This window comes from Manacus vitellinus, unplaced genomic scaffold (genome assembly GCF_001715985.3).
Source record: "Manacus vitellinus isolate BGI_N305 unplaced genomic scaffold, ASM171598v3 scaffold_2_pilon, whole genome shotgun sequence".
Classification (NCBI taxonomy): domain Eukaryota; kingdom Metazoa; phylum Chordata; class Aves; order Passeriformes; family Pipridae; genus Manacus; species Manacus vitellinus.
This window is the reverse complement of record NW_021940208.1, coordinates 13,837,816-13,981,994: the sequence shown is the minus strand read 5'-3', so window position 1 is coordinate 13,981,994 and position 144,179 is coordinate 13,837,816. Positions and strand designations below refer to the sequence as shown.

The following is a 144,179-nucleotide window of genomic DNA, read 5'->3' as shown; positions in this document are numbered from 1 at the left end:
CCAGTGCAAGATTTGTAAATTACTCATTTAATCTGAAGCATGCAAAGATGCAGTTTCTTATTCCTTACATACATTTGGATTTTATACACCATTTATGAATCCGTTGGATGGGGGTTATTTCAAAACAGAAGAAAATGTCAGCAGAGACTCAGAGATCACTGTTGCTGATCTGCAGTTTAATTCCCTCCCTGTTTGTTTTGTTCTTCCATTCTATCAGCTCTTACATATCTTCAAGGCTATTCAAGTCTATACCTTCCTTTCTTTACCTGTTATGATATGTCATTGTGTTTTCTGCTCCAAAGGTTTGAATGACTAATATTCAACACCTCCTACAGGCCTTTCTCTATGTGCCTCTGAATACCCTAAATGAATTGATTTTTTTAATAATGGCAAGCTATTAAGAAAGAAGTCTTTTACAGAATTCTGCATTATATTTTTAGATTTGATGTGGCATCTTGAAGAATTATAGATGCAACTGTAATGGGACTTTGCCAGCACACCCCATATGTTTTCGTTTCTGCATCTTTTCTTCCCTTCAGTATCAGGACTCTGTAGTCTGTTCTTGAACTAATCACCTGCCCCATTCATGCTTTTCTTCCAGCTTTGCCACAGTCACTGAGTTCATTCCACTATCCTGCCAGATGTCAGCCTGATAAAGATGTATAAAATGTAATTTAAACAATGTATTTGGAACCTTGGAAATACTAACGTGTGGGGGAGTATCTTTGTTTACAAAAAAAAACCTATCTGGTTTTCCCAATTAAAACTGTAAAAAGTTGTGGCCATATGACAGAGATCTTTGAATCAAGACAAATTCACTCTGTGTTGGGATATTTTTTGTCCTGGCTCCAAACAAGTTCTCAGTAGTTTTCTCCAGAGATGTGCATTCCATCTTGCTGGAGCCTCTTTTTTTCTGATTGTCCAGCACAATTTCTTGATTGTCTTTTTAAATGATCCCCTGACTGCCTGTTCGATGTGTTCTGCCTAGACTTGGTAGCAACCAGCTGGCTGTATGCTGGGGCAGGATGGAATTTTTCTTTTTCTTTCCGGTACTCCAGCAGTTGTTATGCTAGAAACTCTCTTCTATTTCCTTTCTATGATAATTTCTTGCACCTTGGCCATCTCTCCCTTTCAGAAAATATTTTTGCTATATTCTCTAGTGCAAACACTAGGTTCATTGAGTTCTTTCTTGAAGGTTTTTATGAAGAACCTGTGAAATTGTGGTCTTACAGTCATGCAAATAGTAGAGAGAAGATGTTAGTGCAGTGTTCAACAGTGCAAATCAAAGACCTAGATCCTAGGTCTTTGGGGCAAGTGGGCAAAAGTCATCAGTCTATGCCAGGGCACATGATGAGCCAGTTCCCCATACTACAAAAGCAGGACCTCACTGGGAAGTGCCAGAAAATTCAAAAGCAAACCACAAGAATTTTCATTTGCGTTGGTGTGCCTCCCCCCGCCCCTCACCTCTCTGTTTACTGAGAAGCGAACCTTCAGGGCTCTTAACCGCATCAAAGTAACCTAGAAAAAATGTATCTTTCAGTAGTACTTTGGTGCTGTAAAACCTTTTGCAACAAATTTTTCCAGGAACTTCCCTGTGATTTGTAAGGTGGAGGTTGAGAACTTGCTGTTGCAGGCCCTGCTCCTTGCTCAGGAAGAAATGGGTGCTCAGATTTGCTGCCAGGGAGAATCCCTTGTCCCTGAGCCTGGAACATCGCTGCTCAGGAGGGAGAGTCTGAGGCACAGCTCTGGTTTGGAGGCAGGCTTGCTTTATCCTAGATTCCTGGGAAGGTCAGAACGTCCTGCTGTGTGTTCAGCACCTCCAGGAACGCTATTTTGGGCAAATAGCAATGCTTCATGCTTAACAGAATTCCTTAGTTTTTTGCAAAGAACCATTTTCTTCTCTTGCCTTGTGCAGAAGCATTTGTGGTCCCAAGCTCATTGCTGTGTAGTGAAGTATGAACTCAGTCATCACCCTGCCCTACACAGGCCAAAGAACAGCAGCTGTAGCATTAGCACAGCATCTACATCTCACTGGGGGAAGCCAGTTATCCTGTTTTCTGCTGTGCATAAAACTTCCTTCTCTTCCTCTCTCCCATTAATGTGAAGTAGGACTATTGTCCAGCATGAGACAAAACCCTGAGTCAGACTGGCAGGGCACCATGAGCCCTCCTTGCACACAAGCTGTTGAGGCCATGAATTTGGGGAAAACCCTGCCAGTAGACCACAGATCTAGTTAGTTTTACCATGTTCACATAGTAGTTTTGTGGTTTCCCAGTCTGGGAAGAGGCTTAATGGAACTAACAATGATGAGGGCAAATGGGAAGCGTAACAAGGATGAGGCCCCTGCTAAAAACCAGTAACTGGGTGTGTGAGGAGAGAGTGTGATTTTTGAAATTTACTTGGGGAGCTCACAGAGGTGCTAGTGCTGAGCTCAGCCATTAGTAGCAAACTGGTGGTTTTAACTGGAGTATCTGCCTTGAAGGGATCGTACTGGGTGTTGGGAAAGTCCTTTTTCTTCAGCTCTGCTGAAGAAGCAGAAGCCTGAGCCCAAGCTGCTCTCTGCACACCAGGGTTCCCACCAGTGACCCCCACAGTGTGTGCCTGCTGCTTGCGGTAGCTGATGGTCACTGCAGGGGTGTCTTCCCCACCTTCCCAGCCTATCGAACTTAAAAGCTCCTGGTTACCTTGCATTCCTCCTCCCCACTATCTTTTCAGTGTTTTTTTGTGCTTTCTGTCTAAAGTCATGCTTAAGCCCTTATTCTGCCCACATGCTCTGTTCACAAGGCTTAATTGCTTTTTGTACTTCCAGGTAACACCCTCCTCTCTTCTGAATACCTGGCTTCTATGCTTGTTGCGATGGCTATTCTTGCCTTTGAAAAAATAAAGGATTTGCTTTTCGTGTAAAAATAGCTTTATTATTTCCATACGCAAGGAGAAATCGGGGCAGGCATGTTTCCAGGTCAGCCTGGAGATGGGGTTTGATAGTGAAATACTCTGTTCCAAAAATGGGCTGGAGCCAGCAACAGTTCTTGATGTGCTGAGCAAAGCTGACTGGCTTGGAGAGAAGTGGGATCCCTTTTTTGGGTGCGTGTGCATCATGCCAGTATTCTTCTGCTAGAGAGGGGAATCAAGCATTGGCATAATGAGCACTTTACTCTGTTAAATACTTAGGTTAGTTTTACAGTTTTCTAATAATCGTGTCCTTTCAGTAATTGTAGGCATGGGTTTTGAATAAAAGATTCCAAAGGAAAGTTTCTTAGGGCATAGCCTATAGCTGGAAGTGCTTAGAGTATCTGACCAGAAGGGATGTTTGCAGGAGCAGTCTGTATTCCAAGCTTGTGCTCAGCTGGGTACTGCATAAACAGTAAAGGTGAAAATTCTGGATAATGTTGCTCTATGCTTGATTTAGATAGTCTGTCTTACTTTGGATTTTGTTCTCTGTGGTAACCTTCTTCTGAATCTTATTGCCATGTATTTCTAGATTTATATGAATATGTGGATCTTTTTCATTTTTGTATTTTGCAAGTTCATATTTTTACTTCAGTCATATTTTAGAGGTCTCTTTAAGCCTTTTAAAACTAGTCAGCTTGAATTTTCTCTTTATCTTCACAAAAGTCACTACAGAAGTAAGAAAAAAGCACAGAAGGGGAATTACAGGCAGCATTAAAAATGTTCCTTCAGAACAGAAAAGCAGATTTAACATGAATTAAAAACTCAGCTCTGTTTCAGAGTTGCAAAAGCTCTTTTACTCACCAGAGAACTGTTAAAGCTAGTAATTTTTGGCATAGTCTTGGTCAGGGAAGCGTGACAAAGTGCAGTGGAATGCACTGAGCTGCGATCCAGCTTGTAGTGGTGTATGACTTTAGTGTATGGAGCATTGCAGGAAGTGCTGCAGGGAGTGGGGAGGGATTTCATTTCATCAGCTACTGAGTAACAGTGTCCTCCTTCCTCAGACCCCACCTGCAGCAACAGGGGGTCCCTTGGTTGCTTGTGTTAGAAGACAAAATGTGAAGAGCCTGCGCAGTCTGAGTTTCTGGTAGAACCCGTCTCTGTTCCCTGAGCACTGCTGTGCAGAATGCAGTGAGATGAGACAGCTGGGAAGAGTGGTTTGGGATTTCAGATCAACTGGGCATATATCTAGACTGGGGTCGTATCCCCAGCCCCACTGTGCTAAATTATGAAGAGTCTTGAGCTGAAATTCTGCCCTCACTGGAATCAGCAGTAAAATTCCTAGTGATTTCATCAAACCAGTGCTTTGCTGCTTATTTTGAGCAGTAAAATAGTCCTCTTGTTCCACCAGTATGCACACATGCTAAGTCCATTTACTTAGACTTATGGTTTGGCACAGATTTTGGCCTTAAATGGAAATATGTTCATATCTATTTAATATTTGTAGCATGGATTTCAGATTACACAGAGAGCTGAACTCAGCTTTATGTGATAATTAATAACCAGTTGAGATATTCCTGTAACTTGCAGCATACCTGGTATTTTCCCTCTTTCTTTGCTAAATTACGATGTTAGTGTCCACAGCATTTTCCATTAATTTCTAACAGCATTATAAAAAACTATGATGGTACCTGTCCTGACAGAACAAGATCTTTGGTGTAGGACCTGCATGTTAGAAATTGGGAAAACCTTGGTGTGATGTGGATAGTGTTACCAGTGTAAATCCGCTAACAGGAGTTTTACTGTTCACTTCGGGTTTCACATTTGCATTGCAGTGATAATCAAATACAAAGCCACTGATACATTCACATTGAAGTGAAGCTGTGTGGTGCAACATCGTTGCAAAAAAATGAGGTCTCTACCCAGAAGACATTGCAACCTGAACTGATTTTTCTAGCATAGGGATGCAAGAAGGCTGAAGTACAGAGAAGATAAAAGGAAATTATATTTAGTGGTTTTATTGTTTGTGTAAATATCTCTGTCATTCTTACTGTCTGCTTGCTTAACATTCTTCAAGAGGAGAGCTTGAGGTTGTATTGAAAACATGGGTTCAGAGCAGAAGTAAATGAGTAGTCAGCTGCTGGTCACAGCCCATACACTTCAGGTTAGAGAGAATGCAAAGTTGCTTGGCAGAGAGATCACTTAGATGGGAGCATTGTCATCAGCTCATGGCTGGGCTTCGCGAATGAAGATTTGGGAAGGCTCTATCCACATTTGTTACAAGCATGCTGGTGGCTTATGAGGCCAATGCGAGACAGACATATCCGATTGCAAAAGGCACAGGAGAAAGACTCCTTAGGTGGTATATTCTGCAGGGCACGATTCTTTCTGCATTGTCTTTTCTCCTCAAGGGTGATCCTGCGTGTGTTCTCAAAGGAAGCAGCAGCGTTATAGATGGTGTGTCTCCAGACCTTCCAATTTGAGGCCAGAGTAGACCAGTTATGTTGATCAATATGGCCAAGGCTGAGATGTTGTTTCAGGGAGTCCTTGTATCTTTTCTTCGGGGCTCCTCTCTTGCGGCAGCCGGTGGCAAGTTCACCATAAAGCAGGATCTTAGGGAGGCGGTGGTCCTTCATCCTGGAGACGTGCCCTGCTCAGCCCAGCTGTGTTCTCAGCAACATGGGAAAACTCCATAAAAGAGTATGGCGTAATAAACACTTGAGGAAAAGTACCAAGATCAATGTTTACAGAGCCATAGTGCTGTCTACTCTTTTATATGATTCCGAATCATGGGTCATCTACCGCCACCACCTGCGTCTCCTAGAACGCTTCCATCAACGCTGCCTCCATACAATCCTAAACATCCACTGGTCAGATTATGGGACCAATACATCTGTTCTAGAACAAGCAGCAGTCACAAGTATTGAGGCCATGTTGCTGAGAACACAGTTGCTGGGAGCATTGTAATACTCACTGAAAGCTCATTTGGCTTTTAGGATATAGATCCTGTTTAAAATGTAGGCTGTCAGATTATTACAGGTTAGAGTACTTCTAGTCTAAATTTTTAGTTCTTCCCTTTTGCAGAGAAAAGCTGTAAGTTGAAAACTGGCTATTAAAATTGATATATAAGAATCATTATAGTCATTCAAGTAATGGGCTGCATATGGAACTGCTGTGACTATATTACTGTTTGCTTTGCATGGCAGTACTTTGGATAGTTCCAACATCTCAGCTACTGCATGTTCTGAAATGTAAATCCTGCACATTTCATTTGTGGGAAAAAAAAAAGGTTGAATGCAGGTTTTCAGGCATAATTTTATATGTATGTATGTGAATACATATAATTCTAAGCTTCAGTATCATTGGCCTCTGTAGTTAGTCTCTGAAGGTGGTAGCAGACACTGGAAAGCTTGATTAAAAATAATTAATCACAATGTCAACAGTTTTAAATGCTGATGGATGCCTTGGAGAAAAGGAATAGACAGTTACAATGCCTATTACAGGAAGTGAATATTGACCTTGGAACCACTTCTGGAAAACTGCTGTTCAGGAGTCACTGCATCTGTGATTCTGCATCTCACAGCACTATCCAAAGCAGTGTGCACACAACTGGAGGCCCAAGTAAGATGCACACACAGTGGAAGTGAGGAAAGATCATTTCTCTGGAGCTGAAGAAACTGTTCCAAGACCATCTCTCAGTGTAGAGTGAATGTGATTATCAAAATATAGGGAACCGTCTCCATGTGTCATTGCCATGGAGGCTTAGCTGTGTTTTGGGTTTGGCATGCTTAAAGTACACAAACACAGATCTTCCCATGAACCTGCAGCGTGGTATGATGCAATGACATATTTAACAGTACTTGGCAATGTGCACACAGGTTAGAAACCAGTAGGAGTACTGTCTCCACCCAATTCTCCTAGGGGAAATTTAGGAAGTTGGAACTTGATTGCCTAACCAGGCATATATCCTTACCTTTGGCAGCTTTGTTCAACAGGTGCAGAGAAACGGTATTTTTTTACTTCATGCAGAAATTGAGGCTCAACAATGTGCAGTAATCTCTTAGTTTCTGGAACTCTGAATTATGAATCCTGCCTCCCATGCCATGTAGTGTTTTGCTTGTTACTGGTAATGTTACCCCATTAAAGCACATATGGCCAGTTTTCATTCTGCTTCTGAAATATTAAAGAAAAATTTTGCTCAGTGAGATTTTGCTGTAGGCCTCAATTTTAAGAATATGTTTTCTCAAGGAAGAAGTGATCACTTGTCTCTTACTGATTTCTTAATATTTTGCACCCTTAAAGCTCTTAGAAGAAACATTGCTGTCTTTGAATAGCATTCATGGAGCTGAGCATGTGCTGTAATAATAATGATGATGATGATAAGAATCACAGGATGAGTAAGGTTGGAAGGGACCACGGTGGGTCATCTGGTCCAACCTCCCTTACAGTAAAGAACTTCTTCCTCATGTTTGGTTGGAACTTCCTGTGTATCAATTTGTACCCCTTGCCTCTTGTCCTATTGCTCAGTAATACAGAGGAGACCCTGGCCCCATCCTCTCAACACTCACCCTTTAGATACTTGTATACATTGATGAGGTCCCTCTCAGCTGTCTCTTCTTAAGGCTGAACAGGCCCAACTCCCTCAGTCTTCCCTTGTAAGAGGGATGCTCCAGTCCCTCAATCACCTTTGCCACCCTCCGCTCGACCCGCTCCAGGAGCTCCATGTTTCTCCTGTACTGAGGAGCCCAGAACTAGACACAGGACTCCAGATGTGGCCTCAGCAAGACTGAGTAGAGGGGCAGGATCAAACTGCTGGTAGTGCTTTTCCTAATGCACCCCAGGATTCTGTTGGACTTCTTGGCCATGAGGGCACACTGCTGGCTAATGGACAGCTTGTTGTCCACCAGGACCCCCAAGTCATTCTCCACAGAGCCGCTTTCTAGCAGGTCAGCCCCCAGCCTGTTACTTGTGCATGGGGATATTCCTCCCCAGGTGCAGGATCCTGCATTTGCCTGTGTTGAATTTCAGATAGTTCCTCTCTGCCCATCTCTTCAACCTATCATGGTCCTTCTGAAGGGCAGCACAGCCCTCTGGGGTATCAGCCCCTTCTCCCAGCTTTATGTCATCAGTGAACTTGCTGAGGAGGCTTTTTTACCCAAACAATCCTGGGCCCAGTATTGAGCTTAATAATAATGAAGCTTGAAAAACAGTTGTTCTCCTGTCAAGTGATATGGATTGAGAGCATTGGAAAACAAGTCTTCTAAAAGTCAGAGTAAAGGCTTGAAGGAGAGAGGTGAGGAATACTGATATACTGCCAGCATTACTGGGAACTACTAAGCAAATGTGTCAACACTGACTTGTTCAAGAGAGTATATATGTTTGAACCTTCTCAAACTTCCTCCTAAGACTTCAGCTGTGAAGGATGAGTGGAATCATGTACTTTGCTCTGCTTTCCTCCCTCTCCTTTGTTTCAGTTTAATCAAGTTCAGATTTCTTTAAAGTTCAAAATACGGTATTTTTGTAAGAAATATAGTTGTTGTGGAAGAGGTCCAATATATTCTAGAGTGTTAGAGAGTTTTTATTGGCTTGATACAGTGAGATTTTTTTTTCTTCCTCCTGTGGTTTAAAATTACTTGTCTAACATGTTGATTTATAGCCTGTCATGTAAGACTATTTCCCCTTGGCTATATATTTTTAAATGTTCAAATGTATTTCTGCAAAATGTCCTGTTGTTGCCTTGAAATATTAGGTGATAACTGCAAAAATAAGAGGGAATAGCTTGTTAAACTTAATATGATACCAACACACAAAATACGGCAATTAAAAACTTTCTTAAGGCAGCATAGAGGAAACAAAATAAGAAAAACCTTATGGTCTGAGATATCACAAGCATATTCCGTTCACCTGGGAAGTTTGTAGGCTGGTGTGAAGGAAACAGAGGAGACTTCTGGGCTGGGGCTCCTGGAGAGCAGCTTTTGCTGTTGCTGCCAGAGTTGCTGGTCTTCCCTCTTGTTCCTCCCTAGTTCACTCTCGCAAGCTGTGCCAGCACAGTGTTTGCAGAGCTGAGCGGTGACTGATCGGGGAAGTGATCCCACTTAAAAATAACTTTTTGGGGATGAGGGGAGGGACATGAGCACAATTGAGGGGTACAGCAGGGAGGCATAGAAAGGAGCAGAGAAGTTGAGAGTGGTAGCAGCTGCCTTGGCTGTCAACCACCATTGGAGGAAATGCTGAGAAAGATCAGCCTTGTGCTCACGTGCTCTCCTCCTTCCAGCTGTGCTCCAGAGAGGGCCATCTGCTCACTGCTGTCTCATCTTACTCCTCCTCTCACCCAGGTCTTATTGCCCCAGTGGAGCTGCTGCTGGAGTTAACCCTAACTCACTTGGGCAAAATGCTTCAACAGCTAAATCTGTGCTAACCCAGCTGTCTCTGGTGGCAAGTGGGCGACAGGGTGGTCAGGCAAGAGGGAGGCAAATGATACCTCCAGCACGAGGAGCAGTGACAGGCAGCCAGGGACAAGACAGACATTTCTGCCAACACACTTGCAGCTGGAAGATATATATGAATACTAAGTTATGAACCCTGATGTGGTCGTTTTTCATATTGCTGTGCTGATTTCATTGATGGCTAGTGGCAGGTTTGTGAGAAGATTCTAATGTTAAGGGGATGGCATTGAGGAAAATCTTCCCAGAAGATTTATTTTCTTACAACAAACTAAAATACATCTCACAGCTTTTGCATGTAAATGGAGCAGAGTGAGAAAGATGCCTCTTTAGTACTGTGTGTCTTGACTATAAAGTGTGCCACTTGGCCAGTAGCCAACAGAAGTAACATCGAGATGAACTGAGTAAAGATACTGCTAAGGAAAAAAAAAAGATTAAAAAAGGACAAATTGAGAAATAATGTGGAAACCTAGAAAGAAATAGTTTTACACTTTCAAAGTACACTTTTGAAAATAATTACACAATAAAAGCAAAGCTGGATGACTGTATTCCTTTCAGTTTTGTTCAATATTGTCTAATATTTGTCCCCCTACTCTTCTGTGTTGAATTGGACTTGGGTTCCTGCTTACAGCATTCTTCTAGGACATCAATTAAAGTGTGTGTTACCAACTGGCTTCAATTTATTATTTATTTATTTACTTATTTTTACACTTCTCTATTCTCATGGAGCACAGTAAAGGACCAGTTCAAGTGAAGCACTATCATGAAGCAGAAGCAGTCTTTTCTTCACGCTTCTTGTCAGTTTTGGGGACCTCAGTGGGCACTTCTCCCTCCCCACAGTAGCTCCCAGTCTGAAGAAGATGCAGCTGCTCTCTTGGGGGAATTGTTTACCTCTCCATGGAATTTTGTGCTGGTCAGTTATGTACTAAGAATGTGAATAATTTTGCTGCGGCTGCTTTACATGTAAAAAGCTTGACCTTAAGATATTTTATGCAGCTGGGTCTTTTTTTTCTTTCTCTTTTTTTTTTTTTTTTTGCCTCTAGCACTGGTAGATTTGAGTTTTATCTTGCAACTGCAGAAAGCTACACTGACTTGTAGTCGTATAAAACATTTAGTACAAAGAGATATTTTTGTAGTCTTAAAAATCATTAAATGCCAGTTAGTGGTGTTTAGCAATTCTTACTTTTGGACCTGTAGTTATACATGTTATTTGATAGAGTCAGTGAAACTAAGTGCTGCATGGAGACTTCTGGAAAATGTCTAATGAGATCCCTAGTGCTACCGTGTATGAGTATATTGCATTACAAGGTTGAGCATATTGATTTTAAAATGTTAAAAGCTGAATGCCTTTCTATATTTTTTAAAGAGAATTTGGAAGAAAAAAGGAAGATAGCATTACAATTACCACATAAAATTCAAAAATGCCAACAATTTTTTTAAAAATAGTGTTGTATGTAAAAGTTTTGCATTTTCCTGCTATGAACAATAAATATGGCAAGTTGCCTTGTGCAGCACTTGCATTCTGTGTATGTGTGTATGTATCTCTACAGAAAAATATTTGGAATCTCAAGATAAAACCCAGATGTTTCTTCAATCACATGAGATATGCTGTGTTGCACTGGGAGGCTGAGAGAGAAGTAGCCTTCATTTGTCTCACAGTGGAGCTATATTTCTCAGATATATTTTTCTTTTAGACTGTGCATTACTGCTTGATATCACTTGGGGTCCCATTGTGGTACAAATCCTCAAAGGAGGGAACAGTTCAGTGGTAATGCATTCCAACCAGACATCCTGGAGCTCTTATAAGTTCTATAAAAGTGCTCCCCAAAGAATAATTAGGGGAACAAAACTTTTGTAAACTTCTAAAGGCCATATCGGGAATATGCTTGAACCTTGTTTGAAACATTACGTTAGTACTTGACTTTGAATATGGATGGGCAGCTTAATTTTACTGTCTTTACTTGATTTTTTTCTTGCCTTGGAGGTTTTAAAACAACACCTGAAAGTTCTAGTGGTTTAAAACTGAAAAAACCCCACCATATAATGTTACATAAAATCTTACAAAATATAAGAAAAATGGTAATGCCTTAAGTAGGGAGCACTCAGTAAAAATTACAGAGGCACTGTTAACAGGAATACATGCAAAATTCGATTTGTAGAGTTGGATATGGAGAAATGCAATAAACAGGTCTAAAGCATTGCACATTTCAGCACCATGTGACTTTCTGAGGAACAGCTGTCGTTTGGCAGCACAAAACCACTCTTCCAGTCTTTGAAACAATTATTTTCTGTACTTTGGGGCATTATTCCTGGAAAACAAACCTCATAACTCATCTTGCTGAATCTGAATACTCAGTTTACAGGTCCCTTGTATCCAATTTAGCTAAGAAATAATTTGTAAGCTCTGTGAATATTTGTAGAAATCCTCTTTTATACATAACTCAATATGTATGTATCCTTATAGTAGAAGGAAGAGCAACAAGAAGCATTCATCTTGCTATCTGTGGCCACTGAAAAGAAATGCTTTGATACGTGAATAGCATTATTGTAAATGTAATGCCAGCCAAATGCATTTTTGGCTAATGCGTGAGCAATAAAATTAGAAAACACATCACTTGCTGCTAATGAAGAGGAATAAGCTCATCATGAAACCTTCACTGAACTGCTATTCTATCCAGCTTGATTTAGGTGCCCTCATAGAGTAAGTAACTGCTGTCTCAGAAAAAAAAAAGAAAAAAGGAAGGGATTGTATTATCATTCTGACAGCTCAGTTTGGGAAAAGCAAGTCTGGAGGAGAGCGTGGATGGCCTGCTGCTCTTGCAGCAAATATACCCTGATTACTAATAGGTGTAAGATACTAATACCATAAAATATCCCACCCGAGAGAAAGAACATGAAAGAACCCAATTCCAAGGGTAGACTTGAAGGAGTTTGTATAGTGCTTTTTAAATAACAGCTGGCCTTTGCACAGCAAAGTGATGCTTTGGTGGGAATTGCCTTCTTAATATATTTAGTAATTTGAGATGCATTGTATCAGGAGTAGGTTGGGGTTTAGGTTTATTTTTTAGGACTGAACTCCTTGAGTGTAGGGACACTCACTTGGACCCCCAGAGTGCAGAGTAGCAGGTGCCATTTCTTATTCATGGCTGGATTTCATGTAGGAGGATCCTGGTACACAACTGGCAATGAAGCAATCCTGGAGCACCTTTCTTTAAGCAACAGTGCTGTTCTGCAGTGTGGTGCACCTGTCCCTTGAGGTTGGATTCAATTCTGTGTCAACTTTGAAGATGCCTTCTGAGCAAGGCTCTTTATTATGTTCCATGTGTGTTGAGAGTTTGGCAGATTTCAGTGGAATTGATAAATTCCTGAAGGCAACTTGATACGATTTTTTTCTCCAGGAGCTTGTATTGCGTATTTGATGGGTGCTGCAGTGTTATTAATATTCTCAAATTGGCCTTTAATACTGACATTGATATTAATGTCGGCACTGTTGGCCAAATTTGGAAGTTTCATTAGGCTGGCTGAGTCACACGAGGGCAGAAGTGGAGGAATCAGTGTGGCTGAAGTCTGTCCATTCTCTTGGGTGGAAAAACTTTCTGATTGCATTGGTGACACGCACAGCACCTCTCTTGCTCTCCTAATTACTTCAATACACTTTATGAAGAAGTGATAGTAAAATGCTTCCTGTTCATGTCTTTTCAAACTGAATTCTGTCTTTGAATCGAGTTTCTTGATTCATCATTGCTTTCTGAGTGTAAATCATACCAATCCAGATGAAAGTTTCAAACCTAGTACTGACTGGATATTTGGAGATTCTTGCTCCATGTGTGTCTTCCTCCTAGTTATAAAGCCTGTAACAGCTGGTACTGTCTGCTAATAGCTTTTGGCAAACCCTGCTACCCATTGCTGCTGCTGAAAGGGTTTTCTGCTCCCTATGTCAAGTCAACTGCTTTACTGTTAAGATAAAGAAAATAGAAGACAGGGAGATAGATGGTGTTGCATTCAAGATTCATTCAAGTTACATACAAGTTAGTCTTGTTCAAGTCAAGTTACTTGAATCGAAATCCAGAGGCTTAGTAAAAATCTCTCCACTAACTTGAACTTCTCTGCTGTGTAGAAAGGATTTGCTTTGGAGTACCAGATGGGTGACTCTCATTCTTTGAGTAACAGCTGTAAGCCTTAGAGTTCACCCAGTGTTGGGCTTGGTATGAAAAGGGAATGAAGTGTTAGGTAACACCTCTAGTTATTAAAAATTGTGAACAGGAACCCAGAAGGGGCTTTCAGTGAACATTACAGGAAGATGATGGTGCTTCTTGGTTTGGGACAACTCATTTGCTTCTACTTGAATTTGTTTTCTAATTGCTCTCTGTTTAATTTTCTTCAGAGTTCAAAAGCTATTGTAGGATTTTATCTTACCTTTGTAATATTAAAAGTATTGATGACTAGTGCTGTGACTTGCCTTGTGGGAACAGGAAAAACTCCTAAGCTGCGCTAGTTAATGCAAGGCATGTGGCTGAGGCACTGTGTGACAGAATACAGGTCTCTAGAGTGGCTGCCAGAAGGAGTGAACTGGAGCTGAGGCTGAACCTGCTACAGACTGTGTGCAGAGGCTGGGAAGTTCCCTGTTCCTGTAACCAAAGCAAGGGAATTTCAGGAAAGTAAAACAGCACCTTTGGGAAGGAGCTATGTGCACACTTGCATGTGTGTGCATGTGCATTCACTCATGCATGAAGTAAGCAAAGCTCTTCCATGCTGCTCAGTAATGTAAACCCGCCAGTGCAGTAATTTGTAAATGCTGTTTATAACATGATTTGCCTCAGTGTAAGATTTTTGAATTACCACTTAATTGGTTGCTCCCGCTCTAGTGCTGAGGAAAGAATAGGAGAGATTTGTCCAACTTCTTGTCTGTTGATGCACCCGCCATGGGTCATTTGTTAGACTTGAACTCTAAATAGTTTAAATAGCTCTCCAGTGAGCATACTTAAAGAGTAATGAGTAACAGTTATGGCTGTATATACAGTTGTTTGCTCTGTTTTAAATTAAAAATCCTTTGCAGAGAAGGATTGTTCCCTTGTGTCTGTGTAGGGCTCAGCACAGTGCATGCAAAAGGCTTTGGGATGCCATCTCAGTAGAAAGGATTTTATGGAGTTAGGAGGTACTTTGAGCACTGCAGAGGTACAAATACACACTTTCTGCCCTACTTTATTTTGCCGTTAATGTAAACCTGGCCTGTAAGTTTTGGAATATAGATAGTCCTGCAGTACTACGTGTGTTCAAAATGGAATTCTATGTGCTTACTCCTTATACCTCAGTTCTAATGTGGGATCTGAACATGTATATTTTCCATTATGGCAGTTTTCTTACTCGGGGAGCTATTACTGTTGCCTATTACTATTGGCCAAGTTTGATTGCTAAATGAGGAGTGTGTGCTCATTGAAAAGTTGGGGGAGAGAGTGGGTGCCTTCAGAAAAGGCCTGCTAGGTAAGAAAGCCTCTGAGGTAGGCTGCAAGTCACCGCATATCTTGGGTGTATCACTCTCTCCACTAAATATCTAGGGAAACTAGTCTTCTGCCTTCAGCTTTTCAGCCACAGATGTGCTTTTTCCAAGGCCAGTGTGACCAGGGAGAACAGTCTCTGTGTCACTGTTCCTCAGGTCTGTCTATTAAGTTGTCTCCATGATGAAGCTCTCCACACCCTGCTCCCTTTTCCTCTCATACCTGTGTTCTGGTTGGGACAGAGCAGCTCAGCTCTGTTCTTCCTTCCCAGCCTATTTGGAAGAAAAGAAAAAAAAAGTGGTATTCATGGTGGCTCTCGGTTATTTCCACTCTCTTTGTGGTGGTGGTGTTAATACTGTGGTGTCTCTTTCCTTGCGTGTTCTTTCATGGCACTTGAGCTTCATGCAGAGTGCAGGTTTGTTGCCTGGGGCAGGACCTCTTCCAGCTTCCTGTGGCCTTCTCCTGGATCCTTTCCAGAGTGCCTGATATGCTTCCAGAAATGCTACAATAAATCTATATATATTTATATATAATGAAATTACTCTTCTTCATTGACTGGTTATACAACTGAGAGCCTTATTTCTTCATGAAAGAAACTGTTCTGTCTTTTTTTTATATATTACTTTCAGAGGGCTCACAGGCTTACTTGAAATTAGATTACTTTAAACAAAATCATATCCACAGATGTGTGAATGCTATATAATCCCTATATGTGTCAGTACATACACACACTTACTGGGACATCAACAGGAGTTGTCTGATTAAATGTTCTGATTGGATTTGAAAATTAACATTGCAGTGCGTGTGTGTTTTTCCTTTAAACAGATTGCATCTCTTGAATAGTTCATCAGAGCTTCTTGAAGTGTTTACATACACTCTCTTTGTCTGGAGATGCCTTGTTATAAATATTCCCTTCATTTTACAGGCATTCGTTTGGAAATATGTTGAGCAGCCATGCTTGGTTTGTTTCCAAATGTCTTAACTTTGGGACAGTGGATTGGCTCACAGCCTGAAGTTCGTATCTCTCCTTTTCAGGCAAAGAGCCATATTTGAACAGCTCGTGGAGCACAAGGACTGTGGTGTAAAATGGCAGGGATCCTCTGTGACCCACGGCCAAGCACAGTGTGTCTATGGTGGGGGCATGTACCACAGAGGTTCAGTTAAAAAACAAACAAACAAGGACAACCCCCCAAAAAAGTTCTATACTGCTACTTAATACGAGTTGCATAGTGCTAAAAAGTATTTTGATGTAACTGGTGCCTTTTTAGGCACCTGACAAGGAGCTCTGTTGTATTTCGAGTTACTGTTCTCAACTTTTTTTTTCTCTCTTACCCTTTCCAAGCTGGTGAAAGTGTTATGATGGTTGTTCTTTACCCTGCTGCTAAATCTATAGAGTATTTTTTTTTCTTCTCTTGGAAGAACTTAAATAGTTTTGATTAGTCATCAACTTAAGGGAAAGCAGCTGGGAAAAAAAGTCAAAAAGTCTTTATTATGATACTTGTGAAAGAACTGTAAGGCTAGTAAAATACAAAAACTGAAGTGATAAATTTCAAATATGGGTGTCTCTTATCTGGTTCATTTGTTTGCTTTTTAATCATCAAGAGCAGTTTTAAATCTGAAAAGATACTGGAAAAAGTTTGAATAGCTCTAGTCTTGATCCTCAGAGGATGCTCTCTGGGAGAAAAAAAAGCAAGTAGATAGATTCTCTTACTTTATTATTACTTTATCTTACTATATTATTACCTTTGTTTTATTAGCTTATTCCATAGCTATAGTTCCTATAGCTATGGAAGGAATATAGTTGGACATCAGGAGCAATTTATTCACAGAAAGGGTTGTCAAGTACTGGAATGGACTGCCCAGGGAGGTGGTGAAATCACCATCCCTGGAGGTGTTCAAGAAACAACTGGATGTGGCATTTAGTGCTGTGGCCTAGTTGACAAGGTGATATTCTGTCAAAGGTTGGACTCAGTGGTCTTGGAGGTCTTTTCCAACCTTAATGATTCTGTGACTCTGTGAAATGTGCCATGTCCTGTGGCTTAGAGGATTAAGGTAATCTTATTTCAGAGTTGTTCTGTGGCGGTAGCAATACAAGGTTTTCTATGCTGGGACCCAGCAGAATTGACATTTCACCCCTCCAACATCTTTTTGCCTGCTACTCCAAGTTGCATATTTTGGGCTGGACTTAATTACCTCACTTTAATAATAGGTTATCATACTGCCATAAACAGAATAGCAGGACCCCATTGTACTGGATGCCATACAAACAGAGAATAGTAAATATGCCTACCTTCTGTCGGTGACCAGCTAAATAAAGACTACAAGAGTTGGAAGGCAAGCAGAATGAGCAGTGGCATAGCAGTGACTGTCACATTAGATTTATTTTTATTTTTTCTTCTTGTGATAGGAAATTTACCAGAGCACTGTATCATTTCCAAAATCCCCTCTCGATTCTTTGGTCATGCTCCCTTTGTTAGTTCTTTAAATATCCCTTGAAAATGTTATATAAGAAACTTCTGCTTAAAGTTGTTCCTTACATGTAATTCCCCATTCCTAATTTACAGTCATGTATTTTGTTTCATATGTTGTGATTTAACTTGTGAGTCTTACATTTTGTCACCTATCTATATTATTTTTCTTCTGCCCCGATTTTATGTACTACAGTGTGTCTCTTTTGCATACTTTAACCCTTAGTAAGTCTGGTATTTAACAAAAAAAAAAGAAAGAAAAAGAAAAGAACTGCTCTGACAGTGTGAGGGGGGAATACACAGTCAGTGGAAAACGGGGCTAGAGCACCTGACCAAAACAGAGGATGACCTTCAGAGCTGGAGTGCTACCAGAATTGAAGCACAAAAAGTTAGAAATGCTGTAAGCAAGAACCAAAAGCCAGGATTAAAGCTCCAAACTTAAACTTCCTCTGCTGAAATCAACCAAGAAAAAGGAGTGACTTTACCACAGGGATAACTTTTCTACCACTCTTTGCACGTCATCAAAAATGGTGTGTGCAGCTCTTATCAAAATCATGTCCCAATCTGATCTTTCTTGATAAAGGGATGGGCTACTACAGCTGTAAAGAGAATGAAGATCCTGTTTTACAAGCGAAAACTAGAAGAATGTGGTTTGTTCACCCAGGAGGCCAAGCTGTAATCATTCCTTAGGATGAAGTTAAAAGACAATCAAAACTAAAGGCAGAGGGAATAAACTGATCCTGCATAATTTAGGATGAAAGTAAGACGGAAGTTTGTCACTGCCAAAGCAGTATAGCTTTGGAGGAGTTTGTAACAGGAGCACTGGGGGGCAGAAAACCTCTAACTAGCCATGGGGTAGATCTCCATTAGTTTCTGTTCTGTTCTCCATTTGAATGGTTTATGAATGTTTCAAGTGATACTGCAGCAAACAAATGGTCACTCAGTAGTTTCCTGCCAGCACTAATTTCCTCCTGCTTTTTTTGATACACTAAAACTGAAAAGCACTAATGATACTCGGGATAGTTTCTTAATTATATGGCTAGAATATTGTAATCAAGGTTATAGTAGGCATGGGACTGTGTGTGCAAAATTTAGCCCCTGGTGTTAGCAGCCTGAAAACAGGCAAAACAAAAGTAGAGTACAAAATCGGATGAAGCGCCCCAACAGTTTATCTGTTCTGTGGGGCTGCAGCAGTTCTGTTGGAGTATATTGTACATCGTTTCCTGAACTTCTTGGGGTTTGAATGTTTAAAATCATGAATGAAAAATCCTACAATGTTGGGCTGTTGCAGAAAGGCTCGTAATCAATGCTGGATCATCTCTTTTGGCATGAGCTTTAGTTTTTTCCCTTCTGTAGGGAACCTGTATCTGTTTCCTGCATCTGTCTCCCATCCTTCTTTGTGAATGGAAAGCAAGTAATTAATTTTTGTTGTTGTTAGCAATTAATTACCCTTGCCAAATCTTGGAGGACCTATTGTCTCCTTCAGACACAATGTTCTTGGGAAAAAGTCTTACTTATTGTAACCTCTTGTGCAATCTTCGCTTGGATGATAAATACATCTTGGCAACAAGGACCTTTCTGAATGAAAAATGTTGCTGGACAACCCTGTAGTACAGCAAGAACGCAAACCTCTGCCAATGCTGGTGGAGTGCAGCCAGGCGGGAGGGTAAAATGGGGAAAGCCTTTTGCATTGCCTACAGAGCACAGAGTGAGATGAAGTCTTTATATGCACACATCCAGATATCTGTTTACCATCAAACAAGGATTTTCCCTCTTGAGCATCTGAGCTGAAAGGTGGCCTTCCTTTTAGCAAAATCTTGCAATCTGTTGGAAAGCTGCCATCTACCACCGTGAGACTGGGGAAGTAACAGAGAGCATGTGGACCATGCAGCCATCTGGTTTAGGTAGACCACTGTAGGAATGAGTTGGGAAACTCCACCCTCCTCATTTTTCTCCATGAATCCACACATTTGGGATCCTGCAGAGTTTCCTCAATCTCCTTTGTGGTTTAGGTTTTCCATTATATCTCTGCAGAACCATAGCTGACCACTGAAACCTTGTTTTAATATTGCAGCTGTAACATTAATTACAGAGTTAATAAAATTAATTGTAAATTCACATTTTCCCCTTGTAGCTTTTCAGCTTTACTTTTTCTGGTTTATTTTTTCACCAATAATTAGTGATGTCTGGAAGCAAAAGATGCATAGAAGCCGTGCACGGAGAGATGTTTGAATCCTCCAAAGGGAATACACAGAACACAAAAAATGAGTTTGGGCCGGGACCGCTCTGTTCCTTTGTGGTTTATGAGCACACTGCCAGTGGCTTGTGTTTCTCCTTGGAGCCTGACAGCTGGCTGTGGGGCAGCAGAACACAGTCAGCAGCCGGGTTTCTCAACCCCTGCTGTAGCTGACAGCATTTGGCCTGGTGAAAAGGAAACGATCTGAAGCAAAGGGCCTGATGCAGTGTACCCTGCAGTTAATGGAAATCTTTGTTGACCTCAGTAGGAGCTGGATTTGATCCTGTGCCTACTTGAGCGTTTTGGCTACAGCTCCAAGTGGATTTTTTTTTTCCTGTCTCATTTCTGGTCTGTTTTTTTTCCCCTTCTCTTTCTAAGATATACTTACCTTAGAGTGGCATACAATCAAGACAGCTCTATCTGTGTCAGTGTAGCTGTGCACTCTTATCCTCCCTCGATATCTGCCCTCTTATTTCCTCAGCCCTTCTACTGTCTACCGTATCAGTTTGCAATATTTTGTCATTGATTTCTCTCCTTCTTGACCATTCTGCTGCTTCTCACAAACACCCTCCATCTCACTTAAGCCTCTGCTCTCAAACCAGTGTAATTACTGACACTGCTTAATCCATCTTCTGTCCTTTTTCCAAACAGTCCTTATATTGATTTCTGGCAGATGCAGCTCAGGCTCTGGCCTCTGCTGCCAGTGGGGAGCCAGCTTCCCCTTCAGCAGGCTCCTGGAGGCCAGCCTTTCACTGTCTTATCCCAGCCCTGCTGCCTTACTCAACAGAGGTCGTTGCTGCATTGAGTATTGGAAGGAGAGGGCCACCATGCCCTGAGAGCCAGCAGCCACCTCGGGCAGAGCACATCCTCTGTGAGCCCCAGCCACACATTAGTGTGTCCTCCGTCCCTAATGAAAAGGTGCTGGAAGTAAAGGAGCCCTTTTCAGGTGGCTACCAGAGAGAAGAGAGCTGTAGGCATGGACAGTGGCGATGGGATAAACAATGCTGAGGAGGACGAAGGTCAGCTCAAGCTTCTTGTTGCTCTCCACTGTTCTGGAGTATCATGTGCCCCCAGAGAGATTTGTCCCCTGGGTGGAGAATTATATGTGATCTGCCTCTGAGGAAAAACCTTTTCCTTTTGTATGTGGAATGTTTGGGGTGTTTTTTGTTGGTCACTCTCCATTTGCTTGGAGATGATGTGAGGTTTTTGTGAACCAGCATCAGAAACTGGGGCTATTTTGTGTCTCATGAGAGCTACAGAGGAAAGGGCCAAAGCTACAGGATGGTGTACAGGAGAATCACAGGTGTTCTTTTCAGCCACGAAAAAGCTTACTTCATTTTTCCAGCAGTAATGTAAGTTCTAAGCAAATAGGGTATGTAATGAGGAAACCCTTGGGAGGATGGGAGCTGACCTCATGAAAGATGAGAAGCAGTGATCTGGAGCATGGGGCTGCAGTGCGAGGGCAGGATTGCCAGGGACACACCTGCTGGTCCCAAGCTCTTGCTGGCCTCTTAGGTTATCCAGCAGTGCACAGAGAAATCTGTTGTGCTTGTCTCCTCACATTATTCCCGCTGAAGCTTAAATATGAATCCCCTAATATATGTGCTGAAGGTAAAACATGCAGTGGCTTCGAGAATACCATTGTAACTTTTACTGTGCTTTTCACACCTAGGCAATGGCAATAGAGGAGAAAGTCCTGCCACAGTATGGGTAGGAAAAGCATTGCTTTCAGAGGTGATATCACCTTGCTGGTGATAAAAAATTATCCTATTTTAGCTCCTTTGAATTGTATACAGCCAACACAGCTAAGAGAGGGAGAAATGGATTATATGGGCTGGTTTATTAATCATGAATATAATTGCTTACCAAGCATTTATTTTCTTGGTACTCCATTGCAGACAACACCAAAAAACCCCAACATCCAAGCCAGCACAAATGTGTGTATGGAGCACATTTGGTTTAGGAAACTGTAAGACTTGTGAACTAAAGCTAGATCCAACTGCTGTAAATCACAGAATCGCAGGATCAGAGTGTGTTAGCAGCCCTGTGGAACAGGGCTGTAAAGCCTGGAGTCCCTGGGTGATGAGAATGCTGAGCACTAGGATGCAAATTTGCTAAAACTTTAGAAATGTATCCACAAGAAGAAAAAGAAAGAGGAAAAAACATTATGGGAGATTCTTTCCTTTATACATAATAGTTTTCTGTTGATTTAAAATTGTCCTTAGTAATGTGCTGATGCCAGTGAAGTATTTCAGCTATAGGAAATGTGAAACCAACTACTGCCTTTCTATGAATTATGAATCATAAATTGTATGAAAAATATTCAGCTTGCTATAGCTGTTCCCCAAGCAGAACCTCTGAGTAATGGAGAAAATGCTGCCATTTTGGGGGGAGTAGGAGGGGAACAAGCTAAGTGAAGCAAAATGCCAAGTTGCCAGCGTGTGGCTCTGTGCTAAGTGTGAATTAGTGTCATCTGAGATGATCTTCCCTTGCTAAGTAAACAATTAGCGAGTATGTTACATGTGTTCGCAGTTCAGTCAAGCGGAGCTGCTCTTTGCTCCAGCCGGGACTACCTGACTGCCAGCCAGTGCACAGAGCTGACCCGTGCGAGGGCCGTGTGCCTGTACCAGCCCAGCCTTCACATCTGCAATCAATCAGCCAGGCCAAGGAGGCACAAACTCCATCTGATTCAGTGCTCGGTGGGCAGGTTGCAATGACAGAATTCCCCTAAAGATAGCAGTAAAGTGGCAAGATAATAGGATACTGATGTTTGCAGGCAACTCCTTGGGGTGGAATTCGTTTCATACAGCTTCAGCCATCCAAGAGCTGGGAGTCTAGTTCAAGTTAGTCCTCTAATCACCTATCATTAAAGGTCAGTTTATCTCCTGTTATATCTATTTATGAATTGCCTTTTGAAGGTGATTATAGAAAGGTTCTCAGCAACTGCTTTTGACCAGGTATCTAAGTTTCTGATGGTTGAATTCAGTGAGTTCAATTCACTGAATTCAATTCAATTCAGCATTAAAGCTCTGGATTTCAGTTTCTCCATCATTTTAGAAAAGACCATGCAGCCTCATGAGGATTTGTGAATTTTGTTTTGCAGTCATGCAGTGCTAGTCATTGTTGAAAGGTGTTCTTTATACCTGTGCTATAAGTAAAAGTGCAAACAAACTGCAGGGGGCTGTGACTTGCTGGCTGCAGAACAGGGGTTACTAGAGTAGTTGTGTTAGAGTAGTTTATCTAGACCATTCATATTGGCCCCAGTTTTAGCTTTCATGTTGTGTGTCTGGCACTCACATTAACTGCTCAGTGATGGACATGTGCCCAATAAAGTACAGCTGAAAAGACTAACAATGGGACGTTCAGTTTGGTATGCCTAGTCATTTTCCAAACAAATAGTGAATGATGTCCCAGCTCTACTGAAAACAGCAGTTTTTCTTCCCCATTGACTCTAGTGAGCAGAAATCAGCCCCCACCTAATTAATCAGCTTCTTGTGGCATCTGTGAAAGGATAAAGCTTTTACTGTGTTCAGGTGTGACTAAGAGACATGCTCTCAAATACCAAAAGCTAAATATTTCATTTCATTTCATCCAGTGTCAAACTATGCTGCCTTTACCAGACCTGATTCAAAAATTATTTTAAGGAATCTTAAAGCACGCATTTCAATCTGATGCTTCTTTAATTGCCAGACTCTGGGAAGGTTGTGTGTTTTGTTATTTTCTTCTTTTACTTTTTGAGTTGTGTAAGGCATGCAGATGTTTTCAAAATACGAGTCCCTTTAGTTTCAGACAGCTGTGATGTGATGTTTAAAATGTTTCTATAAATGTAAAAACACTGCTTACTAGCCTGCGGTACAATGCTTGGGTTTTGTCTCAGTGTGATTCAATTCTTGTTTGCTTTATACAGGAGATGGCTGTCCGAGCACTGAAGCAGACGGGCAGCAGAAGTATTGAAGCAGCTCTGGAGTATATCAGTAAGATGAGCTACTTGGATCCTAGAAATGAACAGATAGTACGTGTAATTAAGCAAACCTCACCAGGTAAGCGTGAACTTTTTTTTTTTAATTTGTGTTCTTCTTTCCTGCAATAAGCTAGTTTTTAAAGTAGGGTTGTCACTGGGGAGAAGTAGTGGATTGACAGTGTTGCATATAGTCTTGTAGGAGACAGTAAACTGAGTATGGCCCTGCAAGGTGAGCTGGTCTGTAACATGAATACAGCTCACCTGCTTCGAAAGAGTTGTCTACGTACACATTCATAGTCCTTCTTAAACCGAAATCTGTTTATCCTTTGGTGCTAGTCAGCTCAGTCGTCTCAAGTTTACTGCGAGGTAAAAGCTTGTGCTTGTAGGTAATTGCTATGGAGTTGTGAAATAGCTCACTTCCCAGGAATTCCGTTCATGTTAACATCCTTTTAAGTACACTGCAAAAACAGTGAGGGCCAAGATGGCAGAAGCTTTTCCACTCATCCCTGCTAGCTTATGCTGTTTTATGTAAACTAGCAAATTGGAGCGTTTGGGCCCTGCATATGCCTCATCAGCCAACATCAGACCATAGCTGACAAAAGGCCTTGCAAGAGTTAATTTCATTCAGATATTAGCACTTAACCGCCCTGCAGAATGTCTTTGGTCTGGTTTGGATAGACTTTGTGACTTCTTTCAGTTTCAAAAATTGGCCAAGCAGACAGAGACCCATCCTCTGCCTCTTGGTCAAATTGAAGATCTTTGTTGGGAAAAGTGTTCAGTTTGGTGTAGCTGATTGAGAGGCATGTCCAAAGATGAGAAAAGCTGAGGAAGAGAAATCCCACTCGGTTTACAAAGAGAAATCCCAGACAGGAGGGGGATCTTCATTAAAGCCACTTCTTTCCTTGGGGGACCCTGAGGGTAGCCACATGCAGGGAAGAATCTCGTTTTTCAGGTGGTCACTCTCAGAAATGAAGCTTCAGATGTGGTGGAAAAGGGTGACAGTTCTGGCTGTATAAGGAGCAGATCAGCTGCCCTTTCTGTCGTCTTAGACTTCCTGTTTTATTATTTGGGGAAATTCTGGAAACCTCTAAGAAAACATTTCTGAGAGTGTTAGCCTGCAGAATGCCTACATGACAGACTAAGTAGTACTGGCCAATTTGTTATTTGGAGAGCTCTGTCCTAATACATGCTCAAATCTGACCTCAGCTGGGCCTTAAACAAAATTCCAAATAACTTTGATGGAATTACTAAACTGTATTTTGCTTTATGTTATAAAGGCTTTTTTCCTTAAACTGAAAGAACACACCCAGTCCTAAAGAGCATACATTTCCCATGAAAGGGTTGAAAAACCTTTCTAGGCTAACATTTTAATTGCTCAGTTGTCTTTCATTTGCATCTAGTTTTGCTTTCTTATCGTTGCAATGCGTGCAGCTGTTTTGAATATTTAAGCTTTCCAGATGAAGATACACCTTTCCTTTTAGGATACACAGAATACAAAACTTAAATATCATGCAATTGATGTTTGCCTGCCTAAAGTGCCACAAAATCATACTGATGTGTTTGATATGGTGTTGTTTGTGCTAGGATAGCATATGTCTCCTCTGGTTCTTAGGAAGCATGTGATGCTACTGAGCAATTTTTCATTTGCAGTTTGAGAATTTAAATCTTCTAGTTTTGAATTCCATTTACTGGTGTATGGCAATAGACTATTCCTATCCATGTTGGATAGAAGTATGTGGAAAAAAAAATCATCTGCAGCTACCACGTTTGGTGTCTTTACAAATCCAAATACTCCTCTATCAGACCAGAACAGACTTACTGATATACAAATCTAGGAGGTGGACATCATATCTCTCTTGACATCAAGATTCTTTGCACAGCTGAATTATGTGTCCCAAAGAAGGACAATTATTGCTGCTACTTTCCCTCATGGCCTCTGATAGGGGAAAGCAAAATCAGTTTGCCTCTGAGGCTCAGCATGAATCCTACTGACAGAGATGACAAATGGGTCTTATGGCTGCCTCCCACTTCCAGGCCAGAGTACACACTTCTTAGGATGCCACAGCCTCATCAGTACCTCTCACTGTGTCCCAACAGATGAACTGTCAGGGGCTGTTGTTTTAAATACAGCCTCGGTAAGCTTGGCCTTTTGTTATCACAGGAGAAAGAGCTGCCGATTATAGATTTCACTTTAAAGAACTCTGATAATTTGTCCAACCTGATTCCATTTCAGAACATTGCACTGTTTATGAAGGTGTCATTTAGTATGGGGGCAGCCTCTCCAGTGTGCAGAGAGGGGACATAAACCTGTCTTGATAATGTGCACATTCTTGTGTGTCTGTATGCAACAGGGCACGTGTGTCAAGGTGAAGAGTCAGCAGCTGTGCTCAGGGGTGCTACATCTGGCCCAGCTGGGACACACTGTAATGCAAAAAGCTTGCAATCCAATGCTAAAGCCTGTTAGTTCAGCATGACTATTCTTATGGGCCTTGTGAAGTCAAGATTTTAAAAGGAAATTGTTTGGGCATAAATGGGCCAAATCCTGTGATTTTTGAAAGCTAAAGTATCAGAAGGGAAACAAAAAAATCACAACAGTACAGTGTCTCCCCTTGTCTTTTTAGCACAGCCAGTTCTTTGTATACCTGCAATTTGTCCTCAGATCAAAGAACTGATGAAAAGTGCCATTAACACTTCCATTGTAGGCATGCTGCTATCTTGTCTCTGCACATTCTTCAAGCTAAAATTAATATGTTGACACCCTGAAAGATTTTCCTTCCAAACAGATGGAACATGAGTAATATGAGGGGATATTCTGTGTCCAACACATTGGAAATGATACAGGACAAACTGTATGATGCCTTTGTTTACGTGAAGGAGAAGGAAAGAAGGATTTTTGAGGAGAAAGATGGAACAGAGAGATGTAAACAGATCCCTCGTGTGAGCAGTGGGCTCACCATACAGAAGATGTGGACTATGTGATGACCTAGTAGCTTACAGCAATGTTGACTTTAAGTTGTATTGACAGTCCTTCTGGGAGCTTTTGTCCTCCTGTTGGTGCTGTACTTAACCCCCTGCTCTGTAGCTTCCTTCTCTCTGTGAGTAATAAGTGATAATACTGGTCCAGCTTTAAAAACCAGGCTGTAGCGTAATCTGATGAGTTCATAGTTAGGGAATTTGTGCTTCTATTTTCATGATTTGATAGGACTCCCTGATGATTCCTGGCATGAGCAGTGTTGTGGGCCAGTAGCTCGTTATCAGTAGGAGTACTTGGCACCTATAACTTTAAATGTTCAGAGTACTTAATTTAGATTTTGAAAGTTGTTTTTATAACACATAGTCCCTATGTAGTATGTGTGTGTATGTCTGTATGTATAGATGGATGAGTAATAAAATACAAAGAGTTTCATTCACCTGAATTGTTTCCTAACATTCTTCTGTGTTCTTTTTATAAAGGAAAGGGTATTGTGCCAAATAATGTAACCCGCAGGCCAAGCTTTGAAGGATCCAATGAATCTTTTCCATCCTACCATCAGATGAGTAATGCAGCCTATGAAGGGACAGGCTTTGGAGCAGAAGGTGCAAATATGCTTACTGAAGTTCCAAGGCCATACATGGACTATTTAATCTCTGCTTCGCAGTCTTCAGCTATGAATGCTCCTGTACAGCGACCCTCTGGAGTAGGCACTCACAGCACACCAACTAGCCATCAGCAGAAAGCATACCCTACAAATATTGAGTCTTCTGTGATTAATTATCCAGTGGCTAATCACAGCAGTCAGGCCTTGCAGCTGCAGGCATCCCATGGCTCCAACAGCCAACATTACAGTAGGCAGCACATGATGGTGCAGGGGGAGCCTATGGGGTATGGTGTCCAGCGGAGTCCATCCTTCCAAAACAAGATGCAGCAGGAGGGAGGATATGCCAATCTCCCAAATAAAGGGGCAGTTGTTCAGAATAATACTGGTCATGCATTTCAGCAGGCACCGGCAAGCCTGTATATATCACATTCTCATCACAAACAGACGAGTCCTTCTTCTCATCAAATGCATGTGATACCCAGAGGTCCAGCCTTCGCTAATGATTTTTCAGACAGTCCACCACAAAATCTATTAACTCCATCTAGAAATAGCCTAAACATGGACCTATATGACATGAATAATCCTCAAGTTCAGCAGTGGCAGGCAGCAACACCGTCACGCCGAGATTCTTTACAAAATCCAGGAATAGAAACATCTCCACGGCAACACGTATCCTTCAGACCTGATGCCACAGTGCCAAGCAGAACAAACTCCTTTAACAACCACCAGCAACAGCCACAAGTGACAGTGTCTATAAGACAGGTTCCTCCAGGAAAACCTGATCCTTCAATTACGTCTCCTAATACAATCACAGCAGTCACATCTGCTCATATTCTGCAGCCAGTGAAGAGCATGCGAGTGTTGAGACCTGAGCCTCAGACTGCAGTGGGACCTTCCCATCCTGGCTGGTTACCTGCGCAGGCACCGGCTGTGGATGGCTTGGAGATCATTGAGCAGCACGTGCCACCTGTTGGGGCAGCTAATGCCTATCAGCTAGATGTGGATTATGGTAACCAGGAACTGCGGTGTCCACCACCACCGTATCCCAAGCATTTGTTACTTCCTGATACCTCTGAGCAGTTTGATATCAACTGCTTATGCATGGGTGTGGAGCAGACACTCCGTGTCCCAGTCCCCAGTTCAACGTGCAATAAGGCTGAAGAGAACAGTGAGCGAAATGATAAAAGTAGCAAGAACACTAAAGCTGAAAAACCAAGCAAGGATAAAAAGCAGATTCAGACGTCTCCGGTACCTGTGCGAAAAAATGGCAAAGATGAGGAAAAGCGAGAATCCCGAATAAAGAGCTACTCACCTTTTGCCTTCAAGTTCTACATGGAGCAACATGTAGAAAATGTCATAAAGACCTACCAGCAGAAAATTAACAGAAGATTGCAATTGGAGCAAGAAATGGCAAAAGTAATTCTCCTTGTTTTGTTATAATAAAAACTAGTGGGTCGAATTGATTATTACTATTTTTAATCCATTAAAAAAGTTAAGAGGCAGTCTCCAGTGGAAGTAGTAGGTATCAGACACCTCCCTATACCAGACTGTACTCACTTAGAAGTGTGGATGCAGGTATGGAAGGCTGTTTGAAAAACCTGAGATGTGAAATGATATATCTTCATACGAGAAAAGGAAAATAAAGAAAAACTCCCATAGCAGGAAAGTATTAGGATTGCATAGGTAAGAACTCAGAAGGCAGACTTGAGGCTGAGATAACTCTGGCAATACTTTGGCAGCTCTTGCAAAACTCTTTCCTCCCTCTTCCATGATAGCTGCTCATTCACCAAAGCCATTGTTCAACTTGGCAATATATTAACTGTGCCATATTTTCAGATGAGTGTGTAATACTTGACTGGAAGTTGTCTGTTGAACACATGTAAGTAATAATATCATACAAGTAATCTTATCTTGACCAGCTTGAACTGATTTTAGGACCGTTGCTGGTTGTTGTAGAGGCAGGTTTCAGGGAGGTGCACTTTGTGTGATAGAACTTCTTTCATGCCTAATTGTAGCTCTCAAATCTAAGCTTATTCTCTGATAATGCTGCTTAAAACAAAGCTGCCAAGTTTTGATGGTTGCTCTGGCAGTTTTGGTTTTAATTTTTAAATATGGCAGAGGAAGAGGGTTTTTTTTTTCCCCAGGCATGACTAGAATATGACTAGTCTACTTTTGCATTTAAGGATAAGCTCTAAGGAAATCTATTATTAATGCATAAGATAATAATTAACTATCCAATCTTCCCTAGCACAGTCAGTTTCCAGAGTCAATTCATTTGATGCTCACATTGCTCCAGAAAACTCAATGGTTTGTTTGTTGAGGTTAAAATTAGAGGAAGATGTTTCTAAAATCTCTTGAAAGGTCAGCAGTTTAGTGACAGTTAATAGTTTGTCCTCACTGCAAGTACAGATTGTGTTGTGTTGCATGGATTTAGTGAGTATTTTCCTGAGACTGAGATAGGGAATGATCTCTAGAGAAGCGAAACAGCAGCTAATTGCGTTAGTTCTTATGACTCTTCAGCTTTCCCTTATTCAGAGATAATTCAGCTATAAACAAAAACAACTCCTTCCCCTAGCAACCTCTTCACTGACTAAAAATATACACACAGGAGATTTTGGTTGTCTGAATATTGCATTATTCTAGAATTAACCAAGAACACAACACACTAATTATTTTACCTTAAAAAATAAACACTTCCTTTATTATGGATTGATGGTCTTACCTTTCATTTTAAAAACAGTATTCCTGGTTTTAATTTGGCTGTTCTCTTCAGTTTGAAAATTCATCCTACCTGTTCTGCAAGTTTCTGCAGACCTCCTCCATCCTTTATTCAGACAGATTTAATTTTTATACTGTGGGGATCTCATTGCACAGTCTGGCTGCCCACATTCATGTTTAGATACCTAGACTACAGATGTGAAATTAAATCAGCCTAAGCAGCAGCCCTGTGGGCGTATGCTTGGGTGTCTAGCCTGCTAATCAGTCAGCTTCACCTTCGTCTCCCCTCCCCAGTGCCCCTTCTCACCAGGCATGAATCTTTTTCTCAGAAGTGATTCAGTTGATGCCAGTTACTTCAGGATTTTGGAACTGGGGTATGCAGGAAGAAAGGGGCATGTGGCAGTGGATGAATTGTCAGAGGATCCTGGGGATCAACCCAGGGGGCTTCTGCTGGTGGAGGCCACCAGTGGCTCTCAGGAGAGGGACAGTGTGGGACAACCAAAGTTTCAGCATACAGGCTCTGTCTTGAAGGCTGGGGAAAGGCTCCCTGGGGACAGGAGGTGGACAAGTAAGCACTTTTACAACTTAGATACAGAGGGAAAATAATACATTTAGGGGGAAGATAGCACTAGGGTCTGGGCTGCAGTGGCTAAGCAGATGCCAGACCTGAGGATTAGATGCACATATTCTGGAGGGAAAGAGAAGTTTAAAGAACAGATGCTCAAGAGATCTACAAACCTTGAGAGTGGAGGCTGTATATGGCAGGGGAAGAAAAACAGTTTATGAAGTAGGCTCCAAGGTAATTGGGAATGTGTAGGTCAAAACTAGCTTATTAATTTCAACACAAAAACCAACAGGTAAACGGCACCCAAGGTAGGAACTGTTAATGTGAGTTGCCCTGGAGAACCATTCATGAACAAAGTGAACTGCTGCATCTAGGTTTAAGTTTCAGTTTAAATTAAGCTGTACTGCAGTGTGCATACATACCATGGAGTGCAGTGAGAAAGTGCACATTTGAAAGGTGTAAACCAAATTGCATGGTCAGGTTTGTTATGTTATATTCCCCTCTGTGACAACATTGCCCCATGTGTTTTTGTTCAACCAAATGAGACAGGCAGACCAATCTCAGATACGGCAAATTCAGGTAACAAGTTAAGGTACAGTGAATTTGCCGGTTTCTCAGAAATACTCACAAGAGAGTATGTCTCTCATGAATGCATCTTTTCTGGTTCTTGGTTAATTTTTCTGAGAAATGTGTTTTGGGAATGCTCATTTATTGTTCTCTTGCTATGGATATAACAGTACTTGCTCTTGTGGTTTCCTTTTCTTTGTAAAGGCTGGCCTTTGTGAAGCAGAACAGGAACAAATGAGGAAAATTCTCTACCAGAAGGAGTCCAACTACAACAGACTTAAAAGGGCCAAAATGGACAAATCTATGTTTGTGAAAATCAAGACTCTGGGTATTGGTGCATTTGGAGAAGTATGCCTGGCCTGCAAAGTGGACACCCATGCCCTGTATGCCATGAAGACTCTGCGAAAGAAAGATGTGCTAAACCGGAACCAGGTGGCTCATGTCAAAGCAGAGAGGGACATACTTGCTGAGGCAGACAATGAGTGGGTGGTTAAACTCTATTACTCCTTCCAAGATAAAGACAACTTGTACTTTGTGATGGACTACATCCCTGGTGGGGATATGATGAGTCTACTGATTCGGATGGAGGTCTTCCCAGAGCGTTTGGCTAGATTTTATATTGCAGAGCTCACTTTGGCTATAGAGAGTGTGCACAAAATGGGATTTATTCATCGAGACATAAAGCCAGACAACATTCTGATAGACCTTGATGGACATATCAAACTGACTGACTTTGGACTGTGCACTGGATTCAGGTGGACTCACAATTCAAAATACTATCAGAAAGGTAATGTTTTTAGACTTTATTGGGAATGGTATTACATTGTTTATTTTGAAACAAGCACTTACCTTTTGGCAGAAACACCAGCTGAGGAAACTGAGGTGGTGTGAACATGGACAAACAGTCAATGGCAGTATTACGTCTGTCTCTCTCTGATTTATGCAATTAGTTTGTTTCCAGTCCTTTTGTTTCCAGTATTGTTCAAAACCCTGTCAGTAAAGTGGCTGTTCACTGTAGCAGCAGCAGTTTTTCACTTTATTCTTTTAGTGGTGAAATTATTTAATTACAGATTTGAAGTAGTCCACACATGTCCTGTGTGTGCTGTGGAGGAGTATTGGTGTCTGTTGGCAAAAAGGTCACAAAAAATTCATATAGCTAACCTAAATATACTCCATTGTTCTGTATCCACCATATGGAAGCATACTTCCTTGTGCAGAGACAAAGACATTCTGTTGGACATTTTGTATGGAAAACCCATTGTGAAGAGGAAGGCAGAAGGAAATACCTTGGGTTTAACATTTCAGTGCTGTTCTTTAGCGAAAGTAGAAGATGGCACTAGATGTAGGTAACTATTTTTCTCTTCGTGTGCATGTTTTATGATCATGAATGTAAACTTTCTCTTGCATTTGAAAGGGAGCCATATCAGACAAGACAGCATGGAGCCCAGTGATCTTTGGGATGATGTGTCCAATTGTAGATGTGGAGATAGGCTGAAGACATTGGAACAAAGAGCTAAGAAGCAGCATCAGAGATGTCTAGCCCACTCATTAGTTGGAACCCCAAATTACATCGCTCCTGAAGTCCTGCTTCGTAAAGGTAGATAAACCTTTATTTTTTTCCTGTTTAAGTGAACGCTGATGCTTTGAAATACTTTTTTTTTTCCTTAAATAAGCTTGCTGCTTTGGAAGGTTGTCATTCTGAAGGCCACAAACACTTAGCTCAGATTAAGGAGAACTCTCCATGCTCCAGTGTTTAGCATCACCTTACTGGCAGTGGTGGTGGTCATACTTCGTGTGTGTTTGTATATCCCCACTCTGAGGCCTTTAAGCGAGACTGCTAATAAATGTGTGGGATAACATTAGCAGTGGTATTTTTCAGGTGTATAGCAGATTGTCTGTATTCATGGAGTACAACTGACTGCTGTCAAGTTTACATGGCCCAGTGAGCAGCCAGCCAGCTGATGGTTCTGGATCACTGTGGAAACATGTCCTCCAGATTCCCAGCCAGAACTGGGGAACCCAGCAAAACGTTTTCCACAATTTACGCTGGAGATCCTGCATTTAAAAGCTTCGGTCAAGGAATTCAGACAGTACTTTGTGACTATCTGTGCAGAACTGACATGGTCACTGCAGTAAGGAGATTTAGGTGTTCAAAGTTGTCTGCAAGCTAAATCCTAAGCCTGATCTTTCTCTAATTGAGAGATTTCACACTGGACCCTACATCATCTGATGACACAAGTCTCCATTGAAATTAGTGTTTAAATCCCCCATTCCCTTTTGGAGATCTCAAACATATACCTTATTTGTCTTGTTACAGCAGTTAAGTGATTGAAGTTGTTCCTCTGCTTGGAACTTGCTCAGAAAGTCATGTGTGGATCTCTTCTGTCTCTAGAGCCAGACTGTGTCTTTCAGCAGCTTTTCAAACTTGTGGTATCACCTCCACCGAACCCTACGGGGGTCGCTAAACATTTTTTGTTATTCTTTGAGATCCAGTTTGTGCTGTGTAGGTGTGGGACAGGGCACGAAAAAAACCTCCTTCATTCTTTCGAATTATATGGTGTCACGACTCAGTTTGTGTTCAGAATAAAATTTATTCAGAAAGGTTCACAGACAACAGGATTAGATCTTTAGTGGCAGCAGAAAATTTGGGTCAGCAAGCAGAAGTCACAAATATGAAGTCTGAGTAAAGGCAGAAATCTGTGCTGTATGTTTTAATACTTAATTGCAAGTAGCTTTATACACATTCTCCTTGGCTTGTGGAGGTCAACCTTTGGCTTGCCTTTCAGGATACACTCAGCTCTGTGACTGGTGGAGTGTTGGTGTGATCCTCTTTGAGATGTTAGTGGGACAGCCTCCTTTTCTGGCTCCTACGCCCACAGAAACCCAACTGAAGGTAAGTTGAAGCAAAGTCCTAATCTCTGGTAGCAAAATTTTAACCTTTTCCCTTCCCTTCTCCATGCACAGACCTAATTCCCCTTTGTTTCACTAGAGAAAGGAGTAATTTAAAAAGCCTGACTTTAAGTAGTTCCGTGCAAGCACATATTCTTTCCCAGTCAACAAAAACACTGAATTTCAGACCAGAACTTACTCTTCCAACTGCATAGATAGGTATTGGTTTTATGAGTCTTCTCAGCAGAGTTCTGATTTCTTAAGCACGAGTTCATCCATTTAAATTCCTTAGAGTGCCTATCAGTAAGCTGATATGCCAGTGATAATTGCAGTTGGCAATGTGTTTCAAAGGCGAGCAGTGGGTAGTTCTTTATTAGAAAGGATCTGTCTTGTGACCACTTTTCCTAGTTTACATTTTGGAGAAAAAGTGGAATAATTCCTTGAAGTAATTCCACAAAATCATGTGTAAACTGAGTATGTTCTCAAATCTGACTATGGGAGCATTCAAGAAGGAATCTACCTTTCTAAAAAATGCAATTACTTCTTTTGTCTGCTGGCCAACAGTGTTTTTTGATCCATTAAAATAATTAACAAGCAATGCAATTTAATAACTGGGTTCTTGGACCTCTGAAATGTGCAGGCTATGAGTGGACTCATTATGTGTATACTTCTGCACAGTTAGTGTTGGCCATTGCAAGGGTTCTGTTTACAGGATTACAAGTTGCTTAATACCTTTTTTACCTGTAGGTGATAAATTGGGAAAGCACACTGCACATTCCCTCACAGATCAAGCTAAGCCCTGAGGCAACTGATCTAATCACAAAGCTCTGCTGTGCTGCTGAAGACAGGCTTGGAAGAAATGGAGCAGATGATATTAAAGCCCATTCTTTCTTTCACTCTATGGACTTCTCTACCGATATCCGTAGGCAGCCAGCTCCCTATGTTCCAAAAATCAGCCATCCAATGGACACTTCAAATTTTGATCCGGTTGAAGAAGAAAGTCCTTGGAATGATGCTAGCGGTGACAGCACCAGGACGTGGGATCCACTGGCCTCTTCCAATAGCAAACACACAGAACATGCTTTTTACGAGTTTACTTTCCGAAGATTCTTTGATGACAACGGGTATCCGTTCAGGTATCCCAAACCTTCTGGAATGGAAGTTGGCCAGTCTGAGAAATCTGACGTAGAAGACAAAGGTGTGGTGGATCAGACTGGAGCTTGTCAGCCTGTATATGTGTAAATTATTGTATAGATTACTGCAGATGAGACTAATCTCAAATCCAATAGGGCCTTTAGCTGATCCTTTAGGATCTGATCCTGCAGCAGTTATTCAGGTGTACCTTCAGCTGAGGCTGGAGACATCTTGGGGAGTCAGATGCTTGCAGGACCAGGTCCTAAAAATGGCAATCTTGAAAGTTCAGGTCAGTTCTACTGTAAATAACTTTGTTGATAATTACACTTGAAATCCTGGTCTTCACCAAAATCTGCAAGGCCAGCAGTCTATAATTTCTAGGCCTATTTTTATTTGAGGTCAGCATCCCCCTACTCAGATTAACATTTACAGACTTCTGCAACTGTCAGCGTTATTTTTTAAATGAATAAAGAGCACTTATATTTTGTTTATAGCAGGGTTTTTTTCCTACTAAATTATAGGGATTAACTTTGACAAATCATGCTGCTGTTCTTCTTTTCTACATTTTTATTTTATCCATAGCACTTATTTCACATTTAGGAAGAAGCATAAAGCTGAAGAACATGTGATGAAAGGTCTCTGTGCAATAATGTAAGAAAGAAAGAAAAAAAAAAGAAAAATGAAAAAAGAAAACTGCTCTCTAATTTTCTAAATTTACTGATGCCATTGTATTCACACGGTGATTTTGTTTATTATATGTATTTTCCACATTTCAAAATTGTGACATAACCTTAAAGCTGCTTTATTTCCTTCTGCTTATTGGAGTGTAATAGAAAGTGTGAGCAAGTGACAATTTGGGTGTGATTTCATTGTCTAGTGTGTGAAGAATGTTGCATGAGCAGTGTTTTTCTATTTGAAATGGCCTTTTCTTGCCATTCACAGGCAGGTCCTGTGGATCCATTTTTCTAAGGGTCTAAAATTAGACCATTTTAAGCCGTGTGTTGATTATGTATTGTGTGGGTGGTTTCCTCTTGTGATTGTATCCAATATTAATTTTGTAAAACGGATTGCAAAGGTTGTACCTGAATAGAGATTTTGTGGTCTGATGCGATAGACCGTTTTAGTAAGCTCACGTCATCGGCACACGTTTCCCCACCAAGGTTCAGCAGCAAGACCATGACAACAAAACTGGTTTGTGGCAGCTGCCTGGATGGGGCTGGTCCAGGCAGGTGGTTGTGGTTCACTTCCACCAGCGCTCACAGATGCAAACCAGGATGTCTGATGCTGTGCTCCCACAGTGCGTCCAGATCCCAAGTGCCACGTTGGGCGTGTGCAGCTCCACGGACATCTGCGGAACCTGGAAGTACGTGGCTTTTCCAGACATCACATCCCTACATGTAACTGGCTGCGTGTCCATTAAGGACCCTGGTGTTTTAGCCAGTGACATCTGAAAATGTTGGCATTGTTGATAGGTCATTCTGTCCTGTTGTCTAGAGGTTAAAATGTTGCTGTGATGGAGCACAATAGGCCTTCATTTCTGTCAAATTATAGGCATATTTTGAAATATCAGTTTTTAACTATGTTAAAATACGCGTTTTTCTTGTATGTATAAGTGAGAATTATTCAAAGTGATATCAGAATACTAAAGATAATTAAGCCATACATATTTGCATATATATTATATATAACTAAATAAGTAAACACACACAAAAATCCTTAATTCAGATTAGTGTAACAGTCCTGTTTAAAGCGATTGACCTAATAACATTTGAGGAAAACACTCCTTTAATGTGTTTTTGCTTTATTTTATTTTTAAATCTGGAGCTTCATTATTTTTTCCGTATATTATTCCACATATTATTCCTTAATGTTTTAGCATATCCTATCCTATCCATTGTTTAGATATCTAAGCAACAACATATGAATTCATCAGCCTGAACTAAACAAAAATGATTGTGTATTTGTTTACATTTGTATGAAAGGAATGTTCTGAGGTATGCAGTGCTTGTGTTGTGACAGTTCATGTAAGATTCAGTATTACTGCTTTTTTATATAGTAATGCCATTTTTTGTTATTTACATCTATCTGACATTCTTTCATGTGGTAGGTTCTTTCTCAGGAACTCAATTTAACTGTTATTTATTGATATATCATTGCCTTTGAAAGCTTCTACTGGCACAATTTATTAAAAATCTGGATCAAAATCTAAAATGTGTTATGTGTTCTTGAAACAGATAACTTCTGCTGCCTCTTTTAAGGCAGAAGTTTTAATGGGTTTGGTTTTGTAATGTTAGTGATGGGTTTGAGCTACAAACATGAGATCCAAATCTCATCTCTCATGTAGCATTTGATATGGAATCTCTGAGTACCTTCAGACAATTTCTTCTGTCCTCATGGCCCTTAAGAATAAGGAGCAGGATTGCAGAAAAACTTGCTGTGGTGTGACCAGGTCAACAGGTGGCATAAAATTCAACACAGTCACTTTCTGTGTAGTGGTGGTGCTTCCAGGGCAGCTGCAACCCTTGCTTGCCCCCTCTGACTGTTGCCTCTGATTTATTTCTAAACTGTAAATAATTCACCTGCAAATACAGAATCTTTGCAACTAAGCAAAACAAGAGAAACTAGCCCAGAAGGAAATGGGTGCTTCCACAATGCATGTATTAGTCATTTAGAATCTATGCTGCAGGGAACAAAAGCCAACTTCCATTTCACCTACAGAAGAACTGATTTGAAAAACAAATCTTTTATTAGGCACTGTCTGTAGAAGGCTCACATCCTTTGCAGACAGTTCAGATGCAAACAGAAACTTGGGAATAAATATTAGGAAATCTGGACAAGTGAACAATATGCCATATATTGAGATTGGTGCCCAGCATTCTTGGTTCTGCTGAACTTCCTGCAAAAACATCAGGTATCTTCTTTTCAGAGGTTATATAAATTCAGTGTTTGTCTTAAAAAACCCTCTTCCTCAAAAACACCCCCCAAAACAAACAAAAAAGCCCAGATGTATTTCTTCTTGACTGCAAGCAAGGAGTTTATTAATTTTGAAGTAGTGTTCTTGATTAAGGTCACGGGTGACATTTGAGACATAATCTTGACTTTACTAAGGTTAAACCCGCTGCTGATCTTGGGAAGACCAGAATTTCATTCCTGGGTTTCAGCAAAGACATGTATGCACAGTAACACTACTTACTGTGTGTACAAAAGTGTGAATAATTGCCTCAAAACTTTTAAGAAATTGCTGCTTCCAGAATGAAAACTTTATAAAGCAGGGGTGCCAGGGGCACAGGAACAAAAAGGGGCCTCTGAAGGCCTTTAATATCTGTACTCTTCAGTGTGGCCAGATTTGCCGAGCAGCAGCCACAATTCTTGGTTAGCAAATTATTCCTAATTGGATGCAAAAGAACTGGCAGTGGAAGTTATAACTAAGTGCAACATGAAAGCTAAATGAGAGAGAGAAGCATTTGACTTTTAAATGGAAATGGAAGAATGAGGTTAACTATGCAGGAAACAGGCGATAGCCTGGAACTGGATGGAAAACTGGTCTCATGAGCATAAGAAAATTCTTTTCCCTGTAATTTTTGAGGTATGAAATAACTGCCTTAGAAGCTTTCCTAGAGAAACTGTAACAAGAAGCGGAATTTAGAACATATAATTTGGTCCTATCCCAAAATGCAGAAACATTGGCAGAAAATGGCAACTGTTGCTAAAATTATTATTGGAATTAAAAATATTAAATCTTTCCCACAGGAAATAATCTTAGGAATAGATAATGTAGAAATAGTTACCATTAAAACACACACACACAAAAAAAAATAAGTGTAAAAATGTTTTTCCTGGCAGAGAAATCTGCTGCAGCAAGAACATGGAAGTTGTGCCTTCCTTGGGTTTCTGTTCTGAGCAGTGAATGAACAGTGAGCAGTATTTGTTAAAACCGAGTCCTGGGCTCCATCTTAACAAAACAAATGGAGGATCTGATCCGTAAAGCTGGGGTCACCTGCAAATGCAACAGTAGCTCCAGGCCCTGCAGAAGAAACTGGAGCCTGGTGACATGAACAACAGAAGTTTGAACAAACTGATGGATGCGCTGACTTTGCAGCTCTTGTGGTTTGGAAGGTGCCTTTACTTCAGTTCTGTGAGGTGAAAAATACCTGAGCCAGCAGCTATTAATTTTTAGGTATGTGAAGAAAATGGGTTTTCATGAAGCAGCCTTCTGTGATCTTTGGGTATTTGTTAAATTTCAGTGAGGCTCAATAAATAGAGTTTAGGCACACCTTATCTCCTGGTCTTGGTCCTGGGATCCCCATGACCCAGGAAAGCCCCAGCTACTTGGCCCCTTTGATGGATGTATAAGAATACAGGGAATTGAATGCAGAAGGGGTACACATGAGCAAGGGGAAATAGTTGATTCTGTTAGATCATGAGTGGCAGCCAGGAAAAAGAGTTTAGAGATGTCCAGCCTTGCTGCAGTGCGCAGTGGTTACCCCTTGGAGGTGCACGTGGGGGCGAGAGCATTCATGTCGGGGACATCCTGTTTGTCTTGCATTGTTGGGAGCACACAACACCCTTCTCAGCAGGGAGCCTGCACATGTGCTCATGCAGTGACCCACAGCTTTGGGTCATGCTGTACAGGGAGGAAAGAGGCTGTATTGTCACCCAGCTCCCACACCACCTCCATCCCCAGGCTGCTTTAAAGGAAACAGAGCAATAGCTCACCACAATGCTGCTGGTTTGGCCAGCCAAATGCCACAAAGGAGCTCACCATGTGCCATGAAGTACTTGCCACAGATGGAAAGTTTTTCCCCTAAACTGGCTGTGCTTCTGAAGGCCACATCAGCTGTCCCATAAATATGCTTGTCATAATTAATAGTGCTTTTTTTCTCCTACTTCTATGCTGTTGGGCAGCTATGGGTGAGATTTTTTCCCTTCCTTTCTTCAGAGCTGCACAACTCTGCTCCTTTCCAAAAGGGGCACTGATAGCTTTTTATGGCCAAAATGGGAAACTGAGCTCGAAAGGAGAAGGATCTGCAGGTCACTTGCCAGTAACATGGTAAGTCTGATGGCTTATCTTTAGTAATGCAAAGTCTGAAAATGAAATCGCTACTCCTGAGGGTGGCCTCTCTTCAGCCTCTCATTGCAGTGGCCTCGTGGTCTGATGAGTTACTGTGTCTTCTTGACAACTGCTTTCCATAGCATTGGTCATTCTTGACCGTAATAGCAGCAGTAAGCTCAGCTCAGTAACTGCCTGTGGCGTTCATTGGTCTGATGCCAATTTCGGAGTAGTTAACTTCACTAAAAAAAGACCTGATCATGCCGAATAATACAGCCATCAGAAAGGAAAGAAGGGAACACACACGTACGGTTTATGTGTCTAACTTTGCTACTGGGACCTCGGCACGGGGCAAAAATGTTCATTGGCACATGAGCATTATGAAAGGCTCAGTTGTCCAATACTTTACAGGTGTACTCCCCAGCTATTTACATATTTGGGTTTACCTCAACACTGAAGGACTGGTAAGAGGTTTTTTGGTTTGATTTTCTAGGCATGAAATCCAACAGATAAGAAAGGTCACAATTCACAACTGATTTATAAGATAACAGCTTCAAAAGCACCTGTGTAGAGCATGTTTTAACTTGATGTTATGATGAAATTCCAAGAAAAGGAGGGGTTTTTTTAAAGAAGGAGTTCACTCGGGTGTAAACCAGGAAGACTGCAGATACCCAAGCAGAACAGGGAGTGACAGGAACAGCAGTGGGTATCAAGACTGGCTTTACAGCTGGATCTGCTTTGGATGGGGCCAGGGGTGAAAAAACAATAGGACCATAGAAATGCCGGTTGGCAGAGACCTCTGGAGATCTGCAGGCCCACCTCCCACTCGCTGTAGGCTCTCAGCCAGTGCCGGGTATGGTCAGCCAGCACTTTGTCCAGGAAAAGCCTCTGGGGATGACACATCCTTCCCAAGCACAAGGGCCTGAGGCAGACTGGAACAGGAGATGACTGTCACCAGCCATATCTGCTGCTCTCCAAGCCCTTCAGAGCCTGGTAGTGGGGATTCTGTTGTTGTTGTTCTTGGCATCAGAAGCCTCATACCACCCTTGAGCACTGTACCGTAGCTGCAGGAACGCATGGAGAGGCAGTGCCCAGCCAAAAGATCTTGAAAGAAAGTGGAGCTAAAGGGCTGTATGAAGGATTCTGAAGCTGTTGAGATGTTGGGGTACATAACAACCTCTGCTATGCCCCAGCCTTTACCCACCACTGAACGGAGCCGTGCACAGCCAGAACAAAAGTTTCACCTAAAGGAGCCCTTTTCAGAAAATGTGCACCCACATAGCCGTAGGTAAAAGAGGTGACTGCCAGAGACCAGATGCCTTTTCACAGATGGAAGTGCCAGATAAATGGCAGAGCACTGGTAGGGATGACGATGGTCTGCTGTGAGCCTTGTGGGGCACCCATGGCACGTCACCGGGGAGTGTAATAATGCCTTTTCAATATCCATCTTCTCAATGTGTTCCCTGTCCCCACTGTGCAGCAGGACTGTAACACTGACACACGTCACTGCTCTGCCCCCCAAATGCTCAATTCTGGAGGAATTATTTAAATAAAAGTATCTCCCAGAAGAAAGTTGTCTTTCTGTTCCCAGGGATCGGGTGGGGACAGGCTGTTTCCCTCAGGGAACTCTATATGTGTTGCTGAAGATCAAGTCACTGGGCAGAAAGAGGCAACTTCAAATCCATAGTGGGGTTTTTTTTTCCAAAGAAAACACTTCTCATAGGAAAATATTGGTTTGACAAAATGGAAATATTTGGGGGGAACTTACCAGTGCATTCACAATCATGTATCCAAAAAACGATAAAAATATTTTGTTTCCAAAGAAATCTAAGCAAAAAATGTAATAAAAAGGCCAAGGGTTTATATTGTGTATAACACACTCTATTCAAAATTATAAACATTAAAATAAACTGCTGTTACTATGTCATTTTGAAGTTTCCAGAAAGATTTTGGAAATATTTCTTGGAAATTTCCAACTGTGCATTCTAATTTAGGCCCAAAGGATTTTTTTTAACATTCAATTTCCCACATAGCAGGACCTGCCAACTTAAACTAGCTCTAAAAATAACAAAAGAGGTCAAACAAATCCAACTAATATCTGAAACTAAAATTAACTTAATTGACAACCTCATCTCTCATGTAACTCTGATGTCATCAATATTCTTGTCCTCTTTTTACATTTAATCCATATCCCAGCCGGGGCTAGGAGCAGGAATCACAGCAGGAGCGGTACTGAGGTTGTGATGCACTGGGCTGGTGCCTGTACCATCTTTGGTGGTGGTGGTGGGAGTCACATGCTGAGACAGACCATGAGACAAGCAAAGGCTTATTTACCCAGACCCGTAGCTGAGGGATTGACACCACTGCACACAACAGTTTTCTTTACTTCACTGAAATGCTGTGGTTTGCTGATTTGTAAGTATTCTTTTCTTTTGTGATGAAGTCAGGGCAACAGTGGTTGCTGGAACTGGTGTCCCAAATGGCTGCATGTTTGCAGCAATGCAGATTGTTTTGCTATTGTTGTTCTCAAAAATGAACCATAGCCCAGATGTGCTTTGCATCTTTCCCAGTGGGAGGTTGTGTAGATGACAAGACATAGTAATGTGAAACCATTTCAGGGTTGACAGTTTTGGGTCATTTAACCTGAGGCCACGAGCAGAGCAGCAGGAGCAAGCATGTTGCAAGGGCATGACTTCTGTGTGGGCTATACCTTTTCTGACAGAAGCGGACCAGGGAGCAATTACTACTCCTGAAGGCAAGTGTACCCATGGGTTTGTGCCCATACTGGTTGGGACTAGTGTCCCATCCCCCAGGGAAGTTTTTGTGTCCCCGCTAGTTGGGACAGCCTAATGCAGGGCAGTGGGTAGCTCAGCAGTGGGGACTGTCATGGCCCAGGAGATTTGTCATCTCACCACTACAGGAGGACACAAAATGGGACGTGCAGCCACCCATGGGTGATAGCCAAGCCTGTGTCTCTACTGTCACAGCTAAGCACAGCACATCAGGTGCCTGGCAGGTGTGAGGCTGAGCACAGCACGATGCCCACAGGAAAAAATATTCTGAGATGCCTCCATATTTCATATCCCCCCAAACTGGTGCTGTTTGATGGAAGGGCCTTCTTTGACTAAAATCAAATGGTGTTATTTGACTGAAATCAAATTCCACACAGGTGTGACAATCGAGACCAATCCCTTCCTTCTGTAGCTCCCTAGCCAAAGCAAACTCCACATGCCCAGCAGCCTTGCACTTGGCCTTGGTAATTAATACAGTCATGACCTTGAAGCCTATTACTCAAAGTCACAGTGAAATGAAGAAATTCAGGCAGGTTGGAGGTTGGAGGCAACCTACCAGAGGTAGTCTGCGGAGCAACCATGATGGCAGTGTCTCTCTGCGATGCTTTACTCTTGTGTTTGGCCTCTATTAAATTGAGCCTACTTCAAGATCTCCTGCACAAGGTGAGAAACTTGTTGGCAAGCTGCAAAATTCTAATTGCTCTGTGCGGTGATAGCTTGGAGGGGGTTTTAACAGCTGGTTTGGGAATCAGCTGATTTAATAAGTGGTTTTGCCAAAGCAGAGTAAATTGCTTCCAGCACATTCCTGCTCTGGTTCCTGCTCTACCTTAGCTGTAAGACACCTTGAAGTGACCTTACACTGCCTGGTCTGAGTTCAGCACAGGAGGCTGGACTAGAGACGTGCAGGGCTCCTTCCATCCTGGGGGAATCTGGGGCTCTGGGCCAAGGATGGCAAGGAGATGCTGCAGGCTCCTCTGGCCAGAGGGTGGAAGCCTGAGCAGCAGAAAAAGAAGGACCAATAAATAAGATGGAAAGCAATTTATCTGGAAGACAAAATCCCCTTTCTAACAGCTGAGAACCAGCAGGGAAAATGAAGCATGGCTGTAACCAGCAAGAAAAAGAAAACAGTGCTGATCAGTGGGCTTAGGAGTAACTTTGTGGTTCCCGGATAAGGACAAGTCATGGTGCAGCACAGACAGGCCAACCCCAGTGACAGCAGTTGGAGCTCAAGGGGCAGGGAGGAAACTTTCCAAAATAGATTGCAGATCTCGGTGCTTGTCTGCTCTTTACTAATACATTGAAATTCACTTTGCAGCTCAATGACTGACTTAAATTACATGATTAACATCCTCACTCTCACATAAAGTGTCCTCGTCCCTTTATTATGAATTTAAATGTTACTTTGCATTTTCTGAGTGTCAACATGCATAATCAAGCTTGACTTCCTTTTGAGAAATATCAATAAAATAACATCTTCTACTGTTAGGGTCTGGCACAATTCCCAGTCATTGAGCTACTTGAAACAACATTTGTCACTGCTAAAAACCATTTCTGAATATAATACAAACTATGCCATAGAAGTTTAACTGCTGCCCTCTTTTGGGTAGGATAATTACTGCTCATGTCTGTCGAGGTACAATGCCACCAACAGATACTGAATTATCTCAGCATTGGGAGCACAGTGGTGGAATGGTTTTTTACACAGCATAATATCCTTGAATGCCTCAAATTCCATATGCTGCTTGTATGTTCCTTTACAATTAACAGTGGCTTGCCTATGAAGGATTTATTTAGTCAGGTTTCTTTGCCCCCCTGTTCTTTTTCTGTGGTTCCTACAGGCACTGAACAACTCCATGCTGCAGGACACCCTAGATCACGAATTCAGATTGTAGGCATGAGTTTTAGTTGCATACAGGATACCAGGGAGAATAGGGTAGGTTTATCCAGTCTCTGCAGCCTGATTTTCAGATAGTTTTCTCTTGCGCTGGGAAGCCCAGAGTTAATATGTACTTATATTAACATGAACATATTGTGCTTCTATTAAGATTCTTTCCCCTAGTGTCTGTATTTATTTTTAAGTGAGTAACAGCAGTTAAGTGGTCACAAGGGGGATACCAGAATCTATCAGAGCAGATACTGGTAAATGTCCCAAGACAAAAGCAGTAGAAATGCAGAGGCAGAAAAGGATGTTTGAAGCCCAGGGAAAAGACATGAAATAACACCTGTGCCTTTGCAAATGAGCTTCTAGTTTATTTTTAAATCCTGTGGTATGAGTGAAAGGTGAAACATTTCCCTTTGTGTCCCTGCACAGGCAGCTAAAGCTGATCAGTGAGAAGAAGAAAGAGGTGACCAGTATGGAATCGGTGGAGATTTTTTGGGAAAACACCTGTGCATGGGTGGCACACTTCCCTTCCTCGTCACACTTGCTTTCAGAAGACAAAAAGTGAAATGAGGGAGATGCAGGTTCAGAAAATGTGATGTTTTGTGATCCTGCTGCCTGCCTTTGCCTTTCTCAATGTAGACAATGGATTGCTTACTTGACCAGGAGAGCCCATTTTGTTAGACATGTTCTGGGTATCTCTAAGGAAAAGTGTGGCTAATTGTGCCTTGCTCATTGGAGTGCTGGAATGGGGTGTGGGATGAAGTTTCTGCTTCAGAGCAAAATTTTTCGATTTCTTTGTTCCATATCTGAAGATGCTACTCTATAACCTATATAGATTTACATGGGTTTTCTGCAAGAGATTTTTCTTGGTAAGTGCAAGTATTCATCTTTTAAAAGAATGTCTTATTAACTGGAAATAGAGTTCATCCTTCACTAGCTTGTTACTGCTATTTATGTAAAATAAAACATCTGTAACAAGTGAAATCAAGAGAGCTTCCACAATATGAGAGCCAATGGTCTGATGAGAGGGACTGTCACAAGAGGGGTAAGAGAAACTTCTGGCTCCAGGAGATCAGAAGTCCGACATGAGCCCCCTCCCACCTCCAGCCATGAGGCCACTGACTACGCTCAAGCAAAAGCAGCTTCCTATTTGTTCACAGGTGTGAAAGCTGGGCTTTTGATGACAGAATTGTTGGGGTTTTTCTCTATACCAGATGTGGGTGTCTCAAGTGGTTCCCTCAACAAAGGGCTGTACTTATTATAAGCTTCTAATAAGATATCCTGCTCACCCTAAGAATTATTTATGGGACCTGTCTGTGTAATTTAAGGGTATGTAAAATAGGTGACACCATAAGTTCAGACACTGATTTGCCTTTTGTTGCTCTACTCTCAGTGATCGTTAAGGCTGAGGTCTGGATGCCCTCAGCAACTGATGATGCTAATGAGACCTGAGAGAACCCCATGAATTTACCAGATTAAGCGCTAACCTTAATAACTGCTGATCTCAATGTTCCCACTCCAGCAGCCAAGGAGAGGAAAAATGCTCTGGAAATGTAATATAATCTCTCAGCAGGAGTATCCTGTGTGGGGCTCATCCCTGCTGCTGAACTGTCTCCTCACAGAACCCCTCAGCCACTATCTTTGAGGGACCTGTTGATATAGTATTAAAATCTCATTCTAAACCTGATCCCTTTAGGTGTTGTCCAGTTTTCACATAACTACAACCAAATTAACTGTGTAAAAAATTCATGTTCACGATGTCTATCCCTCATGAACTGGACAGCAAGATGGACTTGACGTATAGTTACTGTGGAGCCCAAGGGAACCCACATCTCCCAGGCTTAATACTTCAGAAAACCACTTGAGGAGTAAAATGTAATGATGATAATAATCCCCAGACCCTGCAGGAGTCAGAAGCCAACATATGACCACTCAGCAGGGGCTGTGGTTGGTTGGGACCATCTTGCGGTAAGGCACTCATACAGGCATTTAAAAATGGTCCATCAGGAGATGCCGTTAGGTTCAAAAGAATAATTTGAGCCACCCCATTATCTGTGTTACTGGTAATATTTTAGGAACCCAAAAATGAACATGACAGTTTCCAGTAAGCACCTACTGGGCAAGGGCTTGCCAACACAGCCAAGTGATGGACTGATCCCAGTCACAGGCTGAGCTGGGCTCTAAAGACAAATGGATTTTTTCTTTTTGAGGTAGATTTTAGAAAAATCTCATGGTTTAAACTGAATTATCTGGTAGTTTTAAAAATGGTGTCCAAGAATACTTTTTAAAATAAATTCCATATTTATGACAACTCCACAGAAATGCTAAAACAAGACTATAACAAATGTGCTAAACACAGGCTACCACAGTCAGGTCATCATCTTCATGCCAGAGCAGAGCATGGCAGGCTGTTGTACAGCCAGTCAAGGAAGTGAAAACAGTGGTGCCAGACCTGAATAACTTTGGAAGCTGGAATGGAGATGCTCCACTGCTGCATATTTTGGCCAATGTGCAAGGGCATGTGCAGCTTGGTGTCCTTTGAAGCAGAGTCAAGATAACTGTCACATCAGAAAGTGCTTAAACAAAATTACACCATGTTGTAACCAGCAGTAAACTGACTGTCTTCTGAAATTTTCCAAATATTAAACCCAATAAGATGAGTTTTTTCTTTATTTTCTTGATTTATACTAACAAAGCCTTACACTTGAACTACATTATTTCTTACATTATATTATTTCTCACTGTAGACTTAATTAATATGGATGTCTAACAAGTGGCACTTACCTACCTGATTTTTAATGCCCAGTTTTCAGAAAAGCACCTATTCACAGAGTTGACTATAAGGTAATCCTCTGCTTCAAATAACTAGTGACAGCAGAATATTTGAAGAATAGTTCCAGAACAAAGAAAAAACAAACAAAACCAACCAACCAACCAACCAAACAAACAAACAAAAAGAAAAAAAAAACCACACAGAAAGGTCATCTTTTCATGCCAGAGAAACTGGATGAATCACTGTGTTACTCTGGGGACTACTATTGCTTGATGGGTCAGCCCTATCCTGCTTTTTCCCACTCTAGGTCCTAGTTTAAGGGTGATTGTCCCCAACCAATTCCCTTTCCATCTATGGTCATGTAACGGGACAGACTGGTAATGGGGAGCAGGTCAACTGCATCAAGAGAGGAGGAGTGTGCACAGGACCATTGCTCACCTCAGACAGAGAAGACAAATTTTCTTTTCCCTTTAGTTGTGCTAGACCACCTGCCTCTCTCCACCATTGCAAATATATAGTACCCCTGAAGCAGGTGAAGCAATGCCTTACGTGGCAACAAAACATGAGGAAAGGAAGGATGTAATTCAAACACAGGCAGCTGGTGTTATCTTAAGCAGCCTCAGGTAGTCCATGGACAAGTTTACTAGCAGTGTCTGGACTGACTTAAACAGGTCACAGAGGCTGAACTGTGCCATGGTTTCTAGAAGAGATTCCTCCAGCTGAGGATGCTGCTTCATGAATAGAGAGAAGGTGCGTCCGAGGGTGGGTTCCCATCCTGCCCCTGGCATCCCACCTGTCTCCAAACCATGTCATGGTGTTTCATGAGAAGTTGCCTCCAGCAATGACAGCTGTTGCAAGGATCTCTCTGGTGCTCCTCATGCTCCATCCTTTCTCTGCTTGCTCTTGCCATTTTACATCCTCACATGGTGCAGCTGCCATCTCTCTGCACACTGGCCAGTTCACTGTTTCATGAGTGCTATCTTCAACAAAACATTCAAACCAGAGAAACTAGATGCAATCCCTCTAAATAAAACAGGATGCAGTTGCAAGAGCAGCTAAAAAGAAATGGAATTGCCTGTTCTCAAACAAAAGTTAATGCATTTGCCATCATTATTCCATGATTTCAACAACACTGAGAAAAGATGACTGATACAAATAGCTGTGTTGGAGTTGGTACATCCTGACAATTTGGTAATAACCACTTCCTGGCTAATAAACACAGTTTCAGAGTTTATTTGCCTTAATCACCTTGGCCTTCCGCTTCAGAGTTCATCCAGTCAAAAACAATGCTCTTGCATTTCTTCTTTTTTTGTTTGTTTTTTTTTCAGACACATCCTGATGTCATAATTATGGCTAGCAAAGGAATAGGACAAAGGACATTGCACTGCTGGATCTCAGCAAAGAGAGAGAGGTGATGCTAGTGGCATTGCTTGAACTGTTGAAATGTTCCTCTCTTGGATCCTACAGATCTGCTACTGCCTATCAGGTGTTTCTTTTTCAACATAGGAGCATCAATACACATTTTACTTTGATTACTCTGAAGGAGTTATTTCTAAATGCAGTTGCTGACAGTAAGTTATACCTATGGTAGCAAATAAAGCAAGTTCTGTACTAACAGCTTTGAAGAATGGAGGGACTCAAAACAGCAGCCATAGAACAAAGCAAACAGTCTTAACCTGACTCCTGTCATATTTATTGTCCCAAGATCCCAACAGAAACTTCATTCAGCATTTTGTACAAGTCCTTTGATTGCCCAATAGAAAAAGACCAAATCTAACTCAGTGTAACACCTTCTTATTATACATGTGGCATTTCTCCCTCCTTTATCCATACAGTCCTGTTTGGGTGATACCATTTTCTGTAAGACAAGGTAAAGGACAATTTTAGTTGGTATTTCTGTGCAGAAAATGGCATTTCCAAGCCTTAGAAATTTCTTGTTTCACTGCATTTTACTGTGAGACCCTGAAAACTTGACCCCTCTGACTCATTAAGCAATTGGAGTCTGAGGAAAACCATCCTCTTGAGTAAATAATCAATAATACTCTCTTTGAGACTAACAGAACTGTTTATCTCAGTTGTTCTAGTCATTTAGGCAAGACTGTTTACTCTGATGCTCACTTTCAAATGAAACATTATGTATAATTATTGAAAAATGTGCTGGCAGATACTACAGCTAAGAATAACATGAAGCAGGTGATTTGCACAGGGAAAACTTCTGCTTATGGAGATGAGTAACACAACAAATGATCTTGCTTTCTTAAGTTAAAATTCTAATTGGCAATATTTTCCTTATGGCAAAGTATCAATAAATTATCAATTTGGTTTTTAAATTTAAAGTTTTAAAATAAACAGTCAGAGCATTTACAAATGAAATGTACGGACTGATTATAAATTAGGATTACTGCCTTCATTTTGCCAAAGCAGGACCCTTGCCTATTATTTTTGATTGTATACGATAATTAATCTCAATACTTAAATTTTACATTGGTTGTTTGTTCACTAAGGTTCGGTTGTTTTTTTTTTTTAATTTAAGCTGGCTTTAAAACTGTATTTTTTCATACAGTAAATTAATATAGTAAATTTATAATGAAGCACGCTACTAAGGGCAATGACCCCCAAATCTCCAAGCCAAACCAAATTCAAGCCCTGAGAAGTAACAGTGATTCTGTCAATCCCATGGAATTTGGGAAGAAAATTTTTAAAATGTGTAACATACAAACTGTATCTTCATTATAAGATTTATTGTTCTTTCCTCAATGGGTATTTTTCTGGGACGCAGACTGGGCTACTAATTAGGCTGCTGGGCTACCAAAGTTGTGATGTGGCAATCAGCAACTGCACTGTCTGAATACATGCTCAGTGCTCATTCTTTCCGTACTGCATTGACTTTGCAGCTCCATGGCACCCTCTTCCCAGGACAGGGATTTGTGTGACCATGGGACCTTCCACATCAGGGAATGGAAATTCTTGCTGAAAAAAAAACAAGGAGGGATGTTAGATTAATTTTTTTTTGGTTAGGAAAACCACTCAGCATGGGTCAGTGGGCAGCCTCACAAATGCTTGTGCCAGAACAGTGTTGGAGGCAGCACAGAGGAAGCAACGGTTCCAAATGTTGCCCATTGAATTTGCGTAGGTGAGGACTGCACAGCTAATGATGCTGCTGCTCACTGCCCCTGCCCTGTCCCCTTTGGCTGCGCTGGTGTAACTGGTCAGCCAACTGAGAGCAGAGAGCTTAGGCCAAAAAATAACACAGTGAAACAGTGCCTGCTAATTTTAGCTGAATTGATTTTCTGAGCCACTTCAGTGCATGGCGACAGGGACAGTCATGCTGGCACAGTGAAGGAGCACAAGGAAGTGAGGACAGTGTCACGATGGGCAGGGTTGGGACTGCCAAAATTGTTCCTCTTGCTGAAAAATGTCAGTGTAGCCGTACTGAGACTAGCTCTGTCACTGCAGGGAAATCCATTCGTACAGACTGGCCTGTCACGAGTCATCAGTCTCCACGTTACTGTTTTTCTTTTGCAACAGATCACGCATGGATTTCAGGTCATCAGCTTTCACCTCTAATCTTGCCCTGTGCACAGACTTCCATGGGAATTACACCTGGAATAGGCCCTGAGGTTTTTCACCAATGAGACCAGGAGCTCACCAAGAAAAGAGATTGTTTCACAAATTCAACATTATGGTTTTCTTTATTCATAAAAATGTTTGCAAACAACTGCCTAGTTTGAGAAGCTGTGTTAGCAGCAAGTTTCATCTGTTTCCTACAATTTTTCCTTTGAAAAGTTAATACTCGAGGTGCTTATCCCAGAGATATAATGCCTTATATCATAATGTAATATTTCAATTTCTGAAAGGCAACCAAATTATTATGTATTTGCTTTTCCGGTCGATGGAAATGTAATCACAAAATTAAACTACAGTGTGATTAAATAAACCAAAGCCTTTATCTGAAGAAACAAATGAAGACAACTTACTTCATCTGAATTTATCTGAATAATCATGTGAATGTAACTTCACTGACAACACTGTACATGGACAACTGATAACAAAATCATTGTTGAGATCCTTTTTAATATGCATTCCTTTCATATTCTGCTAACTGGGAAAGAAGAGAGGGAAGTTATGACAAGAGAAAGCTGTGATGGCCTCAAGGAGGTAAAGCACATTATGACAGTGCATTGGCTTATAAAATCTTCATAACCATACTGCTCAAAGTATTCATCTTCAACCCCAGCCATTACATGAATCCACCACCTAAATCAGCTGTAAGGGTTAAGGGGTTGTGTCATGATTATGCTTGCTTTGTAAAATAACTCTGTGGTGAAAATCATAGACCAGTAAACCTTTTATATGTATCTGACAAATTTGTTGAAATGCTACTTAGAGAGAAGGCAAAAATACCTAGAAAATAATGCAATGTTATGTTATTGTTTAACTAACATGCTTTCTGCATAAGACAATCATGTTTCAGCAATATCACAGCTTTACTTAAAAATCGTGATAAAATAATGGAAAAAAGGAGAGGTAATTTACATTTATTTTGGCTTTCAGAAGACTGTTTAAGAAATTAAGTGGCCCAGAAATGAGAATTCAAATTGTATAATAAAAAAGAACAGGTTAAAAATACAAAAACCTAAAAGAGATTTATGCTGCCACTGATAAAAATTAGGAACAGGTGCTTCAAGGTTGTGTATTAATTTCATTATTGTTTAAGATATCACTATCTGGAAGAGGAAGTATTAGATAAAAAATCTGCAGATTGTACAAGTAAATTAATTATGAAAAAAAACCAAACAGGCAGAGGCCATGGTACTTAAGAGAGATTTGTTATGAATATTTGAATGGACAATATGCTAGCAAATGAAAATTCAGTAGTGACAAACACAATTTAATAAACACTGGAGAAAAAAAAAGTAAACTGTCCATACACCTTCAATGGGTCTAAATTAATTTGATCAGCTCAAGAAAAGTACCTGTGCATGAACATAGGCAGCTTCTTGAATTCTGGCAAACATGCAGTATAGCCATGAAAGCATGTAAAATGTTACAACACTCAGGGAATACACAATAATATGAACAAATTTGTGGAGATTCTCTATGTGGCACCTTTTGCCCAGTTCTGTATCTCCAGAACGAGAACACCAAGTCTGGGGACCAAATGGGAACCCAATCTGGGAAAAACAGCTTGAAAGATTTATCCCCTAGTTCCCCCATGCTCATACTAGAGAGATTGAGCAGCAGTAAAAGGATTTGCTGACCAGTTTCTTCAACTGAGGTTACAGGGTTGGCCACCAAGGCACCCATTTGCTACCCTGTCAGACCTCAAACCAGAGAAAGTAGAGCAGGGTCAGGGACCTCAGCTGCTGACAGGGGGGGCTGGCTGAGGGTTCTCTAGAATTCCTGCTAGGAAGGGCTGGTAAATAAATAGGAGGTGAGCACATACATGGGATGGGGGTATAATTTAAAATTTGTATACAGATGCTTGAGACTTCCAAAATCCACCTGCAAGATGGAGAATTCCTTTTCCTTATTTATGATAAGGATTGGGAATTTCTTCCTAGTTGTTTATATTAATTGCCCTATGCAGAATTGATTCTAGTGCTAAGAAAATCTGTGCTGAAGTCCCTGAGGGGCTGCTGCTGAAAAACAGAGATGGTATTTCTGCCACACAGACTGCATTGAAGGGGCATGTTGAGGGGTGGAAAGCCTATAAATAGATCCAATTTTAATGCTTTTATAAATGGCTTGAGAACAAGAAGTAGAACACACTAATGAAATCTACAAATAGTATTCAGGCACATTCAGTAAAAGATTATTAACAGTACCATAACAGGAAAAACTAAATGACTTTGATACTATCAGCAGGGGTGCACATGACTCTGCAGTGTGAGGGGCTTAAACTTGGAACTCTAAGGCACTTCTGATTTATCATCTTCTCATTGTAGATGATAGACAACACTTTTTTTTCCAGGTTGACTTCATCAGTGTGATAAACAAAGTCTCGAGTTTCTATAAGTTTCGAATAATAGTTTATTATATGGTAAAAGCAAGCAGCTGGCTGGGTGACAGAAATGGGACCAGTTTCCCAAATCTGCACACCTACTACAGGGTACATTTAGTATTTATCTTAGCTACTTCATGCATATTAATTATATCATATACATATACATTCTACAGGTTTTTGCTAAGTATTTAATAGATGGGTTTTCTTACAGCTAAAGCTAAAAGGGTTATCTCTCCAACCAGTCATAATTCACGCATCCTTGGACGAACAGGTGCCTAAAGATTTAAAGTTCTACTATATTTTATTTTTAGGATAGTAAGGAGGTTTTAGACCTCTTGACCTTGTGAGGGTCTGTTTTATTTCTTTAGGGGGGTGTAATTAAGTTTTACTATCTGTTTGTTTTATTTTGATATAATCACCCATTTGTTTCATGAATCACAATTATTTATATACCACAATTAGGCTGTCATAGTTCTGGTCATACCAACTATCTGCATGAACAATACTAATCTCTGATAAGGCTACCCAAAGGTCTGGGCTATATGGTGTAACTGGAGCTGCTAAAGGTTCTTTCTGATGTCTCAGCACACCAGGAAAATAAATACTAATTTTTTCAATAAAACAGTCAAATCTACATGAGGCCAACAAGAGTTCATTTCTAACAGTGCAGTGCTGTGGTGTGTTGCAGGAGACAGGAGGGAGATGCAAATTCAAGGCAAGACTTTAACTGGTTCAAAACCAGGGTGTCAGTAGTTATTCCCACTGGAAACTCAGCAGGTAAGCACAATGCCCACAGCTCATACTAACTCATCAAGGCACACTGTTATGTTCCATCAGCAAGGGAAGAAAGGAATGCTTTGAAAATCCAAGTTTATTCTGGAACTGCAAAAGCTGAAAAATCTCCTCATCCCTAGGATAAGCTTTTCAGGGAGCCAGTGCAAGCTACAGATCCAAGCTAAAGCAGTAAAACGGTTCTATGCAATGACCATTCTGTCCGTGTACTCTCAGCTATTGGAGAATCTGTCACTGGCAGGGCAGATGCTTTCCACTACTTTTGTCTTATGCATATGGGACAGAAATAAAGAGAAACTAAATAATGAGTCCTGTTGCATATTTTTGCTGTGTCTTCAGAAGTTAACCACCTACAGATGGCCTATGTGCAACTAAGTACTGGACCTTTCTTCCTCTATTGCAATTGATTTCTTTATACAGCACACACACATGGCAATTGTACAGAGGACAGGTGAGTTATTAGCTTCCTTTCCCTGGCCTGCCTTCAAAATAGGAAATGGACAGAGGATGAACCAACTTGCAAGTATTCCACGGTATGTCTGTAGCCAGGAGGAAAATTTAGGGGCAAAAGTTCTCAGCATGTGTCAGAGCTGCTAAAGGTAAAACCTCCAAAGTAGTATGAGTGTTCCCAAATAGTACAAGTAAAACAGATGTGTCTGTGTGTTGTTAAAGCTACATAGGCTTCCTTGGCACCTTCATCTGTGAGCTACCACAAATATTTCACCTGTCAGCTTCTCCAAACCCCACTCTTTTGTACCTATATAACACATGGGGGAGTCACACATCCAGATCAGGCCCACAAATCCCCTAGTACTAAGAGAGTAAGTCTTACCTAAGGGTCTTGCTGAGGACTTCCACTTAGGTCCTTGCTTTTTATGCAGAATTAGTGACAACTTGATTGTGACTTGTAAGCTAGTGAGAGGAATGAAAAGTCACTTCCTAAGCAAGTGGCCTTGGGAATTAACTATTAGGAGTAGGAAGCCCTTTACAGTCATCTTTAGAGCAGGGTCAGAGCAGAACAATTTCAGAGGAGAGACTAAAGCATCAGTACTCTAGCCTATGCTAATCAAAAGTGACTCAATCTTGAGTGAATGACACTTACATGAAACAATTAAGTGTCTACAGACAGTGGTCTAAAATACACTGGTGCTGCATTGATCCCTTTTGGGTTTGCAAGTTTGCCTTGACAACAGTCTTGAGATGAAAGAGGCAGTAAGCTGGCAGTCTGAGTTGGCATTTGTGTGCTTGAACATAGATATCTGCTGCATGAAGATCTTTAAGTGTTACAGACAAGATGGAACAGGCTAGCTTAAGCTATCATCCTACCACCTAGTGTACCAGTAAAGTGTTCCTGAATACCCTAGAAGACCTTTGCAGAGGCAGTGCAGAGGCTGTGTGGAGGAAAGCATGTATGTTTTCCAAATAGTTTAAGTTACTGCTGATAGACTTCCAAGTGTGAATCATATGCAATGTGTTCTGGTCAAATCCAGTCCTAAATCCTAGAGATAACTCTGCAGGTCAAAATAGTCAAACTTAGTGACTGTTATGTTCACCTCCCCCTTTCTTGGCACGCTGCAGTGCTAACCAACATGGTGGTTGCTAGAAAAGCAATCAGGAAGAAACAGAAAGTAAGTAGACACAAAAACAAATATAGCAGATTTCCTGTACAACAATTAATGCACTCACTTTTTTTAAACAATTCTTGAGCTCCTACTATTATACCTTCAAATACAGGAGCAAGTATCACAAGATGCCAAAAGTCTAGATCTAGTAACACTGCCTACCCAACTAGTATTTTTTTCCTCTACTGACATTTTGCCTCCCGGTGTCAATCTACCCCAAGGTAAGGCATTGCTTGTGAAACACCAGTTTAAGTGAGAGGCATGTGCCTCAATTCTTCAGTGGAATATTAGCTTAATAAACACTGAGTGTGACTCAGACATCTGTGTGTCTGACATCCTCCTGAATTCCCCTTCTGCAGGCTGCTGTTGTGGCAAATTGACCGCGGTTCTGGGTGTGCCGTGGCTGCTCCCAGCCATTGTCACTGTTCCCTGCTCTGACAGTGTCACAAGTCCTGCACACACACAACTACACAACATATCAATTCTCTATAACCTCATGCTTATCCCCTGTATTTCAGTCTGTGGAACACTGGTTAATATAGTTTGTACTTTCCTTCCAGTAAGACCCAGTCTTACAATGGGGAGGTTGTTCACTTAAAGACCTAATACCCTAACCTCTTCCCAGTTAAACTCACTTATGACACATTGTACTCCCAGTTGAACTCCATTCTTAACAAAACTGAGAACCTGAAATTAATTACCTGAATGACTAATCCAGCTTTGCAACATTGTGTACTGCTGCTTTGTAAGAAATAAATTGAAGAGCAAATGTTTACTTCAGAGTGTGAACAATCCAAAAGAACCCTTCTTCAGATGCCAAATAAGTACTTCCATGACGCTCTCAGTGTCTTTACTTGCAGTTTTAGTACTGCAGTTCTGCTGCAAATAGACCCCAGAAATCAATTCAAGACCCATAAAAATAGACACAGCAGGAAGTACTGACCAACAGCACAGGCCAGTGCTACCAAATTTGCTTACAATAATTTTGGCAGAAGCTTTTCCTCAAGAGGGGCACAGTGACTTACTATGCCCAGGCAACTTGACTGAGGCCATTTGTATGGAAATCTAGCCACGTTGTCTAAAGGAATTAATCAGAATTTTTTGAAGTGTCTGGTGGGAGATCTCCTGTGTCACTGGAAATGAGCATCACAGACTATAACAACTGGAACAGCTAGTATTGGAACCACTACTCTGAACAGACTTCTGCTAAGCGCTGATGAAAAGCCAGTAATAAATCAGGAATTTATTGCAGAATTTATCTGCAATTTCTTTACAGAATTTCCTACAGGAATTGCTGCAGAAATCCAGCCAGCGAAGGTAGATGTTAGGAAAAAGGTGCCAGGAAAGGAAGAAAACTGGACATCCTGGCCAGAGAAATGAGGTCTCCTGAAAATATAAGTTCAGGCTATGTGGGAAGACATCTCTTAAAAACAACTGGAAAACAATCTTAGGAACACCATGAAATCAAGCATAGAAAATAAATCAAGATGCATGTCCTGATGAGAGGATGGTTTCTAAAGCTCCTACCTAACCAGTGATGAAAGATTAATTCCTCCCAAGCTTGCCACTTGCATGCTTGCAATTGTCATTGCACTTTCATACGAGTGATCCACTTCCCTACTGACTTTGATTTCCTTACTTCATCTAGCTCAGTCACTTCTGTTTCCTTACTCTAGACTTTGTTAGATGCTCCTGACTACAACAGATCCTTCCTAGTTTTATTGTATGCATGCATAGGACTGATTACATATTTAAAACAAAACCAAAAAAACCTAAGTCACAACTGTTTTACTACCAACTGTGGGTTCATTTTCCTTAACATTTTATTCTTTAGCAGTAGTTGGCTGTTTTCAGATGTGGGAGAAAGCAAGCTAGAGGAAGGCTGCTAGAGCAGGAAGCACAAGCTCCACTACCAACAATATTCTTTTGGCAACAAGTCCAAAAGCTTTGAACTATTTTAAGAGTATTAACACCACAAAAGAGGGAAGCAAGAAGGAAGAATGTGATGCATCCTTTTTAGCCAACAGCAGAAATAGCTTCAGCACTCACTCTGACAAGACAAATGAACAATCAGCTTTTCTAAGACTAGCCAAGAGAACGTTAGGATTGTAATACAGCTGACAGAAAATATGACTACTTGAACATGTTCATTTTTACTGAAGATTATTCCACTCAATCCTTTCATTGAAAATGAGGGTAAGATACACCTCATGATGATATGGCAAAATGCACGATTTCATTTGCACATGTCATATCACTTGTAAAAGAGAAGTGGATTTAATGAACATGCTGAAGTGTGCTCAAACAGACAACTTCAGGGGAAAGAGGAAAGATACAGATTGATCAAAACACTATGCCTATTCAGGGAACTGATGGATGGATCCTGTGGGTCATACCTTACCTAAAATGGAATAACCACTGCAGCAGTATAGACTGAACACTCACTGAAAAAGGAATCTGGAGCTCCTGGTGGATTATGTCAAGGACAACATGAGCAGGGCCACTCCATGAGGGTGGATAAGCTGGGAACCGAAGCTGACCACAGGACAGGCAAGGCAATGGCCTCACCAACCTGGGTGCAGTCCCATTGGATCCGGGTCAGGCTGGGGTAGTCATAGGTCTTGAGAGTCCAAGGCAAGGTGAGATGAGTCATGTCCAGAGTCCAGACAGAAAGTCCAGCCAGGAACAGCAGAAGACAGAGAAAAGGTCCATGCAGGAGAAAGGGTTGGAGGCAAAGCTATTTATTACACAGGTCCATCAAGGAAGGCCAACGGATAAGCCAAGGCAATAGGAGACAGGACTTGGCACAGGCAAACCTATAGTACTCCAGATGCTAAAGTCCCAAGTGAGGGTGTCAGGGCAGTTAAGGCCCAGCCATGGACTTTACTTGGTCCTGACAGTTACCAAGTTAAACATAAGTAAGCAGGGTGCCACAGTGATGAGCAAGGCTACCTTTATAAAGACATTCTAGGTTGTTTTTACAGGCATGAAGCCAGTAGATCAAAAGAATTATTATTTCTCTTTACTCAGAACTTGTTAGATCACACCTGGAAAACCACATCACACTCTAGGGCCCCCCAGTATGAAAAAGAAGTTGACAAATTGCAGTGAGTGCAGTTGAGGGCAGTGAAGTTGGTGTGGGAGTGGAAGCACGTGCCCTGTAAGGAGAGGCTGAGGGAACTGCATCCAGTCAGAAGGCTTGAAGGGAAATCCAAGAGCAAAACTCTCTACTGAGGTGCACAGCAGCAGGATGAGAGGTAACAGTCGTATATGGAGGTTCTGATTTAAGGGGGAAAAGCATCACCAATCAAGTTGGCACAGGTTGCCCAGGTAAGTTGTGCTCTCTCCATTCATGGATGTTTTCAAGACCCTGCTGGACAAAGCTCTAAGCAGCTTGGTCAGAAGATACAAGAAGCAGAAGGTTGGTGTAGAGACCTCTTGAGGCCCACAACCTGAACAGGAAAGGTGGATTTGTTGCTGTCATTCATTTCCTTGATTCTTTCCTCTGCCTTTGGCTATTACATTGTATCACCTGCACGGAAACATTGCACATGTACTCTCGGATTATGCGAACAGTCTGCAAGCATTCAACACTCCTATCAGCCTGCTCTGTTAGCTAATAAATTCCCAACTTTGCGTAAATTCAGCACTAAAGGTCAGCTAACGTCTCCTCAAGGCTGGCGGAGCTATGGCTGGAAACACCTGGCTCTGTTTAGAGTAGAGTGGTCCAGTGGGAGCTGGGGAATAAAACATCTGATGCAGCTCAGTGGTCCGCACTGCAAGGGACATGCTCTGAAGGAGATCTGGCCTGGTCCTATGCACTGAATACTCCTTGGTAGCTGCAGATCTTTCATTTTGGTTTCATCTGAAAGTATCAAACCTCCGACTCTGCTCCAGTGTGCAAACTGACGCGGAAACCATCAGATTTGTTTAAAAGGGAAACTTCTTAGCCAAAATGAAATGCCAGTGAAGGCACAGTCCGAGAGTTCTTTTGCTCCTACAGGTGTACAACAACGTTCTCTTCAGCATATCTTTCAGAGCTGACACTGTCAACTACTCCACATCCAATAACATGAAAGGAGCTCTGGGTGGATATACATGGGAACAAGTGCATTTTAGATCAGTTTTAAACATTGGCTTGGGGTTTTCTTGTCTGTCATAAACCAGTCATTTGCAAAGATGCTGACCACGACTTTCTAAGCCATATTTTATACTAAGATTCTCATCCCACTACAAGTCTGCAAACACTGCTAGGCACAAGGGAATGCCACTACCCAGCGCCTGCAGCCTCACTGACGCCTGAGCTCACCGGGAGGCACAAGGAAATGCAGGTCAATATCTCAAGGGCGTGTGCCAAGAGGATGGAGTCAGACTCTTTTTCGTGGTGTGGTGGTGCCCAGCGACAGGACGAGGAGCAATGGCCATAAACTAAAACACATGAAGTTCCACCTCAACATGAGGAAGAACTTCTTTGCACGGAGGGTGGCAGAGCACTGGAACAGGCTGCCCAGGGAGGGCGTGGAGTCTCCTTCTGTGGAGACATTCAAAACCCACCTGGATCCGTTCCTGTGCCACCTGCTCTAGGTGAACCTGCCCTGGCAGGGGAGTTGGACTGGACGATCTCCAGAGGTCTCTTCCAGCATAACAACCCGGCGGGCCGGGCAGGTGCGGCGACCTCGACTAAGACGGGGGCGGCGGCTTGCCCCGCCCGCGGCTCCGCCGGGCCGGGCCCGCCCCGCAGGCAGCCGGTCGGGTGGGAGGGGAGGGGGAAGGAAGGCGGAGAGGTGAGGCTGCCGGCGGCGGCCCCGCCGGCGGTCGGGCTGCTGCGGCGCGCGCGCTGCTTCCGCTCGGCGGCTGGGCTGGCGCGGGCCGTTTCGAGCGCGCGGCCGCCCCCCAAGATGCGGCAGCGTTGCGAGTTGAGAGAAGAGACCATGTGGCGGGCGGCCGCTGCGGCGGCGGGGTGCCCCAGATGATCTCCGCAGGTGGACGCGCCAAAAATTCTGGAGGAGGCGGGCGCGGCGGCACGGCGGGCCGCAGCGCTCGCCGGCGGGTGAGCGCCGCCGGCACTCTCTCCCTCCTCCTGCCTCGTTCGCGCGCTCTCGCCCTGGGGGCGGCTCGGCGCGGCAGCCCGGCGGAGAGCGGCGCCCACACCGCCCCGTCCTGCTGCCGGGCGGCGAGCTCTGTCCCTCCCTGTCCCTCACGGCCGGTTCGTGGCCGCAGCCTGGCCGGCCCGCGGGCACGCCGCGCGCTGTCCATGTTGCCGCCCGCTCCCGCCGCCCTGGGCAGGCTGTACCGCGCCCGCGCGCCACACCCTGGCTGCGGGGCGTCCCCGTCCTTTGAGCCCCCGCACCGCCACTGCCCGCTGCGGAGACCCTCGCCGAAGTTGCCAGTGAGCAGTTCTCCTCCCGGCGGCGGGCCGGGGCCCCTCGGGCACGGTCCCGGGGCGCGGGACATCGCACCCGTCCCCAGCCGAGCGCGGGCAGCGAGGCGCCGGGGGCAGCGTGGAAGCGACCTCGGGAGTGGCGCGATCCCGTTCCAGAGTTTTCTTTTAAGCCGAAGAGCACCGAGCAGCCACAGGTTCACGGTGTTGCGGTCTTGAAGCAAAGCCATTAATGGTGCTTCGCACCCTGGTCTGTTTATTATCAATTAATTATTCCTGCTGACTGTGAATGTGTTGTCTTAGTTTCATAATGGCATGGAAAATTAAGTCCATATGGCAAAAGATTAGAAATGTGATGCAGCTGGGTACTGGCAGTGACTGTTGGTGTTAAGACAATCCTGGTTGTGCATCCTTGTAAAAGACTTGTTAGTTGAATGAAAAGCTGTATGTTGGCTAGTATAGTTTACAGGTCTTCCAAAAATGTCCAACTGAAAGCCTTCCCCACAGAACTTATCTTACCAAGAAGCAATTCCAACAGAAATAAACTTTGTAAGTTGTTGATAGTTAGGGGTTTCAAAAAACCCAAAGAAATAATAGTAAAGTTTACCTGGTATCAATAATTAATCAATGGCCAGAGCCTGAACAATGGCAGCTCAATGTCTCGCTGAAACAGCCTGACTGTAAAGCGACAGGTGATCAGCTTTACTGCAGGGTGTCCCATCAAAATGCATGTGTGTTACTCCTTATGAAGTCAAAGCCTGAAAAACATTGACTGTGTTTCCAAACAGGAAAGATAGATAGCTTGGCAACAAGCACTATTCCTTTTACAGAAATACTTCTAAAAGTATGCGACCAGTGATGCATTTTAAACTTTGAGCTGTTTTTGATTTGTGCATGCTTTGCAAAACATGACTGTATAGATTGTTAGATGTTCTCGCAATGTCTGTGTATCACCTTTTCAAAAATAACACAGCTGCAGTAATTGTCAGGAATGTTTGACTGCACAGGGGAAATAAGTATTATGAGACAGAACATGTGTGTGAAATGAAGCTGGTGGTTAGGAAATTTTCAGTAGCATTGTTTCCCTAGCATAGCCGGAAAAGCAACTTACTGTAGAGTTAAATTAAATAAATGTATTAATACAGTGAAAAGATACAGGCCTCTTATGGTAATGTTTATGCTTCTGTTGAAGAATAGATGCTCAACTTACTGGTAAAATATATCTTGGATCTGCAAGCACATGGGTGTTAGGATCCTTGTTGACTGTCCAGCTTCTTCCCATCAACTTCTGACTGTATGAAAGCTGATTTGCTGTGCTCTTTAGCTTTTTCTTATTTCTTTTCCACATCTGTTCTTGGAAGTTTTATAGGCAACACTAAACTGACAAGAATTAGTTAGATGGCTTCTACTGAGGAAGCTGCGTAAAAGATATTTACAAAAGCTCTCTGTTAGGGTAAGGACCCAAGAGTCAGGCTTTAAGCAGGGTTGGCTGTGGAAGAACTGTGAGAACTGTATAGGGTTATTGCTCTGTGTTCCTTCTTAAAAATCATTGGGTCTTTGGAGTGTTGGAGGAGAGGAGTGCAGGTCACCAGGTGCTTTACAAAGGTGTGTGCGAGACTCCGGAGTCTGAGAAGGTTATGTGCACTGCTCCTGTTCTCTCTTGCTAGCAAATATGCAAAACACAAGCTGTGTTTCAGGACTGCACGTGGACAGTGGTGATCTGAATATCATTTAGCTAGAGGACTGCACTGTTTGGCAAAAGGTCTGCTTGGGAATGAGGGCAGGAAGTATCTGTTTGTGACAGTTGAGAGGCTGTGAACTGATCAAGCAAACTGGTGAGATCACTTAGAAAGGTATTTCTGTAAAAATTTGAGGACTTGGGGGAGGGAGGATGGTGAACCTGGTGCTAGTGGTGGAGGGTATGAGTAGAGGTCGACACTTTGCAGTGGAGTCATACGTGGAGCAGTGGGAAAGGGTTAAGCTGTGAATGGTCTGACAATAGATGGCAGAAGTTTTAACTGGGCAGAGAGTTGTGGAGGGATTCAGTGAGGTTTTCTTGTGGCAGTCTGTTGCAGGTAAGACAATCCTGTAAAATACCGGAGCAATCCTTGTAAAATATGGTTGGCTAGGGATGCATCAAAAATGGTACAGTGTATCAAAGGATGGAGCAGGGAGTGGTGATTTATGTGATAACTTGTCTTGATTTCAGACTGAAATATTGAGCCTGTAGGAGAATAATGGACTAGAGAAATTCAGATGTGCTAATAAAAAGACCTGAATGAGTTTAATTAACTTTCCTCGAGGATAAATATGGATTACTGTGAGCTCTCTAAATCTTGATAAGTATTTTCATCATTGATCTGGGTTAGTTGAGTTTGCCTTTGGAAAATTACTTTTTATGTGTCATATAAAGGATACATGAGTCCTGATCTTATAAATTGCTGATCTTTATGGACTTTACAAACCATGACATGCCATGTTTAAAAACTGGAAAGATTCAATTTGTTCTCTCACCAAGCTTCTCTACAGCTCTGTGGAAATGCTTTTCCTTTGTTATCAGTAACAACTTTCGGCAGGTTCTGGGTAGCCCACATTCAAAAGGCTTAGTTTGGGAAATTATCAAAATTTGGTATAATTGAAGAGTTGTTATAAAACATGGAACTTATGTTGTCATTAGCTGCCAAATGTGACTTCGAAGGCTGGTACTATGACAGTTTTCTTTGGTGTGTGTGAGAATATTTGCTATATAAAAAGTATGTGCTTTTTGGGGTACCTCATTCCTTTCCAGTAAAGCTAAGTGGTGTTTACTTGAAATAAGATCCCCATTAGGGCTTTACTGTGAAGTTTTTCAGTGCAACAGACTGGTATACTACTTTGGCTTGGTAAACATCATACATCAGCATCTGTATGAACTGAATGAACTTATTGCTCCTCCGTTTCCAACTGGCATAACATCCCCTAATCAAATGTATTTCCTATCTGTTATGTTCTGTTTGACTCAGGTGGTAATTAATGCCAAATATAATTAGTACTAGTTAAGCGCTATTTTAATAACTGTCTTCATGGATGACAGAAGACATAGGATGTATTATTGAGGAACGAAATGGAAAATATCATCCCAGAGGTGAGAGGATGAAGTAGGAAGCATGCCTAAGAGGACTATCTAGTTATTGGCTGAGAGTTTATTAAAGCAGATGGAAATTTTTTAGCATATGATATTCTGTGACACTTAAATGGAAAGTCATAGGCTATAGCATGTTCCACCCGCCTCCCTTCAAAAAGGGTGCTCTGTTCTTACCTGCAGCTCCACTTTCTCCCTTGTGACCCTGTGCAGAAGATATTAGTACTGCTGAGATGACATAGGAACTAAACAAGGGAATGGATTTCTGTCAGGTTAACAAGACGAATTGGCTACCTGTGCAGCCGTTTAAGTTGCAGAGCTAGAACAGGGGCGCTGAAATTAGATTGTGGGACATGTACAGGGCTGGTCTGTCCCTGTTAGTGGTGAGCTGTCAGCTTGGCTCAAGTGTATAATATACCTTCACAGTACAATTTACTTGCTAACTCAGATTGTCTTGATATTAGAAATGCCAGACCTTGCTTAGAGGTGCACACCAGAAAGAGAAGAGGTTATGAGTTTCAGAAAGGAACATTCCAGCTGGAGAGAAGGAAAAAATATATATAAGTCACAGTAAGTGTGGTTGGTGAAGTCAGTGGAGCAGACTACCTTGAGAGGCTATGGGCTCTCCTGTCTTTGGAGATATTTAATACTTGACTGAACAAGGCCCTGAACAACCTGATCTGACTTTGAAACGAGTTCTTTTTTGGGCAGAGGATTGAGTGAAGTGAGGTCCAGAGGTTCCTGTCATGCTAAGCTATTCTATGTGCTGTGACTCTGGGTAGCGTTAACAGGTTCAAGAACATTTGAGCAAAGGCCTTTGCAGAATTCCCTTCTTTAAAAGTTTGTAAATGGTCTGGTTTCACTGTGATGTGTTTTTTGGGGTAGAGTGGATTCACACATCACCATCTTCTCAGGGTACTACTTAGTGGTTTATCCTGCCCTTCTGAGGGAGATTTCAGGCTAAAGTTGAGTAATCTGATGGTGGTCATACAAACTGCTCTTTCAGATGTTCAAATAAGCTTATAGAGTAAGAGTATAAGGGGGCACATTAGTAAGACCAAGTTTTTTATACCATCAACCATGACAATTTGTATGGTTGGCTCTTTTTGACCTACCTTTCTTGGAGATCAGGGCTGTTGTGGTAAGTGCATGAAACTGGCAGAAAATAACCCCCCTTCCCTTCTAGCTGACCCTCAGAAATCAGAGGGGCTGGGTGTGCTTTATTTCTGATTTATAACCAGTTAGGTGCTATAAGTCTGGTCTCATTGAATAAAAATTTTCATGGTCACAGATTCATGAATAGTTTGATGTATTGAAGTAGCATTTGTTAGACTGCTGATGATAAATGCACTAGATGCACAAATTATAAGTGCATAGTGCTGTGTACAGTTGTTCACGGATGCGATCCAACACAGTCAGGTGCAAATCTTACTGAAGAGTCATCTCTGCTTTGGGGAGCTGGGATGAGCAAGCTCATTGACTTGTCTGTGAAGTGGGATTGTATTCTTATCCTTCCACAATGGAGAATTTGAAATACCAATTTCATAGTCCATGGAAAAATGGAGGTGTGACTATAGTCAAAAATCACTGACTATCTGTTGCTGCTGTCATAGATGTGGGATGGGGGCAGCTGTTTTCTCATTTTCATATTGGTGGGTGTGTTTTTTTATATGTAAACAAGGGATAAAGAGGGTCTCTGGTTACCTTCAGTCAAACTGAGTTATAGAATTTACAGTTTAAACAAAGGCAGCACAGAACCATGACACTTCAGTATCTTCCTCCACCTGGCTGAAGCAGCAGCGAAGACCATCTGACCTTTGCCAGGTCTTTACTCCCATTTATCTCCTTAAAGAAACAGATCTATAACAAGGATTGTTATGCACGGTTGAAGGGGCGATGAGGCTAAGGGCTGGCACAGAGATGTGGATGCTCTTCTGCACTTCATTGAGACAGCATTGGGCTGTGAGGTCTCCACTTCAGCCCAGGCACCATTTAGTTGTTACGCCTTGCTTGACCCCAGGTGCAAGATAAGCAAGTGCCTTAGCTTGTGTTTTTGCCCAACCAGCCTCGTCAATTCTCCACCATCTCATGGCTTCTCTGTAGCTTGACATAATAAGCCAGTCCATTTTCCACGAGGGCCATGACATTCCTACTTCCACAAGGAAGTTCAGTTTCTTGTTGCAATTTGTCTTCATTGTGGGCCAGTTTTTCAGACTGTGAAGCGTGGCTCCATAATAAGGGTGAAAGGGAGACATGGACTAGCTCTGCTTTTGTTATGGCAGGTTACCTGTTGGAAGAAATCAGACAAATTAATCATTCCAATGCTGAGAAGATTTGTGGAAATCCTCCAAGTCATCACCTGCTAAACAAGCTGGATGTGTGCTGTATTATCTTTTGCTTCAGAACTTTTATGGTTGGTGCATTTTACAGGCACACAGTTCAGATTTACAGCTTGGGAGATAAGTACATGCAGTGTACATTGTGCTAGTGAAACTTTTACCTGGGAGCTGAGAACAAATGTGCATGGAGCATATCTGTACTAAGGATGAAGGGTTGAGATTAGGGAAGTGAGAACTGATAGAGACCTTTGGAAAGTAAAGATACTGTTTGATGAAATTAAAAGCTAGTGAAATGATGTTCTTTATGCTTAGAGTTTATTTCCTCTGACCATTTCACAGAGGGAGTGTTTGTTTTTGTGAATCAGTATAATGTTTTGCACCCATTTGACATGTCACAGTAGCATTGGCATATTTCTATATTTTTGTTCTGAATAATCAATGTAAATACTGTGTGTTTGCTTCTACATTCATCTGCCAGGGAGCTTCATTAGTCCACAACTCCATCTGGGTAATTCTTCTTCAGGCACCACCTACTGCTGTTTTCCCTTTAACCTGCTTCCTAAGAGTCTTATCGTTGTTATGCTAATCTGTGTTCATTAGTTAATTAACAGCTTTCCCTATGGAGAGGTAGAAGAAATCCTCTTGATTATTAAGTTGAGCTGATCCTGTCACAAGCAGATAAGTAAAATATTCCTTTTCATCAGTTTCTGACAGTATTTTGATTCTAAAAAGTCTGTCTGAATTAGGTATACATAAGATCTTTGTGATTTTCATGCATAGTGGGGTGTATGAGTGGCATAAACCTACATACATGCTGGGAGATGTGGTGTAGTAGGGAAGTTGTCAGATCTGAGCTGTGGGAGACTGATGCAGATCTCTACTTCTTTTTCATCCCTTCAAACTGTCTAAAACATCCTGTTGAATAGGGAGTAGTTGTTCAGATAGAGACTTTAAGAAATGAAGGCAGGAGGATGTATTTTACATAGTTCCTCTTCCTCCTGTCTACCTCTGAAACAGAAAAAGCCCAAACTTTCCTACTTCTGAGACTTAAGAGTGGCCGCTGTACAGTGCTGCCTTTGGCTCTGCCCAAACAGAGGGTAGTAATACACCCACCTGAGTGGTTGCATAGTGAACTAGTTTGGGAAGTGGATGCAGGGAGAAAAGGTTTTTGCATTGAAGTAATTTTCACTGTGTTGCCTTATAGACAATTCTACTACCTTGATTGAGATGAGAAAGCTTGCCTATGCTCCTGAAAGAAATTTTGGTCAAACTATGTTGTTAAATCACTAAGGAAGTAGCAGGTATAATTCTTATCAAAAGTGATTTTTTTAATAGAAAATAAAGGTTTAGATTAACATAGAAGCAAGTGAATGAATTTTTTTTGCTTTTGATACTTTGTAAATCAGATAAGTTGTTTTAGTGGTGCCTACCAAATTCAAAATTTGCAGAACTATAAAAGTGAATATGAAGACAGGCTAAAGATATATCATGATTTGTGCTTAAACTATAGATGTCAGTATTTTTTGTCATACAGTCCAACTGTGTTACGTGCAGCTGTGCAAAAAGAGGCACAGTTGAAAATATGCCTTATGCCAGGGTCTCTTGAAGGCTTTGTATAATTAATCTGTGACTTGGCAATTGATGAAATGTAGAAGGTGTTTTGCCATGGAATTTTGTGGATTGTGATGGCAGTCTCTGGGGTTTCAAAAGGCTTGGTTAAGGTGAAGAATATCCATAGTCTCACATTTGTAAGTGTGACACAGACATAGGCTGTATTTTCACAGAAGCCTAAACCAGACTACAAGTGAGTGTCAGAGAAAAAACATTGCTTATCTTTTTGCTGGATTGATTATCTGCTAGGTTAGTGAGTTGGACTAGTGAGTTGGCTTTTGGAACGATCTGCCAAAACTAGAATAGGATAATACTGTGTGTCTAGGAGTGGAAATGCTGTTAATTGTGGCATTAGTGATGGTATGCAAACAATATCAAAGCTAAGAAGAAGCAGAAACAATTGTAAACACAAACCGCACTGGCTCATTTATGTGCTCATTGATGAGTTACTCCAGAACTGCCACCAGTCTGTCTTGTGGCAGCGCAAGAGAAGTCATCCCTCCGTACGGTGCCTGTCTGGGGACAGGTGGAAGGTGTCCAAGCTTGTGATATGGGGTGAAGTGACATCCTTTCTGGCCCAGGATCTACATGTGTAGCTTCTCTGCCTTGGGCAAGCAGCAAAGGCTCTTCTCTTTTTGCTGATTTTGCCTGCCTCTGCAAATAGGTGATCCTGAAGGTTTTGCTATGAACTTCCCCCAGATCTAAGTGGTTTTGGCATCCCCATGGTCCTTTAAGTCAGTTCCTCATTCATCTTGCCATGACTTCAGCCAGTCATTGGTGGTGGCAGACCCTGCCTGCCAGTGCTGGGTTTCACCTTACAGCTCAGTTAATTTCCTCTTGTTGTTGCTACATTTTACACATTTGTCACTGTTAGATTTCATGAGGACTTCTCCACACCATCGATAGTTAGGTGTGTGCATACAGAAAATGGAGATGTCCAGGTGAGAGACTGGACCTGTAGCTCTCTTGCAACAGGACTGCAGCCCTGGGCTGGGGGGGGGAATATGTTCCCCCTTGTAGCTAGAAGCTGTTTTGGTGCTAGATGCCTTAAAGCTGAATTGGTGTGTTGTTAAAGCAGTGGCTGAAAAGCATTACATTAATCTTCACTGATCTTAAGTGCAAAGAGAGCTTTGTGTGTTTTCTGCATCATCATTTGGTTTTTTTTTTTCTCATTAGGGTCTTAACTGTTCACATTTAGCTTACCTTTGTCATCTCTTCAGTCACTGACTTCTGCTGCTTTCTTTGCTAATAATGTTGCTGCTCTTTGACTTTTCTTTCAACCATAATCTTGGTAGCCTCCCAGATTATTGATTATTGAGGAAATATGCAAATAGGTTTACAAGACATGGACACTCCTCGCTGGTGAAGGAAGAATAGTGCTTTCCTTACCTGTCAACAACCACCGTCAAGGCCCAAGCTAAAAAACAAATGTACTTCTTCCTGAGAGAATTTGGGAGGCTAAGCTGCAAACCCTTTATTTTTTGAGGTTGTTTTAAGTGGGGTTAGGAACAGATGTTGGGTAGCTTCAGGATAGTGAATTGTTTAGTGGGAAATATATAAATATAAAATTCTAGTATCAAGAGAAATGACAGTATTGTTTCTGGAGCTAGTCTTCTGTTCATGTTACAATAACACTTCCTCTAACAGCACTGAGAATAAAATGTGTAATTATGGCCACATTTCTTCACAATCATTTTTTCAGTAAGTATGTTTGCACTGTGACTGTTCAGAACTTGAGACTTGGCTAATTTATGCAGATTTCTTAGAGTGAACTCAAATACTTACTTTAAGGGAGTCCTGAAGATTGCCTCTTCTAAATAAAATCCCAAAATGTTTCTATGTGGAGTAAAAAAAAAAGTTCTTCATAAAAGAAATGCTTTTTAGGAGATGTTTTCTCAGAATATATGTCATGTGTCTGTTCTGTATATCAGAGGATGAATACAGAGATACGTAACTTCTTTGGTAATGTGGTTCAGGCTGTAACAGCGGAACAAAGTGGTGAAACAAGGTAAAAGTAAAGGACATCCTACCATCTCAAGTGTGTACAATTCTAGATGTACGGGAAAGGAGCTTTTTCTAGATGTGTTCAGTGCAAGTCTGTAATATTTCGTGGTTTTGAGGGAAAGAAGTTTTCCTCTTTGTAAAATCATTTCAGTTTCACAATTTCTTTTGGCTTCCTTGTCTTCCACCTAACACAGGTGATGAGCTTCCTTCTCTATCTTTTTGCTCTTTTTTTGCCAAACTTTGATTTTTGTCTGTAGCTACGTTTCTTTTTCCTTACACGATTCAGATATTGTATTTTGTGTGTATTTTACTTGCATCTGTAGGTTTTTATTAATGCCCTAACAGTTAAAAGCCATTAATAAAGGTAGGTGTTTTAGGCCATGCCATTTTGAAAGTACACTAAACCAAAGGAGTTTTTCACATAAAATTTAGATAAACTGAGAATTCTAAAGACTCCCTTACCTTCCTTTTAATCAACTCTTCCTAAATAATTATGATGGGGCAAAATTGTTTTGAGATTTTATCAAGATGGATGGAGGAGGAACTGCTAAAACCTGAATTTTGGCAGGGAATCTGGCTGCCCTGTGTGCCTGCCTTTCTTCATCAACTTGGTGAGAGGAAATGCTTTTGTGAGAGGAGTCAAAGCCTAAAACACTCAGAAACCAAACTGCATCACTGTGTCAGTTTAAATATTTCATGTGGTGATGAATTTTGACTTCTGTGTTGGGGGCTGTATGGGAGGTGGAAGGGGGGCTACTCATGTGATATCCTGTTAACCCTGTTACTCCATCTGCACATACTTACTGCAGAAGGCTACATGCAAGTAAAAATAATACCACCCTTGCAGCAGTGTGTGTGTGGGGGGGTTATAGCTGTTCTTTCAGCAAGTATAATTTGAAATCGGACAGTAGGAAAAAATAGCTACTGTTAGACACTTCTACACATACAGACAATATGAAGTTTCAGAAGGAGAGTAGATGCTGACTGTATTTGATATACAATGAGCCTAATAAATGGGTTGTATATCAAGTATATCTGAACTTTGGAAAATGAATATTTCCATTAAACTTTGTATTGAAATTCACTGTTACTATCCTGGCACTTTTTGTTAAGTCATGTCTATGCTGTCTTGTAGGCACAGAAATGGGCAATACAGACTTGAGCTACTTGAGTCTTATGATCAAGTTGTAATTAGGATTTTGGAGGCTGTGAATGGCCTAGGGTCTATCTCTTGCTGGAGAACCAGGGCCTATCATGGGGATAGTCCATGCTGCAATGAAGTCTGTAGTGTGTGTTGATGCTGAGACTCCTCTCCTTCCCACCTTTTTGGATAACAGAGGGTCTCAACTTGGGACTTGTATCTTCCATGCCTCCTTGTGGGGAAAGAGAGAAGCACTTGCAGTTGGTGGGAAAAGCTTGGTTTTTTCCCCCCAACCCTTATCCTCCTTGCTGCAGAATGAGGCCAAGCTCACTCCAGCTCCAGGAGATGGTCAGAGGAAGGTGTTGTCAAATTGGCTATCACTCAGAATGTAAGGTCAGCCACTGCCAGCCCCTCTGATATCTGAGGACCAGCTTGAATGCAGGGGAGTTTATTTTCTGCCAAATCTCCCATCTCTTAACACAACAGAAAAAATTGGCCTTAACACAACAGAAGGAAACAGAGAGCAGGACTTGAGGCTAGTGTGAGTGCAGTTGTAGTAAGGGCTACTCTGACTTTTTGTGTCCTTCAGTTATATGTATTTTTAGGGTTCCTGTGCTACTGCAGTAGTGATATGCCATTTCTACTGAAGTCAAAGCAGATTGATTTTATTTGTTAACATCAAATGCTTTAAAAAGATTTGAATTTGGAACGATGAGGCTTTCTGTAACTTTATATGGGGCTCTGGTCCAGCACTGACAAGCCTAAATTTGCAGCTCTTGGGCTATGCAGAATTCAGTCATTTTCCCAAATTCTGCTGTAGCTATCCTCTGTGGGGTGGATGGAGTACGGGCTGATCCTGCTCATCTGGTGCTCTCAGAAGGTTGGCATGAACCAATGTAATATTAATTTAGTTGAATGTATGGATTTCTTGTTGAGCGATGTGCACAGTGGTTAGAAAAGTTCTAAATGGAAGCTGTGAGGCGACTGACAGCAGTCAGAGCTGATTGGATGAACAGCTCACCCAGGTATGTAGATCACTTAGAGGCATCTGTTTGTCAATGTCTTGTCACAGGTACCTGCTGCCTATACCTTCATCATCCTCTGTTCTTTCCTCTTGCTCCATTATGGTCCTGCTTCCTCGAACAGAGATTCCATTCTTCATTTCTCCCTTTTGCATCCCCAGGAGATCTCTGGTGCCTATTTTGAGGCTGAGAAGCAGACATGAACAGTGGAAGCAGTTCCTCTGCAGACTAGTTACCACAAATCATGTATCTGAAGTGTATTGTCCATGTAAAAAAATGGTAATTTCAGTGGAGAACCTGTAATAGTCTATAAGTGTGGGTCAAATTGTTAGTAGAGAAATAAAATCTCAGCAATTTTTGTTTCTTGTCTTGGAGAGGAAGTCTTATCTCAGAAAATCTTTTGATATTGATGGCAGTTGATTTACTTTGGCTCTTTAGTCAATTAATGTGTATATATAATATCTTATATACGACCATTTTAAAACTGAGAATAGATCTGATCACAAAGCACAATTTATCTCCTGTTTTACTTGCAAAAGACTTAATAAAGTACTTCAGCTTCAAAATACAAAGCAAAAGCTGATATGAAAAAATAGTCTTTTTTCCCCTATTGTTAAGTTTCTGCATGAAAGCAAGACGTGAGTGAGTAGATGTGTAGGAGGCAATTCCTCCAGCAGTCACACATTTGTTCCAAATATATACCAAAAAATACTGGGCACTCTGGGGTTTAAATTATTTAAGTAATAATTACTTTTGGGAAAGAATTTAAAAAAAAAAATCAAAGAAAGTTTTTGTTCAGAAAGTTTTAAGTCTCCACCATATCGTCTCTAGTGCACATCTGGTTCAAAGTTATTTATTTCATCTTACTTACCCAAGATTATTTTTCAAGATTGTTATATTTTAAATTGGAAGAGGAGTTACTACTGTAATTTAAATGATTGTTCCAAAAAGCAAGTGTGAAGGAAGCGATTGGAACGTAGTTGGAGTTGTTCATTATGCTAACTAGGTTTTCTGTAGTAACTTAACTATTACTCAAAGGTTAGCAGTTGTATAATGACAGATCTGACTGGGACATCAGAAACTGCTCTCGATACCAGTTGCCTAAATTCCTTCTGGCCTCGTGCCCAAGGCTGGAATGTCTCATCTACTTGTGAAGCAGCTGCCAAACACTGCAGAGCTGAGCATCCTCATATAGCTTGAATTGTTAGCTGCTTGAATTGGCATCTGCTTCGTGAGTGGACAGGACATCCTTGCGTTGTTAGGTGTCACTGTCTGCTACAGAAGTAGAGTGAATATCTGAGAACAAAAGTGTGTCTAATTGTCCAGTTCTCTGTACCTGACCCCCATATTTAATCTCTTTGATTAGCTATTTTAATAAGACAAGTGACAGTTCTTGAGTGTGCTGTGATATATTGTCGGAGAAAGCTTATTTAAAATACTTGAAAAGTGTGACTGGTATAACTGGAATGCAAAGTCATTATGACTTGACTGCACAGAAGTCAGAGTAATGCAGTCTTGGGGCATGCTGCTTGATGTGACTTTGGTAGAGTTAAATTTGGAATCTCTTTATTCTGAGAGTCTGATTCTTTTCTATAACTTGCCTATACAGCAGATCTGTGCTGGGGAGTAATTCTCTTAAGGTGCTTTTATTGTTTAAGACACAGAAATCTGGTTTCAGGGGGGTTTGAGCATCTTAGTAGAAGAGCACATATGGTAAGTAAAAATTTAAGTACTTTTGTTTATTTAGTTGCGGCTATAACAATTGCTTACATGGATAGAGTAATATATGTAGCTGTCCTAAAGGCAGTATGTGCACTAGTTAAAAATTATTACTTGCCCATGTGCTTGATTATTTTTTCCTTTTTTTTTTTCTCTCTTTCTATTTTTGCCCATAATCCTCGACTATGTTACCACCATCACATGGTGTTCCCCTGCACATGCTTCTCAGGTTCACTCACGATCTTTCTCCTTCGCATATGCCTCACTGTTACTTGGCTTCGCTGCCTGCTGGGACATGTTGGTGAGCCATCTGGGTTTCCTTTATTCCTCGCTTCTCTGAGCGAGTCTTGCCTGATGGTGGCTGTCAGCAAGGTCCAGACGCAGTGGTGCCACTGCCAACTGTGTTGGCTTTTGCTTATCCTTATGTATTGATGGGGATCAGTTGCTTTTGCTCTACTCTGTCGGACTTCCAGGCTCTCTGAGGCACAGAGTCTAGACACCATTCTGAAGAAGAGCGAATGTCTTTAATTGGGTTTTTTTGAGCTGATGATGTCCCACAGACCAGAGTTCGAGAACAGTTTTATTTTACCTTTTGACTGCAAGGAAGGCAAGATTCCCCTACATATTTGGGGAAGCTCAGTTTGGAGAGTTTGTGGTGACTTTTACCAAGTCATACTTCAGTAGAAATATCAGATTTTTTGTTCTGCCCTTGTCAAACTTTGTAATATGCTTTACTTGCAGACATAAACATTGCCTTTGGCAAGAAGGTTCCTACTTGTCTTTAGTAGTAGCAGGTACCAGCAATTTGATCTTTTTTTTTTAAACCCAAGGAAATTCTTCTAGTAGGCATGTTTGCCTTTCCATAATCCTACTAGTGTTTAGGCTGTACTGTTCATAGGGGACCTTGAAGTAGGTGGGAATACTGTGGGTGTCAGCTTAAATCACTCCAATGTACTCCCTCTGTGTTCTCTCAAGCAGCAAAATCTGGAGGAGTGCGTGACTCTTCTTTGTGATATACTAATTTGCAGATTTCCCCCAGTGTAATTGTAGAAAGATTGCTGACTTTGATTGTATTCAGTGCTGTCTTGCCATAGCAAAAGCCTAAAAAATCAGAATTTGTCTCTAGTAAGCTTTTCTGTCTGCAAGGAATAAATGCTGTTCACCTCATCCTTATGTTTATAAATTATCACAAGCTGGATTTTTCTTAGCAAAATTACAATGCAGAAGTAGCAGTGCAAACTGGCTAACTAAATCATATTTAATAAAAAACTATCCCATTATTGATTTTAATAATAATGTTGAATGGTAGAAGTTGTTACTATTAAGATACTATCAGTGTCTTAAGTGACCAATAACAAATATTCTCTGGAATCCACAACAATATGAGAACAAACTACTGAACAAACTTCAACTACAAGATGTTGAAGAGGTCAAGATTCATATGTCAGAAGCCAATTCAGTCTTTTTTATTGGCCTTCTCAGAAGATAGAATTTTTTTACAGTGAGGGTGGTGAGGCAGTGGTACAGGTTGCCCAGAGAACTTGTGGATGCCCTATCCCTAGAAAGGGTTCAAGTCCAGATTGGATGGGGCATTGAACAACCTGGTCTAGTGGAAGGTAAAGGTGTCCCTGCCCATGGCAGGGGGTTGGACTACATGACCTTTAAAGGTCCCTTCCAATTCCAACTATTATGTGATCCCATGATTCTATTCTATGATCTCAAACCATTAAGAAAATAATGTAACTTAAAATATATGATAAAAAAGTTCTATTTTTTATATTTGTGATGATCAACATGAAACTGCCTGAACAAAATTGCTTGAGGAGGGAGTGGAATTTGATACGGATTGGTGTTTTGTTTTGTTTTTTTTTTTAACCAGAATGTGTTTTCAGATAAGGAGAAGGAGCTAAAAAAGCAGACTTCAAACGTTGATGTGGTTTTACTTTTTCAGCCTCTTACTGGCAAATACACAATGACTTCAACTTTAGTCTTAGGAAGAGAGCATCTCATATTTGCAACCCATTTGTTTCCTTTCTTGTGTACCTATTACCTTAATTTCTTGGCACTTTCCATCCTGTCAAGTCATAATTACATATATTTTTTTTAGAGGTATGTTACTGAGCTAGGAAATGCTTGTACAAAACAGGTGTTTCTGGATACATACATGTAGCTTCAGATCCTCTATGTACGTCTAACTACTCCTATGTAAAATAAGAGCTTGGGGATTTTCTTTTATTTTTACCCCTTATTTTTTCCACATGTACCTTCAACAGGTGTTTCCTAGTCATGTGTGTATTTTCCTTGACAGCTGGTCTGACCTTTTCTCATATCTACTACTTTCCTGCTCCGTGTTTTGGTATTAATTAATATTATAAATAATTTGTAATACCTTTTGTGTTAGTAGCCAATCTTTTAGCATTTTTAGTCATTCACTCCTTGTCCTTTGTGTACCATCAAGTGAGGAGCAAAAAAAAAAAAAAATCCAAGTTAGAAATTAAAAATCCATATTATATAAGGAAGGAACAAAGATGGGTTATTTTGGCAAAAAAGTGGCAACACATAAACTTATGGAATTAATGGTGGTCCTTATCTTCCCATGATACAAAAGGATGGTTGCAGGCAGTAAGAGTGGGAAAGCTAGTTAAATACCTACTAGTACACTGGTGGCTGTTGAGGAACCTGTGCTGTTTGGGGGTTTAGTGTTGTTAATTTGTTGCGTTTGTGACATCTGCGTTTTTTGGATGCGTGGATTGCTTATATTCAGATTGCTGAGGTAAACAGTTGTGATGAACAATGTTGGTGCACCGAAGAGGGATGATGGAGCTTCATCCATGATATGTTTTCTTGTAACAGTTTCATAGTGGTGAGAAATAGGATTTAAAGAGGATGTGCTGACCTCAAACTTGTTGAGGAAAAACTTTTATTTCTGATGGAGACCTGAATCAAGTTTTGTTTTTATCACACTGGAAAGAAAAGGTAATTGCATGAAAGTTATGTTCAGATTTTTGTAAGGTATGTGGTCTAATAGTTAAGGAGGGGAAAACCTGACTTGCGATTAGTTTTACACAACAGTTCTTATCATTCCAAAATAATTGTCTTGTTGCTGTAACACCCATGTGAGCTGAGAGTGGGCTGGTGTTATTGGTTTTTTCAGTGTACAAAAAGCGAAAAATCAAATGTAGGGTGATATGTGACTCTGTGAAAGAAAACTATTAAGATCTTAATCAAGAATATAAGAGCCAAATCTCTCTCTTTTTCTACCATTAAATATCACTGCCCAACTTTTGGAAGGCTTGCCTGCATCTGAGGTGCAGACTGAGTGACTTGCTCTTGGCAGAACTGATCAGAATGTGCAGAAGGAGCTGTAAGTCATTCCCCATGCATTCGGTCTTCATAAGTAAAGTTGGAGCATGCTTAGGCTACACCAGAAAAATATGCTTATGCCCATGATTTGGACAGCTTTTCTGTTTGACTGTTCCTTCAGGCTGCATCTGCCTGCCTGTATCCCAGAAGTATTAGAAAGATGCTGACTGCTGAAGACTGCCCAGTGTTTACCCTAATACAGAGAACCTCAAACTCCAACTCTTTTCTTCTTTTTTTTTCTCCTCAGTCTTCTTTTCTGACTGTGAGGTGTTAAAGGTGTTTTCTACATTTTTCTTCACAGGCTCTGTTTCATCCTAAAGTTTAGTGTTTCTGTTCTTTTCAAAAAGATTTTTTTTCTACTGGCTCATTTACCATTGATGGATTGAGGAGAATCCTAGTGAATACCTGTGTTCTGCTAAGAGGAGTGAGAAGAGTAAACAAAGACCTTGGTTTTTCCATGCTTTTTCCTTAAATAGATCCATAGAATCACTTAGGTTGGAGAAGACCTCTAGGATCATCTAGTCCAGCCATTAATCTGGCACTGCCAAGTCCACCACTAAACCAGGTCCCCAAGAGCTACATCTGCATGTCTCTTAAATACCTCCAGGGATGCTGATTCTACCACTTTCCTGGGCAACCTGTTCCAATGCCTCCCTTTCAGAAGGGGTTTTTCACAACAGCACAGAGAAAGTATGGGATTTCTGTAAGCACATGCAGGATTCAGATGTTTTAACATGATTATTTGCTTTGTTACAATTCAGTCGTTGATACTGTGCCTTAATTTTTCTCTCCTTTTTTTTTTATAAACTTGTTGACATGAAAGGTGAGGAGTTACATTACTTTCTTATTAGTAATCCAGGCTTTCAGGTAAGTTTAGTGGTACTGCAAGTATTAGTGCTAGCCTGCCTCTTGTCTTCTTTCAGTTTTTCTTTCCCATGAGTGAATAGCTGTCATTTAAATGAGTAGTCCTGCTGGATCTAATCAGTAGGTGCTGCTGCTGCTCCTTTTCTGTATCCACACAATCATGGTAGCTGAAAGGATGTAGTTTTATTTATAGTACTGTGTCACGTAGGAGTTCTATTCTTTTGGGGCAGTAGCTTGTTATGCTGAAACCAGAAAGATGATCTTTGTCCTGGATGACTTTACAGGTAACTTTTAGGACAGAAGAGAGAACAGATGGGTGTTAGAGGTAAATGCCAGACCACACAACTTCCTTATAAGAGAAAGAGGAGGCACTGATCTCTTCTCTCTGGTGACCAGTGACAGCACCCAAGGGACTGGCCTGAAGCTGTGTCAGGGGAGGTATAGATTGGATATTAGAAAAAGGTTCTTCACCCAGAGGGTGTTTGAGCACTGGAACAGGCTCCCCAGAGAAGTGATCACAGCACCAAGCCTGACAGAGTTCAAGAAGTGTTTGGTCACTGCTCTCAGGCACATGGTGTGACTCTTGGGGATGCTTCTGTGCAGGGCCAGGAGTTGGACTTGAATGATCCTTGTGGGTCCCTTCCAACTCAGCGTGTTCTGTGATTCTGCGAAAGGGATGTAGCTGCAAATAGTTTCAATATGCCACAAGAGCCTGATAATTACACCACTGGTTTTTAATTCCTTGTAAGCTGGGTGATAGAGAAGAGAATGAAGGAGACAACTAGAACAAAAACAGTGAATGTACGTGCATGTTTGGGGGACCTTCCAAGCATGATGAGTACTTGGGGTACATTTCTAGCCTTATTGTGCTGAGAAGGTGCTGGGCACCGACATACAGGGCTCTCGGGATCACTAAGCCAGTATTCTTGTAATATGAAATTTGTGTGCAGAATATGTATATGCTGGCTTTTTCTTTAAAGCCTAAAATTAACTGTACTTTACATTGTTGTACAGATAAATACTATCTTAATGCAGTGAAAGCAGTAGACTGTGAGCTTTAAGCTCCCTCTGGTGGATGTATAGTACAGTTTAAACCTTGATTGTTGTACTTGTCTCTTCTGGACAGTTATTAGAGTCTAAGTGTGTAATGTATCATTAAATTATTGTGATTTTTAAAATCAGTACAGGAATATGATGTGCTATGTACCCTCCCAAGGTGCCTAAGGTCTCTGTAACTGGACTTCAGAGAAGTAGAGGAGTTAAAATAATGTAAAATAAGAGATCTATTTCATAGTTATTATAAGCATAAAGGGGGTATTTCGCATAATAATTCTGGGTTTTTTAGCGGTGCTATAGTTTGCAACTGATATCCCTGAAAGTGCCTTTAATACAGAATGGTGAAAACAGACAGGATCTCTGTATGAAAAACTCAAATGTTAATGCAAAGTTAGTTCAAGATCAGGTAGCTCTGATTTGATCTTCTTGCTCTAAAAATGTAAATATAAATTACCCAACTTGAAAAATGTTATGCTTTGTCACGCCTAAAGGATTCTTCCTAACATGACTGTAGTTATTGAGGCTTCACAAGACTGCAGAGTTGTGAGCTGCAAGGTCAGTACTGTTGAAAGGGAAACGTTACTCCACTCCTTTTCTCTCTATTGTTGCACTGGCACTTGTCTGGTTTTTTGATGCTTTATTAAAGTAATAAAAGAGTGTTCATTCCTCTTGCCCCTGTGCCCCCCTCACACTTTGTGTTTTTGGGGTTTTTTTGTGGGCTAGTTGATAGAAGGGATCATGGTTCTTTGTACATTTGCACAAATGCTTGCCCATACAATGAGGGAAAAATGTGGGGATTGCTTTTTTGTTTGGTAGATTTGGTTTACTTGCCGTAGCACTGACTGAAGCGTGTGTTAAGCTGTTGCTGTGTAGGTCATTCTTGCGTTTTTGATAACCTGCACCAAGTATTCTTTTGGCATTCAGTACTGCTGGTTCTGTTGCAGGGAATGTAGCTAAGGTCCATGCAGAGAAGTACTGTCCTTCAGACTGCAGAAGGCATGTGTGGTTGGGAGCAGCTCCTGCTGATGGCTGGCTGCATGCAGAAGACTTGAGGCTTTATCACAGAAATGTTGCATATCCCATTTGATAAGGCTGCTTTACAAGTTTACGTTTGATTAAAAAGTTCTTAAAGCTTGAGTTTCTGCATTGGATTGGAGTTCACTGCAGCTCAGTGTCTTGGAAAGACTTGGACCGTGCCATGGAGCTTACTTCTGTCTCAGATATACAGCAGTGTGTAATGTACCAAATATCCAGAAGTTTTCCTGTGTGTATATCTGCCTGCAGCGTGCTGACTTAGTCCCTGAGACGCTGCTCCAAGGATGTGGAAGAGGGACATGAACTGAAGGCACACTGCATCTATGCATGTGCCCAGCCTAACAGTGAACTGCTGTCTGCTCGGAAGGGGGCATGGACAAACACTGTGGTCTTGTCCCCAGAGCTGGTAAGAGCTGTCCTGCACAGGTTCAAATCACTGTCCAGGGACATCCTGCCCTCAAACTGGCTGTAGAGCAGAGCAGGTTTGTGAAGGGACAGAGCATTTATTCTGCATAAGCCATGTTCCTCCACTACTTATTTTTCTCCCCGCACAGACATTCTTCATATCTGCACAGGAAAAGCTGTGAGAGTCAAAAATTTGCTATGTAAGGAGGTGGACAGCTGTTTATTAGGACCCCCTTGATCAAAGGATCAGCAGCCTGCTTTTCCTTGCTTCATTTACTCAGATTATTAAATTGTAATCTCTGGTGTTATTTCCTCTTATGCGAGTCTTCTGTCATCTTGTGTTCCATCAAGGATGAAAGAATTAAATCAGATTTGATATGTTTTATTTACTGGCAAATATTTCACTTAAGTTAAAAACCTTGATCTGTATGCTAAGGTCTTAGTGCTTTTATTCCCAAAGCAGTGGGTATAAATCACAACCAAAAGATAGGTGGCACCCATGTTCTCCTCAGATTGCTAGGGACAGGACTGGAATTTGGAGTTTGGAAGTTCAATAACCTATGCTATCACCTTGACCTGGCTCTGCAGTTTGAATGTGATCTTTCTACATGTGCAATCAAAGGTGCTTTAGTTCTGCTTACCCTGTTTGTGGTATCAATCCCTTGCAAGAGCATCGTGTGCCATGTGCTCGTTCAGATAAATCCCAAATAGCAGAAATTGGAGAATATTGGTGGCAGAAGTGGAGTGTGGTGTTGTGAGCAGCTGATGGTTTCTGCAGGGTTGTTTTTACCTTGTGGGACAGTGTGAGGGAATTCCTGGAGTTGCTTCATGAGGTGAGACTGCAGTGCAGGCAATTAACTCACCTGTGCTCTGTAGGCACCTCGCAGTGGTCCAGGTTATTGTGTAGTTTTATGCTTTACCTGGAGCTGATTTTCAGGTAGAAACCACCATGGAGCTGCCTTTCAGCAGCAGAGCAGCAAGTATTACCTGAGCAGCCAAGGTGCCCAGGAGGTAAGGGAATGGGTGTAAGCAGCTGGGGAACCACTTATAGCCATCCCCAAATAGGCTCAGCTGTCTCTTCAATTGCACTCAAGTCTTCAGGATGTCAACTTCAACATTAAACACTAGAGGGTAGTATGTTACTGACAATGCTTTATTTTTGGATGTATTTGTAGTGATTTTTTAATCCCTTGAATTTATTACACAATTAGATATTTTAAAACAAATGTAGAACTAAAGAAAAAACAGTACTTTGCTCCTGAGTCTGAGCATGTGCAGCAGCATTTAGTAGTGTGCAGTAATATTTTTGGTTTGAGTAGAAAAATGGGTTGAATTTAGATCACATTTAGCTTTCTTCAGAAGCATCATTAGGAACACTATATTTAGAATTATTCACTCTCTGCTTGATGTCTCAATATTCACACTTATGTACATGTAATGTAAATACACAGTGGTATATAAGAAGAGGCTATGACTGAGAAAGAGCAAGTAGTTTTGCCTGGAGATACTTGGTTTTGATGTTTAACAAGGCAACATTTCTAAGTTCATGACAATTGCTCTTACTATATTTACAATCAGGATGGGGTTTCAGTGCTTGAATAACTTTTTTTTTTTTCCAGGCACCACCTTCCATGGTCAATAATGAACAACGCCAACATGCTGAGCACATATTCTTATCATTTAGAAAATCAAAATCACCATTTGCTGTTTGCAAACACATTTTGGGTAAGTTTTAATAAATGAAGTTAAATATGTACATGCTTTTATAATTGGAACTGTGCTGTTCTTCTGCAGCTGGGAGTATGAACATCAGTTTTGATTTTGATGGGGGGTAGTTTTTGATGAAGGGTGAAGCCTATTGCTGCCTTTTTTTGATTTATGTCCAGCTGTTTTGTTAAAGAAAAACAGAAAAGTTTCTGTCCACCTGGTAAAAGCAGGTGATTTGAAATTGTGTGATTATACCTGTGGAAAAGGAAAGAGATAGGCAGATGTCACCCTTTATCAGAAATTTCTTTGATTTTAATGAAAATGCTGTAAATGTGGTTGTGTTAACAAGTCTTTAAGAATAAATCTGTTTTTACAGGTGCTATAGAGACTTATTAGAGTTGGGCAGCTAAATAATCTGAAAATTACAGGAGCAGTAATGATGTAGCAAGCACCATTGTACTAACCAGATGTGAGTGTTGGGGGAAGGCAACGGGGAGGTTTCGGTGAAAGCTGACTCTGAGCCCCAATGAGGGAAACCTAGAAGTTTATGCAAAAGAACACATGCCAAAACCACAAAAAGCAACTTTTCTTTCAAAGCATTTGCCAGAATGAGCAGAGAAATATTAGAATTCTGTTTAAAATATTATTATTTTCATACTTCATTCATTCCACAGTATTTTTTTTAACAGTTATTTCTAAATTTACTGGATTGAGACTTAAATTCATGAATATTATGATGTCAATATTGCAGGCCTACTACTGTATTTTTAAATTATACTGTGATATATAGAGCAGGGTGTGCTTCTTTTCCTACACCCACTTCCCAAACCAAATGTTTTTCTACAAATGGATTTCTTCTGGTTTTAGCATATTATAGGAGTACTTCATCTGGTCCTGAAGACTGCAATCACAGTTTTTGCTTTATGGGTCAGCAAAATTGAGGCTATTTATTGTCACAACTTGGTTGTTGAAAAGGGAGAGGCAGGGATTATGAAATCAGGAACTAGAGAATGGTGACAAGCTGTTCATGACGAAGAATAAAAGAGGAAGTGTAGAAGGAATATATGCTGATCAGGATGGGCAGGAACCAGAGGAACAAAGTAGATGACTTTAAAAAGAAACAGGAAAAAATGGTCAAGGCAGGAACTGGAAGGGATGTAGAGAGAGATAAAAAGGATGTTGATGTCATTTGTGGAAAGAGGAGTATGTGAATGATACAGGGAGAATAATGGAGATGATGAGCATAAGGAAAAGGGGAACAGCCGCTACTCTGCCGTTTCTTTAAAAACCTGGACTTGAACCCAGGAAGCACTAGAGTCTACGTTCTTCTGCTGTAAGCTTATAGCTGTTCAGTGTACTGCCAAAGCCTGCCCTCCCTTTCTTTAGTAACTTCACGTAGAGGATAACAGTGCTCTGGCTAGTTATAAGCTTACACTGGGGGCTGGAGATCTGTGCTGTTAATGATTCCAGTTGTGCATCTGCAGTTCTTGACACAAAAGAGAAATTCCATCCTTTTTTATTTGCATTCTCTGTTTTGTGTGAGCTTTGTACAGTTAGAAAAGCCAAAGACCTGGAAGTTGACAAATGCCAGCATTAAAATTCCCATGCAGGAATAAATCAGTTCAGTTTTATGTGTGTGTTAGACATACACAATAATCTTTTACTTAAGTAGTTACTTAGTTTTCCAAATTAAGCTAAGTTGATTTTAAGGTGGTTCATTTTGATTTAAGCATGTTTATCTGTGTAGGTTTAGATTTGGAGCCTGATTAAATAACATAAAAATACCGTAGCAAATTAGCTGCCATCTTGGATGTAGAACTTGCATATAATGGAAATTTATATTATAAACTTGCTTGTATGTAATTGGAGGAAGAAAGTTTGTTTTGTAGTGGTTTAAACCCCTTCATCTCATGACTGATGTTTTTTCAAACAAACTCAGTTTTTCTAGTCCTGTGGGTCACCCACTATGCTTCTTGTTTGGGAATTTTATTTCACCATTTTCATCCTGTGGCTACACCCTTTCTTAATGTTCTTCTTGTGTTTTCTGCAGAGCTCAGAATGTTTTGAAACTGGCTTTTGAGATACTACCTGCTATTTCCAAGTTAAAATTTTTAAAAGCAAAGTAACAACAACAACAAAAAAGTCTCTGTAGCTTTCTATTTAATAGGAATTATATTCATATTCTGGCATTTCTCTTTAAATTGTACTTTGTAATCACCAAACTGTTACCTTTCTCCAGAACATATTTTTATACTTTCTGTAGTGCATCTGTAAACTTAGTAATCCCATATTCAAATAATAAGGACCAATGATTCCTACACTGTGGTCAGAAGTTATGTTTTGATTACCCTAAGATAAATATGGAAGCTTTAACATGATGTAGAAAACTTCAAATACTAGTCTGTAACATTTTTGCTTGGATAATTAAACACAAATATTATCTTTAAGTGTAAGCGGACATGTTTCTCTTTATGTCAGCTTAGTCACTTTAATTATTTAAGATGTTGGGACTAAATCATCTTGTTTATTTTGTTCCCCAGTTGTGTTAGCATTCTTATTCCTGATCTTTGAACCAGCCTTGTAGCATAGACAACTTTTCTCTTAAGTCACTGGCTTGAATAATATTGGACAACTTAATAATTGGGTTATTGATTATTTCTCCTCCTTGGTTTTTATAGCAACAAAATCCCATTTATTAATAAATAATAGTAAATTCCATTAGTTTTCTTTTGTTGGAAATACATTCAAGCTGAATACATGCATGTCTTCTAATACTCAAGTTACCTTTGTTTTTCCCCACAGAAACTAGTAAAGTAGACTATGTCCTTTTTCAAGCTGCTACAGCGATAATGGAAGCAGTTGTAAGAGAATGGATTCTCTTGGAAAAAACTAGCATCGAGTCACTGCGAACATTCCTTCTAACCTATGTCTTACAAAGGCCTAAGTGAGTATCAAAAACATACTTCTGAACTTGTGGGATCCTCCATAAAGTCTGGGTTATCCTTTTTGTTTCCCAAGGTAGTGGCGGAAGACCATTATAACAATAATTTGTCTTCCATTCTTAGCAGTTAACTTCTGTAGAGTTGTCAGCTTTCCCTTATGAATTCACACAAAATATTTGAAAAAGAAATGTATTTAAAGTTTATTGAGCATTGATGTCCAGAATTATCTGCAACTATGTTTGTGCAATGTTGTTTGCAGCCTTCAAAAGTACGTTCGGGAGCAGATTTTATTAGCAGTAGCGGTGATAGTGAAACGGGGATCATTAGACAAATCAATCGACTGCAAAAGCATTTTTCACGAAGTCAGCCAGTTGATCAGCAGTGGTAACCCCACTGTGGTAAGTATTTATTTTTTTTCTTCAAAATTTAAGCAATCTGTATCAACAGTTTAAGTTGTTATATACTTAGTGACTATAAAATATTTTACACTTCTCTTATCCAATTAGTAGTTGAGTTGATAGCTATTAAGCAATCATTTACCAAGTTGGAGATGTTTTTTTTAATGTTTTGAGACTAGGGTTAGTATGTGTAGTTCTTTGGTTCACGATTAGACCATATTTTTTAGGGAATAAGTTTTTCTGAATAGCTGCTTTAAATGCCATAGTTGTGGGTTGATGGTTTGTTTTGGCCATTTTTTTTGGTGTGGATTTGGAATTTTTTTTTTTTTTATTCCTCTGGTTTTCTTTAATCAAATAGCAAGATCTAAAAAGGATTTTCCTTTAGCTGAGAGGTTCTCTGAACACTGTTCCCCTTCCATCTGTGCAGTGCTGCACTCTTTCTGTGGCTCAGCTGTTGGAATAGACTATTGAGCAAGAGGCATAGGCCTCTGCTATTCTCTGAGAGGCTAGTAGGTGGAGAGAAAGGGGTGTGAGGAAGTAAAATGTGGAATGGAAATACAAAACTTATTCTCAATTTAATGTCATACTACTAGGGGTAAGTGTTACCTTCGATACTGAGCTCAAAGTGGAAACAAGGTGTCCAATATCTATCTATGCATTTAGTGAAATTCCGTTTGCTATGCCAGGGGATAAGTTTAGAATAGGTCATAATAGAGGCATGTAACTAGAGATTAAAGAGAGGTGATTTTTTTCTCCTACCAAAAGAAAATCAAAGAGTATGTAGATCCCATGCTGAAACTTTAACTGAAGCTTTTCTCAAACAAAAATCTTGAGGGAATTGGCTCATAACACTGCTGAGCGTTCAGAGCAGCAGTTGTACTAGATGTGAGCAGCGAATGTTTAACTCTGAAAATTCAATCAAAGTGTGCTAGAAGTAATGCAGCTCTTCATAGTCCTAAAAATAGTGTATCACCTTTGAGCACAAGTAATATCCCTCCTGGGTATGGAAATGTCATTTATTCTTGTAAACCTTAATTTCAGTTATTTACCATCTTAGCCTTTTCGTTGTACATAATTTGGATAGAAATCTGTATTTGCTTAGCACAACAGAGTTAATGCTTTTTTCCAGGAAACATAGTCCTGTTATTGAAATGGAGTTTTACAGTTGAGGTTTTCAAGTTTTATGCACAACGCTGTGTATGCTCATGTAGTTTATAGGATTTTTCAGTAAAAATAGAAAAGTGCAGTAAATAGAAACCTGGATGTTGACAGAGAAGTCCTCTTTGAACTAACTCTTGCACGATTCAATTTCTGCAGCTGTATTCTGTGCATGCAGTGGTGTACAGACACGCTGCACTGACCACAGCATCCAGCAAGCTAAGACTGCCTGCTGCAAGTGTATCATCCCAGGCATGCTGCAGAACAGCACATCACAGAGGAGCTCTGGCTGGTGGAAGGGGCAGTGTTTCACTCTTCTCCAAGTTCATCTCACTGCCAAGTTGGGCTTAGTTTTATATTTCCCTTTATCCACCTCTCTTCACAAGTATTACTTTCTCCATAGTTTTTCCAAAGTATTAGTGCTCAAGTTGTAAGAATGTTGTTGAAAATGTCTAGGGTATATAATGATATCTTCTATTCTGGTATACTAATATGACTTACTAGCAGAAAATGACACGTGATGCTGCTGGAACATCTTTTCTGTGTGGCACCAGATACAGTTGTTAGTTTTGGGCAAACTGGTTATAAGCACATGCTTCCATATATATGTGAATGTTTACATTATAAACCAATTCTTATTCATAAAAACGTTCTTGCAATCTTCTGAAACTTTGCTGCAAGAGAGATTCTGGTACAGGTGCAGCTTCATGTGGCCCAGGACCGATGTATGCTGTAATAAGCAGCAATAAAATGGTGTGTTAGCACAGTACCTGCCACAACTGCATTCTGAATGGGGTCAGGACATGTCTCCTGCATAAATATATAACAACTTTGAAAGGTTGTGTGAAATAATTCATATGATGAATTATCCATGTATCTTTTCAAATATGGCTAGGTGACTTTTTTCTTCACTGGTGTCCCTGTATCATCCAGCAGTGCTCATCTGTGTGAGACCTCAGTCGTGCAGTTGCCTTGTTGCCATGTGAAGTCTCAGCTGAGGGTGCTTCAGGGTATGGTGAGAAGCTGAGGGAGTGGTGCTGCTCTCAAGATCCAAGATGTGCGGTCGGGACAGTGCCATGAACTGTCATGGATGTTTCTGGAGATGTGTTTATACTAGTTATTTATAAAAACAGGTCCTCATCCAAGTTAGGGAGGAGGCTAGGGATATAGATGTTGGGGGAGATCAGCAGATGTTTTCCAGCCTTCCATGCCTCCCTATGGAAGGAGTAATTCGATTTTTTTGACGTCTTTCCTGTAGAGTGCATTTTTTCCTGATGTGCATTCTTGCCTCCATATAAACTCAAGTTTCAGAAGTCTGTGATACCTTTGTGACTATAAATTCTTTGTCAATTCTCTTGGTCACCTTTTGTATCCCTCCCAGACTTCTACTCCATGTTTCCGCTGACCTTCTGCCTGAGGTTCACTCCAGCAGCTGAGAAATAACAGATGGAGTCAGCAGCAGGTCACTTCATACTTAAAAATGTTTAAAGCTCTTAAATGAGAGCTATCAGCAGCTCTTACTTGCTGATAATGGCTTTCTACAGCAGTTTGTAAGTCAGAGGAAGTCCTTTTTTAAAAAGTAGTGTTCTCTTGCCTGCTTCCTGCTTACTTTTTCCACTCTGTTGGCTCTGAAGCTTCTTGACCCTTCTTCGCCTTGCAAGAATAAAGTAAATACTTAATCTTTTCCATTCTGTGCAGCCCTCCACCCAGTTTCTGTCAGACATCTGTACTAGCTTTGTGATCATTAGACAGTCCTGGTCCGTGAAATCTTTCAGACTCTTCAGCAACATCTTGTCAGGATCACGTCTTTATGGGTGGAATAATAAGGAGGGCAGTGAATGTAGAAGGTACTGTCTGTTGTGTGTGTCCTTTTGCAGGATTTGATATGCTTAATACCTTAATATTAGTTAAAAATATCTTTAGAGATGGATGTATTTTGAGGATGGAACTTGAAGGGATGTTGTGGCAAACTGACATGTGAGCAAGACTGATGGATAAACTGTTGAGAATGAAAAGATGAAAAGGAAATTAGAAGGCAGAGAAGGTGAGGAATAGTGACGAGAGGAAGAAAGTGGTCAGGAGATGAAAAAGATGGCTTTAGTATTGAGTAATCTTTTAATAGTGGAACACAGTGTACGTACGAGGGAAATAACAGGGCACTAAGGAAAGGTTATACTACAGGGATGGGAAGGATGCATGATTAGAGCCAGCTTTTGAACCTGGAGTGCTGGCTTCTGCTGCTGGTTCTCTGCCATTTGGTCCTTTATGAATCTAATGGAAGAAACCTTTTCTGAGAACAGAAAGTGAACTTTGAGTCTGACTTCTTAGTTATTAGAACTGAGTTTAGGTAGTAGTCCTCTGGGAGGACAAGGATTAGCTTTGGAGTTCTTGATTTTGTTTCTCCTGGCTCCTCCTGTAGCATTGGTAAAAGCCATCCTCCTGCTTATGAAGGAGAATGTGTAATCTCCCTTCAATAGCAATTTCAGGGTCTCTTTTCAAAAATCTTCAACTCTAGGGGACCAAGCTTCTGGCAGTAGACACAGTATCATGAGCCAATCTTAAAATGCTAAATACATGTTTTCTATCACTGATTTCAAGATTTTTGAGAATTTTGTGGGCCAAGTTTTTCTCAACTACAAATGCCTTCAATTTCTTGACCTTTTTTTTTTGTGTTAGAATATTCTGCTTTTGCATAGCAGAGGGATTTCATTTGTCCTTCATCCCTGCCAGAAAGACAGGAATCCTGGCAGCTAAGGTGACTGATTCCCAGGAGGAGGATCTCGTCTGCATGTGAACACAGTCAGATGGACTTTGTTTAAAACTGGACTGGAATATGGGTCACACCTTGATTTCTTCCAGAATGTGTAGGCAGATGCAGAGGGTCCAGGTGCTGTAGACCTGACATGGGACTGGGAAGCAACGGAAGCTGTGCTTTTTAGTATCTACAATGCATACAGTAGAATGTATTCTAATACAAAGCTCCATATCTGAAGCCTACGTTTTTTTCTGTATGTGGAAGGAGACTTGTCAAAACTTACTGGAAGAGCTCTGGATTCCTGACAGTTCCTTCTCTTTTAAAGTTTTTTAATCTGTTGTTCTGTTTCTCATTGTGATAGTTGGGCTAGAGAGAAGATCCAGATGCTTCAGGTTACCTAAAGCTTCTGGGGGATGTGCTATGAATGGATTTCATATGAGCAGTGGGAAATATTACTAAGAAAAACTCTAGACATTAATCTTCATTGAGATTAATCTATCCATTATAATGGCTACGTGGATAACTAGTTATATTTATTTAGCATTTACAGTTCTTATTTCTGTTCTTTGAAAGGAATTTTACTTCTGTAGCCCTGTCTAGCTGTTGCTGTCTCATGTGGTTGGGTAGGAGTTGGAGAGGTTCTCCTGACTTCTACGTTTTAACAAAAACATATGTACTATCCCCTCCCCCAGGCTGTATCTTCTGGTCTAATAAAATTGTTACCTTGTCCTATGAACCTCACTGGCCTCAAGATGTTGAGTATGAAAACCAGATGGTAAACCAGGATATTTAAGCTGTTCCTTCCTGCTGACAAGTGCTCTATGAAGGCCTAAGTTAGTGTGTTTAAAGGTTGGTTTGGGAATTTCAGGGATCCAGAAACTATTCCAAGTATGAGGTTAAAACTTGGTAGTAGGAATGTAAGAGAACTTTAAAACTCAAGTATTTTTTTTTGTAGTTGTATTAACCAGAGTGGCTTTTGCAGTTTTCAGATTTTTCTGTTGAAAGAGAGCCTGCTTTAGGAGAGATGCAATACAGCAAGACTCCAGCTTAGTTGCTTAATAACTTTTAACATTAGAAATTGATATCTCCCAGTATAGCAATTTACACTAGAGCCACAGTTTCAAAGGCAGGGTTGGGAAGTGAGAAAATGTGTTACAATGGAGAGATGGGCATCCTCTGTTTTATGCGTGGCATCCAGGACTCCTCATTTCCTCCATTTTGCCATCTCATGAGGTGTGTGCCTGTGGAGTCCCTCACCTGTGACATAGAAAGACATTATGGCTTTCTATGTGTTACACCTGTATTTCTTTTCTTACTGTGGTGATACAAATAAACAGACTTGAGGGGAAAAGCCTCTTGAAGATGTTTGTTGACCTGAGCTGCTTGGTCTTAAGTTCTTCTTCCTCTCAGAGGCACCACCCTTCAGATACATGTGTTCAGTAATAAACTGGATCTTTGTGGGAGTCTGCTTAAAAACACCCAGCCTTCTCCTTCACAACCTCTTATTTTTTTCTCTGGGCAGATCTGCTGTGGAGCACTCATTTGGCATATCTGGCAGTATGGCAGGCAGAGGTGGGCACTAAAGACCAGGAATGAGTACTGGGAAAAGGGGGGGAGGGATGACACCTGCCCATCAAAGAGCACTTGTTAGGATGGTGTATATTTAAAGCTGGGTGATACTGAAGGCAAGCTGCATGGCTAGTCTTACTGTTTGTTATTTCGAATTTAATTGAAAGTCTGATATTTGTTCATGCACCTGTTGTAGGAGTGAAGATTCAACTGGTGCCTTTCAGACAAAAACCTGGAGAGGGATATGTTACCTCTAGATAATCGATTTTCAGACCTTCACTTTTTTAGTGAGATTACTTTTTTTTACTCCTCCTGATTTCTGCTTCACAGCTTCACCTGTCTCCAGAGAAACAAAGAAAAGCATGTTTTGCACCCTATGCTCCAGCAAACTCTATCTGAACCTCTTCCATTATGAGTAGAGGCTGCTACTTCCCCTCTCTCTTTGGCCAAAGCCTGCATGCTTCACATGCCACAAGATCATCTTCCTCTGGCCCCCAGTGATTTGCAGAGGAATTGATTTTCTCTTTCTCAGCTCACCCTTGGGGCTTCCCCTTGGTTTGTCTGGTTCTCCTCAAGGAAGGGAAGCAAGGTCTCACCTGTTGTGCTGCTGTAGCTGTGGCGTGTTAACCTGACACTGGTCAATTGTCTTAGCACAGTGGCAGAGAGGGAATGAGAGGAAAGGAGTGTGCTGCCCAGCCAGTCCCTTACTGCTGACAGCACAGAACTGCAGCTGTGGATCCTATTCCTATCATCCTGTCCCTCCTCTACAGCTTATTTCCACCAGTTGGCTCATTTGGGAAAGAACAAACAGATAGAATTTAGTGCTTGCTTCTCTTTCTTCAGAATATATTCTGGTTTTCTTTGGTTAAGAACCACTACTTCAACTTCTGGGTCCCCCACTCACTTTGCAATACTCAGAAGGTGAAAAGTTGGAGTGGCCCCAGTTACTCCATATGTCTTTTCTGGTATTTCTTTTGGCCCTGTGGCCATCCTGTTAAACTTTCCATTTGTAGTTGCAGCTTACATTGGAGATTTAGATACTCTGAAAATGTTAGCAAATACAGCTGTGCTTATTCAAGGAAGTTAGGAAAGAAGTGTATTACTGCCTTTATAAAGAAAGCCTTGCTTTAAACAACTTATTTGGTAAAATTGCTTTGGACACATTCTCATTACAGAATTCCATCACCTAGAAGCAACATAGCAAGTTCTAGTAAATCTGATAGATTTTTTTAGTTTGTTGTTTTTGTTTTTTTTTTAAGTTCTTCCTGCTCTTGTGCAAGTTAAATGTAGATAGTTTAGGGATATTATTAAATATAAAGCCAGTTCTCTTTGATTTCAGTAACAGAGTTTGCCTTGTACAGGTGGAGACAAAAAGTCCTCTAAATGCATATTCCGGCTGGCAGTGATCTAATGTAACAGGGTAGATACTATGATTTTTTCTATGAAGGCAAGACCTTCATTCTTTTAAATACACTTACAACTTTTTCTGTAGGTATAAATAACACTTGTAGAGGGCATCGCATGATAGCTTAGGTTTTGCAGTAAAATAAATTATTTAATCAAACCTCTGACAGCCTAAGTGTATCTCTGCTCTGAATTTTAGAGCAGAGGAAACTGTTTTGGTGTTGTAGTTCATTTGGCTTTGTTGGCTTTTCTGCCTCAGAGCTGGTGTACCACATGTCCATTTTTTCCTAAGCTGTATTTGAACTCTTCTCCCCTTCAGATGCTTTGTAACCTAACTACCCTCAAATGAAGCAGTTCATTTATTCCATGGGCAGCGCAGGCACAAGTGTGAAATCCCTTCAAACATTATGGGTTTAACTTTTTTATAGGGGGCATTCCATTTGGCGGAATAAGTTGCATTTACCTTTTGCATCTGAGTTTTATCAATGATATATAAATGTTGTTTACTGTTAAAATGGTGCACAGTCTTTCTGTAGTGTCTGTTTCATTAGAGTAATTTAAAAAGAAAACCACTAAAACGATGTTACCGCTGGGTGTCTGATTGCCAAGTTAATCTCTTATCACAAGTCCCATTGATCTTCTGTTTGAGCAGCTGAGAGTCTATTTTATGTATAGTGATCTTTCATAAAGTTTATTCCTGGTAATAAAGCTAACTGGGGTGAGTGCCAAGCTATTCTCAGAGGCAATCCACTTTCAACAAGAGGAGGATTTTATTTTGTTAGATGGGGTTATTGTTTGGGTATGTACTTGTGGCAGAACTGGTGAAATTGCTAGCGAGTGAGTCAAACTGGGTTCAGAGGTGTACTCTTACTGGTATGAAGTTAATGGCATTACTGCACAATAGACATTCAGATCTGGCTTTTAATATGATGCCTAGAGTCACGTGCATTTTCTACTTATTACTATGTGGTATTACTAACTTGGATTGTTGATCTATTCTGTGGTGTGGCAAAAACCTTTATAAAAGAACCCAAAACCCCACCACAAAACAACAGAAAAAGCACTCCACCCTAGAATTGGATATGTATTAGTCACATTCAATATTCTTATGTGTAAGAAGAGGAAGTAATTTTAGTTCACAGAGAACACCAGTACTGGTTTCTCTGAAATTATGTTGTTTTTCAGATTTTTTAAATCTTTCTTCTAATAGTATTTGTGTTGATGTCGTTAGTGTCTTCACACCAAACATACCTGTAAATTAAAAAAATATAATTGAAAATATTAGTAGTTAACTTTGAGTAAAGTTACTTTATGAAAAGTCAAATTTTATTTTTAGTAAAGTGTACTTAAGCTATATTCCAGAGTTTCTGAAGTATTACTGTGTATTCAGGAGAATTTAATAGATGGCAGGGCACATGTTCCTTTGAGCCAACAGTTAGTTAATATTCTTGCAGCCGTATGCCACTTTTGGGAAGCCAGTGGTAGTTTTGTATAGCTCTATGCAAATGCTTGACATTGCGAGGACTGGTTACAGGTCCTGTGGTCTGTCTTGTTCAGCTCTTGTCTAAAAGCTGAACTCATGGGGGCTGGCACCTGCCTTCTAGGAAACCAGTCTCAAGCTATCTTGTCTCAGCCTGTTGCAGTAAATTTTAAATTACTGGCCAATATCTTCTCCTCCTGCTCTGGTGACCTGGATATACTGGAGTTCTTACAATTACTCATGGATGCAAGGGGTAAATGCAGGTGCAGATGGTGACAGGATCACATGGGTGTGCACATATTGCACACAGCACCCTTGGGATGGTAGGGGAATGGGGCAGGATTTGCAGCCCAGGTATTGAAATACCAAGCTGAGGAAGTAGATGGCATGCTGGGTCCTCAGTAGGAGGGAAGAGAGCAGAGGGATGCATTGTGCCCTGGTGTATGCCATGAACTAGGATGCTGGAGGGAATAATCTTTAGTAACTTCTGTCATGCTCAAAGCAGGTAGTGATGTCTCAGAACTACCTGAAATAGCTCTCATTGAAATTAGGGAGACAGGTCACTGCTCAAGCTGCTTTATTGGGCTCTTAGCAGATTCAGTCAGCCTAGCTGCATCCATTGCTCTTTCCACCTTCCAAGAGATGTGTTTATCATCAGTCATAAAATTTAACCTTCCGTATAATTTGTTCTTGGAATCAGGAGAAAAGCACACAAAAAACCTGGAACACACTTGTATCATTCAGTAACAGATTACTCTCCAAAGAGAAAGGATACATTATTATATACATATAAACAGACTGGAGAAAAAGAAAGGAGAAAATATCTATTATTTTAACTAATATTAACTGTTTGTAATCATGGTGGGAACAGACATTGTTTTCCTCTTACTCCTTATCTGTCATTCGAAGTTACTGATTTATTTTCCAATAATTGGCAACCAACTGCAAGTGATAGGTGGTCTGCTTTGCTGCCCTGCTTGTCCTGTGGTGGTCTGGATGGTGGCTTGGTGTGAAGATCTTTGCATGGTAACACAGAAGCAGCTCAGCTTTACCCAGACCATTGTACTATTGGAGCCACTGATACCACTTGTTAATCAGGGTGTATTATAGAGCATCAAAGTGTACAGATTTGTAATTACAACTAATGATGTCCTTATGTCATGGATGCTTTGAGCTGAAAAATGTGAGTGTGTCAGTAATTTAAGCATCAAGTAAAAGCCTGTATTTTAAACTATTTAGAGAGTCTTGTAAGACCTCTGAATCTCCTGGAACATAATGAAATTGAACAGTGTTCTCTGGCAGCTTTGCATTATTTCTTTAAAAACATGTATTTTTATCTGAAGCATTGTTCTAAAGTCAAACTTCAAGTGTTTTTAGGTTTTTGGTTGGTTGGGTTTTTTAACCCAGGTTAATTCTTTTCATATGGGACTTCTAATGTTGGATTTAAAACTCAATGCTAGTCTATACTGATTTTCATTTTTTTTAATATTAGATCAAATCAGGATTTCCTCTACAGAAAAAATATTTATTGTATGAATACCTTACACATAGATTTGGAAATAAAATACTGAAATGTTTGAGCTAATTAGAAATACTTCTAGTATAGAACTGACAAAGTTGAACTTTTACTAGAATAGTTTAAAATGTAATGCTGTTTTTCACTGGCTGAACATTGCTTTTGTCATATGTGTCATTTGACAGAGGTGACTGTAGATGAGAAATAGTCCACTTGAAATTAAACGGTTATTTCTTTAAAATGTAAAGCTTGTACTTAGCAACTGATCAGCAATATACTGTCTCCTGTGCTGATACAGCTTTATTGCATAGAAGAGAAAACCCATATATTATCGTGAAGCCATTATGTTTGATCTGTCTGGGACTTATTTAGCAAGTAAGAATGTTAATTTAGTGTATACTGGCTAAGATAACTAGTTGTCTGGGGGGGTCAAGGTACTGACTTCAGAGGCATTTCTGAACAAAGATGTTGCAGTTGGTGGGTGGATGGCACTGGTCTCAGCTGTTGTATGAGCTTGCATAAATAGTATCATCTCCACTTTAATCTTTCGGGTGTTCAGAGGTAGTGTGCATATTTCTGTTTAACCCCTGGACACTTGCTGGCATGCATGACCCTTTAACAATTCCTATCCCTCTGTCCATCCCTAGCACCTTGGCTCCAAACAGTCTGGGAGGATAGCCAGTAATTGTGAAGTTTTTTGTTAAGAACATCTCTTTAACAGAAAGATGTTTTCATTTCACTGGTATACACTTTCTATTGTGCTTGTTACAGTAGTGTATGGCACACTTCTGAAGTACTACTTGCATCTCCAGTGAGCAATACTTACTCTCTTTTGTGTGCAAAGATGGGTTAACAGATATTAAAACAAATGATGATGGTTACTGGCCTTTGGCATCAGGAAAAAAGCCTTTTTTTTTATATTTAAGAAAACAGCAACAAAGGCTGGAGCCATGTATTTCATAAAGAAGGTTGACTGTTGTGTTTTAGGATAGGCATTTGATTTACCTTACCTTAAATTTTGAGAATGAAAAGGATACTTAAACCTTCGGCCTTCATGAATCTGTCTCTGTGAAATTAGCATGCCTTTTTCTCACTGATTTTTATATTGCTTCGGAGGCATTGTTTTATAAGAGTAGTCTTAAAGATTATTTCTGAGGCTTGTGGATATTGTGCTTTGGAGGGAAGTATCAAAGACCTTTCAAAAATCAGAGGTTTCTGTGGATTCCTCTCAATTTTTTTTGATGAGGGAGAGGGAAAAGATGTAGACGGTGTATTATTGCAAGTGTTGCTTTTGACAAACTTCTGTCACTTCTAGTGCTATAAATTTAATCATTATCAAATACCAACATGGTAAGTGTAGCAAATGCAAAGAAGGACCAAAACAAACTTCAAAGTGATGTGACCTGAACTATTAGATCAATTGAAATAAGTGGAAAGAATCTTCCCTGAAACTAATACCTGTAAAGCCTTGTGCACAGAGAGAGAAAGTAAATGGCAAGGCTGGAAAATGGTTTGCAATAAGTTGGTTTCTGTTTTGTAGTGAAGACTGCACAGGTGCCAGCTTTGATATTGCTCAAATAATTGAGGTTTCTTTTGTGTAAGATGGAGCCCTGATGATTCTGGAGATGGTTCATCCAAGGATCTATATTGCTGAAATTTTGACTTGTTTAGTTTGTGTTAGAAGGAACGGAAGCAATAGTCATATTAAAATGCTAATAAGAAAATTGAAGGACACTGTAGGTGCTATTACATTATTGGACATCTTTTAGTTATATTATTCCCCCTTATTTTTTTTATAGCAAACTTTGGCCTGTTCCATTCTAACGGCGTTGTTGAGCGAGTTCTCAAGTTCAAGTAAAACCAGCAACATTGGACTAAGCATGGAGTTCCATGGTAACTGTAAACGTATATTTCAGGTAAACTAGTTCTGTACTGATATATGATACCTCTCTTTCTAAAATTTAAACACTGAGAAGCAGAAGTACTTTCCTGTGCCAGGTGCATTCAGGTGCACTGTGTCTTTAAAAGCGTTTATTAGAACAAATACTACAAAGGCAGATACTGGCTACTTCAGGAAAACTGATAATGTATTTTTAAAAAACTTGTATCAAGAAGGTGCAATCCCTTTGTGCCCATTTTGTGAATGTAGAGCTACAGATCTTTATGCGGTTGGGCTCTTAATTCCTTGGCTACCAATTGCAAACAAAACGAATACTCTGTGGAACAATGATAGTCTTAAATATAGCTTTGGTTTAAAGCCAAGGAGAGCTATGTATGTATTTAAAAATATTATTGCAGATGGTGTAGTCTGGTTGTCTCAGATGTATTGTTTGGCCAGTCAGAAATGTTTTCGTGAAGCCATTGCTTTAAACTGACTGTTGTGGAACAACTTACCAACTTTTTTTCATGCCAAAGACCAACTCTTTTCCACCAGTTATTTAAAAACATATTGTTTTTTAATCTTTTAACAACTGGCATTTACAGAAGATTTTTTTCATAGTCTTTGCAAATGTAATCAATTGATTTTGGCAAAAGGAGGGGATTCTCACTGACAACTTCAGAATATTTTCTGTATTGTAATGAAAAATAGGGTGAAACCAGAAAATTATTTTCTCTTTAGAAAAAATATTCCTTTTTAATCAGCATTTTAATTAATGACTGAGATACTCAATATATTGTGTTCGTCCTGACTATAGGAGGACGATCTGCGGCAGATCTTCATGCTCACGGTAGAGGTACTTCAGGAATTCAGCAGACGTGAAAACCTCAATGCTCAGATGTCTTCAGTGTTTCAGCGTTATCTTGCACTAGCCAATCAGGTCTTAAGCTGGAACTTCCTTCCTCCAAATTATATCCTTTTTATGTCAGGACTTTTGTTTCTGTTGACTTGGGTCACTTCCTACTGCGTGAGAAGTAAAGTCTTTGAAAGGAGAAAAAAAAGTAAAACTTTATAAACCTTATATTTAGTCCTTGATTTATATTTTCTTCCATGAGTGCTTTTGGTCACCACCATGCTTGCTAACAGAAGCTGCTGTTGCTCTTCATTAAAGTTTTAAAGTATTTTACATAAAAGACAAAACAAACAGAGCAGCCCTGTTACAGGTTCATGGTCTGTCTGGTTTGGTTCAGGGTTGAGGAAATGTGTAATATGCTGCTTTAGTGTAGAACCATATGGTGAAAAGTCTAAGTTCTGTTTAATTTTTATGCAGAGATCTGATCTGTCCTACTTTTCTCCTTCAGAAGAGAAAGGGGCAGGCAAATGTCCGATCTAGGAACATGCATGCTCAACCAACTCCCCATAAAAGAGCATGGTCGTATACTAGAACATAAAATAGATTCTCTTCAGTCTGAAAAAAATGTTTGATAGCTGAAAGAAGAAATGGCATCTCCTTTTAATGCAGGGGCTTCCACTGCTTCCATTTTGACATTTTTGTGATATGTGCTGATTATTAGTCCAGAGAAAGGTGGAGTTGGACAGTAGAGGAGGAAATGGGAATCAGAAGGAGAAAGGGTCTTAGTGAGGGAGAGAAGGAAAAAGATACAAAAATGTTCAGTCCAAAAAATGGGCTAGATGAATATTGTAGAAATATTCAATTACACTCCGTATTTAATAGGGGTTTAAGACAGCATATATAGTACATCATTATAGTACCTCTTTTAATAGCCAGACTGTCTTTAAGAAGCTCAACAAACCTTGCAAGAGCCAAATTTTTTATCTGTTTTATCAACTTTTTTATTAAAATGTTTGAAATGGCTACCAAGTTATACATACTGCAGGAATCTTGATGTTGCCTTCAAATACACTATGAGGGATTTTATTTGCTTTCCTAGTGTGGAAGTCAGAAGGTGATATCTCTGAGGTTTTGTTTTCTTTGAGTCTGTTCATTATACTGCAGGCAGCAAAAGTAAATTTATTTGAAACTGGATATTTCTTAGTTCACATCTGTAAAGCAGAATACCAGTTATATTGGCTATATGGAAGGTGCCATGGATTAAAAGTAAATACCCTGCTTCTGGTTGTCCCTGAAGTGATTTGGCAGAGGTTCAGAGAGGAATTTAGTGCATGTGCCTACAAGATGGACACTGTAGTCAAATTATTGCACCTTATAAAAGTTTTTGGAAGTGGATTTGGGATTTGTAAGAATTCAAATCATGTGTGAACACTTCTTCTAAGCTGTAATCTTAAGTAGAAGGGAAATGCTTTTGTGTTGTGCAGTGGTGATTCCCTCTGAATTTTAGTCTTGCTCTGTACAAACCTCTGATGTAGTCCTAAATACTGATCTTGTTACAGTTTGAAGTGAAGGCTATAGTTCTTCATGAGCTCTTTATCCCAGGCTAAGGTTTGTAGTGGTGGAGCTAAATAGATACAAGTAAGATGGTGAGCCTTGGGAGTTCTAGTTTTTCTTTATACATCCGTATAAATGAAGTTGATTTAGTCTGTAGATAGATGCTACTAAAGAAGTGTTAATAGAAATAGCAATGCAAGCCATACTGCTTCTTAAGGTTAACAATGTTTTCTACTACTTGGCCTACTTTAGATACTACAGTTGTTAGACAAATTCTGGCCATTTCTGGAGATTGGATGGACCTTTAGTGTGAACCACAAGTGCTCTTAATGGGTCTATTTCAAATATTTTCATAATTTCTGATCCGTTTGATACCATCTTTTTGTTTTCTACCACTGGATGTTTCATTTTGCAGTAAGAATTATAGCACCAACTTGGGTCTTCCTGCTCTATGTAGCAACCTGTTTTCACAGAAATTGGAATGTCCTCAATCATCCTTGAGAAATGTGGGTCTCAGCTGCCAAAGATTCAATACCTGTTGGGGTTTACAGCACCATGTTGATCGTATTGTGGCGTAAATCTCTCTTCCTTAAGAAGTCTGGTTTAAAAGTAACTGTTAATTGTTAGCTCATGGGCAGGGAAACTTAACTTGGCTGTAGTTTCTAAATACGTAGCACGTTACATGGAACGTAAGAATTGCTGTGTTGATTGACCGCTTGGCATCCTTTTGGTATCCTCTTTCCAAATCTTGACAGTACATGTGCTGAAGCCATGGGAATAAATTTAGTACTCGAAGCATGGAGTAAATCGATCCATTGTATCCTCAGATATATCGTTTTCCTTTAGTTGGTATTTCCCCTGGCAAGATAGTATTAATTCTCAGTATTCCCTGCAGCGTCACAGTGATCTGCAGTATATTTATGTAATCTTTAGTAAGATTCTTGTACCTTCAAAAAAGGGAAGTAGCATAAATGTGCATTAACTGTACAGTGACCATTGCAAGAGGCAGGTTATTTAAATCCCCAAGTTTGAGAATTGCATCAAAACATAGCACTTCTGAAGAGTTGTGTGCTGTTATGGGACAAGTGTTATAGGATAAGTGTTGCTTTGTTAAATGCAGTCTTGGACAGTGCTGCCACCAGTCCTGACAGAAGACTTGTAATAAGTCTGTATTGTCAATTGCCACCAGGAAAGACAAATTCTGAAATGGCCACCACATCGGAGCAACAAAAGAAGAGAGACTGGGGTCTACCTACTTTCAGATTGGAACTCAGTATTTTTAAAGTGTCTTTGGATGTAGTGCCTGCAATAGGAAGGACATGGCACAGTGACCTTGGAGGCCTCCCTTTGGTCATCTGCAATTTCTCCCATTTCATTTTCTGGCAATCATCTACTGTTATTTTTATGTGCTGCCTTGAGATACTAGTTCACCCGGTGTTTGCGGCTGATTCAGAGATAGTCTGTTGTGGCATGTTGGCTTCTGTACAGTTTCTTTTTTTCAGTGCTGTTACAGTACTGTTAAATATTGTTTACTCAAATAGACCTAGTTTTAACTGCATCTTTTCTTAAATGAATGTTTTTACTAATTAAGGAAGTGCAGGTGATCAGTATTAAGAGGTACAGCCATCTCCTTTACAAGACTGCCTTCATCTATTGCACTAGATAGAAGTTCAAGCTCACTCCTAGTACACTGTGAGTACCCTAAGTCTCTAGTTGGGGAGCTGAATGTTGCTGGATTTTAATGCACCTTGGCATGAACATGTATGTCCTGTGAAGTCAAGATGTAATTATAAATTATATTACTTTACCTCCAAAGGTGTTTCTCCCATCTTCTTGATTTTGGGATTTCTCTGTTCTTGGCAGCCACGTTCTAATGCGCTTTGGATGAATGTCCTCAAATGGAAAAGTTCTTCAGCAGACCATAAGATTTTTGTCCAGCTGTCTCCCATCTACAGACAGGTGTCTGTTATCTGTCATTAGAAGCTGTCATGGAAGTACTTATCCCTTATTCTCTTTAATGTGTAGGTCATAGTACATAAAGAGAAGCTTGAGCTTTAGTTCTTGTTTTGGATTTGGTGCCTTTACTTGTTTGGAGGCAAGCTGGCAAATTTTCTAATAAATGTAGAATAGGGGATTTAAAATGCAGGTTATGTAAACCTAATGAGTTGCACTGTGCTAATATGCATCGTTACCATTCCATTGAAGTTAATGGTGCAATGGGAGTTGTATGAACTGACTGAAGCTTTTGTCTGATCTGAACATTTTTGTGTGTGTTCCTTGGCTGCACAGTTAAAGGAAGAAAGCTTTTCATATCTCTGTTTTGAAAATGTCTTTTAAACCTCAAGCCAGAATGAGACACCTGTCTGGGAGATTCTGTGAACCATACCGTTCTGCAGACTTTCAAGATCTGAACTCAGTCCAACCCAGATTGGAAGCATCTGTTGCACATAATGGAAGTGCATGAAAACCACACAGAATGCTCCAGAAAACTCGAGATTTTGTTTTGGGAAGTTATTCAAGTTGGCATTGCTGCTGAAAAAACGCCCTGCCTTATCACCTCCCATGAGCATGATACTGAGCAGGGAACCACCTGGCATGGGGGTGTTTTTTTTATCGGGTCATGGTCCCCAGCTTGATTTGCTGCATAGCTACAGAAAGGATTCAACCTGTACCAAAGAGTTACAACACAGATTTCTTCAGCAGCACAGCTGCTTTTCATAGGCCTTGTTTTTAGCAGCCTGGAATTATCCTGAATTTACTACAACAGCCTGTCCTTATCTAAAAAATGAAGGGTTGGGGCATTGTCCTGGCTATTGTTTGGGATATAAAGAAAAATTCAGTGTAACTGAAATAGCTGTATTTATGAAACTGCAAAAGAGAGCTGCATTTTACTTTTCTTAGACTTACCACTTTTAGGTGAAAACTGACCTGACTTTGAAATCCTTGATGTTTATAAATTATTTCTAGGGTACTATATGTTTTCTTGGCAATCCTTTCTAGCAACTTTTTAAGACAACATTGGGCAAAAGCAGTAAGATTGATGGGTCCCCTGAATTTGATCACAATTGCACTAAAGATACTTATATTGATACTGAACTTTTTAACTACTAGTCTTTCATCATTTAGGTTTTCCTGAATGAATTTTGAAATCAGGTTGCAATGTAAGAGCATCTTAGTAATCACCATTTTTATGAAGGGGAGCTGATGTTCTGCTCGCTTGCCCCAGTAGTTTAATTTTCCAGTTTTTTAAGGATAGTCATCAGCATCCTAGATGGCAGCCACTATGACTTGTAAGCCGCATCTGCATGGCAACTACTTGTGCATAGGTGCTTTAAATGCAAATTAGGCTTGGGGTGATTAGCTTGCATACCATTAACTGTATAACCATAGCAGCAGAATGTACCAGGAATTGGTGAATCCACTTGGGTGGTCATGAGCCTTGGTACTGGAATGGCTAAACTGCTAGGGGCTCTGGGATTGGCCAGGTTTAAAATTAGCTTGGGTGTTCCTACACTTCCTCCCCCTGTTGCTGCAATCTGAGTCCAGTGTCTCCAACACAAAATACTGTTTCATTCTCATGGTAGTTAAGAATACTTGTGTTTAATAATTAAATATTTAAGCATATGTTCCTTGTCCTGGTTCCTGCATGTATTTGCCAAGAGTGTAAGGTATGGAAAGGTCTGTGAGGAATTTCTCCATAGGGGGCAGCAAGCCTCTGCATCAGTTTTAGGCAGTTGCTCCTTGGACTCATCCCATGTTCTTGGCTGACTAGCTAGAAAGGCAGAGGAGGTCTTAAAAATCCGAATAAAATCAGTATGTTAACAGTGTATGGCAGATCTCCAAGCACTTACCTTTCTAATGCAGTTTTTTAATTGTAAAATGCAAGTCTGAGACTGGCACAAAGCTGTCCAGAGATATTTCAAACAACAAAGGTAAAGTGATTAAAATAACTTTTAAGAAAGATATTTGGACCTTAGCACTCCGGGAGCTTTTCCTCCATTTCTGAGATGTTCTTCACTCCTGTGGACAAATTTGTGAATGGGATTCTAGCAGGAGAAATCTCAGCTTTGATTATTGAGTTCCAAACTTACTACTTTGTGGAAGAACAAGACTTGCCTCTCTTAGGGAAAGAGACTGTGGGGTCCATTCTCAGATACTGGAATTTGTAGCAAGTACTGAAGTGAAACATTATAATCCCTCATGGCTGCCTTAGGATATGAAATATTCTGATATGCATCTTCACTGATCAGACCCTTCCTGGGACAGAGGCTAAGAGTGGGAGGAAAACTCCACATTTGCTGGTCTTTTATTTTCTTAATATGTTTCTCCAAGAAGCACATAAAACCTCGAACTTTGTTTTCTAAATTAGTTTTAAAAATTTGTAAGTTTAAAAAGACTACTCGTATTTTTCCAGCTCATGAAACAAAACCAAGCATAATGTCTACATGCATAAATTTAGCAAAGATAAAAGAAAATCTCTCTTTAAACATTATGGTCTTCTCCTTTTCCTCTCTAGACACTAATAGTGAGCATATGAGCCTTATCATACATGAAGGCATCTAGTTATATTCTTATGCTTTTCAGAAGCGTTTGGTTCACGTTATTGAATAATCTGTTCTGATTCATGCAGAAGATTCTACTCTCTGAAGGAATCAGTGCCTTAAGCCTTGCAAAATAGGTAAAACTTTGACATGCTTTTGGTAGCTATTTCCTAGCCTGAATTTCCATGTCATTCAACGTGAATTGTAGTAAGAGTTAATAATTCCTCAGTTGAACTAGGAATGTTAGAAGCATTTGTATTATTACCAGAAGTGGTTTACAAATGTTTTTCATTTTAGAAACAAATAGAAAACCCCCCGAACTCTCCAGGATGTCACGGTAGACTGATCTATGCTTATCATAAATCTCTATTAAAAGTCTAAATCATAAGTCTAAGCTTGAGTGCTTAGAAAAAAAGTGTTGTTCTAGTACTGTACTTTTTGTTTCTTCATAAGTATTGAGAAGTAAATTAATTTTGGGTGATGAAGACTGCATTTGTCCTGTGTAACCCATGTACTCAGGTAATTAGTGCCATTTTTTTCAGATTTGGCATAACTAGACTGCTGCTAATAAGGCTGAACCATAGCACAGTATAAACTGGGGTATTTCTTGGCAGCAAGCATCTCCACAGCCAACTTCTGGTAATGTTTGCATACATTTAGTACGTGATGGAAAATGGGTTCAAGATCTCCATTGATAGGTGGAGGCATAATTTGTGATGTTCAGTGAACAGATATTTTACCCACAAATCTCCTATTGTCAGATGTGTCATCAGTCCATTAGCGTGAGAAACAGGACTAAAAATAACAGGATAGGGCTGCTAAATAGTGAGCCTTGTTAAAATAGTGACAGCAAACTAGCCCTTCTTTCATTCCACATGAAAAGTGTTTTGTAGCTGATCCCCTCTGTGGGCTCAACCTAGCAAAGAACAAATTTATTTTAAGAGATCGATATTGTATCTGTGATTGTCTTCTGATATTGGTATGTTCACAGCAAAGGGCATTCTTGTCAGTAAATGGTTTTAAAATACCATTTTGACTAAAACATTCCACATGAAAAGGAAAAAAAGACATATCTTAATTTGCCAGGTAAAATTAGTTTTAATTTGTAATATTGTTCCTGATAAAGCATGTTTACTTGTGATAATTTCATGCCCATATTTTAATTTTTATTTTTTTTTCCACTGGGGAGAACCCCAAACCATTTTTGATCACTTAAATTGTGTCTGTCTCTCAGAGGGAAGTAAAATAGAAAGTTCTGTAATTTTTAGCGTTTCTCCGTTTGAAAGAATGCAGATCTGGTATGGTTCAACATACACTGATAATTTTTAAAACTGTGAAACTGGTTTTGTTTTACACTAATGTGAAAATATCTGATTGTTCTTAGGCAGTATAACGTGCTGACAGAAGTTCTGGACACATAGCACCAGTGAAGGTACACTTGGTACTGTGCTGTGGAAAAAAACCCTTTTTTGGAATGTGGTTTTGCACAGTTTTGTTAGGAATTTTGTTTTGTGGCAGAACTCAGAAGACACATGTAACTAAACTAAAAGTGTGCATCCCATGTTTTGACACAATTCTTCTTATTAAACTAGATGCTTACTTTAAATATTATTCCCTCAAACAAAACCCATCGAAAGTTAAGGGGTCTACTGTCTTGCATGATACCATTGTAGAATTAATTTTTTTCTAGACATAGAAATAGGTTTTTATACACATTTTTTTATAATACCTGATTACTTACAGTACAAAAGTTAATGCAGTTCATTACCAGTAAGTAAATTACGTGCAGCTGAACATGCTGTTACTTACTCTGACGGTTGGGTTAGAAAGGGATCAAGGAGGATAATGTAGGGTTTAAGAAAGACAAATAAAACGTAAGTTGCTGAGTTAAAGCGTTTTTACTACTACTTGGATTGGGTGGTGTCACAAAAGGAAGCACTTCAGAAATCTTTGAACGCTCTTCTGTGTGACCAGACTGACAAAGAATTGAACCTGCTTGTTTAAATATTTTTGCTTACGTCTCTGTTTTTTCTGTACTAGAACATTTGCAGAATTTTGTAAATTAAGTTATGCCAAAATATGTGGTGAGAGCTGAAATGAGTGCAGTAAAATCATGGCTTCACAGTGTGCTCATTTTTCACATGCATCTCTTACAAACATGTTTAATATGACGATGCCTTGTGCTGTCTTATGCTTTTGTTCTCAGTGTGATTAGAAAACGTAGATTCATGCAGAGCTAACATATCTGTATTCTGTGATGCATATTTGGCTATTTAGAAAAATAGGATATAGATTTCAATGAGCTATCTTTAGCTATGGTAAGACCTTTTTAAAAGCTGCCAGGAAAATTTTTTAGAAAATTATTTCCTATTTTGCATAAATTTTAACACCTGTTAATGGCGGTCGCTTTTTTCCCTTCTCGCTGTGTCGCATTAGACACCCTGGTTATCAAAGTGATCGTATCGCTATGGTATGTCTCATAATTATGATCAAACTGTTATCTAACATTCCTGGAGCATTCTTTTTTTCAATACTTAATACCTTTTATTCCTTGGCCTCATGCATGAATTATGCTGTGTATGTGAAGAGGCTTAAAGTTTGTTTCCATTACATTCTTTCTGAATGGATCCTGTTGTATCTAGGATTTTTTTAAAGCCAAGTAGGAATGTTATTGTTGACCTTGACACCAGATAACTGGGCAGACATTATATAGCTATGTTTGAATCCTCACAAAATGTGATGCTAAAGCCAACAGAATCCTGGCGCGAGACTCTCCTGGACAGCAGAGTTATGGAGCTTTTCTTTACAGTAAGTTTCTTTCTTCAACTTTCATAGTCCAGACCACAGGGAAAGCAGCTCCTTCCTGTTCTAAAACTGTATTGTTGGACTCTTCCTTTTGCATCAGGTAGGACTGATTCTGTTAAATTCAGCTTGCTTATCAAAGCAGACAGAAGGATTGTCTTTTTCCTAGGTTTGAATATATATTTTGCCTATTAATTGTTTTAAATTGATAACCATTAGCTAAAGAAAAAGGTATTATAGTTATCTAAACTTTTTTACATTTAATGCTTTTGGACGTATTCTCATCAGACAAAACCAAGCCTGATGAGCAGTAGTAGAGTATATCTTTCAGATAAGTGTAAGGGCTCTCAGAAAAGATCAAATGAGCAGTTTGTGTTTGTAGATCTTAAAACATTTACTCAAGGGAACAGCTGAAAATAAATAATGTAGTTGTAGTTTTCTAGCCAGTTTCAGCATACAGAATTCTCTACCTCTTTCCTCAGCACAAAGTAAATCCAAACAAGTTAAAATAGAAAATAAGCTAGAGGGATGAGGAAGAAGTAGTGTTGAGAGAGGGGAACTCAATTTCCTTAACTTAAAAACCCTACAGTTTTAAAAATGGATAAAACTAGTATTGTTTTCTTTCTGTAACTGTTGGGAGAAGTTTGTAGTTATTGCTCAGCAAGGACTTAACTGCAGCAGCAAGATATATTGACTTATAAATTCATTTACTATGCGATTTAACTTACATTACATCTCTTGGGACCTGAGAATTCAGCATTGTCATGCTTTTTTCATTTTTGCAAAGCAGAGAAATGATGTGCTCGAAACTTGGACAAAGTTGTCATTAGACAATGTGAATTTAACTCTCTAGTGCTGCTTGACAGTATGTTTGGATATATGTCCTTACTTTATAGGATTTTTTGATAAATTTAATTTTTTTTAAAACTTGCAATAAAAGTAAAGATTTATCTGTTCCAGTAGTTTTGAAAAGGTGAAAAAAATCACTGGCAGAACTCTTAGCAGCTACACACAATCTGAACAGCTGTCTAGACTATCCAGACAGTTGCTACTGTCAGCTGTGAACCTCCACATGCAAATAACTTTTTGGCTTACATGTGAACCCTTCCTCATTTAATAGTATGAACTTGTCAGAGTTAGGTATCCGTTTCCTTGGTTGGTTTACAGTTACTGATTTGTGATAAGAAAAAAAAATTTGAATAATATACAGATTTGTTTTAGTACATTTGCGTGTTACTTAATAGTAACCAAAGCTTGCCTGTGCTTCACTGAACACTAGCCAGGGCAGTATGCTGTCTGTTTTGGTTTTAGATTCCTGATTTGCAGTGGTTGAGCCTTGTAGTAGTAGCTTGCTGTTTGAAGTAACATAAGTGACTGGTAGTAATTTTTATTCACTTATCTGATCTGAGAAATTTTAATAACCTTGCAAAAATTGGCTGGACTGCCATGTTAAAGTGAGTGCCTCCAGTTCTAATCTCAGCCTCGTGTGGGTTGTATATTAGGAAGGGTATTTCTGTTGCAGGGTTTGTTTCTCCTGCTAGTTTGATCTTTCAGGGATTAACTTTGCAGCTAATCCAACTAGTTATGAGTTGGGTGAACTTGCAACTATAACACCACAGAGAAATGGTTAGTGTTTTAACTATACTTTTATATGTAATATTGCTGAAATAATTTAACTAAATTTTGCTGCTGGCTGAAAAAACTACTCTGTATTTCTTTATTTATCCAATAAATCTTATGTGAAAAAATAGGAGGCATGAGCCCAAGAAAATTCTTTAAATCCGTTCTTGACGATTCAGATAAGTATGTGAGAATATGTTTGTTGAAATAGTAAGATTTTAATCTAGAAAGTCTCAACAACAGAAGTAATGACATAACAGTTTGCAGAAATACAGGAAGATTACTGTTGATCTTGTATAACATGAGGGTGTTGCCAAGGAAGTGATGCATTCATTTTTGTATATGTCTTCAGTGTTTACCTCTGCTAAAGAAGCATCTATATAATCTTGATTGAACTCGTTGACTAACTTTAGCAAGACTCTATAGCCTAGGCATAGTTAGCATAATAGAGATGACTGTCATTATTGCTGTTTTTAGAAAGAGCAGCATGTCTGACTGGCTGGCATCTGTTTCCCTCTTTAAGACATAACATTCAGTAGACAGTTCAATTTTCAACATGTAGGTGAGCCTTAACTAAATGTTAGTTTCAGTGAGCTAACTCACAGCTTACGATTTTGTGAGCTGAGTCACTATCTCGACATTTGCCATGGTTTAGGGAGTTATAGAAACCCTTGCATTTCAGACTGAATGGAAGTTATAGTAAGCTTTTTTTGGTGTGTGCTCTTTTGGATTGAGAGCCATGTGACTGTTTTAAGAACACCCTGTTTTCATGTATTATTAACTACCTCACTTCCTGAAAGGTACATCGAAAAATCAGAGAAGATACAGATATGGCCCAAGATTCATTACAGTGCCTGGCACAGCTGGCGTCTTTGCACGGGCCAGTCTTTCCTGATGAAGGTTCACAAGTTGATTACCTGGCACACTTCATTGAGGGATTACTGAATACTATCAATGGGTATGTATGCCTGCTCTCTAAATTTAGATGGCATCTTTTAATCTTCAGTTTGGGGTGTAGCATATCTGTGTGGAGAAGTGGTATGGCTTGCTTATTTCTGGGTATAATTTGTATGTACTGTTGAAAGAAAAGGCAATTTAAAGTAGGTAGTGCTTACATAATATGAAGTAGATTTATTGATTGAAAGTGTATCAACAAAACCTATTCCCTTTTAACATTTTTCTTAATGGCAAAAACCTGCTGTTTCTATCTATAGAATTGAAATAGAAGACTCTGAAGCAGTGGGAATTTCCAGTATTATCAGCAACCTGATAACTGTATTTCCTCGCAATATTTTAACGGCCATTCCAAATGAACTTTTCTCTTCATTTGTAAACTGCCTCGCACACCTCACCTGTTCCTTTGGAAGAAGTGCTGCCTTGGAAGAAGTGGTAAGTAGCTGCAAATAGGAGGTAATCTTTTTTGTTTCTCTCTAATTGTGATAAGCACAAGCGACAGGAGGATTTGGCTGTTTTGTTAATAACTGTTGTGAATTCAGTGGTTTTGTCCTAGATTTCTGAAATCCTTTCTAGAGAGTTTTCTTTTCATTTCATGCAATGTAATGAACAAAATTACACACTTTTTTCATCTTTCAGATTTTGTTTTGATTTAAAATACTTGTCTTAAATTTTTAATTTTAAAAAGAATGGATTAATTTAAAAATATTGAAGTCTTAGATATTGCTGACTTGCTGTTGTAGGACTTCTCTGAAAACTGTTGTAGGTAGTAAACAAGCTACAGTCCCAAAAGCTTAAAATGACTATGTGAACATATGGACAGACTGCAAATTAACTGCTGTCAAGAGTTCTGTTTCAGGGTTTCTGTTTTAAGTGAATGTAGCCATTAAGATCTGTTGTTAACTCCAGATTTCTAAGCTGTTCAGATCATGCCTTCATCACTGACACAGTTCAAACGGTAATTGTGTGTACAAATCTAGCACAGGAACTAAGAGGATTTTCTTCTCTTCTTTCAAATTTTGGTTGTAACACTAAAGACCAATGGGGAAGTCCAAGTTTTCTGCTTCTAAAAATTGCATTAGAAATAAAAACCCCTAAGGAGACCTAGTTCAAGGGAAAAAAACCCCCATAAAAATTAAGGTGAATAATCATCCACTTCAGCTATTTATATGCAGTAGATGTAGATATAAAATGAGATTATCAAGATACCAATATTTCCCTATTAACATGAGAAAGTATGATTTTTTTTTTTTCTCGTTTCGTATAATGACTAAGGTTAATTACCTGAGTTTGAAAATAATTATAGAAGTATTTAGTTACAAAGTTGACGGACATGTTTCGTTACTAGAGAACATAGGTGTGTTAATTAGCATTCATTGCAGGGCATTAAATCATCTCTTCACTGCAAGGTTAAAATGTATTACATTTGGCCCAGTGCTCACTTAAACTTTAAAGTTTTTTCATATCTTAATCAAAAAATTGGTGATTAAATATAGAGTCTGAAATACAGCTACTTTCCAGACCTTATTGGTCAAATTTTGCTCTGCTTTTGGAATTTTCTAGTAGAACATTGAACATGTGTTCTAGTGCTCACCGATACATTTAGGAATGCTCCTGAAGCCCTTATAGAAAAGATTTAGTAAAAACCACAGTCAGCTGTCATTTAAATTCAAGGGACTAAAGGGATGTTGTTTCCTCAGTTAGCCTCTTGTTACTTGAGGACTAGAATAAGCAATCATATTTAATGAAAACAGTGCTCAACATAATGCCATTCAAAACACTTAATTTCTCAGCAAAATCTTACAATAGCATGTACGCTATCTGATAAAAAGTTTATTTTGGAAATGACTAGCTAGTTATGCCTAGTAAACTGTGGCTGCTACACATATTTAATCCCATAGGTTTTGCTGAAGAAACTTCTGTCAGTATTAAATGTTCTCAGATTAAGCAGCATCAAAACGAGGATGCAAGAGGGTTTTTTTTTTGTTATTGTTGTTTGGGGGAATTTTCTCACTGTCCTTCAATCTTTAAATCATCCTGTGAAAAGAGGAACATTACGCTTTCACCCCTCCTGTTCTGTTACTGCTCTTATAGGTGTCTCAACTTCATGTTGTTTCATGCTCTTATAGGTGTCTCAACTTCATCATTTTCAGAATGATACAGAATTCTGTAGTGATGTGCCTTCCAAAAAAGAATGCTTATATCTTAACAGTGCATGAGCAATAAGGCGTGCTACCAAGACTTTCAAGTTACTGCTAACTTAGTCCTGATGGTGTAATGTGTGCTGTGTCTGTAGAAGTACTATTTTGCATCCCTGGAAACGATCTTTTGGCTTAGGAATGTCCCAGCCATGATTAATGTGTTCCCCAAGCTTCTTGCTTAGAATGTGTGTAGTGATACCTTCTGTGAGCTCATGTGCTGTCTGCAATTAAGAGCTTTTTGATATATAAAATACCATGTGTGTTGGGCTCAGTAGAGTTCTCAGAGCTTTTCAGAAATACGAAGTGCAGCAGAAGGCTGGCAGGCATACTCCTTAAGCTTTGCTGGTTAAAAAAGCTGTTTTCCTCATATTTCTGCCACTTTGTGTGCCAGCAGAACGTATCATGTGAACACAGCAGAAAGCCCATGAGGGACAAGGAATCTATTTTGCTCAAGATCTGCTATGAAAACTGTCAAAACGTGGAGGCACTGGATCAAAACATGCAAACCACTTCAAAGCAGCTAATAGTGATTTTCAACCAAGGGGGGAAACCCACAATCTAAATATCATGTTCAAACTGTTTCACATTAACCTGCCGCTTAGGGTTGGAGGGATTGACTGAAGGAAGTTTGAACATTTGCCTGAACAGCTATGCTAATGGAGGGAGAGCAGTAAGCTTCAGCAATGCTGGTTTATGGTGCAAGTTGGACCAGTAATCTCTTCCTTTAATGGCACTAGGTCTGAGAGAAAATACTTGTCCACAGCTATGCTCCACCTTGCTTAACACCTCATGCTTTTGCAAAAGTAGAAATCAAATAGTCCCTCTGAAGTAGTGAAGAGTTTAAACAGGATGTTGGATGAAAAGTCAAATTATATTTGACTTTAATTTGACTTTAAATAAAGAAACTATATCAAAGGCTTCTTTTTCTTGAACTGAATCTTAATGCGTTGTTCTGTTTCATGATATTTTTTAAGTATCATGTGATGGCAGAGATCATTCCGAATTTGGTCTTCTCTGCTGTGCTTCCAACGCTTTCTAGCTTATGGCTGCTTGACAATTTTTTGTAGTGTTCGTTCTTCAAAGGGTCAGCAAACTGTGAAGGAAGAAGGAACAAATTTCTTCTTGTTTCCTGTAGTAGAGGAATTAAGCATTTTTGCTTTAACTTTGTTGGTTTTATCTTGCCTTTCTTGAAGATCTGAGTTCTGATCCATCAGAATGATTAAGCTCTCCAGTCTACAGCACAACACTTTATCCGTAGGACATCTTCAGTAGCTCAGCTGTAGGTAATCTGAAATAAGGATTGGGATTTTTAGTAAGGTTTCTTTGGGACCGTATTGGTTCAATATGGATAAAATCTTTCTACTATTGGGCATGTACTTTATAGAGGCATATTAGTCCTAGATTGCTTATGAGAATACCTTAGAGTTAAAATAATTTTTTCTTCATGACATTATCTTCTTTATTACCTTTTCAAATAAATGAAGTGGGTGTATTTTGAGGGTATTTTGTTGTTCATAAAGACGTGTGTTTATTTGCTTATGCTCTTGATTCTTATAAATTATGAAAAGTTGTATGTGGGTTAATAGATGTAAATATATTACATACATATAAAAATATTTTAGGATTGAATGTCTGTAAATTCATGTGACCTTTAGCCAAGTTTTAAAAAGATGTGTTATGTTGTCCTTCCCAAATTTGTGACTTATGTCAGTGTTGAATGCAATTTTGCCTCTCTCCTTGTCATCTTCAGCTTTTGGTTTTGCAATTGCATCAGTGTGTCCCATATTTTAACTTATGCGAATAAGACCACTTTGCAGTTACAAAATGATGTGGTGAAGCTATCTTGAAACACTTCCAGTATGATATCAGTTCTTTCTCTTAATCAGCCAATGTTTTCTTTTCCTTGCCTGTTCATTCAACCATGTTTGTAACTTCACTGAAAGTCAGGAATTCTTGTGTCTGGAGCATGATTAAGGCCTTAATGTCTCTTTATTTCATCAATGAACCATTTTACTAAGCTCTGCTATCTGAAAGTAACTTCTGTGAGCCATCCTGTTGGTTAAAACTTGAGAAGACTTCTTAGAGGGAGTTTAGCGTCTTAGCAGCATGTTTATCTGTACAGTCACACTGGAGTTATTGGAGGTTGGATATATTTACAAAAGTTCAATTTTTACATCAAGACAAAAAGTTGATAGTTATATTAAAAATATTTTTAAAATAAATGGCCTCTTTGCTGTTTGGGTTTTTTAGTCTGCCTGTAACCCAGGACTTTGTATTTCAGATAAGTTGTTTCCTTCTGCAGCTTAAGTGCTACGTAGAAGCACATATGAATAATTAGAAACATGAAGCCTCAGCTGAAATACACCAAGTAATTGGAGGTGCAGGCATTTCCACTGTTTTTTTTGGTTTGCTGATAGAATGAGAAGTTGTGATTATTCATCAAAACTGGCTACCTGGAGTAAGGTTTCTTGAACACATGGCAGTCTTGCAGTAATTTCCTGTGGAACAGAGAATCGTCTTTTCTGTCTCTTTATTTCAGTAGTAGTGGAATACATATAAATCCATATGCAACATCAAATGAAGAGAAACAGCTAAACACACTGATAGCTTTTTAAAAGCCTAGCAAGCATGAAAGCTGCACTGACCTTTTTGATGCATTGCTTCAATCTTGGCTATCCTTAGATGGGTTTTGTGACTGATTTCTTTTTGTTTCAACAGTAGAAGAACATCTGTTTAATAATGAATATAAGCACGTTCCTGTGGTTTAGTTTAGGAATAAGATTTTTCATTTGTTTCTTTCATCTCTTACAGCTTGACAAAGATGACATGGTGTATATGGAGGCATATGATAAGTTACTGGAATCTTGGCTTACTTTGGTACAAGATGACAAACATTTCCATAAAGGTTTCTTTACCCAACATGCTGTTCAAGTCTTTAATTCCTACATTCAGTGCCATCTAGCTGCTCCTGATGGCACAAGGAATTTGGTAAGCCCTCATTTTAGTAGATTTTGATGATGACATATAGTAGCTAGCCCATGTCTTTTGGTGTGTATATATTATGTAACTCAAGGCCGCGAGTATAGAATTGCTATTTGTGGCTTTGGAAATGAAAAAATTGACAAATTTGTTACTCAGTTGTCATTTCCCAGTCTGTTTCTCACATTCTGAAGAGGAAATAAAGAAATGCAATGTTGGAAATCACTTAAAAAAATTAGATAAAAATAAACCTGTAACTCGGATCAATGTGTATCTTGCTTTCTTCCCACAGATACAGTGACTAAACTTTTGACCATCCTTCTCTGGATGTCCTTAGAGACCTGATCAAAATTCTCAGTGAAGAAATTGAAAGCCTATTTTATGATTGTTAGCTCCCATACATTACCTTCAAAGTATAATGCATAAATATCTGAAAAAATGTGGGCTGACTGTGCTCAGGATAGAAGAAACTTGGAATATCATGTGGTCCTTTAGGATAATTTGAATTCCTGGTTGAATTTTTGAACAGGTGACTGTTCTAAAGAAAGCCTAAAAGTACATCAAGTATCTCTGTAGCCATTGAGAAAGAAAGCAGATTAGTATATTTGCAAGTAGTCTGGATCTTTCTAGAATAGATTCTTATGCCGAAAGCTGGGTGTAGATGTTAGATGAATTAATTATTGCATAGATTCAATTCGATAACTGTATAAAATCTCTCTTTAGTTTGATGCTGTGCAAAGATCTCTGAGATACCTCATTCTGAAAAGCACTGCATAAAACTTAATTCTGCTATCTCGATATGTAACAGATGGTAATAACAGTGCCAAAACCAAGAGAAATATTTCACAAGAGAACTTTGAATTCATATCAGGCGGTCTTGACATAACTTGTATACACAGGTTAATTCATGTCATTCTGTGAGATAAGTCATTTATCCCATGGGTAACCTTTTAAAAGCCACAGCTGGCATTTTAGAATGCTTCTTGTTCAATATCAAAGCAGTAACAGGAACTTTCAATCCCTACTTTGAGAGCAGAGGCTCACCCTTCAGTAAACAGCTGCAACTTTGAAGCTGCCAAAAGAGAATGATTTGCTGGGTTACATAAAGAAAAGATGGGTTAGAAGCACTTGGTATAAGGAGTTGTGTGTGGATTCAGTTTTCCAGGACCTGTAGAAATAAAGCAAACTGATAGCTTTCTCTCTCTTATATTTTACTTTGTTACCTGCATAAATTTTATGAGTATTCAAGAGATTTTGAAAACTTTTAATACTGATACTTAGTTTCTACATATCATGGTTCATCTCTTCAAGGAGTAAGATCTGATTATTATTTAAATAGTTTTATAATGCAACCACGATAAACTGTGAGAAATTGAACAGTGCAACTTTGCATCAACAAAAAATAAAACTGAGATGATTATTAGTCTTCTGTTTTCCTGAGGTTATAGCATTCACTTTTTAAAGTACTTTTTTATTTTTAAATAGTACTTTTTAAACTACTATTTCCTTTCAAACAGTAGGTTATGGAAAATAATAAAAGAGATGATTTTCATTTCATCTTGAAAAATAGTACCTATTACATGATTTCTGTAAGATCTCAGACAACTGACAACAATATCTTTGACTAATGAATAGGAAAAAGCATGGAAGTTCCAGTATTTAAAATGGTTCTTGGTTTGCTATATACGTGATTTGAAATACAAATGTACTTCAACAATCTTTTGATCATTGGTTTTGGAGGCCATCTCTGTGAGCCAGACTAATTCAGTACCTTATATCACAATTCTAGCAGTGGATGTACAACAGAGCTGATTTATAAAATGTAAAGAAGCTTCTTTGCTATTGAACAACTTGTGTTTATACTATTAATAACAAGTATCAATTTTCATAAGTCCTATTCTTGAGTCTTTTCACACTGAATGTTTTTACTTGAGAGCACTATTGGACACAGTAGCAAATAGACAAATTAACTGTGTGACATTTTGCTAATGAGTTTGTGAAATGCTGGTTTTAAAACAATATGAACCCATGTTGACTCTGTTTAACTCTTCAGTGTTTAATTTAGTACAAATTTGTTGTTCATCCATGCAAAACACCTTGAAAGAAAGAGCCAAAATAATGCAGAAAACTGATGATGGTAAATTTAACAAGTATGACTCTTAACTGGTTGCTTCTAATTTTGTTGAAATAACCAAAGACTGCCAATGGTGTGGCCTCTCGGGAAGAAGAAGAAATAAGTGAGCTGCAGGAAGATGACAGAGACCAATTCTGTGACCAGTTGGCCAGTGTAGGCATGCTGGGGAGAATTGCTGCAGAACACTGTATACCTCTTCTTACAAGGTAAGTACAAAAAAAATAGTCATGAATGCAAGTCAGTAATACCATCACATATGAAAAGCCTGACTTGGCCGAAACAATTTAAAAGCAGAGCTGTTATTTTATTGTTATTTGTCCACAGTTTGTTAGAAGACCGAGTGACAAGGCTCCATGGTCAGTTGCAAAGACATCAGCAGCAGTTACTTGCCTCACCAGCATCAGGTTCAATTGACAATAAAGTGCTTGATGACCTGTATGAGGATATTCATTGGCTTATTTTAGTCACAGGTTAGTGAACAGCTTTAAATAGTACTAATTCTGGTAGTCTTGTTGCAACTGGGACATCTTAAAAAAAAAAAAAAAAGAAACCCTGTATATCAACTACTCTTAATTGACTATACCTTTTATCCTTTATGATAATTTCATCTTACATGCATCTTACTTGCAAAGTCTTTGTTTTACTTTCATCTGCCTGAATAACATGAATGTTTATCTTTAAAAGATTGATGAAATCTTTACATGAGGTAGTGTCCTTTGGAAATGCCCACAACTAATTTTGTTATAGATTTCAGCTGTGTTATCAGTCAACCTATTCAAGAAATTAGTCTGTTCATGGTACCAGTGGTATTGTCTGGAGGCACATGACTTTATAAGGGAACCAGTGTGAGATCAGGATAATGGTAGTACTCAGTGGTGGCCAAGAATCAAGTAAGTTCTAGAATTTCTCAGTGCTGATGATCCATATCCTACCATTTTGTTATATTTCAGGGAAGTTGAATTTCAGTTTTAATTTTTAGATGAAAATATTTTACTTATGTTTGCAAAATGTAATAACTATGTCTTTGTTAGGAGAAATATATCATATACTATACATTTTGTAGGATTATATTATAATATGTATTTTGTGGGATTTTTTTTTTATGTCTGATGTTGTAATCACTCTCAGATGTTGACATGAATGTATTTATAATTTTTTAATACTGTGGAATGGAGTTTATATTTGTAGCTCACAGATAGCTATGGGATCAGACATTGAAAGCTCAACTAAAGCTGGAATTAATACTATCTGGATACCAGAGTATTGTATAAAATCCATGCTTCACCTGATCTGCAGTTGCTGTGCAAGAAAAGCTGTATTATAGGATATGTATTTGATGTCTTAAAACCTCTGACAGATTTGAAATGTTAGGAAGACAGAAGTCCCAAATGAGATGGACTCAGTGGGAAAGCTGTAAAATCAAGGCTTTTTTTATCACGTAACAAGAAAAAAATTACATTAAAATGTTGATTTGGGGTGTCCCTTTCCCAGATAGTTGAATTGACTGTAGCACTTTTACATGAAGCAAAACTTACCTCTTTTTTAATTGGTTTTTAAATTGGTGGTTTCTTCTTGTTGCTTTAGGTTTTTGTCTGCTGAAATGCTTTAAGGATTCTAAAGTTAATTCCTTTGTATTTAAGCAATGTTAGTCAGGTTGTACCAACATTTGATTCTGGTATGATGTTTGCAGTTAAGCCAATGGATTCTCTAATCAGAAAGCTGTAAGTTAACCTAGGGTAGAAGGTTGTGATCACTCTTTCTTTTTTAATGTAAGGCTACCTCTTGGCTAATGATACTCAGGGAGAGACTCCGCTAATACCTCCAGAAGTAATGGAATATTCCATTAAACATTCAGCTGAGGTTGACATCAATACAACACTTCAGATTCTGGGATCTCCAGGAGAAAAGGCCTCTTCCATCCCAGGGTACAACAGAACTGATTCTGTAATTAGGTAAGGATGCATCTTGTGCTGTTAAGTTTGTTAAATGCTTTTTAAGAGAAGAAATGAGAATGTGAGGGGACTTCTGTGAATGCGAAAAGTAAAGAAGCAATACTGAAAAACTGAGCATTGAAAAAGAAGTGTCGTTTTTAACTACTATTAAAGTAAGGGCAAATAATTTAGAGGAATGGTTTTATAACAGTCATATTAAGGTAATGCTGTAAAAGAGCATTAAGAAAAGATGGAAAGGATGAAGTGTTTTTTTTGTTTGGTTGTTTGGGGTTTTTTTTAGGATAAGGAAAGGCAGGGTAAATATAGATGATATTTCAAGTCAAGGTGATCCAAGGAAGGACTGAAAAGAAAAATGAGAGTAAGGCATCAAAACAGATAACACTGAGTCAAGATGGGAACGCTGAAGTGACTAGATGGACCTAATACCTAATAGTCTTAACAGAGGACATGAGCCAAAATCTTGGAAATAAATAGAGATTTTTTTTTTTTGTATATCTCTACTGAAAATTCCTCTTTGATCTATCTATTACAGAAACTCCCTAAAATTATTTAAGTAAAAAAAGTTGATAATATATACTCTAAAATTCATGCAGCACATGTGCATCTTAAGCTAATGCTTTCCAGAGCATCAGTGAGCTTGTCTGCTGTGAATATGAGTTACTGCCCAAGCTTGGCAGTAGCAGAAGAATTGATCCTTGGAGCAGGAGGAATTTTTGTCAGTTATGTATACATATCACTGTTAGCCTATGAAAGAAGCACGAGAGATTTCCTTTCCCTTTTACAAGAAGGCTGATACCCACAAAGGACTCCTTAATTTGAACCCTCACACTTCAGAAGATTTCATTCAACTCTTAATTGACATAGAAGATTCTTCACCCAAGATTAGTTGTTGTCTATTTAAAAGTCTTCTTCTGGGAAGAAGCTAGAAAAAATGGATCTTCATTAACAATGATGTATGTGCCTAATGTTTAGAACCTTGAATACCGCTCACTGATACTGTTGGCTGCTTCAAAAAGTGGTCACTGAACAGGATTTCTTGATGCAGTGGTGATGGAAATAAAGTTAGATACAAATAAGGAGAGACTTGAGGATCTCTGTCAATAGCTCTGAAATATCTTCAAGATACAGACCACTGTCAACTCCTAAATTTCTTGTGCACTATCACATTCTTATACAACTTAATTGACATACTAAAAAAACTAATATTTAATGTCATTTTATAGGCTGAATTTATTAACATGATCACCTGATGTTCTGCTATTTCAGACTGTTTTTCTGCAGCAATAAACAAGAGACAAATAAGTGGTCATTTCTGTATTTGTTTTTTAGTATGCGTCACACTGTGAAAGCTACATAATTACAACTGATTTGCTCAGTAAACTTTCTTGTGCAAGGATGGGAGTAGCAGCTTTTCAAGCACTCCAAGTAGTAGTCCATTTGTCACAATGCTTGTGAGGATTCTTTGTTGCAATAATTTTGATGTCAAAGTTCACCTTTTAAAGCACAATTATGATTTTTTGGAGGATATTTGCCAGTCTATCCTGTCTGTCTCCCTCCCTTTCTCCTTGCATTCAAGAAACAATAAATTCAGGTGCTTTTTACTTGATTAGAGTTGAACTACTTTGTGTTATCCTGATCTTCTATTGTATTTGGTGAAAAATGGAAGAGTTTGTTAGTTGCTTTCCTTCTCCAAAAACCAGTCTCAGCGTCCTCATTGTATTTTAAATCTGCAGGTTGTTATCTGCTATTTTAAGAGTGTCAGAAGTAGAATCTAGAGCAATAAGGGCAAATCTCACACACCTCCTGAGCCCCCAGATGGGCAAAGATATTGTGTGGTTCCTCAAGCGCTGGGCAAAGACTTACCTCCTAGTAGATGAAAAGTTGTATGATCAGGTAAGGATGTAACTTTTATGAATTAATTGGTGAGTATTAGCAATAATATTATCCTGTGAATGCAGATGTCAGTGTAACTATTTAACAGTGCAATGCTAAAGCATTTTTAGTGTTAAATATGTTGTGGTTTATTTTGGAATTTGAAATTTGATGGTTTCTTCCATTTGTTAATTAGAAATATATAAGTTGTGAGGGGACTCTTCTTGCACATTTTGCTGTAAATTCGAGAATTTTTTTTTTTTTTGGTAGCCATCACCATAGCAGAATAACAATGCTCTCAGGCCACATAGTGGGTGAAACTCACTGACTACAGGAATTTTATAGGCTACTTCTGACTGTCCATCTTACATTTCATCTCTAATACAGGGGTTGCCCTTGATGGATGATTTAATGAGTAACCTGATGATGATTGAGATATTTAACACCATCACAAAGTAGTATACATTAGCTAATGTCATGCTACTTTCTCTCCTGTCCTCGTTCTCATTGAATATACCATGATTTCAAGGGTACATTCTTTGTAAATGGCAACCTCTTATCATGTTTGGACAGCACTAATCATGATTAGAATTTGATCCTGATTTTGCTTATCGAACTAACTGTAATCCAGCTGGCTCACAGAGGCCACTTGTCTTGAGGAGGTCCTATTGGCTCTAACTTTTCAAGAAGGAAGCCACCTCCTCCTCCTCCCCTTTATTTCCACTGTTGAAGCAACTAAGAATACTAATGCTTCAGGAGGCCCCTCCTTAACAAAAATAGGTATACCATAGACTTGCAGATATTTGGAATAGTACTATTTAGCTTTTACATAGAGCACAGCTAAGAATTTGTAAAGGTGCCAGCTGAGGAAGAATTGGAGAGCATGTTAGGATACATGTGAAAAATGATGTGAAGAAACAAAACAAAGTATCTAGGAAATGCACACATTTAGTTTGTGTTGACATATGGAAGTGATTGAAACCTCTATTTAAACCTTATGCTCAGTCATGTATATATCATGAGTTTTAAAGTTAGAAGTGCTAGTGATTGTGCTGACAGAAAGCCCCTGCACAATTACTAAAGAAGTCTTTGGATTTCACTCTTGAGAAACTTTTTTTTAATGACAGGAGAACAGGCAATTTCAAGGAAGCATATTTTAATGTGCCAGGACCATAGTGTGACATCTTTCCTAAAAGATGTGTAGATTAAAGGAACGATCTGCAGAAAGCAGATGCAGAAAAATTCAGTTGAAAATAGATTTTTAAAAGATTTGATCTAAATCAAGAGCTAGATTTATTTCTAATAATTTTTACTGCTGAATTTTGAGGAATTTTGTCTTAAATTCATGAAAACTCTTCCAGGAGGTGATTTTTGGGATCTTTCTTTTGATTATTAAAGCTTTTGAACTTTCTTTGGCCTTAAAAACTAGACATACTCAAACCAGGTTTTGTAATGAGGTAGAAACTTTTTTTTGTTTTAAGTGTTGTGCTTAAAATTGCAAAATAAATTTGGCAAAGACTTTTGTATTACAGGTATTCTTTGCCTTTGTCTATGTAACATTTGTGTAATTTAAGTAGGAAGGAAGTGACAGCCTGAAAAGAATTTGCTGACAATGATTACCATACACTTTGGGCTTCTGGCTTCTGTAAAACTCACTCATTTTAATGCTTTTCTTATAGATAAGTCTGCCATTTAGTACAGCATTTGGTGCTGATACAGAGGGTTCCCAGTGGATTGTGGGTTACCTTTTAGAAAAAGTGATCAGTAACCTGGCAGTGTGGAGTTCAGAGCAGGACCTTGCAAATGATACTGTACAACTGCTAGTAACATTAGTGGAAAGGAGAGAGCGGTAAGTTGCTATACCTCTGGAAGTCAAAAAATTTCTTTTGCTTCCTTTAAAGTTTTTTGGCCAAAGTAATCCAGATACAGGGCACTTCATATTTATGTTTCTGTAAGTCAAATTACTTTAGTAACATACTATAACTGAGAAAAACCCCAACAAACTTGTCTAACAAAGTGAGGAGTGAGACCTATATTTGACAAAACATCACCAAATTTTTATTATTGTTTAGACATGTACTTTCCTTACCTTATCTTTGTGCCTCACTCTTAAAGTGAGAAAGGAAAATTCTCCTGGTCTCCCCTCTTATTGCAAGGATTTTTGTGTTGTTAATTTTTGTTGATTAAGAGTTCAGATATTGGCTAAGCCGGTATAAAATGTGTTTTTTAAACATATAAATTTTTTTTTTTTAAATCCAGGATTTCGTGGATTCAGACAAATTACAGAAAGTTTTCTTTGGTATTGCATACTGTGAAGCAGGAAATTCATTAATGTTTTAATTCTCTGAAATTACATGCAATCATACATTCACAGTCTGATGAAAGACTGTTCTGAAGCTTGAGGATTTTAAATACTTGAGGAATTTTCTTTTAAAAAAATTTAAAACCCACAGGAACCAGTTTTGGAATAAACTGCTTATTTTATCATGACATAATGAGACTAAGCTTTTAATCCATGCAATATGTCCATTAACTCTGTGTGTGTATATGTGCATAAAACTAAAGCACTTCCCTGCTTTTCTCCCATATGACTTGATCTATTTTCAGAGTATATGCTTTAGAAATCTTAGAGCTGCGGCATTAGTAAGATGAAAATCAAAAGGCAATTTAGCCTTAGAATAAAGGAATTTTTTTCAAAAAACCTAACAAACTTCTGACAACTGCTAGCAACCCGATGTGCTCTATTCATATAATTTTGTGAAATCCTTATTTAAATTGTTTTTTCCATCTTTTAGGGCAAACTTAGTCATTCAGTGTGAAAACTGGTGGAATTTAGCTAAACAGTTTGCAAGGAGAAGCCCTCCTCTTCACTATTTGTCCAGTTCTGTGCAGAGAACACTAATGAAAGCTTTAGTTTTAGGAGGTTTTGCTCATATGGATACAGAAACAAAGCAACAATACTGGACAGAGGTAAGCTGTTTTGATGCTTTTATTACCTCCATCTTAGCAAGCAGTACAACAAGGGAATTTTATGGTGGCACAAAGTCAACTGATACAGCATATTTTTATTTTAAACATCTCACTAATTTTAAAACTTATTTTCTTTTTGAAGGTCAATAGTCATATGTCTTGTATCTAAATTGTATCTAAAACATCTCCACCTAAACAGAAACCTCTAATAATTAACTTGAAGCTTTGCGAAGCAAACGGGATAACAATATGCTTAAATGAGATTATTATAAAAGATACAATAATTTTCCTTGAACTGTACCATTTCTTCTTCTATTTTAATTTGTTGGTGTTATGAATTATTTAGTTATTCACTTAATGATAACGACAGTAAGTAAAAAGCTAACGTGGAACATAACGAAGAGCCTTGACCAGCTCTTTGTACCCTGGCTCCATGAAAGCTCTGATATTTACTACCAGAAAGGTTGGTGCAAAAAAGTAGCGGAAGCACCAGAGGAGTTTGTAAAGCATTGACCTTCTGAGAAAACCTGGCCTTTATTAGCAGAGATATGAAATTAGTGATTTAAGGTACGACTATAATGCACTGGAAGTAATTGGAAAAAACAATTATTTTTATGGAAGTTTTTAAATTGTTTCTAAACACAGCTGATGACAAAAGTGATTGCGCTATTTAGAATCGTAATATGGCAACAATAACTGTGAACATTAATCCTTATGCTTTGATTGTTAGCAATTTTTACCCCTAATACTGCATTTGGAAGAGAACCAAATAGTGTGAGCCAGAGAAGGTCATTGTCATTGGTTTAAACACTACAAAATAACCGAAAATACTTATGGAGGTACCATTTTGGAACCTGTGGGCAAGTAATGATGGATAATGAGAAGCACTAATCAGTACCACTTGAACTTATGTTAATGTGGCAGACAATAACATAATTGAACCATTGGAAACTGGAAGTGATTGATTCTTGTACTGCCATGCCAAAAGCAACCGATGAGCTTGCCAAATTACTTGAACCTTACATCTCATATGGTAGTATGCATATCTTAATGCTCCTTTTCTAAAAAATTTCAAGGTTCTTCAGCCACTTCAGCAGCGATTCTTGAATGTGATAAACCAAGAAAACTTTCAGCAGATCTGTCAGGAGGAAGAAGTGAAACAGGAAATCACTGCTACATTAGAAGCACTCTGTGGCATTGCTGAGGCTACCCAGATTGATAACGTAGCAATTCTCTTCAATTTCCTAATGGACTTCCTTAATAATTGCATTGGATTAATGGAAGTATACAAAAACACACCAGAGACTGTTAATCTCATAATAGAAGTCTTTGTTGAAGTTGCACATAAACAAATTTGCTATCTTGGAGAGGTAAATACAACCAGAAGGGGAAGGAGGGAGAAGAGTGTTTGCGTGTGTGTGTGCATACAGTGCTATTCCTTAAACAAAATAAGGTGTGGTGATTTTTGTATAGAGAAAGAAAGAATATGTGTTCACATCTGTTAAGGAATTCCTTTGTTTTAAAACATATGCTTGCAAAGATTAAAACCAGGATATTTAGACTGTTCGTATACCAATAAATTTAAGCACAATTTATCACTAGTGTAACTATGCATAGGTGACAGAAGAAGACAATGTTGAGTACTTTTTTCTAACTGTATCAAACTTTTCGAAAGTCTGGTTTAGGAGAATTGCAGCACTGTGACAAATGTATGTCAAAGAGACAGTGCTTTGGTCCTAGACAAGGCATTAATAGTAATATCAAGAAGTTAACAGTTAAAATAAATTTTGAGTCAGTGCAGTACGCTTACATCTTTGCACCATTGGCTAATTTTGCTATTGCATCTAGAAGAGTTCCAACCTATTCCAAACTGGATATGCACAGTGTAGTGTGGCTCGAAACTTCTGTAGCTGAAGTGTGTCCCCAAGGGATTTTGTTGGTAATCTAGTTTGTGAGAGTGTGTCAGCCTGTCCTAAGCCACTCATCTGGTTTTTTTTGTTAAGATTGAGAAATCGATAAAAGTAATGTTCTGCTGTTTCAATCAATAGTGTTCTGACCGTTTAAGGTGGCTGCTTCCTTGATGATTTTGTGTGCAATTGTTACAAAAAGTGGTCATATATTGAAATTAAAATCTTGAAGAATTGTCTACCAAGTAATGCCATCTTAAAACAAAGTGTGTCACTTTTAGCATATGGAAGTTTTCTTACTATGTAACATTGTTTTATAGGCCAAAGCCATGAACTTGTATGAGGCCTGCCTAACTCTGCTCCAGGTGTATTCTAAGAATAATTTAGGTCGACAACGGATAGATGTTACAGCAGAAGAAGACCAGTACCAGGATCTCCTTCTTATTATGGAGCTTCTCACTAATCTTCTATCAAAAGAATTCATAGATTTCAGTGATACAGGTATTAAGGAACTGGTAATTGCTAAACCACAACTTGTGTTCTGAACTGAAAGAACCATTGTGGGAAATGTGTTCAATCCACGTAAAGTGAAAACTGAAGTTTAGGCTTGACTAGATCAGGATATGGAAATTACTATTTAATGTGCCAGTAGCAAAGGAAGGACTTTCCCTAGTATTCTGGCATCTGAAAATGTTATTGCTCTCATAAAATAAATAGGGCATATATAAAACAGCTTGAAATTTGAATGTTGCAAGTCTGAACATGTAGTAGCAACAGTTTTATAACTAAAAGCCCATAGCGAAGTTGGAGTAGTAAATTAGTGCAAGAGGGCAGGTGGATTGTCTTCTTAGTATAGGATTCAACTTTTGTGAACTGCTGAGATCATTAAAATTCCATGATGTTTGAGGGTCTTCTGTTTCCTCTTTCACAGAAGGTGTTTTATGGTTTGTGGGTGTAATTAAGGGTACCTTTTTGTATCGCAGCCTTTTACTTTTTTACGTGTATTTGCCACTTAAAATTGCATTTCTCCTGAATATCATCTGCCAGTTCTAACTTAGCTGTTGTGCATCGCTTCTGAATAAGTGAAACCAGATTTGCATAGTTCAGATCTCACCATGTCCTATACATCTTGTACAGAAAAGAACATAGGCAGATTCAGTTTGATACCAGGCATGTTTTGATGTTGTTCATTGCTTTTCTGAGGTACATCTTAGAAGAGAGAACCTTGTGCTCCAAAATTCAGTGCTATTTCGTTCTGTTTTTTCACCCTGCATGCACAACACAAATACAGAACCAGATTTAGACTTTGTCTGTTGAATGGACAACCCAGTGCTATGTAATGTATTCTCTTTGAGATCTGGATGTTAATTGTGTGGAAAACACTGTAAAATACTTACCACAAAACTAAGTAATGTGAACAAAACCTAAATGTAATACCCAGAGATCAAATGTTTTGCAAGTTGTCTGCATACTGCTGCTGACTCAATGCAGGAAGGTCACTGCCAACTGATGGGAGAAATGTAGATCTTGCCTGTAACTGGAGAAAACTTGGCAACATCCAGACTACAGAATTTTCTGTATTTACTCTCCTATTCTTTTTCTCCTTCTGTTTATAAAAGATATTAAAACATATGTAAATATAATATATATACACACACATATATGTATAAAAATGCAGTAATACAAATTAATAATTTGTATTAACTGTCTGTGTGAAGGCACGAAGCAGCTATCACTAGAAACAAATGCAATGTTCTGTAATGGGAGGGAGCCCTCAGAGTATCTGAAGCGTTCTAGTTTAGCATGCCATCTGGTACAAGTGATTATGAAATGCTTAGTCCTAGTGAATAAATATAGAGTGATGTGACAGCCTCCACTCACTAAGTTTCTATTTTAATACAGTGCCTCATGTTTTTGTTCAGAGAGAGGGGAATAGTCCTATTTTTAAAAATGTCTTTACTATAAAGAAATAGGACTCTTCCTTCAATATGTTTAATCCTCCTTTTACACAAAATAGTTTTTGTCTTTTCTGTAGACGAAGTATTTAGAGGACATGAGCCTGGGCAAGCTACAAATAGATCTGTATCAGCAGCAGATGTTGTCTTATATGGGGTTAATCTAGTTCTGCCTCTAATGTCCCAAGATCTGCTGAAGGTAAGTATGTTTTTACACAGAGCTGCTAGAATATGAAAGCTTTATAGTAATGAGTTCCCAGAATTCATTCCTATATGCATTCTACCTCCATAAGTTGAGTTTTCTAGGCTTTATAAATGTAAATAACTGTTCCATAGTTCTAGATATTGTTTGAAAATGTTATAAGCTGAGAAGATGTATATTTGAAGGTTCTAAACAAAACTTTTTTCTTCTAAAAGCGAGTGAGCAGATCCACAGCCAAACCTGAGATGTGGCTCACGGAATCCTTTTTCTGATAGTGTCAGAAATGTGATGGGAAGCATAAACAATGATATTAGTTAAAAGTAACTCTTTATTTTTACAATACAAATGGCTTTCATATTGTCAACATCAGCAGCTTGTCAGTAGAACAGTAAACAATGGGATGACAGCATTTCATGGGGTGCACTGTGTTAATATTTTACTTTGAATCAGGGAAGACTTCTGTGCATCTCAGTTGTCCCCTCCTTACATGCCTTCTCATCCAGTACACTTGCTGAGCGAGAGGGCTGTGCCTATTTTAGATGAAACAAGTCAAAGGATGTACCCTGGAAGCCCCTCTATTGTGCTTCAAATGCTCACAAGGGTTTTACCCCACAGAACTATATTTGTTAATGTCTGAAGTAAAACTCTTAGAATTTGTGTAGAGCAGATACCAGACTCTCACCATCAACTGTTTAGCTTTCACAATCTTTTTTTATTGTACCGCAGTGTTTACTAATAAAGTTGTAGCCATTCTAATGACTGAAGTTGCTTCCTAAAATTGTCTCTTCTTCTTCAGTGCAGAGCATCAGTCCTGTCTCTTTGTACAGTTGAACACTATGCCAGAATAATTATATGATTAAATCTAAAAATAACATGTTTTTCTTTTGACAGTTTCCATCCCTGTGTAACCAATATTACAAATTAATCACTTTCATCTGTGAAATATTCCCTGAGAAAATTCCACAACTTCCAGAAGACCTCTTTAAGAGCCTAATGTACTCACTGGAGTTAGGGATGTCATCGTATCCTTTATAGAATTTGGGAGTGTTTTAAAAAATCTAAGTTGCTATAAACAACTATAAGAACATGTTAAAAAATCTCATTTTTTATCTTTTTTTTTTCCTTTTCTATCAGTATCTGTATCTATAATTGTATATTGATAACTGACTCTTACTCTGCTCTCTGGGGATTGACAGTTTCACTGTAGTGTCTATTAGAGATTCTCGTATTAGCTGAATTGCCTCTGACTTGTGCTTGGGGGCAGCCTTTAAGTAGTTTAGCATGTAAGTTTTTTCTGGCAGCCATTCCTGCCTGCTCCATTACTTCATTTCATAGTGTGTAACTTCATAAGCCTTCAGCTGGTATCCCAAAGCCATTCCTGAATTAGTTTCTCAGCTGGTAATGTAAAACATTGCTGCTGTTCTACTGGGCTGGCTCCAGAGCATTTCCTGTCAGGGTGCCAATGGGCTCTCCCTCTCATAATGAGAGTACCATTTTCTCTAATCTGTGGCACGTGTCAGAAACAGATGAGCTTGACCATAAGGGACTCTTTCTGAAAATGTTATGTCAGAGAGGGTTATGTTACCTTAGGGCCTGTAGCTAATAAAAGAAGGCAATGAAGTTAAATTCTTCTTCCCCCTCTTTTTCTAGTTGTTTGTTTGTTTGAGTTTCTTTTTATTTAATTTTTTTTTATCGACAGCTTTATAGTGAAAAGAAACCTTGGAACATACAAGCATTTAAAATATTTTCTATTTCTGTCACACCTGGGTAGTTTTTTCACAATCTAATTGAAATCTGACTTTGATTCTTTAATGCCCATTATCAGAATGAGCTCAGAGGTTTGCCAGCTCTGTCTGGAGGCTGTAACACCATTAGCAGAACAGTGTGCAAAAGCACAAGAAACAGATTCAACTCTTTTTCTAGCAACAAGGCACTTTCTTAAGGTAAGGCATCTGTGTTTCCTGTTACTTTGCTTTTTTGAATCCAGAGGCCAGACAGTGATGAAATCCAGATTAATCAGGATCACACATATAGTAAGAAACAGCCTATTACCTTAAAAAAAAAAAAAAAAGGCAGTTTAATAAGAAAGAGGGCATGAAGAACTGAAGATATTGGTCTAGAGTACAAAGGAGGATAGAGGTGTAAAGGGAAGCAATCCCTTAATGCCAATAAACAAAAGACTGAGCTTCTCAGAATGCAATTTATATTTACCAATGCTCCACATGTGAGCTCTAGAACTGATTGACAATTTTAGCAGTTATGTCTACTGTGAAAAGAAAGCTACCAGAATTGTGTGAACTGGAGACTGAGTAGAGCACTAAAACAAAAGACATAAAAAAGTTCATAGTTGAGAACTAGAAAGAAAATGCTGATATTTATTCAGTGTATCTAATAAATTACTCATTTTCTTAATATCACATTTAGTACTTTCCTTTTAGGACCATCCAGTTCAACTGAATTTTGGAGTGACCTGGTAGCAATCAGGTTCCTACTAATTAGCAACAAAGTAATTGTGGAATTTGTGTGCTTGTCGTCTGATTTTTGTATAGACTTCAGTTAAAACACATATTGTTCTTCGCTTAAGAAGTCTTTTCTTACGAAACTGATATTGGAACTTCTGGGGATTGCTATTAAAAGGATGCATCAACCAAGCTGAGAGAATGGGAAACTCTTGAATAATTTTGTCTTTATGTATCTTCTAAGTTAACATAGCTTCGTGCCTTATTTCTAAATTTCCACTTAAAATTATAATACTGCTTTTATTAATCTGTCCCCTCTTTGACTTTCTGTGAGTCTCCAAAACTTGAGGAAAAAGTTCTATGTTTTATTCTGGAAGAGCGATGGCTTTTTTCATTATTTCTCTGGCATATCTGCAGCTTTTGGAGAAAAATACAAGAGGTGCCATTTCTCTCTGAAGAACAGTTGATATAAATCAACAAAAGGTTTCAGTGCTTTAAGATATGAATGTAAGGTGTTAAACCAAGACTTAACTTCTAAAAGAACTTGGCTTCCAAATTACTGGTACCTCAATTTAAAAAAAAAAAGGGGGAGGGGGCAACAAAGCAAACAGCAACCTTGCATGCTTGTAAGTACATGTTCATTATTATTACCAGAAGTGAAGATGACTTTCAGCAGCATATGTTGATAAAGTAGAAAGTTAAGTTTACACTTCTGTAACTACTTCTGTTTTGTGATTTCAGATGGTTTTTGATATGCTGGTACTTCAGAAGCACAATACAGAAATGACAACTGCAGCAGGTGAAGCATTCTACACATTAGTGTGTTTGCATCAGGTATGGCATTTAGACACACCCTGAAAAGAAGTAATTTGTTAAAGGAGAGTAGTTAATTACTGTGTGCCTGGTAAATCATAGAATCAGTTGGGTTGGAAGGGGGAACCCTCAGGTCTGTAGTCCAACTTCTTGCTCAAAGTGGAGTCAACGTTTAATTCAGATCAAGCTGCTCAGGACTTTCTCCAACTGTGTTTTGAAAACCTGCAAGATGGATATTTCAAAGCCTTTTTAAGTGGCCCGTTATTCAAGTGCTTGATTATCCGTATAATATGCTTTTAGCACCTGCCAGACAGACTTGTTGACCCACCACTGGATTCATTCAAGTTCATCAATATCCTTAAGGAGCCCGAAACTAGACACAGTATTCCACATCTAATCTAACAAGTGCAGTGTAAAGACAAACAGTAAATACAGCCCAGTATGCAGTTAGTGTTCACTGCTGACAGGACACACAGCTGACTTGCTTAGCCTGCTGTCCCCAGGGCCTTCAGGCCCTTCTTTCAGCAGAACTGCTCCCCAGCCTGTCAGTTCCTGTATTGTTGCAGGCGGTTAGTCTGGTTCAGCTGCAGGACGTTGCATGTGTCCTTGTCGAGTTTTGTGAGTTTCCCGTCAGCTCATTCCTCCAGCCTGAGTAGGTGGCACTGAATGTCAGTCCTGCCCTTGAACGTACTGGCTGCATTCCCCAGTTGGATTTCATCTCAGACTTGAGGAGAGTGAATTTCCTCTCCTCATCCAGGTCACTGACTAAAACACTTAAAGGGACAAAGTCCAGATGAGAGCTCTGAGTGCTACTTGTAACCATCTTTCAGGTGGAATATGAGCCATTAACCTCAAGCCTTTATAGGCTGATGATAGAGGTGTGTTTTCACCCATGTAGTAGCCCACCCATTTAGACAAGAAAATGCCCTCTTAGTTACAAGGATGTTGTGTGTGACTGCTAAAGACTTGCTAACATCAGGCATCCACTGCTCTTTGCTTATCCACAGATGTAGTCATTTTGTCACAGAAGACACTTTGGTAAAGCATGATTTATCACTGGTAAATCCACACTGGCTCTTCTCAATCCTTTTCTCTTTCACATGCCCAGAGATAGCTTCCAGGAGTACTTCATAATTTTCTCAGTCATTCTAAGATGATAGAGAGCAACCTTGTAATGATGTGAGCAAGCTTTCTGAACCCTTGGATAGATTCTCTCAGGTCTCGTGAGCTTGTATGCATCAAGATTTCTCAAGAGATTACTGGGTTGATCCTCTTTACTATGGATAGTTCCTCTCCTCCTTGAACCCTGTCTCTAGTCACAAAGGTCTGGAAAAACCTGTCAGTGAAGACCAAGGCAAATAAAGCATTGATTCCTTCATCCTTACCTTTTGTCTACTATCATTAAAGCAGCTGTTCCCATTCAGCAACAGAACCCATATTTTCTGTATTCCTTCTTTTACTGTTAAAGTACTGGTAAAAGCTGCTTTTGTTGTCTTTGATGTCCCTTGCTAAATTCAGCTTTAGATGAACTTCATTTTTCTGTCATTGTTCCTATCCAGACAATGTTTCTACTTTCCTCCTTTGTAGCTGTCCCTGCTTCTATTTCCTGCATGTATTGTCCTTGCACTGCAGTTCAGTCGTGAATTCCCTGCTTAGCTGAGTTGGTGTCCTTACATGTTTATATTGCTTTCTTCAGTGTCTGGACAGGCCATTCTTGTGCTTGGAAGAGGTTGTCCTTAAAGACCTGTCAGCTCTCCTGAGCTTTTTGTTTCCAGAGCTCACTCCCACAGGATACCACCCACCAGTCTCTTGAATAAGGTGAAATCTGCTCTCATGATGTCCAGGTTCTGTACTTGGCTGGTAACCCATCTGGTATTTGAGCAAATGTCAGAGAGATAATCTCTTTTAAGTCTGATCTGGAAACTTCCTCAAGTTGCTTGAAGATGACTCAGTCCACTAAAAACCACTGATTTGTAGCAAGACCCCACCATGATGTCATCTTTGTCACCTCTCCTCTGATCATCATCCATAAACACTCAACTAGATTGTTGCCCTGTCTGTAGAAGAGCATCCTTAATTTGAGCTGTCCTTTCACAGAAGTGGCAAGCTTCTGTCGTCTTCTTCTGTAAAGAGCCTCCATCTGTCCCTTCAAACACTCCAGTCATGCCACCTGTCCCACCACATTTCAGTGCCTGCAGTGATGTTGCAGCTCTGTACCTGCACTTGGAGCTCTAGCTCCGTCTGTTTCCAAAGCTGAATGTATTGCTACACAGACATTTGAGACTGGCCTCCTTTTATCATGTTTAATACTTCCCAATGAGCACCATTAAACCCATCACACTTCTTTGTGTTCTTAATACTCTTGGTCTCTGTCTTCTCACTTACCTGCAAGCTGTTACCACCATCCCCCAACATACCCTTTAAAGCCCTTCCTGCCAGGTTGGCAAGCCTTTGGCAAAGATGTTCCTAAGCCGCTTTGTCCTAGGGATCCTCTCTCTTGCTAGCAACCTTATCCCTCAAAGAGGGACTTGTGATCATGTAAGACAAAAAGATCCTATGATATCACCCAGAGGTGGCAAATTCATGTTGTGTCTACCTCCACCCAACCCCTCACTGGCAGAATTGAAAGGAACGCCATTCTGGCTCCTGTGTCCTTCACCCATGCTCCCAGATCTCAGTCACTTTGGAATCACTCCAGTTTTGTGTGTCCCTTGGCAGTGTCCTTCTAGTCATGTTTGACATGTTTCTTTGTTGTCTATTTCTGTCCAAGTAAGTATGACAGTAAGTAGGAAGCTCTTAGAAAGGAATCTAACCTCTCTATCCCAGAGAGGGGACCCTAGAAAATGGAGACCCTGTGGGAGGAGATGGTTGGTATGGCACACCAAACACAAGACAGGCATGAAAAAAGAGCAGTCCAGTTTGCAGGAATAAACCTATGCTAAGAAAGAGCCAGAAGGCCCTTTGAGTGTGTGCCTGAAATTGTCATCTTACTCTGCACTGCAAAGCACTGTACCTAGCTTTGAAGACTTCTTTAGCCTTACAAAAATACCCAGCCTGGATGAAGGACTTTATCTGGTTTGGAGGTAGGTGAAAGGCTGTGGGGTCCATAGTTGCTGCTGGTACAATAGTCAATGAAACTGGCTAACAGGTGAGGAAGTATTGATAGTTTTCTGTCACAACTTTTATTCTGGATCTTGTCCTGATGAGAGAAGTTGTATATACTGTATCTTTTTTTTTTTTATGTTTATTTAACAGGCTGAATATTCAGAGCTAGTTGAAACATTGCTATCAACTCAGCAAGATCCAGTAATTTACCAGCGGTTAGCAGATGCCTTCAACAAACTTACTGCAAGCAGCACTCCTCCTACACTGGACCGTAAGCAGAAGATGGCCTTCTTAAAGAGTTTAGAAGAATTTATGGCAAATGTTGGTGGACTTCTCTGTGTAAAATAAACAACAAAACTCTATGCCTAATTTAGACCCTTTCTGCGAAATGCACTGAGAAATGCTGAATGCTGACTAAATCTTGTACCTGTCTCTGGGTTCTTTGCAGCCATCTCAGATTCTAGAGAGCCTGGAAGTTTGAACATAACACAGTGGAATAGGAGAGGTCAACTTTGAATCAGCTTCTGCTATTATGTGTTAGCTGCAATCTGTCATACTTATGTGTGGGAGAGAATGAACAGAAAATTTGAATTTAATTTTTTTCCATATATGTGCAAACAGATATGGGCACAAGGAAAAATAAATGCAGTGCCTTTCCCCCTGCACTGGTTTAAAATATGAGTGGTCATATAAACATACAGATTTCTTTTCTACCCAAAATCATGTTAGAGTGTGATGTAGATACATGTAAAGCTCTAAACAGTTTAGCTGATTTTAAGCTTTATTTTTCTTCTCTTTGAGTTTGTGTTCCAATGGGGAAGAAAAACCAAATGGCATTTTAACTTGTGTTCAGTTCTGTTTTTCTACATCAACCCAACATTGCATGTTTAATGCAATGCATGTTTTTACATTATGTTCTGCTGCCTAAAGTTCAAAGAAAAAAAGGTGTATATTTTTGTTCCCCTAAAATGAACTTTAGGAACTGTAGCCATTTCATTGCCTTAATTTAAAAGAAGAAAAAAGCTCATATACTTTAGGTAAGAAATATAAGGCAAGATTTAAGGCAAGATTTGACTCTTCAGAGTTGGTTTGGGATGTTGGCACTGAGCTGCTGTGTACGTGTTGCAGCCTTTCATGATGATGTGTCATTTTGGAATGAGTGTCTAATGCAAGGTTCGTGTGTAATTTTACTTTCAGTATCTGTTTTGATTCTTAAGGGGTTGCACGACACTGCAATGTATTTCTACACTGAACTGTTTGCTTAAGCAATAACAACCCAAAAGGTGTGAACTACCGGCAAACTTTGTAAAGTTGGGGCATTAGCTAAAACAATTATGCTAGCACAGGGGCATCAGACCCTTTTACTCAAGGTTTGTGTTTGTTTGACTCCAGCAGGGAAAGGTAATTGGGGATGTCTACTGGTGTGGGAGATTTTTAGTTTTGCTGAATCTAGCTCCACTTCTGCAGAGCCCTCCCAACTGCTCTGCTCTTGCTTGGTTTTTTGTATCAGCACTTTAGCTATTAGAATAGCAGAATATAGTGCCCTGATTATAGGGAACCAACAAGGCAGAGCTGCACATGAGTATGAAAGCAAGGCCTGCTTTTCTCCTGTCATGAGCCAGAGAAAACTGAAGCAAACACAAATGCTGCATGTCTAGTAAAATTATTTTTGTGGAAATACATGGAGGAAGAAGTGGGCCCTTCTGTTTAAGATCTCTGCTAGATTATGCTGTTGAATATTTCCTATGTGTTTTTTAAATTTATATAAAATGTACGGTATACATCTTTATATGGCAATGTGTAACTTCATGTTTGCAATTCTGTGGCATTCTTCAGCTATTCATCTCAAAATTAGTCACAATAGCCAGAATTTTTAAAAGACACAAATCTCTAATATTGTACTATAAGTGATCTAAGGCTTTTTTTTTTCCTTAAGTTAAATTCATATGTATCTCAAGCATGGATCCACAAGGCCAAAAATGCCATCTCTTTATTATACTTTTCTCTTTTAATTGATGTGAAAACTAAGCAAGGGCAGATTTACACATTACAAAGTGACCATAAAACTTGTTAGATAATAATGTACCTTCACAGCAAGTATTTTATTTCTAAGATATTTGCATAGTATTTTAGAACAGGAGTATTACTCTCAATTTTTTCTTGAAACTAATGCATTTCTTTAAAGGATTTCTCGACTGTGCACTTGCACAAAAGATAATGATCTTGGCAGATCCTTCTGTTTCAAACTGTTGTGCTGGCTGGTTTTTTTTTTGTTTTTTTTTTTTAGTTGTCTGGGATTTGCTATGGTTTTTGAAACTGCTTCTGGAGTTTTTCTGAGTTTGTACATTGGATGGGGCAGTGGTTCTGAAACTCATTTTTTCCAGATGAAGGGCACTGAAGCCTGGGAACATAAGCAGCAGTAGGAGCTGCTAGTTTGTTATGATGTGCTCGATGTCAAATACCTTGACCAAAGTCTTCAAAGACATCATAGCAAATACTTTCAATTTGTTTGGATCTGACTGAATAACTGATTTCACTAATTTCTTTTATACCTAGCTCTGTCACTATTGTTTCATAAATCTTAAAGCTGACTCACTATTTAAAAATATTTATTAACTTAAAAATTTTGAAATCCTCTTGCATATTGTAATTAAAGAATTGGAGCACAAATTGAGTTCATATTCAGGACAAAGTAATGTGCATACCCATTATTGTTCTAATCAGGCCCATTGTGTTGTAACAATCAGAGACACATAGCATCTTCTGAGTATCAAGTCTTGCTTAAGTATGAATACCTACTTTTCAAAGACTAGTTTTGAAGGTTATTTAAGAATTTCCTTTTCCCTTAACATAAAACAATATTTCATGTTAAAGGGAAGCTGTCCTAGTAAGGGTTTGGGGTGTTTTTGTAATTTTCCTGCTTCAATGTTATACTTCCCTGTTTCTTAATTTTTCTTACATTCTCATATATTCAGCAGGGATCTTTCCATGCCATTTTGTGTTTCTTTTAGAGCACATTCTAAGATGTCTCCGCTCAGTGACATCAGTGAAATTGGGAATAAGTTTTATTCATTCATACTCCTGCTGGCTTGGTGGCTGCTTCTATCTGAACTATTTGGCTTCTATATCCCTACTAAAAGAAAAAGATAAAAAAAAAAGTCCTTCACTGATCTTCTACACATCCAATTGCTATAAATCGGCATGTGGAAGTTCACTGAGGTCCACAGGAAAGACTCATAGACCATTTTTAATGAACACTGAGAGCTGGCTCCATAAAGTGTTCTAAAAGTCTTACAGCATCACTGCATTGATTTTTCCATTCACTGTGCAAAGTGAATAATGGTTCTAAATATGCACCTGTTTCTTGAAGGAAAAAAAGGCAACTCAAACCGAATTATAAATGCTGCATGATATAATTATAACTAATGTATTTGTCTGGACTTCTCTTGCTAAAACAGATTATTGATCCAGTGTTTTCATTCTGAGAGCTAAAAATCAAGTAGCTTTCCCATTTTGCTATCTCCTTCCCATTGTAATAGTTCTAGTGCTGGCATAATAATTTTCTGTTGTTCAGCATAGCATTTTTGATGTTGACAAGCATGACCATCGAGTTAAATCATAAAATTCAAGACCTAGAAAGCACAGATGCGTATGGACAGGCAGAAGTGGACTGCTACTTCCACATGAAAACTCCACTTTCACATGCATTTATGCCTTAATTAACTTCACTGAATCACTGCCAGAATCTGCTACTTTTTGCCTAGAGGTTTGTGTTTCACTGTTTAGTGGTAAAGAGCTCACCTTTTTCTCAGGAACAAGAAACTTGCTTTCTCAGCATGTCCAAATCCTACTGGTTGAAGGAGGGGGGTTTGAACTGGAGTCATCTCTTTCATAGTGCATAGTGCTCACTAAAGCCCCAGTGTTTATCTGGGCAAATCCCTTTATGTCTAGGCCATGTAGTTCTAGAAAATAAGCTTGCTCAGAGCAGTCAGTTGTCCATTTAAAATATAAAATTCTTTAAAAGGGAGAGCAAATTCTAATTTGTGGTCTGTAAAACTATTAAAAGTACGAATTGCAGCATTTCTCTTGTAAAACACTTCAAGTAACTTCAGTTTTGGTTAAGTAATTACATAAGAAGGAGTGTTTGTTGTTTTTTTTTTTTAATGGAAGTAGCTTGATGAATATAAGCGCAGGAGTAGGAGCCAGGCTCCTCTAATTTTCTAATAAGTTTTTCCGCTGGATCCTCTGTGGCCATTGGCAAGTAGCTAGAACTGTGTTGTTGAAATAGCATTAACATCTGCCTACCTCACAGGGATGTTGTGAGGATTAGTTTATGCGTATAAAATCCTTTGAGGATCTGAGATACTATGTAAATATTATATACTTTAGTTTGTGAGGTGTAAGATTTACTGTAATGAGAACAGATTTTCATAATGATAAAGCCCAGGAGAGGCAGCAGTGGTGCAGTATTCCCCAGGACTGATCTACTGCAGTACAGGAATGCTTGTTGTAAATTGTCATTATTTCAATTACAGCTGATTGAAATAGTGGCTTCTTCTTCAATAAGGTGAGATTCCCCACCAGTGTGCCTCAGTTCTGGTCTACACAGGGAGAGGACAGTTGTTGATTTATTCAGGCTTTGGTGCCTCTACTTGTGACAAGTGCTGCTTGTGGTAGGGTTTTTTGTTTGGTTTGGTCTTGGGTTTTTTATACTTTTCTGCAAGGAACAAACACCATGTCTGTTCTACCATGTCTGAAACACCATTTCTACCATGTCTGCCAGTCTCTCAGTATAACCAAAGCCTAATGATAACAACTAAATTTAAGGAGCCATCTCTGCCCCCCCCCTCCTCCCACCCCGTAAATTTGCATTTAATATGAGTAGATTATGCCCTTTTTACAGCAAATTAGATTAATGCTTTCTGGCACTGATCATGAAGCAAATCATGAAGTGTGTTTTGCTCTAGGGCCTTAAGCTCAGCTCTCTTAAAAAACACTTTTTTCAATATGAGATTTCTTGGGGCCCTAGCAACTGAGATATCCCTGGCTTTCCCTTTTCCTCAGTGGGTTGAAATTGATTCTGTTTTTTCATTCCTTCCCTTTCCCTGTCCTGCTTTTCCTGTCCTTTTGAGCCATTCTAAAGTGGATTTGGATGACCACTCCAACCTCAATAGAAAGATACTACCCATGTGATTTTCCAATCTGTTACAGCTTGATACTTGAAATTGATAAAAACCTTTCTAGTAGCATTCCCCAGCATGTTTCAATCTCCCATTGAACCATTCTAGAATTTATAATTATGAAAAAAATATTATCCTCTTTTATTTGTTCCCTTTGTGCAAAATAAGGAACCTCCATGCAGTGAACATGCAGTTTTAAGGCAATAAATGCTAGTACTGCTGTTGGTCAAGTGTGTAAATATTTTGAATGTATCATTCAGTACTGTGTTGAGTTTATATATTAAAAACACAGGGATTGAAGTGCTAGTTGATTTCAAGTATTGTTTTACCTGTACAGTTGAAAATATGAAGTTGCATAGAAGTATTTCACAATTTATTGCAATAAGACTTGGGAAATGGCTGTGTAATCAAGCCTTATCACAACTGATTTTTCAATTTTGAAATGATCACTTTGTGTATTTTTAAGATCCATAAGCAGGAGAAGGATCAAATTGTTTTCCACTAAAGACTTTTATTATTTTGTTTTGGCCATGTGTGATTTGTGTGTATTCTTGTTTAATATTTTTCTAAAATCTCATCTGTGTTGAATCCCTTTAATAGAACTTGTTATAACTCCTTATGGTAGAAACAAAAATAGGAACATTATGAAACCTTGAGCTACACATTTTGCTCTTTGACTACAGTGAATGAATGCACAGTAATTAGGTTAAAAGTTGATGGGGTAACTTTAATCTGCATCGGCACTTAAGGCATGAGTTTGTCCATCAACAGAAAAAATGTGTGATTAGGGGTACAACAGGAGTATCTCACACTGGACTGCAATTACCAGAAATGGCCATGAATAAATATATAATCAAATTAATCTCCCCCCCATCTTCCCAAAAAAATTTTTAACAGTGACCTTTCAGGTCACTATTATTGGTGGTATTTGTCTACCCAGAAGGAATGATTTCTGGGTCTTTAATTTTGTGTGTGTATTTCATCTAAACTGTTTCTGATGATATCTGGCACAGAAGTGTTTTCCATGTAAGGGACATCAACAGTATGTTACTTCATGGATATCAGAAAAGTTCAGTTACAGGCAGCAGTTCCTAATGTGCTATAAACTACAGTTATTTTCTATTGCTCCCTTCTTACTTCCATGCACCCACATCTTTTTTTTAAAAAAAAAAAAAAAAGCTTCACAAATCCTGAAAGTAAAACTATGCGACAGGTATGGTGGTGACAGCTTGCTATATATCTTGGCTGTATGTAGCACTAGAATTTTACTGGTTTCAGAAGTAAAATTACTGCAGTTATATATTTATATTGGCATGGTTTAGTTTAGTGAACATTTTGGTGAAGGATGGAAACATTTAAGGTAATTTTGAGGAAATTCCTTAAAGCAGCTGGTAAGACTAACAGCAGCATAACTAAGCAGCTTTTCATGTAGAAAATGGAACTATTCTGATTTACCTTAAATACAAGGTCTGGAATAAACTTGAATGATTTGGGTACAAAGCCTTCATTCAGACTTGTCTGTCTAAGTGTACAAAACTCCATCAATTTTGCCTTTATGAAACTTAAATTTGCTTCAGTTGTGAGTAGTGGAGTTGTGGTGGGTTTTTTCCTTCAGTGATTTGCCACGTCTTACAAGCAGAAATGTTGGAAAGCTCAACCCTCCAAGTGGAATTTGTCTGGCCCGTCAGCTGAGGAGGAGGTCATACATGAACTGGAAGAGGGAAGGAGGAGGAGAAGAAATGAAAAACTTTGCAACGTTATCTGGAGAAAGAAAAACAAATCAAGCTACTCTACAAGAAGAAAAAGAAATTTATAATACAAGTGTTATCCCGTAACTTTGTAACCCATAACATCTTGATAGGATTAATAAAAGCCTGCCGTTCCATCAACACGGTTGGGGAAAAGAGAAAGTGCTATTTTGGAATTTTGTGAAATGAAATGCAATATTATCAGTGTAAGTTTTGTTAATTAAATAATACATGCTTCTTTATTTTGGAAGACGTTCCAGACAAATCTGCATCTCCAAAGAGAACGCTGAAGTTACCGACTGTGACTGATACGTAATTCATTACTAGTTTTTCTCTTTTCTATATTTGAATCTTATGGAACAGCTGTTTTCACCTTAACATCTATTAGATGGTATCACATTTGATTTTTCTAACATGCTGGTGCCTTTGCAAGTGAGAGTAGAGCAAAGCTATGAGTGTCATGTACTTCCCTTTTTCTTTCCTTCTGTGTCTGACCTACTGTTCATGGTTGTAAAGACATGTATGTTTGATTTGCTTTAACTTATTGTTTTGGATGCTGCAGTTTAGATTTGTGGCATATTCAAACTGCTTCCAGTTGCTGTGTTTGGTGTTTACTGAATGAAAGTCATCGCTAGACTCCAACACAAGTATTGATGTGAAAGCCTCACTCGTAACTCAGTTTAACAAGTTGTCAGCACATTTGCTTTAATTTTGGAACTGCACCGGTACTGGTAATGGTCTTTTGTTCATTCAAATGATTGTTGTAACTCAGAAAAAAAAAAAACCCGAGGCCCAAACCCCCCCACCACACTGTGGAGTCTTTAGGAAGATCACTGATGTCCTCACACAAGGTCAACACTACTTTGGGGAAGGCTTATATTCTTCTGCCACTTTTAGGAAAGACTGTTCTTCTGAAGTACTTTTTGCCTGCTTTTAGGCTGTTATGCACTTTCACGATTTCTTAACAAACTACTGTTAAAATGTACTGTACCATGGATTTTGATAAGCGCACATGTATTTAAACAATTCAGTCAGCCTCAGGAAAGCTGGAAAAATCGGATACCTGTTTTGTATCTTGATTTAAATGTTTGCATTTGTAAATGCATCCCTTTAGATGGCCAGATAATATCTAGATCCTGTGAGTGTAACTATTTAAGATACCAGTATAGTCTGTAAAATGAGGACTGTAATTTTGCTTTAGGGACAGAGAAAAGGGTATCCTCTTATTTTTCTTAGAGATATATATAGTCTGAATTGAAGTTTCAAAAGCAAAAAGCAGTAATAAACCCTATTTAGTGTTCAGGAAAAAAAATGTTTTCTTTCTCAACACTATCTGATTTCTATTTTCTTTCTTCTCCTTAAAAAGTGTGTATGAAATAAGTGCAGAGGTATGTGCAGGAAAAACTGTAAAATCTGCTGCTGTACATGTTTGCTACTTGACTGCATTTTCTGTTCCACTTTAATTTTACTGGTTTTGCTAAATATATTTTATATATTTTCCTTCCTGCTTCTTGTGATGGCAGAGTGATTACATCTTTTGGGGCAAAAATCAAAAACAACCATAAGGCTTTGGGGCCATAAAATTCGATAAAGGTTGTATGTTACTGTATATCTCAGGATATTTTTTGAGACAACTGCAGAAATCAGGAGCAATGGTAAAATCGATGGGGATATGAAAATGTACAAAGGTATAGATGCTGGTAATTCTGTTTCAGGGTTGTTGGTTTGGGGGTTCTTTTAAACATTTCTAAAATCCATTTAAAATGTCAGTACTAGATGCGAAAGAGTGACTTAAGTAGAGCATTTTTCAATCTGAAGATTTAGCCCTCTTTGTGGCCCCTGAATTACTTCCAAGGGATCCACAAAGCCAGGCAAAACAGAAGTCACAGGGATCATGTATCACTGTCATGTTTCTAAGACTTGCATCCCCATAGAGAAAGAGTTGCGAGTCCGTAAACTGAGGATGGAAACTCACCACTGTACTTGAATTCATGTAGCGACTGCAAGCTTTTAAGAGGCTGACTAACAGTCTGTCCTCCCGTGTGCCCCAAGGTCTCAGGAAGCTGTGATGCACCTGGCCTGCACAGCTACCCCATGGGGCTCCAATGCACCTTTGATTCTGCATTTGTAGGAGAACAGCTCAGTGTTGAAGGACAAAGCACAGCAAGCTTTGCTTACAAAGGTGAGCTGTTGCAGGTTGTTCTGCAAAAGTAGAATATTTCCACTTCTGTTATTTTCCATCATCCATGTTCTGTTGACATTAACTAGAAGTAATCCTTTTATGGTTGTAAAGCATTGCCTGCTTGGCTGCCTTCCAAATCAGCGTGCAATTGGCTTGCCAGCCCTAAAACTGTTGAGTTTTTTTTTTGGGGGAAAGCTAATAATTATTTTAGGCTTAATGGGAGCAGAAGAAGTTCTACAATTAGAATTTAATAATCTATTTTCATATTAATTAAAACTAATTATACTTTTTCATATGGCTATGGCTAGTGCCTGTAGCAAGAGGAAGAAATGTATAGAATTCCATTACTTGAGAAAAACTAAAGTAAAAGAAATAAACATCAAAACACAAAAGCCTTGTAAGTAACAAGTTGCTCTTGCTGTGTTTTTAAAAACTTTCTGATACAGCAAATTTATTAGTGAAGAGGC

The 144,179-nt window shown here is 39.5% G+C and overlaps 2 protein-coding genes across 3 annotated transcripts in view; both read left to right on the top strand.

Annotated features, from left to right (window-relative positions):
- The window catches only part of LATS2 (large tumor suppressor kinase 2), a 45,998-nt gene extending 8,851 nt beyond the window's left edge, over window positions 1–37,147 (top strand). The window contains exons 2-7 of one of the 2 annotated variants that reach the window (XM_018071080.3): window positions 23,439–23,571; window positions 26,946–28,486; window positions 31,125–31,707; window positions 32,335–32,517; window positions 33,707–33,813; window positions 34,557–37,147. In XM_018071080.3, coding sequence (XP_017926569.1) covers window positions 23,439–23,571; window positions 26,946–28,486; window positions 31,125–31,707; window positions 32,335–32,517; window positions 33,707–33,813; window positions 34,557–35,051 — 3,042 coding nt within the window. In that variant the 3' untranslated portion in view covers window positions 35,052–37,147. The remainder of the gene's footprint in view (window positions 1–23,438; window positions 23,572–26,945; window positions 28,487–31,124; window positions 31,708–32,334; window positions 32,518–33,706; window positions 33,814–34,556) is intronic. The other variant, XM_029960892.1, reaches the window with a different exon arrangement.
- Window positions 37,148–61,382: 24,235 nt separating this feature from the next.
- XPO4 (exportin 4) lies at window positions 61,383–135,421 on the top strand. Its single transcript, XM_018071321.2, has 23 exons — window positions 61,383–61,491; window positions 82,541–82,646; window positions 85,431–85,572; window positions 85,830–85,968; window positions 97,650–97,766; window positions 98,547–98,700; window positions 107,373–107,485; window positions 109,900–110,057; window positions 110,314–110,488; window positions 115,066–115,242; window positions 117,431–117,573; window positions 117,692–117,837; window positions 119,142–119,319; window positions 121,053–121,212; window positions 122,871–123,040; window positions 123,987–124,161; window positions 125,238–125,531; window positions 126,389–126,569; window positions 128,104–128,222; window positions 129,117–129,247; window positions 130,051–130,168; window positions 131,426–131,518; window positions 134,753–135,421. The coding sequence occupies exons 1-23, from the start codon at window positions 61,474–61,476 to the stop codon at window positions 134,948–134,950; spliced, it is 3,405 nt and encodes a 1,134-aa protein (XP_017926810.1). The 5' UTR covers window positions 61,383–61,473; the 3' UTR covers window positions 134,951–135,421.
- Window positions 135,422–144,179: the final 8,758 nt, after the last annotated feature.

Coding starts and splice junctions, on each gene's coding strand:
- XPO4 (XM_018071321.2), top strand. Junction 85,969..97,649: donor GCAGTGGTAACCCCACTGTG/GTAAGTATTTAT, acceptor TTTTTTTTATAG/CAAACTTTGGCCTGTTCCAT. Junction 107,486..109,899: donor TTATGGAGCTTTTCTTTACA/GTAAGTTTCTTT, acceptor ACTTCCTGAAAG/GTACATCGAAAAATCAGAGA.